The 108,572-nt window shown below is 38.0% G+C and overlaps 2 protein-coding genes across 2 annotated transcripts; both read left to right on the top strand.

Moving 5' to 3' along the window:
* The first annotated feature begins 32,013 nt into the window (after positions 1-32,013).
* Positions 32,014-41,462, top strand: onecut1 (one cut homeobox 1). The gene is made up of 2 exons (XM_066685646.1): positions 32,014-33,544; positions 41,025-41,462. The coding sequence occupies exons 1-2, from the start codon at positions 32,449-32,451 to the stop codon at positions 41,312-41,314; spliced, it is 1,386 nt and encodes a 461-aa protein (XP_066541743.1). The 5' UTR covers positions 32,014-32,448; the 3' UTR covers positions 41,315-41,462.
* Positions 41,463-51,984: 10,522 nt separating this feature from the next.
* On the top strand, positions 51,985-102,231 carry atosa (atos homolog A). The gene is made up of 12 exons (XM_066684831.1): positions 51,985-52,860; positions 87,379-87,563; positions 88,075-88,277; positions 92,660-92,785; positions 93,359-95,099; positions 95,576-95,698; positions 97,831-97,919; positions 98,750-98,846; positions 99,055-99,213; positions 99,435-99,503; positions 100,861-101,063; positions 101,388-102,231. Exons 1-12 carry the CDS (start codon positions 52,845-52,847, stop codon positions 101,539-101,541), a joined length of 3,165 nt encoding a protein of 1,054 aa, XP_066540928.1. The 5' UTR covers positions 51,985-52,844; the 3' UTR covers positions 101,542-102,231.
* Positions 102,232-108,572: the final 6,341 nt, after the last annotated feature.

Genomic DNA, 108,572 nt, shown 5'->3' with positions numbered 1-108,572 from the left:
ACACACTCTATCAGATTACACTGGCGTGGTGGTGGTGTGTAAGTGTGTGTTGCGCTTGTATGAGTGGATCAGACACAGCAGGGCTGCTAGAATTTTAAAAACCCTCAGAGTCACTGCTAGACTAAGAATATTTCACCAATCCAAAATATCTTGGCATCTGTGTCCTGTGTCCACTGATGAGGGACTAGAGGATGACCAACCAACGCAGCAACAGATGGGCCACTGTCTCTGACTTTATATCTACTAGGTGGACCAATAGGTAGGTATGTCTAACAAGCTGGAGAGTGATGTTGACACAGTGTTAAAACTCTAGCAGCACTGCTGTGTCTGATCAATTCAAGCCACTCAAACACACGCTAACATACCACCATCGTGTCAGTGTCACTGCAGCTCTGCGAATAATCCCCCACCCAGCTCATACCTATACTGTGGTGGTCCTATGAGGGTGAAAGGGGTATAAGAAATTTTGTAGAGAAACAGGTGGACTACAGTCTGTAAGTGTAGAACAAAAAGTGCTCTTGTGGTCAGTGGAGCTGATAAAATGGACAGTGTGTGTATTGACTGTGTCTTTGTATCTGTCCCATTATTCTGAATGTCCAGTTTAATACAGCAGCGCTTACTGTAACTCTAATTTTCTCCATTAAAAAACTGCCATTTCTGAATGACCTCATTGACCCTTTGATTGAATCCAGCAATTTCAGTGCAATGTAGCCTTGTATGTGACCTTTGGTTTAAAAGATGTATTTTTTCATTTTAGTTGCTCGATTGCTGCCTTGCTGGCCTCTGGGAGAGGGGCAGAAAATGTCTGACTACTGACCTCAGCTTTGTAGGAGGTCTATTAATATTTCTGTTTTATGACATCAAATTAATTCTCTGCTTTGATGGAACATAACATACATCAAAGGAGATGAGTGGATTTTGGTTTAATGGCTGCAATATTGGAAAGATTTACTTTGTACTTTCACAAATTGGCCACTTTATTGGAAGCACTTGTAGCATAAAAGACAAACACAATACTAAGAAATAAATCAAATTACTGAATATATTTTAATAAGAACAAGTGTTAGGCATAAATATAAGAAAGTCTGAAGTCGTAGAGTGGTGCATGCTCAGACACAAACACACACACACACACACACACAGTGTGTGTGTAGGGAGGTGTCAGCAGGTTCAGTAAATTGGATCAGAAAGAACGGATTATGTGGCCTCGCTGACGGCAACACCAATCCATCAATACACACACACACAAACCTTTCCCCTGGATCACTTTATAATATACATCATATTCCCATTTTGGACACACACACACAGAAACACAAACACAGGTGGTTTATGGGAATGAACCATTCCCCTGGACCAATTTATAATAGACATTGTATTTCCACATCCTACACACACAGACGAATACACATACACAGGTAAGTGTACAGTGTCTTAATTACATCTTTTAGTAATAGCACTGTTATCATAGAAAAATAACAATTAAATGTTCAAAAGCACCCAGTAAAAGGACAGGAAATAAAGAAAAGTATGAAACTTTTATGTTCCTTAAAGGGAATGTTCATGATTGTAATTTAAAAAAAAGAATTTTAAAGCAGAATGTTTCCTCACCATCTGATGTCCTTCAGTCTGTGTGGTGGAAACCAGTCTGCTGTGTTTATGAAGCCCTTTTATGAAGCACTGTTAATGCGTAAAAGCCAAAGTGCCTCAGTCAGACATACTAGGCTTTCTCTCTCTCTGCTCATAAAGCAATCAAAGAGCAATCAAAACATTGAAAATCATAAAAAGAGATGAGGATATTGCATTATTCCTGCTCCATAGGTGGGTAATATTGACTTATTTTTGCTGCTTCAGGTTATTTATGTAGGAATCCATTCTAAATTCGGGAGAGCACTAATTACATGAAAGTAAACAGAGCAAAAGTCCTACCAAATTTAACAACTTGAGTTACAGACAAGTAAAACTATAGCCATATACAAACAACAGTCATTTTTACCTTAAAACACATCGTTCCACCTTCGGTCCATCAAGACGGGGTTTCTGATTGCAAACTAACCAGAGAGAACTGCATTACCCCACAATCATAGACGTTCTGTTTAAGTCGTGAGTGTGACGTGATGGTGTGTGTTGATGCTGATGTCATGGTGTGTGTGTGTGTTGTTGCTGTGTGTAATGTGATGTGTGTGTTGTTGCTGTATGTAGTATCATGGTGTGTGTTAATGATGTGTGTAATGTGATGGTGTGTGTGTGTTGCTGCTGTGTGTAATGTGATGATGATGTGTATATTGTTGCTGTGTGTAATGTGATGGTGTGTGTTGTGATTCTGTATGCACAGCAACATACCATCGCTCTACATATAGCAACACACACTATCATACTACACACAACAACACACACTATCATACTACACACAACAACACACCATCACACTACACACAACAACACCATCACACAACCTACAGCAACAACACACAACATCACACTACACACTAAAAGACTAAATGGGAGGACTTAAGTTCTGGGTATTTTGTTGTTCAAAGAGCTTCTACTTTGAAAAGTACCACAAACACACACACACACACACACACACACACACACACACACAGTGTCAGAGCAGGGCTTTGTGGGTATTTACTGTTGCAGACCATTGTCCTTTGGGAAGACACACCTTTCGCTCGCTAACATCTCATCCATGTGCTCATTGAGGCATGGCCGTCATATCTGTGGATGAAATACACAGATCCTTCACCTTCTATCACTGATGAGTGTATGCAGAGAGATGGAGGTCTTTTGGGACTGCTGAGGCTTTAGGTAGGTGTGAAACACTTCTCTCAGCTAAACTTCTGTAAAATCTTTCTGTTTTTTTTTTCTCCACAGCTAAACTAAAATACTTATTTTCCGCCAGACGTCTCTTCCAGATGACATCACCCAGTGATGTGTTCATTTGACTCTAATTGCTTTTGGACATGACGTCCCACAGCCCCCTCTAGACCTCAGCCTAATGGCTCCATCAGAACAAATCTAATCTCCCCAAACTTCAGACTAAGTCCAAAATGCGCAGCTTTTGGTGCTTTTCCGAACTCGGTTACACTGAAAGAGGGGGGGGGCAGTAAAGATTCTACAGGAAAAGGTATATATTACCTTTGATTTTGTCCGTTTTCACGCAATATGGGATGGCTTTAGTGGGATAAAAATTGATTTTTAAGCCCTCTTTTTGTGCATTAGCTTTCAAGTTTGAAATTTTATTTGCCCAGGCCATTCCTGATCAATAAGCAAAGCCTCAGTATATATCTCTGATGTAATAAGGGAAAGAGAGAGAGAGGTAAAGAGCATGGCTTGAACAGATATATCATTCTGTCCTCAGAATGTTTTTTTTACTTTATTTAAAAGCAGGCCGTGTATTTTTACATGAACACACCCATCTGCATGGAAACTTTAGCATTCTAGTCCTTTTATGTTAAATATGGTTTAAAGATTACATTAAATGGCTTTACTGAAACAAATGCCTTGGGAAGCTTTGGGAAATAAATCAGGTTAAAAATCAAAACAAGCGCAACGCATTTTCCAGCTCACAAAACACCAAAAAAATATATGTATTTAATTTATAATTAATAAACAAATATTTATTAATACATATTTCAAACTTCATGGTAACTGTGTATGCATATAACTCAGTCAAAGTAATTTAAAGACATTAGGCAGTATTTTTACCTTTAAATTACAGCTTAAAACCATTGTGATGATTAATTGATCTGTAATAGGGAGCACAGATCCTCTGTCGTTGCTATTCCTGGCTCTGCACTGCAGAAAATACACTAAGTAGTTTTTGGAGGAGGGTAGGAACCATCCAACTCCGCCCCCTCACTTCCCCATCCCCCTTGATTCAGGACAGTGCTATAAAAGTGAATTATACTCTGCAACAGTAGGTGGAGCCAGGAACAAAAACATCTAATCTTACATAGTGTTCCCTTAAAATATAAGAGCTCCTTGTAGATGTTCATATATTGTCATTTTCCAAAGAAAAACATGCCTCTCCAGTTTGTTGATTTTTTGTTTGATATATTTTAACACAGCAGCTGTCCTACACAGTGGGGAACTCACATAATGACTGGACCAATGGAAATGCTCAAAAATGGAATAAAATCTTTTTCCATTGACTTCAGTTGAAACTTAAGTGTTTTTTACCCATCTCCTGAAAAATGTAAAGTTACTATATTTGAGATATGTGTTTTTAGGATGGTGATGACATGTAAGTGCATTTTGTATGATCTCTATAGAAAATCATTACATGCAATGGAACACACGCAATGGACAGATTGGTGCCCCCCAACCCCAACACACACACACACACACTCTCACATGGGGTTGTGGAACTCTGGAGTGATGGAACTCTATCCAATACCTCAGGGAAGAGTTGAAACAGACCTGTCTAACATCAGTACCTGACATTACTAAAGGCCATCAGATCCTCACAGCAATGTCCCAAGATCTAGTCTAAAATATTCCCAGGTAAGAAATGAATGTCTCAACAGTAAAACTGAACAAACACTTAATTAATATCCTTCAGTGTGGGCTTAAAAAGGCATCCACATAAGTTCAAGAAAATAGTGTATTACAAACTATTTTAATCAGACTCTTCCTTTAATCTCACCGCTCTGCTCCAGATATGTGTAACTTTCTTCACATCCAACTCCCAACAGCCCTTTCCCTCCTTATTTACCCACAACATCTTTAAAAACCCTTTAGCCATTAGCGCCGCAACTTCCTCATGAGAACAAAAGAGCAGTGCGGAGAGATAAAAGTCCATTTCCCTCTCATCTCTCTAGCCGCGTCTTCCTCCTTTAATGAAAGGAGAGCTGGAGAGATGGAGGCTTGAGCCCAGGCCCACGTCTTGGTCTGGAGTGCCCTTTAGATGGTAACGCTATGGCTAAATGGAGCCAAGATGAATGGAATCTTTCTTCCACTTTTAGGGCATTGACTCCAAGCAGCTCTGAGAAAACTGAAGACGAGAAGGAGCTTAAAAGCCCAAAGAAGCATTTGGAGAGAGAAAGAGAGAGAGAACTGAGAAAAGAAAGAGACGGAGTGTCAGAAGAGCATAAAGAAAGCGAGCAAGGGATGATGAGAGTGGAAGACGCGCTCAGAGAGGGAAAGAAAGTTGAAAGGCGGCACTGCAGAGAGAGGGGTGGTGGGGTGGGGATTCGGATAGAGCTAATGGCCCTTAGACTGCTGTGATGAAGAAGGCGCCTCACAAGTGCCCTCTTCAAGGCTTTAAGGCCCAGTTTGGTTTCATCATTAGCAGCCCTTTGAGAGAATTTACCGATCGTGTGAATTCTCTGGTTTTGAGGCAGCATTGAGGGCCTGGAAAAGAGTGCATGAGTGTGTTTTGTGTATTATTTTAGTTGTTAATTACTGTTTTAATGTAGGGCCAAGCAAATAATTTTTGTTTCCATACTTCCAAATTTCTAGATCCTGTGTGGTTTTTTGTTTGTTTGTTTGTTTGCTTGTTTGTTTTGTTTTTTAATAAAACTTTCAAATCCCAGTAGGCCTGGTCTTGCCTTTCTAATCACTTGGAAGGTTCTATTAGACATTAATGACACGAAAATGACTGAAAAATCTTCAACACTGTTTTCCCCTTTGATGAATAATACACATCTTATAGCAGCTAAAAGAGGACCCAGGCTAATTAACGGTGAGGCAGATATTGGGAAGTGGATCAAAAGTTTGAAAGTTCCTACAGAGTTGGAGAGGCAAATGAGTCTGAATAAAGCTGGATTTATATTTACATTCACTCTTTGATTTTTGATGCTGTAGTTTGAAATATGGTTAAACTACGTTAGCTAGCTTGCCTCCAAGAAGGCAATTGGTTGGCAACAGTCTTACGTAAGTAAGTTTATGTGTAAGACTATTTATAAAGTAAAGCCAATTTAAGCTTAAACCTATGCCATAGTCTGACGCACACTCTCCAGATATTTAAGCAGACTGCAATCACTGTGATAAGTCCACAGTCAGACAAACATGGATCAAGTTGATTCGAGGAACTCCTCTTCTCCACACTACAGACGGCAGCAAATTCATGGTGTTAGATTTCTCTTTTTTCACACAATGAATAAACATGTGGAACAAGGGAAAAATACAGATGCCTCTGGAAAAAAAAACTATAAATAAAATGAGAAACAAAAACTTTGTATTTGTTACTTTCTTCACACCAGGTAACAAATGGCACTTTGCGACTGCAAGTAACCTACTCATCTCAACTCAACTAGACTCTGCTAGGCTCTTGCTTTTCCACTATCCAAAACAGGTACTTGATCCCTGGAACCGGGTATGTTTCTAGTCCCTGCTCACGCCTGGTTTGAAGCAAGCAGAGTAAGTACTAAATGTGACGTGGAAATTGCTGAGCGCTGATTGGCCAGAGAGACTTGTCAAGCACCATGAAATGCAGACCACCAGCACAAACTAGACATCTGTAAAATCTCCAGCAGCAGTCACATGTTTTTATTCCTTACAACGGCAGCATGTAAAATTACCCGATGCTGTTTTAAAGAGCGTGCCTGGCGCCTTTGATCAGTGGCCAATAAAAAACTCCAACAGGAACTGGACTCTGCAACAAGAAAAATTAAAAAAAAAAAACACATGAATACCCAGTGGGCACCTCATTAACCATGTTACCACCGACATTGTTACAGTTTCCAAACAAGCATGCCATGCAGTGGAAAAGCACCTCTCAAAGGTTGAGGAAGATATTTGGAACTCAGCCCTAGTGTTTAAGCAGTGTAACTGCAGAGTGACACAGACCCCAATGTCATCAATGCAGACTGGAAAGGACAGAGATTGGTCCACAGTCTGACAAACATGGATGAACCGTGGAAGTCCAGAAATATGAACTATTCTTCTCCACAAAACAGAGACTGCAGACAGCAACAAATTCAGGGTGAGAAATTTTCTCAGGCATTCATTTGGAACAAGGGAAATATAAGACGCCTCAGGAAAATAAAAAATAAATAAAAACACCTCACTACCTGGAGTGGGAACACACAGGATAAAAGTGACGCCTTTGTATTTGTTGTTTTTCTGGTACCGCATAAACTTTTCCCAGACAATGTCCTACCCCGAATTATGGATGCTTGGACTTTTCCTAGCCTCCGAAAATACTTGTCTGTGCTAGCTGCGTCCTTATATAGATCAGTCATTCTGTCAGGTTCACGGGGCATACTGACGGAGGTGGACCCACTCGCTAAAACACAGTACTTTATTAACGAAATGTAACAAAACAAAGAGACTTTAACAGAAAGACAACAAACAGGGAGACAAGCAGACTAAACTGGACACGGGGAGTTAAACAGGGCAAACGGGACAGACAGACTAAAGAGATAAGCAGACTACAAAACGAAACAACGACAGAGGAAATGAAATGACAGCATGAAACGATGACGTGGAAAAAAATGGCGGAGAATCAGCGGCGACAGACAGACTTGATAACATGGACCGAAACAGTACAAGAACGAATGACCGACAAGAGGAAGTGATACAAGGGGACTTAACTACTAAACACAGACGAGACACACCTGAGACAGATAATGAGAGGGCAGGGTAACAATTGAGACACAGACGAGGAGGCGGAACAAAGGCGGGACTAGGGCGGAGACAATAACAATAACAGACAGAGCCATGTACAGAGAGAGCACATGGCGGGGAAAACAGACCTGACAGGACAAGGGCGTGACAAGAACAGAGCAACAATGATGTAGTACACAGAAGCGAAGATCAAGCACAGCTCCTTCAGGAATGCCAAGCCAGCTTGAGAAGGTTATCAAACAGGTCATCCCTCCCTTAGCAACCTGTGAGAATGAGATGCTTGCCACCTTTATAGCCTAAAATTTAAAGTGGTGGCCCATCTGTTTGTCGAAGAGCCTGTCGAAGATTACTTGGAGGTGAAGACTGCTTGAGCAAGTGCATTTAAAAAAACAGTATGGAGAGGAGTCTATAATGACAGCTGAAGTGTATGAGCTTGCTCGTGCTGAGAAGCCAATGGATTTGGTGGAGCAGATGGTTGAGGAGGTTGAGTGAAGAGATGGCCAGACCAAGGGTTGAGATGACCAGGCTAGAAAAGCAGAAGTGGTGTCTTTGTGAAGCCAGAAGCCACTTCTAGCAAACCAGAGGGCATTGCTGCTGCTGCTCCTAGCCAGATAGTTGCTGACCTTCTGAACCTACAGGAAGGTGCTGCTGTTTCCAGTGCTGAGTCCAGAGAGAGTTCTGTTTACAGTGCCCAGTCCAGAAAGACCTCTCCAGTGCCGCAAAACTACCAGCATCCCCTCCTGCACTTAAGGAGTCCGCAGCACCCCCTGCTGTGGCCCAGTCTTCATGCCCTTTTCCTTTCAGGCCTTTGGGTCAAAGCCAGGTCCAGTTCCCAGTTAGATCTTCGAGTCAATTCCCTGTTCTGTTCCCTACTAGGCCACCTGGTCTATTTCAGGCCCAGCAGTCCAGCCAGTTCCATGTCAAGCCTTCATGTCAGTTCCCTGCTCAGTGTTTTAGACATATTCCCTTGAAAAAGTCTAGTCCATTCCCTGATTATCAGATAGAGCTGTATCCTGAAGGTTTTTGTGGACAAAGGCATGATGGTTTTAATGGACAATTGCTTGCTTTATCAAGAGATTTGATCTTTTTTTTGTTGGTGTTGATGTTTTGTATTTATATGTTAGGTCTGTGGTCTTGCTGGGTTTTGGTATGTTACCTGTGCCTGTGTATTCTTCTGTGTTATTTCACTATTTTTTGTGTTTTGTGTTCTTCTTTCTTGAAATTTGGTATTGAGTCCTCCTTCTCCTGCAATGAGTTTTTGTGCTTAAATAGTTTATTGCACCCCAGAGTTGTGCATTTGAATTGGGGTCCTGCTCTTACTGTTTTGTGTATTTTGTTTCCCATGTGCTCTGTTACTTGGGTTTTGCTTTTTACACCACCCTGCCATGCCTTGATTAGTCACAGGTGTTTCCCATTGAGTCATATTATAAGTACTCCTGTGTTTGTCCTTGTTTTTTATTTTTCTGTTCTCTGTGTCCTTAAATCGTACCGTGCTGAGTTTCTGATTTGCTTCTCTAAGTTTTTGTTATTTATTTTCTTATACCTTTATGTTTAATGAAGTTTGTCTGCACATACATTCAGCCTTCCTTGACTCCACGCATGACAGAAGAACAGAGCACCTGTTCTTGTGTGTAGTTTCTGATTTGCTTCTCTATGGGATTTTGTTATATATTGCCTTATATCTTTATGTTTAATAAAGTTTACATACATTCAGCCTTCCTCAGCTCCACGCGTGACATGCATTCTGTTGTTAGCCTCACACCTACTGTCTCAGATCCTTTGAAACTGAAGTCTGTAGCATTTTCCCCTAGTGGCTGAATGACTAATAATCTTGTTCTCCAGGATGGATTTGTGTGACCTAAAGCAAAATAACTGCTGCGGGAAGAATTTAAATCATAGTCAATTGTTGGAGGATGGATTCTCATTTAGAAGTGTTGTTTTCTCATCAGTCTGGCAACCAAACATCACTTAGATTCCTGCCCTCTGGAATATTTGCGCCTTGTGGTCATTTAACACGTACATTCACCTACACACACACACACACACACACATAAAGACACTGAAGCAGCTGGACAGCTCTATCTCCTGCTGATTGGGCCTGATTGGATGAGCTGTCCAGCAAAATCTCATGGGAAAATCCCTTGCTTGGAAAATGAGAGTTCAACTGGCCTGGAGGTCAACACCCCTAAAACACTCTCTCTCTCTCTCTCTCTCTCTCTCTCTCTCTCTCTCTCTCTCTCTCTCTCTCTCTCTCTCTCTCTCTCTCTCTCTCTCTCTCTCTCCCTCTCTCTCTCTCTCTCTCTCTCTCTCTCTCTTTCTTTCTCTCTCTTTCTCTCTCTCTCTGGACCTCCAAACACACACCCCCAACACTGTGTGTTTGCATGGCCTGACCAGTGTGTGTGTGTGTGTGTGTGTTTGTGTGATTGGGTGGTGTGATACCAGTCCCTCTGTCCCTGAGCTTCTGATAACACACAAAGCAGCAGCTTTTTTTTCACCTCACTATTACATACACAATGAGAGAAACCACTCTTCCCATCTATCTATCCCTCTATCTATCTATCTATCTATCTATCTATCTATCTATCTATCTATCTGAATAATAAGTATAATGTTTAAAGTCACAATCACAGTGTTTACAGCACTATGACAGTTCTCAGCCATTTTTGTTAATTTTTCCTCTCTTTCTCTTTTTTCTTTTTTCTTTCTCCTTTTTTCATCCATTTGCTTTAGTCTGAAAGAGAACAAAACCTCCTCTCAATCTTTCGGAAAACAAAGCTTAACCCACATTACCCCATTTACTTTGAATCAAAGCTTTTAAGTAGCAGGAATGATTTTGTGTGTGTGGGAGAGAAAGAGAGAGAAAGTGTGTGTGTGTGTGTGTGTGTGTGTGTGAGAGAGAGAGAGAGAGAGAGAGAGAGAGAGAGAGAGAGAGAGAGAGAGAGAGAGACTGCTCTTTAACGTCTGGCTGATGAAACCCCTGAGGCCTTTTGTTTTGTACAGAATGAAGGGAGAAAAAATAATTCACAGCTAAATAATCAGGAGGCTGGATCAATAGTAGAAGAGCAGTCCAGTACATATCACTTGTGTATGTGTATGTGTGTGTGTGCGTGTTTTATTTTGTTTGTTTTTATGCATTTTGATGTTTAAAAGCTATGTGTATTATAGGTATTGACATATAATAAGGGGCATATCATTATGGTACATTGAAACTTGCAAACATATTGGACATTATATTTAGCTATAGATATTTGCATAGACACAATTCATATAGAATATATGTATGAATCCATGTCCTGAGTAAGTCATTTTGTGTGTGTGTGTGTGTGTGTGTGTGTGTGTGTGAGTGAGTGCGAGAAAGAGCATGCAATATATACATTTTTAAATATTTTTGTTTTGATTTTGAATATTATTATTTTTCCATTGGTAGAGTTATGTTTGTTGTTGTTAATAATAAATATTTTAAAATATAAAAGTCAATAATTTCAAACTATATTGAACAGAGATAGAATATCTATAGATTCTCTAGATCTGTAGATATCTCTAGAATATCAGTAGATTCAGGTAAATGTTTTCTGCAGTATATTCAGTAACTCGTCAAATTCAGAAAAAAGAAAGAAAGAAAGAAAGAAAGAAAGAAAGAAAGAAAGAAAGAAAGAAAGAAAGAAAAAAAGAAAGAAAGAAAGAAAGAAAGAAAAAAAAGCTCCCAGAACTGTAGTAGCTTTCTGCACTGAATTCAATTGAGTGTAACGTCTTCTTATCAATATTTAAATCATGTTGGTATCAGAATCGATCAAGTCCGCACTCTGCTGAAAGACTCAGAGGGTTGCCAGATTGCGTCCCTGTGTAATTCATATCCCAGGCAATATGCCGAGCTAATTTTTATTGAATTGTTGTTGTAATTTGAATACTCAGGTCCAGGGGGTTGGGGTCCTGGCTCAGAAATAAAGACAAGCACAACTGGCAATCAGAGGCTTGGCAGCAAGCTTGGCTTTGTTTTTTTTGTTTGTTTTTTGTTTTTTTGAGGCAGTGGTTGGAGGGTACACCTCCTTACTTTTTTTATTAAGATTTCTAAAGCAAAAACAGAATTTGTGTTATAGGAACATCAGCCTCATTAGTAAAAATTATAAAATTCTTATTTCAATTTCAATTACATGTATCGTTCTCGATAATACTCAATGTATTATACTAATTTATTATATATAGCAATGTGGTGCTATAAATAACATGTACCACCAAGCTAATAATAACGTAAAAATTCCATAACAAACAGACTAATGGAATTAGTTAAAATACAAGGGGATGATTTGCTAAACTGTAAATGAACTGAAGGATTGTGAGTGGAAATGGTGCAATTTTTAACCCAAAAGGAAGAAAAGAGAGCACATCTCTCATTGGCTTCTTGTCCTCTTCCAGCCAAATGCCCCATCTGCTAAGGTTTCCACGGCTCGAAGGAAGGAAATCAATAGCAATAATTTCTAAGGTCTCTCTGCAACATATACACACACACACACACACACACTGTCACAGACATGCGGAGCTCCATTTTCTTTTTCCTTTGTTCACATTTCGGTCCATGTTTTATGATTTATTGCATCTACACACTGACAATAAGAAGAGTCCAGTAAAGATGCAGAGTTTTGATTGAACAAGCATAATACTAATTATAATAACTCATTATTATTCTCTTTTTGTCCTCATAAGATGTATTTAAAAAATTTTGTATATGGTATAGGCCAAAAATACCACCTGCCAAATAATCTTGGGGTCAGTGTATAGGCCAAAGTCTAATGATAGCACTCACATACATTACTCATGCAAACATCAATATGTACTAGAGATATTGCTGTGTTATGAATCTATATGATGACAATGACCAAATATGAATCAATATTGTTAATCATGGTTATTATGACCATTCCAGGTGTTTTTCAAGCAGGTTAAGGAAGGCCACAACCACAGAAAGAAAGACTGCAACCGCAGGTTCTGTTGATTCCTCTTTTGGTCAGTCCTTCCTTTTGAATGTGCAGTAGAAAAAATGACCAATTTGTTCTTTTCCACTTCCTCAAGAGACTTGATTTTTGGTGAATTGAGTTAACCTGAAATGGTTTGGACTGAACTGGACTGGATTGGAGTAGATGAGGATTTGATTAAATAATTGAATCAGATTCAACTGAATTATCCCATGAAATTATGAATTATCCCTGAAATGAACTAATCTAATTAAACTGGACTTGAATTGAACTGAATCGAATCGAACTGAATTGAATTGAATCATTCATTCATTGTTTGTTCATCCGTCCGTCCATCCATTTGTTCATTTGTTCATTCATCTGTTCATTTGTTCATTCTTTCATTTTTTTCTGTAACTGCTTCATCCTGTTGTGCTGAACTGAATCTAAGTGAATGTAACTTTTGAATTAATTTAACTTTGTAAATTAATTGTTTTATACTGAGTAGAACAGAATTGAGCTGAATGTGATTAGATCTGATTCGAATGAACAGAGCTGAACTGAATCTGTGTAAACCAAACTGGACCGATTTAAATGAACTGATCTGAATTGAACCGAACTGAAATTAAGTGTAGTGAATTGAACACAATCTGATTATTGGAACATAATGTACGATATACCTCATATATATACAAAAATCCACTGCCCACTCTAACTGATTTCTGTTATTTAACATGGGGGGAAGATTTATTGATTGGAGCATGGATGCCACTATTTCCAGATTAGTTAATCAATCAATCAGTGGCCCGTCACCCCAAGATCACTCAGGTTTCTTAAAAAAGACGCTGAGGATCATCCTGTCCAGCTATAGTGAATGATCACTGTATGGACAGCAGCTGTATTTTTATTTGGATTCAATGTGTATGTGTGTGTTGTAGTTGTTGTTGTTGTACTCTCTCTCTCTCTCTCTCTCTCTCTCTCTCTCTCTCTTTCTCACACGCACTCACTCACTCAGTCTCTCTGTGTCATCTCTCCCACTTACTCTGATTAAACCTGTGCTTCTGTGCTTCATCATAACAGGCCAATAACACAATCATAAACACCCCCAAGGCTAAAAGCAAACACACACACACACACACAGAGAGACAAACACAATCTATTTTCCATGGTAATTAAAATTTGTCATTTTTAATTGACATTGCATTATTATAGCTATGTCATTACAGATTGTATTCTTGACTTTGACATCAATTATTTTGATTACATTCTACAAATTGGAAAAAAATAGTCAAAAGCATTAACCTTAAACCTATTAATTACCACTATTGTTTTTCTAATCAAATGGTCATTAACTTCATTAACTCTGCACAAAATGGGGGGGGGGGGGGGTGTTAAAAATTTTAATTTTAATTTTAAGCATAACTGCTATTGGTGACCTCGAAGGGTTAAAATGAAATGACCAAGCCTTTCAGCCAAAAACTGACAGTGAGATTTGAGCTTGACCCTGCATCTGGTCATCTGCTCATTGTAGCATTGGTCAGCGTGTGTGTGTGTGTGTGTGTGTCCTTGCTCTGGTCAATGACATTGACCCAAGGGGTCATCAGGCAGCAGGATGACCAGCTGTCCATTTCCATTTTGAAGATGTTGTTCCACCCTCCCCCTCCTCCTCTCCCTCTTTCCATCTTTTCTTTCACTCCATCTTTTTTTTTATCCCCTCCTTTTTGTGGCCCTCAAAAACTGGAAAAAAAAACATCATTTGATTCATACATTTCCTACGTTATCTTCTTTCTCTTTCTTTTTCACTGTTTCACTCTTTCTCTCCTGATTTGTTTGACCACATATTCTTATCTCGTTTTTGTATATACTTTCTGATCTCCTTCTTTTTCTTTAATCCCTCATTCCCTCTCCCTCTGTCACTTACTCTCACACTCTCTCTTTTTGTCAATTTGTAATTTATTGCATCATTTGAACACAACTGTCCTTCACATTATGTGAAAATTCCATGATGAATGGACCAATAGAAATGCTCCCAAATTACTTGGAATAAAATCATTTTACTTTGACCTCCATTGAAGGTTTTTTCCTTCTTCTGCAAAGTTACTATTTTGGTGATACATGTTTTTCTTTGAACAGCAAGTGAGAAGAGTCTAGCAGATCATCTCACAGTAAATCAGTGTGTGTGTGCGTGTGTGTGTGTGTAGTGTAGGTTTGAGCCGTTATGGTGTAATGAGAACCCATTTGCTGGGTGTTTCTCTCAGATCGTCTGTAAATCAACAGAAGGACTCTCCTCACTGTGAGTGTGAACTCAGTGATGGTGGTTTCATTTTTAACATTAATCATCTCTCAGCACACAAAAAACTGCAGTAAACAGCTTAGCCTGAGACACGACCTGAGACTCAATCTGTGATAACTCTCTGATAACACCCATGCTGTATTAAATAACATAAATGTACATAATTAAACAACATAAATATACTATATTAAATAACATAAGTAACACTTTTACATAAGTGAATTTGGTAGATAGCACAGTGAGCTCTCTCATTGGATTTTAGGAGCTGAACTAATCAACTACCAGTAACTAATATTAATGATCAGAGCCAGTCAGGACTTCCCTGGGGCTCTAAGCAAAATTCTGATAAAGGGCCCTTCTACCTGAACTCTGTGAGCCAAAATGTGACCATTGTTTTGACAGATGCACCTGAAACTCCACTACTATTCTCCTTCCTTTGTTGGCTTAAGAATAAACAGACGGAAACAGAACGAAATGAGATTTAATCAAACAATTATTTGACAATCAATATACAAATAAACCATATTTATTAAACATTCAATCTTATCTTATATCTTATATAGAATCTTAACATAAATACCAGTCAGCATCAGTCCTCACAGAGGTTACTGTTTTAAAGTGCAAGAGTTTAAAAATGCAGAGTTTGAATTTAAGGTGGAATACCTATATATCTTTCACTATTTAATATGAATGAAAATAATCAAATAAGCAACTGTCAAACAAGAAGCCAACACAAATTATATAACAGTTGAAGCATTTAAGGTGCATTAGAAGAAAAAGTGGCCAACTTTAACAGCAATCTATTCTCCAGCTTAAATGATGCAGCAGTTTCAGTCAGGGACCTGTAACTGCTTCATGTTGTGTTAGTGTGATTGTGTAAATGTAGAAGCAGTATTTAAGGGGGAACTGAACCTCCAAAGTCAAAGCTCAACTTAGAACTCAAGAGTAATTACATCTTTTGTTTTAAATAAGACACTACCTCTCCCTAATTTGGGGGCCTTCATTAATTTGAGGGCCCCTACACCCAACATGCATACTGAGCATATAGAGTTGTCTAGCTCTGTTAATTATCATTACAAACCAACAGTAGAATCAGCTGATTATATTCTTAATGCAACCAAGAATGACTACACATCAGTTTTGGCCAGTATGTAAATGTCCATGCTATTTCTGTGGGAACTACGGGTAAGACAGTAGCTTGGCCATGCCCCTCTGAGATGCTGCAGCAGTCATGACCTTGGGTCATCCCTGATAAGGCCTATTACTAAGAGTGTGAGAGATAATAGTGACTCTGTTTAATGGTGCACTTTGCTCTGTATCATGTTTCAGGTGATACACAGAGTTTAACTGAGAATCTGAATTTATAGTGTGATGATAAAGAATCACTTTCATGATTTTAAACAAAATATCAATTTTTCTAAATATTGAGTGTGTTTCCTCACCATTTGATGCAGCCCAGTTTGTTTACATGCTCAAAACAGGTCTAATGTGTTTACAAAACCGCAGTGTCTATAAAAGGGTGAAAAATAAGGGGTCTCTGTCCAGTATGCTAGGCTTTCTCTCTCTGCTCGCAGAAGATGAATGACATCTGGAAGCTTTTTAGACAACAAATAGCCCTCTAAACATTGAAAAGCATGAACCAAGATGAGGAAATTGCTCTATTCATGTTCCATAGGTGGGTAATACTGATTTATTTTTGCTGTTTCAGATTATTTAATTTTTTTTACTTTTGGGAGAGGGCTAACTGTATAAATGTAAACACATGCCAAAATTTCTACAAAAAAGAAAAAACTTCCAAACTAGTTAAACATCAGCAACATACAAACAACAGTCCTTTTCTTCCTCAAACATAATATTCCACATTAACATACGCAGAGCTTCTGAACTTAAACAAATCGAAGTACAGCATTTCCCCACCAGTGTTGATGTTGCCTTGAAAAGCAAATGAAAATGTTGGATAGTGTTTTTCTTTCAGATGATTCTTTGATACAGATGTTTCACAGCTGAAGCAATAAGAGCTAATAGAAAGCTGTTGTTGGTAGCAGAAGGTTTGTATGCTGTGATTAAATGGAGGCTAGTATTAAGGGTAAAATAAGGTTAGGGTCAGCTTCGAGAGGTTAAGTTCTTTTTAATCTGGTCTCCAGAAATTAAACCCCGGCCTAACCGTGCCCTGACACTCTAACGCTCCTTTCACACGTGCACGGAAACCCAGAAATGTTCTGGAGCTATATGTGTGAATGCCAACACCCTCAACATTTGTCCAGGATTTTATGGATAATATATCCTTCTAAGCCCCTGATACTATACACTGATATTGATATTACCCTTCTTATAACACACCTCATTCTACAAATCATTTTCTTTCTGAAACATAAACATTGCATTTCAGGACAGATTATTGCAGCAGCAAGGGTCAAACAACACGTTCAACAATGCTACATAAAAAAAAGACCTTTTGAAGAAGCAGCACCTAAAACTCATAAGATTGCTGTTAGAACACTACTACCCACTTTCATACTTCATTTTTGACATAATTTGTAAACACCAGTTGTCCTTTACACTGTATACATATTCCAAGATAAACGGACCAATAGAAATAGAAAGTCAATGACAGCGGCTGATCTGTTGCTGCACCGTTTGTGTTTGTCGTCCTCTAGTCCTTCATCAGTGGACACAGGATGCTGTTGGCTGGATATTTTTGGTTAGTGGACTATTCTCAATCCAGCAATGACAGTGAGGGTTTTAAAAACTCTAGCAGCACTGCTGTGTCTGATCCACTTTTAACCAGCACAACACACACCAACACACCACCACCACGTCAGTGTCACTGTAGCCCTTAGAATGACCCACCAGCAAAATCATACCTGATTTGTGTGTTTTTGGGGGGGCACCAGAAGAGCAGGGTGAAATGTGGATAAGAAAGTATGCAGAGCAACGGATGAACTTCAGTCTGTAAATGTAGAACTACAAAGTGCCCTTGTGTGGTCAGTGAAGCTGAAGAGTTGACAACGGGTGTATACCAGGTAGGTGTTTCTAATATGTTTCGATATTATATAAATGACCGACTTCAGGTGCCTATTTAGGAAAGGCAAGTAAAAACAAGACAAATTTTCCAGAAAATGTTTAACCTATAAAAGGCATCTACACTGATTTGGCTCATGGCATAAGGGCTTGAGTAAACCGAGACAGACAGAGAGTATTAGACATGCTCTGTTATGAAATTAGCTTTAATTCAATCTCAATCAGCATTCATTTTCACATCTTCTTCGGGCAGAAAGCTGTATAGAAGCAATTCGTCCAAATTTCACGCCCCCCCATTTGCTGGGATTGTGTTTCCACAGCCCCTATCTCAGCCCACTGAGCTGAGCTTGAGTTGCAGTTTCCCTGAAGAGAAGCTGCACGACTGCAACGCTGCGCTGCTTTATTGATCAGAGCTGTGTCTCCTGCAGAAGAAAATAGCCCCTCGGTGTGAGCACAAAGACAGAGAGGCGTGGACCCTTGGTGTGTGTCTGAACAAGCTGCTGCTTTCGGCTTTTACACAGACGCCCTGCTGCACTTTTCAGCTCTAAACCACTGTGCCAGGTTTAATAGCATGAAGCATAAGGAAATGTGTTGTTTAAACGTTATAAGTAAATTCATACAATATAACATGCATTGTTGGGTCTGAGGTAACAGAGTCCGTATACACTGACCCTACTGAAAATCACTGATGAGAATTATGTCCCAGTTACATTAAAGAGGTATATTTCCAGATAAACACATGGTTAAAGTGTAAAGTGAAGGACTGTGGTTGTGAAATGCTTATTACTATGACAATTAGAGTCATAATTGTTCAGAGATCTGCTGAATGAAACCAGACATATAAGACTTTTTCACTAAAAAGCAATTTTTAAAATCCATTCATTCAGACTCTAGTCCAGATTCTGCTGAGGTATAGCCTCCTTTAAAATCAGTGGAGTGGATGATTCCATTTGAAAGCCATTAGTGTCATTTTGTACTGAAGGTATTCCCTTGGCCTACGGTTGATCCCGAATGCTGGCCAGTATCTAAAGAATTCTATGTCCCCGTCACTGATTAGTGAGTGCACAACTTTTCCTGATTAAAAGCTGCAGCAGTGTTTACCTCCCTCTTGGAGACAGTGCTAATGATTGAACCAGAAACATGACTCTGTCAACACTGGAGCACAATGGCTGTACTGATCAGCCATGTTTACTCGCTCTCTTGGATCAGAGCAGAAGCTGGACTCAGTTAGTCAGGGGTGTGTTTGTCCGAGAGCCAAATTCTCAAAGAATGGCCATCATACATTAGAACTGACCCAAGGCCATAACTTTGGGTTGAAAATCGAATGGATGAATAGGATTATTAGTGGGAGAAAGAAAGGGCAAAAGCTACTCAATGCTTTTAAAACTGACTATTCATTCCCCATCTAAATATGCAGCTACTGAATGTGTGAAAAATATGTGTGTTTTCAATTTGTCCACCCCTGCAGCTATTGAGGTTGTGCTGGTGAACTCCTGGTGCCTGTCACAGGCCCAGGGGATATTTGAGGGTTGATTCAGATAGGGCATTCACTACAGTTCTGCTTTCTGTATACTTTTCAATTAGAAAATAAACATAATATGCTGTTAACCAGGGGCATCTTAGCTTTACAATCATAGATAGACACAATTACTGACTGCCTGATTTTGATCGACTGCCAGATTGTTATTTTATTGATGTAGTGCAACATTTAATTATTGAGTTAAAATCCCACACTTCAAATTTAGGAGCTGAGGGAAACAATAATCAAAATATTCCGAATTTATGTCTTGGAGTTCTTCAAAACCTATAAACGGATGTCCACACTCTCATCTCTTCAAATGATCTTTAAGGAGCCTCATTTTCTGTGGTGGAGCATCCTTTATTTATCAGCGCCGGTGTGGCAGCTCTTTAAGAGGGCTGTGGTGCGCTGTAAATGCGCAGAATCTCTTCATTCATTATTAATGCGGAACCATGGGCCTGTAAACGTGCACCACAGCGCCGTGTTCTCCCTGTTCTCCGTGTTCTGCGGTTACAGAACCACAACAACAATTTTAGAACAGGAAACGCTGCCCGGCTCGCGCAGCCTTTCACCGCACGCGCTCGTGCACGAGCGTCTGAAAGTTTTCATGTCAAAAATACAGTCTACCACGCAGCCTACAAACTCCTTGTTTTACAATTGTGCTTATCACATTGTAAAATGTTGTAGTTTATTCATATCACCCCCTCATTCACTGTAAATAATGTTTACTGTTGTCAATAAAATTGATCCTGTGCTGATCAGACACTGCCTATATGTCATACATTCATTAGACTCTTTCTGTTCTATTTATTGAGATTATTTTCATTCCTTGTTGGTTAATATCTTGTCATTGTCATATACGTCACCCGTATGTGTAAATAAATCCCTTTGGCCTTGTGATTCTGAATTAAATATATTTAATACAAGTATTAGTTACAAATTTTTCTGCTCTAGTACCTTATTCCAATGCCGCCCCCCCCCCTCTCTCTCTCCCTCTCTCTCTGAATGTTAACGCCTTTGCTCTGGAAAAGAGAGAAAGAAAATCAATATAATATTTGGTGCTGATTTGGCCTCCTCGCTGTATAGAGGTGATTTTCACCAGCCGTTCTCTCCTCGTAGAATCCAATTTAACCCATTAAAGTCCACACCGCAGCTCTTCACTTCTCATAACCACGTAGTGATTTCATACTGGGTTAAATACCACATCTTATGTGGAGAAGACGTGTGGTGAGTTAAAAAATCTCCAGAACGAAACTCCTGCAATGGTTTTATTCGGATCAGCCTGAATTAATACGAATTCCTCAATCAGGGAGATTCAGTGTGACTGCAATATAACATCTCATCTACAACTAACACCCTATATCTTCTTCTATTTTACGTCTCATTTAAAGGCATGCTCATAACTGTATACACTTAATACGTAATGAGGTAAAAAGATCATTTTAAACCAAAATATATAAAACTAACGCGGTTTGTCTTTTTTTCCTCAACGCGCCATATTCCTTTTTGGCTTTTAAATTGTGTACTATTTTCAGCAGAGAGCTCTGTTATTGCGTATGCATTTATTGTTATTGTTATTGCATATGAGGCACATATGAGGCGGAAGGGTTTAAAGAAATATATTTAAACTGGATTTTTAATGTGCGCATTTACCAAACACTGTCTTGGGCACCAAGATGCATGTAAATACACATGTGTAGTGCATTTATCAGGGGCAAGAAATTAAATAAGTAAATTGCACGTTTAGATGTATGCGCAAATAAAATGCGCACCACTGCAGGGCGTCATGCACAGCACATTTTAAATCGCGCGCACGTTATAGGCGACCGCCGTGCGCTTAAAATGCATATGTAAAGTCATTGGGAAGTAGGGCCGCGCGCGCTGCCCTCAGCTCTCTTCTCTGTGCTTTCAGCTTGCGCGGATCGATGGTTTCGATTGGAAGTGGAGCCCAATTTGCATGCCTGATCCACTGCAGCGCGCGCAGAGCCGCCGATCACACACGCGGAGCTGCAGCGCGAGGAGCAGGAGCGCAAAGAGGTTGCAGCACGAGGCCGAAACCCCTAAACAATTAAACAAACAAACAAACAAGAAAACAGCAGGATCGCTTCGTAAAAACAGCCCCGCGGTTTGAATATGTGGGCTGTGTTTTCCTTTGAGTTTTTTTTTTCGAGCGCGATGTTTTTGATGAAATGGGCACATTGCACGCGAACCTGAAAGAGACCCGGTGGAGAGTGCGCAGCACGTGAACTCTTTTCGCGGACGGATGCGGTGACATGTGGCGCCCTGCAGAGACTTGGAGACGTGCAGACAGGTTTAAAAACTCAGGGAGGGCTGTGTGTGTGTGTGTGTGTGTGTGTGTGTGTGAGAGAGAGAGAGAGAGAGAGAGAGAGAGAGAAAGGAATGGGGTGGGGTGGGGTTGAGGGTGAATCTGAGAGCAAAGCCGAGCACAGGAACAATATGAGAACTATATATTATACAGTAAAAACCGTACTATAACACTATTGCAACCACACCCACGTGTTATTTTTACTATATAATTAGTCTCATTCAAGTTTATTATATGTGCAATATTTATCATATTTGTGCTGTGCTTCTTTAATACAGTGTCATTATATTTCTTTATTATTATATCTCTTTAACTTATTTGTGTTATTACTACAGTAGTATATATATTGTTTTCTGTAGTACTTTATATTACTATTGTTATTATTATGTTATTACATCATATATTACAACATGTGTTTCCTTTTTCTATGCATTGTGTATGCCTTATTCATGTGCTATATAAATGTAAACTTACAACATAGATATTTATACCAGGATACCTATTTCATATGTTTATACTGTAGCAGTTTTTAACTTATTCATATGCTATATTTTATTGCAGTACAGTTTATATTGTTTTAGATACATAACAAGTGTTTTCTGCAGGTGTGCATAATTAGATGCTATATTACCATTTTTAGTTTATTTACATACTGTACTACCTTACCTTTATTAATTTATTGCCGTTTGTTTATAGGATACATTACTATTTCACTCTAAGGCTTGTTGGTATATTATATTCATGCTTTAGCCTTATATCATTATATCAATATTTTATTATGTTGTACCCCATAATTGATTTATTTATAATGTAATTTATATTATAGCCTGCCTTTTGATTAATGTATTATTCTGTTAGTTTATACTAGATTGCTATATTACTATTGACAATATGCTCTAATAATGCTCTAATTCTAAAGCCATATTCTTGTATTCTGATAATGTCATACGAATGCACGCCAGGTTCACTAATGCACTGCTCTATCTGTGTGTATTTCTGAGCTGGGCTTTTGTGGTGTGGTGTTTTCAGGCTGAAACATCATCTGTAGACGTTATGTTCACTGAGAGGGGTTATTATTTTTTTTCATGTCATTGATCATCAGCCTAGCCCTCAAACCTGGAGATAATAGGTATAAGGGTTTTTATTTTTAGGCTTTTTTATGTTTTTAATGTTATTATTGGATGTTTAGAAGGTACACTGAAAAATAAGTGTCATTACAGTCAGTGTTGAGCTTTGGGGTCTTAGGATTAAGTTTACTTCTTTTTAACAGAGATGTTTCATTGACAGGGAACATAGTTCGTAGTCCAACTTATAGTCAGTGATGTCCAGCTGCTTTTCTATATAAACTCTGAAGGTGTTGGGTTTGTTTAACCATTCATTGCAATGCCATTTGGCCTGATTTAGCCTTGAACTATGAAAATCCCCAGTGCTGCAAGAATACTGCATATTTAATTGTGTCTGAAAAAATACAGGCCAGGTTCTCAGACCCAGTTTAAGCCTTATAAGTTGTTCCAAAGCAAGACTAACCCTATTAACCCTATAGGAAGGGTTCCTGGACAGGGATTATGTAATATATTGCTATTTCACTACATGCTTTATCCATTCACATATTTAAACATGACCACACAGTATCAAATTCAGTGCTATTCTACTGCAGTTTTCCTTATTTAAACAACATACTACAATTTCATGATATGCTTTTGTGAAACATGTTTGATGAATAAATGTTATGTGCTACAAAAACAAAATGAGTACACATATGTTTTGATATATTAACTCAGGAAATAAAAATGTATATGTAATACAAATACATAGATGTGCAGGTGTCAGAGCTGCAGAGCTGAATGTATCTAAAGGCGATGAAAGAAGAAAACAAGGAAAATCCAGGACTATGTTTAATCCTTGACCAGGAAACCAACAGTAATCCAGCCCTTGTGTCAGGGTTAATCCAGTTCTGAAAGTGTTAATCCATTCAGTAACGGGGACTTTGCTGCCTGCTTTTCAAGCTTATTGCAGCTTTTCTCAGGTCTTAATATTCAATATATATGGGTAATATTTATGTATTTATTCAGTATGTATTTCTTAATTATATTCCTGTTGATATTTATATCACACTGTAATGTACACTATTCCTATGTCACTATATGACTACATGCATTAATTATGTTATAATTCAGTATAAGACAGAAATTCCTGTCTTTTAATTCTGTCACTATTTAATTGTACTGTTACTGTGTTGTTATTTGATTTGTTTTGGTGTCATTTTCTATTAGACACATCAATATTTAAGTCAATTCAGTTTATTGTTTCAGCCTTTAAGTACCAACCTCACAGTTCTCTTAGTGAAGCCCAGTGTAATCTCTTCTTCTAAGCAGAGGAATGCTAAAGGCCAAAAAGGCTCGGACAGGCTCTGTTTGTATTTGCATTGAGCAAAGGTTGCTAAATTTGAATGAAGTGACTTTGGGAAAAGTAAACAGTTTCTTATCAGAGTGAGCAGTTTTGGGTCTTTTTGGATTCAACTGTTCAACTCTTGTACAGACTCCAATGTGTATACATTTATTTACTGTAAACCACTTGAATTACTTTTGTGCTTTTGATGCTTTAACCCTTTAGTCAAGACCTCCAAATGCAGTTCTGGCCGCTTGAAGAATCTGCTACCCAGTTGATATCCTGGATTTTGTGTTGTGTCATTGATTCTTATCAAAGTTGATCTCAGAACATAACTCTTCAATATATTGAACAACACTGTTAGTATTTTTTTTTTGTCTTTTACAGTTACAAAATCCTATCAAATTTCCAGAATCCAATCAATTACAAATCAATACTACTATTGATCAGTGTGTTTATTCACACTGTCTGAAATGTGACTGAAAGTGTGTTTTAAACTCTCCTCTCAGCTTAAAAGTATTGATCACTTTGTGTGGGTCTCAAAGAAGTGTGAGTCTCTGAGAATGGGTGAGTCTCCTAGAGTATGGGGGTCAAGGAGTGTGTGAGTGTGTGTGTGTGTGTGGGGGGGGGTGTTTCTTTAGAAGAGTGTCTCAAAGTGTGTGTGGGTCTTGGACAATGTGGGTGATCTGAAAGGTTTTGGGGAGGATTTGGGCCTCTGAATCTCAGAGAGAATGTAGGGTTGTTGGAGGATGTGTAGACAAGTGTGTGGGGGCCTCAGTGACAATCACAGAAAGTGTGTAGGTGTCTGTGTAGTGTTCTCAGAGAGTGTGTGGAGGTCTCTGGTGAATATTTGGGTCTCTGTGTGGGTCAAAGAGACAGTGGATTTGTGTGTGTGTGTGTGTGTGTGTGTGTGTGAATGCCTGGTTGGGTGTATGAATATAAATATATGACAGTGTCAAAGATTGTGTGTTTTTTGGGGTGTTAGTGGGTGTAACAGTGTGTGTGTGTGTGTGTGTGTGTGTCTGTATGTGCCTCAGAGAGTATGGTCTCAGAAAATGTGTGGGTCTGTGAGGGTGGGTCTCAGTTTTTGGGGCTCTCAGAGAGTGTGAGGCTGCCATAGTGTGCGTGTGTGTTTGTGTGTGTGTGTGTGTGTGTGTGAGAAAGAGAAAGAGAGAGAGAGAGAGAGAGAGAGGTGGTGGGGGGGTCTCGGAATGTGTATGAAGGTTGTTGAGTGTTTGTTGGAAGAATATGAGGGCCTCCAAATTTGTGGGTGTCTGAGATTTTGTGGGGTTCTCAGAAAATGTGGAAGGGCTCATGGTGTATGGGTTTCTTGGAGAGTGTGTGGGTGTCTTGAAGAGTATAGGGGTCTCAGAGAGGGTGTGGGGCTCTTGGCATATGTGCACTCTTACCAAATCATTGCTATTGTTTGTTTATTTTTAATATTTGATAGCATCTGTGGCTCCCTCTTAAACTGCCTGTATATAATAAAGTTATACGTCTAAAATTGTTTAAAATTTGTAATATTCTAGTTTTGGAATATTGTGTTTTCTTTCATATAGGCTATGCTTCTTTTTTTATATACTTTTATGCTATTTTTCAGAGTGTTTGCCTGTGAAGAGGACGGGAAAGACGAGGAACAGGGAAGAGAAAAAAAACATCACAAAAGAGATTTTACTTTGTGAGGGAATAAACGAAGATATATTTTTAAGTATTATTATTTTCAGTAAATATTACCCAGAAATTACAGTCCCATCCTGTCACTATTTTTTTCAATAATAAAGCAAAAAACTAATCTCCTTTATATTTTTTACTCGTTTGTTTGATACTCCAATAAACGCAACCGAATGAAAAAACGTGTTTGCGTACACACACATAAATGCCCATATTTTGAGAAATATTTTCCAAGAACTTCAGATATAACAAGTATTCATGTTTTCAGAGCTCTCTCTATATATATCTCTTTCTCTCTCCCTCTCTCTCTTTCTCTGTGTGTTAATATGTCACTTCCTCATTGATCGCTCTCGAGCTGGTGATCAGCCTCTGATTCAGGTTTAAACCAGTGACTGTAAAAAGTATCATTTAATGTTTTAAATATGTACATGTAAGTAGTGGCTGCTTCCAAATCGAGAACTGCTTGTTACTGCACAGGTGAAAGTTGAATGCTGGTTAATTTATATTTACGCCGATTTATAATTTACACAAAAGATATGCTTGTGTGCAAATATACTTAGGAAGAACATATTCATGTTTTACGATTCATATTTGTATGTTTATGCTCTGATAGTAAGTCACAAAAATTGCTTTTATTTAGGGACATGTAGTGTTTGCATTTGGGTTAGAATTTCATTTTTTACATTTTAGTACAGTTTAAGTTTTATTTGTAATTTATAAAAACGATTCCATGTTTTTTAAATCTTTACATTTGATAAATTAGAAAAGTAGGTGTCAACTTTTCATTGTTTCATGAGATTCATTGAAAGTCTATGTGTATTTAGTACAATAAACAAAACGCAGAAATAATCTATTTACAATATTTAATTTTTTATATTATATATATACACTTCTGTTACCTACATATATGAGTAATAACCAGTTGATTTATTTTTGAGAATTTTACAATGTCAATCTAAAACCATAATAAGATATATTTAAAACACTATAAAATACTAGTGCGTCATATATTGTAGTGTTATTTTATTTTATGCAGCAGAATAAATATTTATGGAAACGTGCATTCTGTACAAAAAAGGAATAAATAATAATAATAAAAAAGTTTGATTTAACACATTTTAAGAGTAGTTTAGAATTAGCTTTAGAAATACTTGAGGGAAAATACAGGACAAAAGGCTGTTCCTGCACATTGACGCTATTCTACTGGTGGATTAATATTTGTTGAGTTCCAAACCAACAACAATAAATAATAATGGTAGGAAAACGTGCACAATAGAACACGTTTTGTAATATTTAACGAATTACAATATCTTTTATTATACGAATCAACACCTTCGAGTTTAATTTTAATATGTCGACAATTAAACTATTCGTCAGGTATTGTGTTGGCTGAACCAGTACTCGAGCCTCTTTACCGTGCGTATGAAACGTATTTATTTGTATTATATTTTATTTTATAACACCCACATTAGAAGTTGTGTCAGAACTGTGTCTAAGGGGCATCGAGTGTGTTTCCTTTTCAACAATAAAAAAATAGCCTAATGGAATTTTACAATCTAATTATATTCGAAATATTTAGTCAGCGTCTGTCGTTGTTTTATGCCTGTTTTATAGACCATAAAATTTATTTTTCATATTTTCCATGTCTTTATTTATTTTATTTTATTTTTGTCAACGCTGTGGAGCATTTACCTTTTGAGGCCTACAGGAAAAAAAACACCTTCGATCAGAAACACACACACACAAGCACGCACGCATCCTGGCGCGTCATGCAGGCTCGAGCGTGAATGAGAAATATCGACCAGTATGAGAATGCGCGCAGATGCGGCTGGGGCGCGCGCTGAAATTTCCTGAATATCACATTCACACTCGAACACATCCTCGCACCCATCAGCATCAACTCTAGCTCCAACGTGAGCCGTTTCCTCTTTAAATCTACAGAAACGTTCTGCTGTTTACTGCCTTGTGAGACTGTGAAGTTAAATATTGGGAATGAGGACGTTTTCAGTAACTTTGGGTCTGACGCGTTTCTTTGCTGTTGCACTTTATTCGTGCGCGGCCCTTCTGGTGTAAACACATCCTTAATAATATCTGTCTCACCGAGATATAATACAGTACAGGATTTTAGTGCCGTGTGCAAAAGTTTATGCACCCCTGCTTAAACAGTTTTTATTGATTTTCTCCCTTGATAAACATATCCTCTGCAGTGGCCTTAACTCTGGCCAATTGGACAATTTTGTGTATATTTACTATGTATTTCCTGACTTTCAAATATGGAGGTGGGGGGCAGCGTTATGGTGATTAAATCGTGTAAAATGTGCCTTGAATTTTATACAGTACACTTATGCAAAACAGTAACATGATCTTTGCAGAATTTTTGGATTCTGGAAATGGAAATAAACGTTGATACGTTTTCAATAAACATGTGTCCAGTAAATCTACTCTGTTTCAGTGATTTGTTTTTTCTTTTGTTTTCATTTTTTTAAAAATCAGACTCCATATCGAACCACTGTAAGTTTGGTCCACTTTGGGTCGTTTTGTCCTTCACAATGCAGTCTTAACCAATCAAACAACGCAAATCCTTGGCGTTGACTTATAATTAGTGACAGTTTAACTTTATTTAACTCGTTAAAGCCACGGTCATTGTTGCTGACCCTAACAGATGTGAGCAGGTCCCTAACAAACCACTAAAAAAAGAAAAGAAAGAAAGAGAACTCTCTAGAAGTTAATCTGCCCCCCATCCCGCGAGCAGCTGCTGGGCTCGCGAGTCTTCAAGCTTCACCTTTGACACGGTGCAGAGTTTGGGGCTCTCTGAGTGAGGAGAGGCTGACGCGGGGGTATGGGGTGGAGGGGGGCAATCTGTCACCTAGCCGCCATATACGCATGCGTCAACTGTCCAGTAATTAACAGTAATTTACACTGATCATCAGTATGGCAACCGCTCAGCAATTAGCCACCAGCTGTTGTTAGCAAGCTCTATTGAAGGGTAACTTGACGTTTTGAAGTCTAATAGAAGACATGTTAAAGTAACAAATCCTTTTCCAGAAAGGTTGGGACATGGTAAAATGTATTGAAATCTGTAATTTCTTAATTCTACCAAATTATTCTTTAACTGCCAAATGTAGGATTTCCAATATGTTCACTGATTTCCAACTTCATTGTAGTCTAACCATAAACAAATATACAACTTGATGCTTACAACCTACTCCAAACCATCTGGGATGGAAAAATTAAGAGTGAAAACTATTCATTCATTGATTGTCTGAAACGTTTATCTTGTTCAGGGTCCGCGGTGGGTCCGGAGCCTACCGGAGAGTGAAAAATATAATATAATAATTTTTTTAAAATAATAAATCCACCAAAGGCTCAGTGTTTGAAAGCAAAGATAATTCATTGCTCACCGCTTTGTGCCAAACGTCAGGAAAGATATTCAGAACTAATGTTTCACAACGCATAAATTCTTTGTGTCTTTTTTCCATTGATATTGAAAAAATATTTAGGGAATCCTGAGACAATTCAGTCATTGAAAAGCAAATGTGAACACCACTGTTGAATGTGTGGGACATTTGAACCCTCTGATGGCACTGCATGAGAAACTCATGGTACTCATGGTACAGCATGATTTTCATGTGCGTGACAGTACTTTTAACACAGAGGTATATGTTCATCAATGTGATATATTTTACCAGGAAGTTCATGGTTATTTCAGCAAGACAATACCAGGCCTCATTCTGCTTGTGCTGCAAAAGCATGGCTTAATAAAAACAGGGTGCAAGCTTGACTGACCTGCCTGCAGTTCTTATTTTTCTCCTTCTGAAAATGTACTGTGCATCATGAAAAATAAATTAAAACAACAATGACCTTAGCCTGTTGAGCAGGACTTTTGTATCAAGCTGAAATAGTCAGAAATGTTCAGTTCCCAAATGATTGAAGAACATATTTAAATTAAAAACAGTCATAAACATGCCTCTTTCTCAAATACTGAATTGTGTTGCATGTGTAAAATTTGTTTACAGTCTAATCATTCAGTACATCTGACAGCTGAATAAAGTATTAAGTCAAGTAACAATTCACAGTTTCCTGCTAATATACAAAATGTCCCAGCTTTTCCAGAAATGGGTTTTGTATAGTCTTTTTATATCTATAATAAGGCATGATACATATATCATAATACAGACAATACTTAAGACATCTATAAAGCCCCACATGAATGCATCTTAAATCTTAAATATAAATAATGTTACAGACCCAAAGTACTCACTATAAATATAAGCATATTGCTGGGAGTGTGTGTTTTGGGAAGGTTTGTCTGTGTGTGGAGGTGGGGGTGGCTCTGTGTGTTTTGTGCGTGTGTGTGATGCTAATCAAGTGTGTTTCTGAAGTGTGCTCTCTGTTCATTCATGGCTTAGTCCTGAATGAAGTTCACTCGAGCAGTGCATATCTGAGCGCATACGTTTGTATGAATGTGTAGCATATATATTGTGTATGTGTGTTTGCGTGGTGTGTGTATATAGCCTATGTGTATGTGTGTGTATGTGTGTCTGTGTGTCTGTGTGTGTGTGAGTGTGTGTGTGTGTGTGAGTGTGTGTCTGTGTGTGTGTGTGTGTGTGTGTGTGTGTGTGTGTGTGTGTGAGTGAGAGAGAGAGAGAGAGAGAGAGAGAGCTGGTTCGTTGGTTCGTTACTCTTAGCTAATAACCCAACAATGGACACATCTGCCCCACTCACCCGCGCGCGAAAACGATCTGCCCCCGCAGCCTCGCGCTTCCATTAATCCATAGCTGATTTAAAGGGCAAATGCGAGGCCTCTAGGACATAAAACGTCCAAAATTTGACGGAAGTGTGTGTTTTGAACGAGGGCTGCTGATTAGCGCGCCTTCAAATTCAATTCTGAGATTTGTTCAGTCATCATCGGGATGGAAACATTTCTCAGACAACAGCATGTAGTACTGTTATTATGTTATAACAATATTATGAACAAAATAATACAAATTCTGCGATCTTGTTGTGAATTATTATTAGAATTATTAACATTAATTCATCACATAATTAAATCCTTGCCAATATATTGACAACAACATTTGGATCTGTGTTGAGTTTAATACGTATTAGCTCATTTTTAACATATCATTGGTATGTACTTTAATTTTTTCACACCTTTAGAGGTAGACACTCATCTCAAGCTCTTTGTGTACACAAGGGTCCATATAATGAAATGCCCAAAGTGTTCCATGCTTTATTAGATGTAAAATACTTTGACATGCTTCAAAATTTCAATTTTGAATTGTGTAATGTCTCAAGAAATTAACACATTTACATTCACACAAATATTCAGCCTGCCTCCGTTTAAGCCCCGCCCACCTGCGTATAGTGTTTTGTGAATGAAGCAGTGCTTATTTACATATGGAAGTCTTAAAAGCACAGTAACCAAACAAGCAGCCTGCTTGATTCGAAGGAAAGAGGGTGAATGAATCCGTGCTGTTTTTTAAGGGCATAAAGTGTCTGAATGTTACAGAGCAATGGCCATATATGTGTGGGTGGCACTTTAAAGTTCAATATAAAGTTCAAAATTAAACACCTTCTCTTATCATAAACTCCACGTGATGATTATTAATGTTCACCTCAGAATGAACCCAACCCGGAGGACTAGCCTCCTCAGTGAGGGCCATAATATTAACCCATTACAATGGAAACTTACAATGTAGAAAGGCAGGCTACATAAATAGCGTGCACAAATTTTAAGTTCTGTGTTTGTAGACTTACGACGTTATTCATTTTTATGCAAATTGTTTTTTCTCCTATTGAATGCATATGACTGTGATATACATATGGACACCTGACAGTAAACTGGTGTTGATGTTGACACCCTGCTCTGCTTTATAGCCATTGGGACAGTTTCCTTGAGACGTGACGTCAGAGTCTGGGGGTGTGGATAAGGGTGGGTTGGTGTCGAGTCTCTGTGTGTGTGTGTGTGTGTGTTTAAGAGTGGTGGTGGGGGGAGGGGGTGTGGTCTGGTGCGCGCGTGCGCGGCGCGTGAGAGCCGCAGCTGTGTCAGTTGTGCAGAAGGAGCGAAGAGAGCAGCAGCAGCGGGAGCGGAGCGGAGCCATGGCCGAGAGCAGCGCGCAAAGCCCGGGGACGTACAGAACTGCCCACAGCACACGGGGGCCTTAATTTACTCTCTCTCTCTCTCTCTCTCTCTCTCTCTCTCTCTCTCTCATTCTCTCTATCGTACATCTCTGTTATTACGTCTCGTTTTCTATCGGAGAGAGCCACTGGGACTAGAGCGACCAGAAGATTGGAGGACCCACGGGGAGAGAAAAAGCATGTACATTTTTGTAGATGTAGCCTAAGAACATTTCCTTTTATAGGGCTCTCCATAAAGGAGTATAAACCACAACCAACCAAAAATAACAGCAACAACAGAAACCAAGGAGGGCGCTGGAGGTGTACTCTGATCAGACCAGTGAACTCTAAATAATAACAACAACAACAGCAAGGACCACATGTGAGGACACCACCACCACCATCATCATCATCATCATCATCATCATCATCGTTATCATCATCATCTACATCTAAGGACCTCTGGACCTCTCTGGACTTCCCTGGACTTGTTTGGGACCCTGACACCCTTGTTTGTTTGTCTGTTTGTTTGTCTGTTCCTTCGTACCGTCTACATAGATGGTTCTCCCGCAATCTCCGGCGCGCCATGAACGCTCAGCTCTCAATGGAGAACATGGGCGACCTGAGCCATGATGCAGATCTTCTCCCAGCTCGCGGTGGCAGCCGAGCCGTGGTCATGGAGCCCGGCGAATTCCACCACCAATCACAGCATCAACACCAACACCAACAGCTCTCCCACCAACACCAACACCCACACCAACACCACGGGCAGCAGGCTGAAGCCCAGCCACAGCAGCAGGGGCTGGCCGGACACCTGCACGCTGCCATGACCATGGCCTGTGAAGCACCTCCAGGGATGAGCATGAGCAGCACCTACACAACTCTTACTCCCCTGCAGCCTTTACCACCCATCTCCACCGTCTCTGACAAGTTCCCTCACCACCATCACCACCACCATCACCATCATCACCATCCTCCTCCACCACCACCTCATCACCCGCATCAGCGCATCCCCGGCAACGTCAGTGGGAGCTTTACTCTGATGAGGGATGACCGAGCTCTTGCCTCCATGAACAACCTCTATGCGCCATACCACAAGGATGTTGGAGCCATGGGCCAGAGCTTGTCTCCATTGACTGGGTCAGGGTTGGGGGGTCTCCACAGCGCCCAGCAAGGCCTTCCCCCTCCTCACTATGCTGAGAAGATGCTGGCTCCCAATGGCTTTGAGGCTGCGCACCACCCGGCTGTCTTGGCCAGACACGGGGACCAGCACATCAGCCCCTCAGCCACTGCTGGGATGGTCCAACTCAACGGCCTCCACCCCCACCACCACCACCACCCGCACCATCCTCACGCTCACCTAGGACATGCCTCAGCTCTGGCCCCCACGCGGGAGCCCCTTCTCGGCCCACAGTCCGGCTCCGGCTCTGTCCCCGGGGCTGTGGAGGAGGTGAACACCAAGGAGGTGGCACAGAGGATCACTACAGAGCTGAAGCGGTATAGCATCCCACAGGCCATCTTTGCCCAGCGTGTGCTGTGCCGCTCCCAGGGCACTCTCTCTGACCTCCTGAGAAACCCCAAGCCCTGGAGCAAGCTCAAGTCTGGTCGGGAGACCTTCCGCAGGATGTGGAAGTGGCTGCAGGAGCCTGAGTTCCAGAGGATGTCCGCACTGCGCCTCGCAGGTGAGCCGGCAATAGGTAACGCACACCAAATTTTTTACTTTTTCTTCTTCTTCTAGCCTTTTGCGCTCACATTCATCCCAGGATTCCCTTTCCCATATGATGCTCATATGTTTGCTTTCATCATATTTCTGGTCATTGATTCACAGGCCCTGAGTTTGAGGTTGATTCAGATAGGTACCATTGCGTTCATCAGTTTCATATGGATGAAAACATAATTCTTCACCAATGTAAACATGTTTTCCTCCTGAATTGTCTTTGAATATGGTCTTTAATAAGAGCATAGGCTATGTATGAAATCAAGAACAATTTGAATATTGTCTGTGATGGTAGCTGGTTTAGAAATGACTCCACATAGCACCAGAAATGGTTCTGCTACTGTGTAAGTCCCACATGAAAGGAACTAAAGGCAATGTGGTTCTCCATTACTGCAATGGTTCCATACAAAATAATGTACCTCCTGAATGCTTTCAGGTTATTTATGGTTAAATATCTATGATGGCCTATTTTTTTCAATAACACGAAACTGTGTTTTGCTGTTGTTTCTTAGCGCCCATTTTCTGTGCTTTATTGAATGTAAAAACCAGTGAAAGGACCTCTTTTTTGGTGATTTGATTCACATTTGTATCAAGTCCTTATTAATGCAACCTAAGTTAATCTGTGTGTACTGGTGCTTTGTGTGGAATTCAGCAGCTAAGTAGGCCCTTTTTTCCTTCTCACTCTTCCTCTCTTTGTCCATCTCAGCATTGTATTGGTGTATTAAACCCTTGAGCTGAAGCCCTGAGTGGTCAGGATAGGAGCACTAGAGAAATATTAAGGCTTTTATACATTTAGCCTTAGAAAGCAGTGTGCCATTTTTATTGGAAAATTGTGGCTTTGCTACAGAACACAATTTCAGCTTGTGTTGGAGGGTGGGGGTTCTAGTCTATGAAGGAACAGGTAATTCTGGAGTCTGGACCTGCAATAGTGACCTATAAGCACAAATGCAGGTTATGATCATCTAGATCTTGCTGAAGCTGAGTTAGTCAAACACAAATATAATCACAAAATCACAGAGAATCGGAACTATGACATTTTTCTTTTTTTTATTTTATATATATATATATATATATATTTTTTTTTTTTTTTTTTTTTTTTGCGGTTTTGCACAAAGGACAGGTGTGTGTGTGTGCGTGTGCAAGAAAGAGACAGCTCATGTGCTGAGCGTGAAGAGTGTGCACCAGGGCACAAGCATGCCGTTGGGTATTTTAAATCTGCTTCCTTGTTGATTTACGTTTCACTAATTAAAGAGCAAGATAATTAACTAATGAAGTAATTAAGCCTCCACTAAATCCTCTAGCAAGATTTGAGAGAACACAAAAATTGAACATATTGTGAGAATGAATTGATCAATAATAATAATAATAATAACTACATTAATACTATTAAAAATAATAATGACATATTCTGCTGTAAAAAGTCTTTAAATGCATGCAGCTATTTACATTGTCGAAAAGGGAATAATATTAGCCAGTATGTATTTTTTCCATGGGGAAAATCCAATATATATATATATATATATATATATGTGTGTGTGTGTGTGTGTGTGTGTGTGTGATTTATTTTATTATATTTTTTTTACTACAATCGATAGCTGATTTTGAGCTCTCAGCACATTTACGTGCGGGTCCAGCGAGTGTTTTTTCGTTAATGCCCGTATTTATTTAAAGATAGGTGATTTATTTCCTATTTAATTCCACGCACTATTATTACTACGTAATAAACAAGTAAAGGTTGTTGCTGAAACTCAGTATTTGATTTTGGTGTTATTAATTAATAATGAGGTAGAAATCTAACAAAATTGACTATATTTATTTATTTATTTATTTATTTATTTATTTATTTAATGCTTATTCATAAAATATTCAACTATGTCAAATGCTTAAAGGTTAAGTATAGGTTAAACGTTTAACCTTTATTTAGAGATCTACAATACTTTACATGCATGTACTATAAAGCAATTTATTTTATTGTAATTGCATATTACGTTGGGTATGTTTTTATATTGTTATTCTTATTATGATTTGTGTGTTTAATAATGACAGTGCCTAGTAAATCCTCAGAGCTGAAGCAGCAGACTGTTATTGATCAGCTGAGGTCTAATCGATTATTTAAATTCGCGCTCTTACTCTTTTTATAAAACGCGGTCAATTACTAATCACGTACATATGATTAAAAATTCTGTACCGTGCATTTTGCAGTTCTGAGACTCGGTTTCTTTATGCGATGCAGACGATTGTGTCTCGTTCATATTAGATATTTTATTATTTTCTTTCAGATTGTACATTTCTTTTGAATTAATAGTAAAGTAATAATAGAGAATGCATACTTTTCCTTAAAATTCCAAGTGTTTTAACCAGAATCAGCGATTGTAAAATGTGGTATACCGTGTTACTGTAAAATGCGTTAATTTCATTTTACATACTTATATTATGTGATTCCACCTCAAATATAAATATTTAAATATAAAATTCCCAATGAGAGAGGTGGAGAGAGAGAAAGAGAGAGAGAGCATATAAGTATTTCTTATTAGGTTTCAAGCACGTAGTTCGTATAAACCTATTGAAATGATCCATTATTATTGTTATTTTTAGATGTAAAATATTGTTATGCTTCGTCAATAGTGGATTATAATTATACATTATTTACTGTTTGTGGGACGCTTGTTCTTTATTTAAAACATTTTCACCACTTTTGTACAATAAGCTTGAATTATGCTGCTTAAGAGCAGATCTGAAGTTATGTTGACCTGAAAACACGTGCGTGTATTCATATATTTAAATCAACTTTTCAAACACTGCTCGTCTTAGTGCATTCTTTGTGTGTGTGTGTGTGTGTGTGTGTGTGTGGAATATCACGTTGTAGGACTAAAAACATGTTTACAGACTCACGCTGTGGGGGCGTAAGGTTACGCTACAAGGTCACGTGCTCAGTTTGGTAACGGTTAAGGTTCTGGTTTAGGGTTAGGTTGAGGGTTAGGCTAGTAGTACTTATGAATACAGTTAGTTAATACATATGTAATGGCCCAAGATTGCATGATAACAAATTTTTTTGTGTGGTGCGTGCATGCTGTGTGTGTGTGTGTGTGTGTGTGTGTGTGTGTGTGTGTGTGTGTGTGTGTGTGTGTTTAACTCATTTACTACACTCAGGTTTAAGTCTCAAACAAAAGGCAACCTCTTAAAAATGAATAGATGAAGAGAAACTGGGAACCGGGAAATAGTTATATAAAAATGACATTTGTACATATTGCATAGACCCATAATGCAATACATGATATTATGTGGAATGAAAAACTAACAAAAATGCATGAATTAAAATGTTTAATCATCAAACAGGTCCAAAGAATATATAAACAATGATAATTCTTTCTCTTTCTAGTTCATATGTTTGTGTGTCAACAGATATCTTTAAATACATTCACACATACACACACACAGTGAGAGAGAGAGAGAGAGAGAGAGAGAGAGGGAGAGAGAGAGAGAGAGAGAGAGAGAGAGAGAGAGAGAGAGAGAGAGAGAGAGAGAGAGAGAGAGCCCTTCCTGAGAATCATCCAGGGCTTCTTCAATGCTTGTTCTGTTTATTTTAGTCTATCTGTATGTTTTTAACTTTAGTAAAAAAAAAAATACATTAAGCCTGATTATTAAAGATTGATTACTGGTTAAAATATAACTCTCATCATGTTATTAGTACAGGAACCTTTAAAATAATAGATTTGAGGACCTTGCAGACAAACCGTGAGTTTTTACAGTTTAAGTCTGTATATAGGTTTATATAGCATATTTACAGTATGTCCGTGCTGAGCCTAAGCCTGGATCTGTCTGTGTTTAAACCTAAATCTGAGCCTAAGCCTGGATCTATTTGTGTTTAAACCTAAATCTGAGCCTAAGCCTGGATCTGTCTGTGTTTAAACCTAAATCTGAGCCTAAGCCTGGATCTGTCTGTGTTTAAACCTAAATCTGAGCTTAAGCCTGGATCTATCTGTGTTTAAACCTAAATCTGAGCCTAAGCCTGGATCTGTCTGTGTTTAAACCTAAATCTGAGCCTAAGCCTGGATCTATCTGTGTTTAAACCTAAATCTGAGCCTAAGCCTGGATCTGTCTGTGTTTAAACCTAAATCTGAGCCTAAGCCTGGATCTATCTGTGTTTAAACCTAAATCTGAGCCTAAGCCTGGATCTGTCTGTGTTTAAACCTAAATCTGAGCCTAAGCCTGGATCTATCTGTGTTTAAACCTAAATCTGAGCCTAAGCCTGGATCTGTCTGTGTTTAAACCTAAATCTAAGCATAAGCCTGTGTTTAAACCTAAGTCCAGGTCTGAAGTTTGAGACTGAGGCTATATCCAACAAATTCCAAAATATTTGTTTTGGAACTCTCTCATTTGTCTTGTGTGTGCAACAGGATATTGTGAGTAAGTGCTTGCTATAAATATTCAAACACAGATTTTGTGGTGCAACGTTAGAGTGAGACTTTACGCAAGAGTCTGGGTTGCTTTCGTCTCTACCTATGTACAGTCTCTGACTGCACTCGTGTGGCCAAATCTGAAACTACAAGTCGGGCAATTATAAATGTAAAAATCCGGGTCTATTATTTTGTTTTTAAAATCCTTTTAAAGCACATTTTCAAATACTTATTTACATTTCATACTTTCTGCTACATCGTTGTCGCTTATACTGTGGCTAAGTCAGTTTTTATTCGGGTTTTTGTTTGCATGATGTATTTCCCTGAATGCCATAAAAATAATTGTCTACATTACATAAAATATACATATCAGCGTCTAAGTTTCGATCATAATGTATTGCAAGACAACAGGGAATTGTGTAGACACAACAATGGCCTGGATAAAAACGTGTGCAAATCTTTTGTTTGTAATGAGATTTTTTTATTTTCTATGAGAAAAATAAGTGAAGGCATCATCTAAAGAAATGTTCTGCACAGTTCTACATTTTCTAATATAAACAGTTACAGTTTTTGTTAGCTAAATGTAACAATTGTAACATATATCATTTAATGACTTATTCACAACAGAGCAATATGTTGAAATCCTGTTTATTAGGACTACATTACCCACAATATTTTGCAGCGTATTCCGTAAAATGGGACTTATCAGATTCGTGTTGGGAGTTATTATCCAGACTTTTGTGCATGTTCTTGTAGTGTTTCATAATTCGTTGTACGTTCGTACAACTGTACGTAGGTTACCCTCAGATACGTAGATCTACGTAGCTTTAGAGTACTTTTGTTTTGCTAGACAGTAAATAGTAATTGATGGTACGATGCTAATTGTATGTTAGCTCTTCTGTGGGGAGTCCGTAAATATTAAAATTATACCCTTGTTATCGGCTGTAGTTGCCCACTGTTTGTTACAGCTAAGACTGTTTGCATTTATGGAACAGGCTGTCAATTTTTATACGTTGAATTACTAGCAAAAACTGGGCATGAAGAATTGGTTGCTTTTTTGGCTACTCATACTGACAAGCATAAATTTTATGCGCTCACAGCGCCGCCTTCTGGAACCTTCTATTTCAGGATTATTCCGTGTGGGGAGCTGTTTATTATCCAGATTATTAATATTCTGTTAGGTCTCATTTATATGTAGATTGTACGCGTTTGACAGTGTTTTGGTCGAGAGTTGTTTTTACAATGTGTTCCACTACAGAACTGAAAACACGTGACCTAAAATGTAATGTGTAACATATTCCATTAGATTACTAATTGTAAATTACATATTCTGAATGCTTTTAAATATTTAAATATTTTCTTGCATTTTTAAACAGCGTGAATGCTACACTCACACCCTGCGTACTTAAGAATATTCTGCTGTGTTCTTCTCCTGCAGCAATTAGCTGAATGTATTTGAGTTTTCCTGAATATATTTTTAAAGGAGTAAAGGCTATAAGAATATGTGTCCACAGAATATATTCAGTGATTTGCCTGGAAAAATACCCAATATTCACTTAATTATTTTCACAGCTGTTAAGGGTGAAAAATAAGACAAAAGAGTCTAAAGGAGAAGTTGCAGGAAGAGCTCACCTGGGGCTGTATTTTTAACTGGCTATTTTTAAGAAGCTGGCTGAGTATCATTAACTTATCTGAACAATCTGTAGCACTCTTTTTCTGTTCTGCTATAACACATTTGGGACACTGACATTGTTAGACCTGTTTTAGGACATCTGTAGCCCCTTCCCATCCACTCGTAATGACGTCCTTGTTTCAGAGAGAACTGAATACTCACTAAATTTAAAAAAAGTGGTGCATTAATGTGCAATTCATGTTTTAAGGTTGACATAGATGTGCATATATCATGTACAATATATAATTTTGCAATGGCTTTGAACGTGGATCAGCTTTTAGAATTGGAACATTTGTTTTATAATGTTCTGTTTTTGTATAGAATTTACTGTTACAAACTGAGCTGTAATAGGTCCAGTAGGGCCTCTGTCATTGTTCCTCTAGGATCAGCACGGCAGAAACACCACTATGTAACTTTCGGAGGTTTAGGGCAGTTTCTATACCCTGTGTCTAAAAATGTGTATTTACAATAACATCACTTAGGTCATAGTTAGGTTACTTTTCATTTCAGGGTCTTCATTTTTTCACAAGAGTCGTTTGAATATATCAGTTAAATAAATCAGTTGATTCAGATGTAAAGAAATGTATTCAATGATATGTAAGCTGCAGGTTGACTTTGGCCAGAATGAAAACAAAATAACTTACCAGTTCAGGATTGTGGTTGCTCCGGAGCCTACCCGTAATCACTAGTTGCAAGGCAGGAACACACTCTGGAGGGGCCACCAGTCCTTTGCAGTGTGACATACACACACATTCACTTACAACTATGGACACATTTATTTATAATTTATTATTGATGTATTAATTTTTTTGGACTGTGGAAGGAAACCCACACAGACAGTCACCTGGAGTGGGGCTCAATCCCGCAAACCAGGATCCTTGAGCTGTGTGAAAGCGACACTACTTGTTGCACCACTACCTGTTGCTTGTTTTATTTTAAAGGCTTCTAGGGAATGCGTGATTGCTGCAATTGAATTTGAGTGTAAATAAACACGTCAACTGAATACATCCCGTCATGTAATCCATTCATTTCACCAATGTAACTGTATTCTGAATACTGTCTATTTACATACATTTCAATATTTTCTATTTATTTACATATTATATTTACACAAGAGAACATGATGTCATCAAAAACTACTTTGTTGCTAATGGTGCCCTCTCGTGGAGAATCTTTATGTTGCAAAACATGATTTTAGAATAGAGTTAAAAATGCTAGTGTTCAACCTAAAGGTATAACTTATAACAGAAAACTCCATGTAACCATTCCATCGGTTCGTCACAGTCACCTCAACTTCTCTAAGTATCTCAAAGATGTATCAGGTTGATATGGATTTCTGACATGGACTTCTCTTTGTGTTTGTCTTTGCTTTTCAGCATGTAAAAGGAAGGAGCAGGAGCAGGGTAAAGGTGAGCGAGGGAGTGTATCTAAAAAGCCCCGGTTGGTCTTCACTGATGTCCAGCGCCGGACTTTACATGCAATATTCAAAGAGAACAAGCGTCCGTCCAAAGAGTTACAAATCACGATCTCTCAGCAGCTGGGCCTGGAGCTGGCCACCGTCAGCAACTTCTTTATGAACGCACGCCGCCGGAGCTTGGACAAGTGGCTCGATGACAACAGCTCCAACTCGGCCAACTCCTCGTCCAGCACCTGCACCAAAGCGTGACCAAAGAGTTACGGCTGCTGACTGACACAACAACAACAAAAAAAAAAAACTTCGGTGGAAAAGCTTTAACCATGAAAAACTGAACCAGAGACCCTCTGGACAACGTTATGTGTTTTGTTTTTTCTTTGTTTTGTTTTGTTTTGTTTTGTTTTTGCCCTTATGTACTTGTACAGTACTGATATTTATAATATCCAAAGAAAACAAACAAACCAAAGACTTCTTCAGTGCGTAATTAAGACTTCATTTGTTTATGTATGATGTACTGCAAAAAAAAAAAAAAAAACCCAAACAAAAATCCCCCCCAAAATAACAAGTGTTACTCTCGAATCATTGGTAGTACACGTGCCCCTATCTCCGCCTTCTCCTTTGATCCTCTGATGTGATTGGTTCATTTCATGGACCTACTCTTCATCACTGATCAGATCCCGAGGTCCACCTTGGATTTTTTTTTTCTTTTGTGTTGTTGTTTTGTAATGTATTGGTGTGATTCGAGGCGTGTGACGTCACATGAATTTAAGCACTGTTGATGAATCCAAGCACATGGTGTGTAAAGTAATACACACCTGTGTGTATTTCAAGCCCCCTACGTCCAAAAACACAAAAACTAAAGTCTCATAGGGGGCTTGTGGATGGGTAAACGAAGCCGTAGCATCTGTAGCAAGGTTTCCTTGAATGCCACACTCTTCATAGCGCTTTCTTCCAAACTGTCAGGAAAGCAGGAACTGACATTTTTGCATTTATCTTTATCTCTAACTATTTTACACTTAGCAATCATATGAAATATGTAACCAAAGAAGTCCCTATGGGCCAAATTTTATATTTCCCACAGGCTTTCAAGTCTTGGCCTAGTTCTCAACTCAGTGTGTTTCAAATCCTAAATCTTTGGGGTCATAATCAGTACCCAAATATTATACACCTCCATTATATTATATTTCAGGCAGGTCAAAACTGCTTTAGCACTTCAGATTCAAACCTCACAATCCAATCCAAACCAAAGCAAACCTTCACTGTTCAAACCTTTGCTGATCCAAACTTTCGCGATACGTTCAGGGAGAACTTTGCTTATATCAGCATATTTCGTATCGTATGTAATGCCAGCAGCTAAACACCAAAGATTTTAACCTCATGGGGCAAGTATAAGAACATAATCAACTAATCATAGCTTTCACAGCCCTGGAGGGACATCACCGGACTGCAAAGGGTTAATCAGATTAATCACACTGAGACGCAGGGAAAGACGGCTGACTGTACAGTAGACATTTGAGGGACTCTTATGTATGTAGGCAGTGGCATTACTACTGGCAGCATGAGGTAATAGGGGACGCAGCAAGAGCTGTTTCTTTCCATAAGCAGTGTAAACCGTCAGTGGTGCCCCTCAGCCACTAGAGGGTGGCATGTATTTTTTGATTCATTAATTTATTATGGTATTATGTTACTTTTATTTTTAAAAAGTAATTTTTTATTACTGCGTCACCAAAAGACAAAAAACAGCATGTAATTTACAGCCCCAAAGAAATTTACAACTTCTGTGTCGAACCTATGCCATAACTAAAGCGTCGGTTCCACGTCGACACAAACCCTGCACTGTAGCCTGTGCACACCTCCCCAGAAATGTAAAAGCTGGAGTATACTTTTTGCACTGACTTTTGCCCGCTTTTCCAACAGTTGTTTTTTTTTCAATTGGCGCCCTGCTCCCTAAATAGTGCACTTCACAGACTTATAAAACTAACACTACTACACCACTACATTGTGTGCTACATAGGGTTGAGGAAGATATTTGGGATTCAGTCCTAGTGGTTCGACGGTGTAATTGCAGAGCAATGTAGACACCAACGCACAAGTATAAATGCTCACAAGGTGTAGGGCACTTGCACAGGCTACAGTGTAGTCTCCGCATTGAATCAACACAGAAACATAAATCAGCCTTTATGGACTTATATACATCATCAGTTAATCCTGCATTAGAGCACTAACTTTGTTGGGAAGTGGCAAATATGAGTAGACAAGCAAATTATAAAAATAATTTTAAAAGATCAGATTAAGGCTCTTGTATAGCTGTACATGTTCAGGTCGAATGTATTTTAGTTTGCAGTCCATTCCAATCAAAAGCCCATAAGACTGTGACATTTGCTTAAAATGACAGAAATTACACCAAAATATTTCCACATTTCACATCGTCAATCAACACACATCACTGTTTTTGTCTTAAAATCTGTTCTGCATGGCCTTTACCATTATATATCTTACCATTATACGAATGGAAGAACACACAAGGTTTACTTAAGGCTTTAGACTGGCCCATTGAAGGGGTTAGCGGTTAAAAATAGACTCTATGCATTACACAGTTTGGAAGAAAGCACTAGGACCTCAGCGTTTTTGTGTGGAGAGTGGAGTGAAGCCCAGTCAATGGATTTCTGGCCTTCTTGTGTCTTGTGGTGTGGTTAGCTTTACAAAAAAAGAAGCATATTTGGTAATTATTTATGAGCATTACAAAAAGAGCTGCTTCTTCCTGACATAGAAAAGATGAAGCGGATAAGACAAACACTGATATTTATAGTGCGAACCAAAGATGCTACCTCACTCAGTTTCCATTGGTGATTTCTATCACGTTAATGATACCAAAGAATACCAAAGATTTTTTTCTTCTCTCTTTTTGCACGGCCTATAGGAATGAAGTGGTGGATAAATAGATGGTGTGATGACTCCCCCTCCCTCTGTGACACTTCCCTCTTCTCCTCCTCCCTCCATCCCTTTTCCTTTTCGCTCAGCGTGGTCCCTTTTTTTTTTCTTTCTCAGTGCTCGTGTGACAGCGCTCCCTGCAGACACGCCGCAGAAACTTTGTTGAACTCACAGGACGAGTGCCTTGCTTGAACCAAAGTGTTAAAAACCGCTGTTGACCTCTTTCTCTCGACTTTCACCTTGTACTTTCTTGGAATACCTCAGCCTCTGGATGGGCCACCGACGAAGAAAATAATTTTAAAAAAGAAAAAGGAAAAAAAAAGAAAAAGAAAACGGAGTTCTTCTCTCTCACCGTGGTGCTTTTGCAGCCAGTGCAGCCATGCAATGATAAACATACCAAAGGAATTTTCTTTTCTTTCCACCTTTTTTTTTTTTGCTGATAAACCAAAGCTCCTCCTACTTTCCCTCAAGTCCCTGCCCCACAAACACACACAATCTACCACTAGCCCTGCCTCCTCCCCAGCTTTTGTCGTTCACATCACCTGGTAGGCCTGTCCACCGTTTTATTTATTTTTAATTTTTTTGGGCCGTGTATGTCTTTTAACCAATGTCTCTGAATACCTCATAGTAATAAATTCTTAAGGTTCTGTTGTATAGAGAGTCTATGTGATTGAGGCAAAACTCTACTTAGTTTGGTAAAATTGTTGACATTTCTTCTCCTTCAAAGAAAGGTTTATGACTATTTATTTTGTCTTAGTTTTGTTTTTTTATTTTTTATGTAAGTTTCTTCAAAATTGTGGGTTTGGAAACTTGCAGGGAGGGGGAAAAAACAAAGAGAAAAGCGTATTTTTTATTACAACGCTGTTTTACTCCGACGCTAAAAAGGATGGATGGTAGACTATTCTTTCTTTTTTTTTTTAACAGGGTAAAACCAACTGCTGTGATGCTGTCTTTCTATTTGTTCTTCCTTCTCGGTTCTCTGTGCTTGTGATTTCTGTTTTTAATTTAACTGAGTTTTTGTAAGGCTTAATTTATGTATTTGTAGAAAATATAGATTTGTATATAGTACATTTTTTGGAAAAAAAAACAAAAAGAAAAGAAAAACAAACAAGATAAAAAAAAAAAACAAAAAAAAAAAACAAAAGAATAACAACCAGGACGTTCGTTTTTTTTTTTTTTTTTGTATGTTATGGCCTTCTGCTGGAAATGCAGACTTGCTGGAGGTATGTGTGTGTGTGTGTGTGTGTGTGTGTGTGTGTGTCTCGGCTGGCACTGCTTCATAAACATTGCCGGACACAAGCAAACACACACACACACACACACACCCTCCAGAAAATGTTCTGTCACTCCACAGACTAACCCAAACAGCAGTACTGTGTTTTTGGGTTCCTTTATCAGTTCATTAATCCTCCTTCTGTTTCTCATAAATCAGCGTCTGTCAGGGTACTACAAAGGGTTCCTTGAGCAATGCAATAGAAGTGCCACTTTTGACTGAGTGGATAAAACCTTTTAAATCTTTAATAATGCATCATTCGACCTTAGGTTTCTTCACATATTTAAATGTTATTAGCAAAAATGGATCTTTATGGAACCACACTTAGTTCTTTTATGGCATCAATCAAACAACCTCTTGTAGTACCTTTAATTTTAAGTGTGGAGTAGCGCCACCGTGCACAGTTAAGTATTTTATGAAACTTTACGAAAGATCCCAGCACCATTAAACAGGATCTGGAAGTTCCAGGTGCCACCACAACATTCGATTATCTCCTGCTATACTATCTCCCAAATAAGTATTTTGACATTTGAAAGGCAAATGTAGTATTAAGAGTATTGCTCAAAAACTCATTTATGTAATGTGGTATTTTTGCCTAAGCTGTGGATCAAACTTATTCTTCCAATGTGCCATTTATTTCCCCCAAAAATCAATTTCAGACCGTTTCTATTTCCTTTTTTAATTTGATATCAGTTAAATCTGTGTTTGGGAAAAGACGATATATCAGTTTTATGTTTGCGGCTAGTGATTTTACTGTACACATTAGGAGAACACAGCCTACACTAATTTTGGATGCAATGTTTAGAGGACGGTATATTCGTTGAGCAGATTTTGACACAATCCAACACTCGATCTTCAGTAAGTTGAATGGAATTGTCATTTATTGCAAAAACACATCTTAGTATTCAAAAACTGCATTTTTGTGAGGCTTATTTATGTGTTCACTTGTAGAGTAGTGTTACTCCAAGATGGACAGACGCTGGTGTGTGTGGTTGTTTCATGAACATTTACTGCACATCCAAAGATATAGATGAACCAAAAGGTTAGTGAGAAAATGTATCTAAACCGGATGTGGGATGAAAAGCACTGGCATCTGTGAGGCTTGAGCTTGAGTTTAATTCTCTACTTGCACGGGTATAGGATGGTAGACAGTGTGTTTAGGACTTTTTTTTTTTGGTAGGGGGAATCTTCTGGTGAATGTGTACAATCTGAGGTTTGTGGGTAGCCTCAAACACTTTGCTGTGTCTTGTAAACATGGCAGTGAGCTAAGATGGTGGCAGCAGGTCTGCCAGGCAGGAGCCACGTCACGGGCATGTTTTTTTATATATAGTTCTGATGGACGTGGCATTGCTGTCTGGATCCGTTCTGTGGTTAAAATTTGTGTAACGACTAATGAGGAAAGTAATAAACCTGCAGAAGAGAAATCAATGTGTGTGTGAAGATTAAAATGTCTTTGTTTGGGTTTCGAAATCACATTGAGCTCCCCCTACTGGAGATATGCACTATTCTGGTTATGGCTAGTAGTTCTGTGCACTATTTAGCAAGCAGGGAGTGATCTGGGATACAGCAGATTTATTGTGTTATACAGATTTTTATGTGTTTTGGACATGATAAATCTGTATATATATATATATATATATATATATATATATATATTTTTTTTTTTTATATAGTGCAGGAAACTCAGGAGTCTAAAGCAGCACATCCACAGTAAGCCCACCACAGTGTTTCTATGGTGTACAATCACAATATCTTCATCCGGCAGCAGTTTAAATGAGGTTTTCGACCTGCCTTTTTTTTTATTGAATTTTAGTCCTCACACACACAAACAAGACCTTGTTTCAAGCATCAAAGTACATGGCCTCTGCATACTTTAAGGTTAAATCAGGAAAGGTGTGCCAGAACTCAAATGTGTAGGACAAGATCTGCCAAAGTTCTTCATCAAAAAATAAAAAAAATAAAGTAAAAAAAAAACACCCAAAGCTAGTATCTGAAAGATTCTTTTGGAACAGGTGAAGTTAAATATGTTTGGAGCTAAACTTTGTTGGAAGGTGGACTGGTAGAATCTGAGACCACACAATTAACCCTTTAAACTTAAGGCTCAGTTTTTAAGGCTAATACCAATGTCATACCAACTAGTACAAATGATTCAGTAACTGATTGAGTGATTACTGTATCTACAAGAAATAACTATTCAGAATGGTCTGGTATCTAATGTTCTTAACCGGGTAAACACTACGAATGTTTTAGTAGCTAATTTCTGTTTTTATGTTTTCAAGTTTCAAGTTTAAAGGGTTAAAAACATTTTCAATGCATCATAGCCAAACAAAATGTCCTCCACAAATCACACGTTTTTTTATTTATTTGTTTTTATTCTTTGCTCTGGGATCCACCACCTATCCCATTTCCCCTCCCCCAGTTCCCTGTTATTAAAACCCCTCTGTCCCGTTCCTGGCAGATTGTAGTGTGTCTCGTTGATAGCTTGTTGTTTGTGAATGTTGGGATTTTTTGCTTGAATCATTTCTACCCGTCCCAGTTGGTTGTCGTGGAAAAGGAGTTTCCGTTTGATATGAAAGGCCTGGCTCTGTGTGCCCTACAATATTTAGAGCGCCTATGACAATCATCTGGAAAATAAACCAAAAAAATCATACTTTAATTTCTCTCTCTTTCGTTCTTTCCACTTTTCTTTCTACTCCTTCAAGCGATGGTTGTTTTTTGAGGCTGGAAGGTGTTTTAACTGTGTTTCCATTGAAAGCCAAGCACTTGTTGTGTCCAAACTTTTTGGTTTTGTTTTCATTGTTCTTTCTGAATCAGTATCATCATCCCTGCAGTTTTATTTCTGTACTGCTCATCTAATGAAGGGAACTGAGGCAACACTCCTTTGTTTCCCACTATTTTTTTGTGTAATATCTCATTTTTGCATTTCCATTTTTGCTCTGAAAAAAAAAACTTGCTTTGATACTATGATTTTGCTACTGTTCTCTCTCTCTCTCTCTCTCTCTCTCTCTCTCTCTCTCTCTCTCTCTCTCTCTCTCATTCTCTCTCCCTCTGCCGTGCAATATCATCTACTGTGTTTGCTAAGCAAGAAAAAAAAGAGAAGCAAGTGATGATGTCATCATGCTTTTTTTTCAGTGTTGAAATGTTTCAGCATTTCTGTAGTCACGAAAGTGTAGAAAATAAAAACAAAAAAAAGTTGGGTTTTCCAGCACAGCAAGTTCAAACTCTTGTTCCTCTCTTTCGTCTGTGTCTATTTATTGTGCCTTTTTCATGTAATGTTTTTTAAAAAGTACAAAAATGTCTGGAAACCAACCACAATGATGTTGTTTACATACATTACCATAAACCAGGCTCCATTAAATTTTACTTACAACAGAACAATTGTAAATCCCTTCCCTAAGTTTCCCAAATACAAACACAAAGTGTAGCTATCCAATGAAAAATATTTATCTCTATTTTTGTTGATTTTTAGTTTACTACGTCATTTTAACCCTTCACACTGTGTGAAACAATTATGATGACTGGACCAGTAGAAACGCTCCAAAATTACTTTTACATAAATTACATTGACTTATATTTAAACTTACAGTTTGAAGTTAAGGATTTTTTCTTCTCCTGTAAAGCTACTACAAAACGTTTTTCTTTGGACAGTGATGAAATGTATCCTAATATACACCATGCTTCCAAATCCCCATAAAAAAATTGACCTTCAAAGTGGTTCACTCTGGAGTACCCACACGAGTCTAAAATTACCCAGTGCCCAGTGTGGTATAAAAGGGTATAAAGCACTGTGCTGTACAGCATTGTAACTGTGATCTCTGGAGTGATGGAGTTCTATACAATGCCTTTGGGATAAGCTGAAGTGGTATTTGTTCTGATTCAGAAATATTTATCAACACCAGTAACTGACTTCATTAATGTTCTTGTGGCTTAATTCCATCAAGTCCTCACAACAGCGTTTCAGTTTCTACTGTAAAGTCCCAGAAGAGTAGAGCCTGTTAATGCAATGAAGAGGAACACACTCCTGATTAAAGGGGACATCTGCGATTGTGGAGAAACGCTATTCTCTGCTTTGTTTATTTTCAGAAGCCTAGAACGGTATGTTTACGGAGAAAGACGGTGAAGTTTAACATTTCTGTAAGTTTTTATTCATTGTTTGAATTACAGAATCTTATATGTAACATGTCTAATTATAGAATCTTATATGTAACTTATTTGTACAGTTAGTTCTAGAGCATTTTCAGTTTGCTTAATTTCATGCATTCAAAGGTGTCCAGAATTTCAAGAGAGTTCCTAATTAAATCATGTAAAACAGCAAAAATTAGTCAGCATGGAGCAGCATCCTTTTTTCTGCCATGAGCAGAGACAAGACTATGTCTAACCGATCCACTTTTTTTTCTTGTTTAATAACAGCGGGGCTTCGTATATAAATTAGACTGGTTTTCAGCTTGCAAACAGATTGTAAAAATTGTGTTGCTGAGTTTACAAAGAGAGAACGGGCGATTTACCTTGCCACTTGAGGGCGCCAAATACTGAATAAAATAGACCGAGTGAGTGACAGACAGCAAAAGACTATTTTCACGTAATGGCCGCACGGGGGCACCATGGTGGAGGACCATAGCTTATAGCTATTCTTAAATAACAAATCTACAGGCTGAGAATATATTGTCAGTCTAAATTCGCTCAACAATACCACTCCATTATATTAAATATACTAACTGACATACGTATGTTAATAATTATGTTAATATATATTAATAATTTTTAATCTAGGTATTAAAATGTTTATTAATAAGGAACCTCCCGACTACAGCCCCACAATAAAAGCAAAAAACATACTTACACGGTTTTACTAATCAAACAATGAGATCTGATTATATTGCACCATATACACCCTATACCTGTTGCCCTCAGCAGAAAAATGTCACTTTTTTCTCAGTTTTTCTTACATGGTGTCCACACACGGGACCGGCCAGTCACAGTGACTGAAATAATCATTTGGAAACAATGTTTACGTGAATATATATATATATATATATATTTTTTTTTTTTTTTTTTTTTTTTTTTTTTAAACCTATATGCTATACCACTGATGGGCCACTAGATGGAAGCAGTGCAACGCCTTAGCCGGGAATGGTGCTTTTTTCCATTACTTTTAGTGATGTGTAAATTGTGTTGACGTTTAAAAATCTAAAGGATGATGAATTGATGGAAATGACGATCCCTTTATATACATAGCACATACCAAACTGTACATTTATGTTTACATGAGAGCTTCAATTTATTTATTTGTAAACATAATATATGTATGCTACGGTATGAGCACTCAACAGGACTATAATATTTGCTTATTTATTTCAGTATGAGCACTCTTAATATGACTATAATAATTTCTTATTTAATCGGTTCCTTTATTTTGTATTGAGACTGCAGACTGGTTGGAAGATTAATATAAATTAGTCCTTTCATAACAATTTCGATATCAGACCTTAAGTAAGTAACATCTTTTTACGTTATTCAAACCTGGAATTGATCAAAAGAAATCTTACGAATTCACCCGTTCTAAAATACATAAAAACTGTAAACTTTTATACGGATAAGTATAATTCTAAAAAAAAATACAAATTACCTTTTTAAGGCAAAAATTTTCCTTACAAAGAAAAAAAAAATCACTCAGTCATTGCAGCTGAGACCAGGACCAGAGAAACGGAGACTTTTATTATATAATTACAATGTTGGAATTTATATAAGTTTGTAAATTTTTATAACTGTTTATTAGACTTTTTTTCATTAACGGCAGAATATGACACACGATATGTTACGGTAGTAGGAAAACTGGGCGCCTATAAACATTCTTTCACATCGAAAGAAGTAAAGAATTAAAGTTTCAGAGAGTAGTTTATTTTGACTTCGCTGTCGCCATGGCAACCAGGTCATGTGATGGCCGCTTCGGCGAAAAGACCGTAAAAAATGAGGAGAGTACATAAATGTCAAAATCAGAGCCGCTTTAAGTCTGGTCAAAATCTTTCTTGACTTACTGTCTCCATAACCTACAATATAATACATCGAATTTTTGTGGAATCTTTACGTCTCATGATAATGCCTTAGTATCTTAAGGCAATTTGTTTTCTTATTTTGACTTTCAGTTTATGAGTAGTTTTTGACTTCTGTGTTTTGGTGGTTTATTTTGAGGGACCAAAATACCAAAATATTTGTGTATTGTGTCAGTGATAGAAACAAACAGATATTGAATATTTAAAAATTATCAAATAGAAGTTTCCCATTTCATATTGTTGTTATATTTCAAACTAAATGTTAACAATTTATCAACTGGTCAACCTTTCAAACTGCATAAAAAAACTTTTATAAAATGTTATGAATTATTTATAATATATATTTATAATATATATATATATATATATATATATATATATATATATATGTAATATATAATATATTTGTAGTACATTTCATCAGGACTGCCGCTCATTTGATACTGAAGATGATGCTTTAATAAAATAAAAAATGTTCTATGTATTTATCCTGAGTGGTAAATCTTGCCTCTATTGAAATGTCTTTGGCAAGGCTTCGCGTCGCACAAGAGCCGTGCACATGCAGGATATGGACGTGACGTCACCCTTAAGGGCGGAGTTGTGTAAGATCACGTGATTTTGCTCTTCATATGTGTTTTGACAAGCAGAGCGAGAGAGAGAGAGAAAGAGAGAGAGAGCGAGCCAGCCTACGTCATCCCTCAGCTTTTCAGAAGGCGTTTTTTTGTAGCGAGATTAGAAGCAGGGTTTGATGTGGACAGGTTTCTTGTTGAAAGGAGGGTTTAATGGCGTGTTACATGGTTTTAATGTTTTCATTTTAGTTTTAGGTGACTGGAGTTGTGTTAGGTTAACTCAACTTAGTTAATCCTGACTTAACTAGTTGCATCTGCCTGTTCTCTGTGTTTATTACACTTGCAATGCAGAGGGATGGTGCTATGATTGTTGGGGGAGAACGGGAAGAAGCTCTGGCTTGTTCTCCAGTTTGTCTGTTTGTTACTGAAGCAAGTATTGCTTTGGAAAGCATCGGAGGGATTTGAAGGGTCGAGAAGAAGAGTTTGGGTTCTTCGTTTTTTCCGTGATTCTGTTTGTCCAGTGTTGTTTTTGAGAACTGGGGATGGAACAGAAAGGTATAGATTGGGTCTCCAGCTTGGGTTAGACCACTGCCTCAAAGTCCCAGAGCCTAAAGTTGGAAAGGTGCTTGGCTCTGGATCTGGGGGATTTTGGGGGAGATTTCGAGGCTTTGGTGATTGGGAATGAGGACAAGCGCAATGGCATACCGCAGCTGTGCCAGCTTGGTTGGCTGAGTACAAGTGTCAGCCATAATTTTAGCTTGTATACAACAGTAGAAGGTGTTTTTTGGAGAGGGTTGAAGGATTTTAGGGCTCTGGAGCTTGTCTGAGACTGAGCTTTTTGAGATAGAGATGGTTACAGTCAGTTAAATAGGGGTTTCAACCACTCTTTGAACCTTAAAAATCTTCACAAGGTGGGAGACAGACAAGCAGACCAGCTGGAGGACGACACGGTGGCCAACATGAAGCCTGAACGAGGTAAGAACATCCTTTATATTTCCTGAAACCTTTAGAGCCACTTTTCACATTTGTTAAGATGATACTAAGATTAGCGTTGATGTATCTAGGCTTTTCGCTCGTTTTCTTCTCTGCCTGTGTGCTGTTAGCAGCCAAATGCCTTCGGATCAGGATGAGATATTAATAATAATAAAGGGGATGACCCCGGTTTTCTCTCTGGATTCTCTGCTTTTCTGGTCATTTTCCGCAAAGCACCAGTTCCTTTGGTGGTCAATGTTAGTGTCTACGAACGCCCAAGAATGCTATAACGATTGTTTATAACGATTTAGTGACAAGACAAGCCATCTAAAGCTGTTTAAGCTTGAGATGGGGAACAAAGCGTCCTACATAGTGTTGAGTTTGTGTGTTGCGGCGCCCCCTATCTGCAGATTATTTGTGTACATTTGCAGTGTTTTCATCCTGTGTGTTGGTGTGTGTTAAGCTCTTTGTCATAGACAACATATCTCTAATTTGATGTAAAACATTAAAATATGAATATTTCACTGATGTCTGCCTCCTCTTCACATTGGAAAATAGTTATTTCCTCCTATTGTTTAAAGTTATTCCCAATATCACAGTGCATTGAGATGTAAACAAAGTGATTGAGAGTGTTTTAGGTGTGAAATTGTTGATTGTAGAAGAACTTGTGGGCCCAGATTTCTGTCGAGTGATACTAAATGGAACCAGGCGTCTCCATGTCTACAACATAAAACAGTTCATTTAATATTTTATGGTTTTATATATATATATATATATATATATATATATTTGTGTATATCTGAAAATCAACAAATTTGAAATTATGAACATAAACATTTATCTGGAAGGAAATTACAGAAATTACCTTAAAAATTGGTTTAAAATTGTATTAAATATCTGATTTTATCCATCGATCAGAACTAACTTGAAAAGACACAAGTACACAATGGTAAACAAAGACTAATGTTACAGACAGCCGCCACAAAGCTTAACTTATTATCTTTCTTCATATTCAAATTAATTAATGCTGCAAAAACACCAGTGAGCCTACATATGTCTTCTGAGTTTTGAGATAAAAGGTGAAATAATGTAAAACCTGAAAACCATTCTTTTCTTTATGTAATAACTTTGTGTGGAGTTTTTATATGTGGATATTTTGTTCCATTGACCACATTATCCAAGATGCAGATTTTGCTTTTTCCATACCAAATCACTTCACACCGAGTCAAACCCCACTTTGTTCACACCACAATGACTTCATTGTGTAGACCCATTGATTCTTCTTTAAAGAGAACCCCACAGAGTCAAGAAGACAAAGGTGTAAATGTGTTGGTTCTTTGTTCATGTATCACACATACTCTAACTTCACACCTGCATGCTCAAGTGTTCTGTTTAAATGTCTGCTCTGTTAATAATGACACATTCTCTTTGTTGGTGTTGTTTTGTTTTGATTTGATTTGGAAATAAACCTACTTTAAACATGGGCACACCCTTGCGGGGGCACTCACTCTGAGTAACATATGCTGGTTTGTCCAGGGATTACAAAATAAATTCATTCTTTATCTTGTGAGTTTAACTGTGTTTAAAAAAGTATGTGTAAAAATAAAATTAATTAATATTTTTTTTCAGACCTTTAAAAAAGTTAAGTTAACTTGGGGATTTCCTTAATTTTCAGTTCTGTGTCATCATCAGTAACGCTGGATAGTGCCTGATTAAATCATTAAAGGATCAGTCTGACAAATCTTTTTGTAGTGACATTGAGAGACTTGACAACATTGATTAGCTTTAATCACTAGCCAGGCTGTTCAAATTAACATGACATTGCCAAATCCCATCTACTCAATTTGGCCATATATGGACATCTAGCTTTAGTTGTTTTTCTCGATGTTAAAATGTAAACTAAAGTAACATATTACACAATCAAAATGTTGTCTGTTGTTTTAGTTAAGAGGATACATCTACAATTTGGGTAGCTGTTGTTGGTATATAATAGTGCTAAAACAACTTTTCAATTTTACCTGAGCCACACACTGTGTTGTGGTACATATGTAGAACGTGTAGCATTACTTATATTTTGGCCACAAGAGAACCATTCAGGGTGAAAGTGTACACAAGATAAAACATGCAAGGCTCTGAATATATTTGTTTACAGCATGTTGCATTTTTACAAGCTAACAGTTCATGTCCATATGTTGCAGTCAGTCCATTGGGGACTGATTGTCTGGTTTCTGAACACAGCACTTATGTAAATGGACAGAAAGATGGATATATTTATCTCATACACAGCTCTTCTCCCTGTGCTGGAGAGAGTCTTACAACCACTCAAAAGCACACGCACCCACCACCTCTTGGCATCAGGAGCATAAATTATCTACCGTGTAGCATTATGAGGTGAAAACTGTTATTCACTCTTAGCCACATTAGCATATTCAACATGGGATCTAATGAAAAACTGCATGTCAGACACTAATGTGTATCTCTGCTCTACTGTCTGAATCTGAGTGAGTTATTCACACACAGATCCCATACAAACTTCAATATTGTTTTATTTTACAGTGTTTAGTGTGTAAAAGATTACAGATACAAGCCACATATTTTATTGTCTCATTCCTTTTCCCCGGCGTATAGAGTAAATAATCTGATCCCTCTATCCCTGCACTCTGAGAGTGGTACATATTTTAGAGTATGTTTCATTACAACTGTCTCCCTAAATTATTCCTTAAGGTTTACTAATATAGTTAGTTCAATCAAAAATTCTATTTGATTTGTTTGTTTGAATAATGAGTACGTCCCCAATATTTCGGCTACTCTACCCTGTGACGTCAGGTGCAACACATGGGTATGGACATAATGGAATAAAGAGGCCTGTGTTTGGTTGGAACTAGACACTGTTATAATATACCAGATTAGCCATTTATTTAACGTCTCGTCATTATTTAACAATCATGATACATTTTATTTTACCACAAAACCTGCTGGTTCCAGTTGATTAAGGATGACTCTCCTTAAGAGTCAAGCAGTTGTGCTGCATAACACAGGCCCAAGTGCAGATCCCATTCAGCATGGTGTCTCTTCTTGCTATTGTTATTGAGAACATACTGTTCCACTAATGGAAATAGCAGACACTTCAGGTTCCAGATTCTCTCACTCTCTTTCTTTACACCACCCCCTACCCTTTCCCATTCCTCCAGTGTTTTTGTTTGGTTACTGCATTGTGACCAGCTTTTCTCACTGATTTGGCATGGCTCTTTAAAAAGAAGGGGATGGAGGGGTTTTGTCTCTCCAAGGGAGATGTATGGAAATGGCCAGGGCTTTGAGATGGTTATGGTAATGGTTTGAGAGTTTAATGACGTTTGCTAGAGTCCTGGGCTCCTATAGCAGTGATGTGTTGTGTGTAGCAACAGGGTGACACTCACAATAAACTCAGAAGTGTAACAGGATCATGTGGCCTGCTCTGGAATCCCGCCTCAGAGACCAAAAATCGATTCAGCCAGAGCTGCTCAACAGTAAACAGCTCATGTTTGACATAGTAAACAAGCTCATATTTTTCTCACCGCCATTCATCCAGATGGACTGATCTACACCACCAGTCAACAGACAGTAGACATAAAAAATGGTGGTTTCAGACAGTTTGTGCTTGTTGTTCTCAAGGTTTTTTGCGTTGCAGATTAAGGCCCTATAGAATCTCCGTGTCTCACTCTGGGAACAATGAAATGTTTCTCTGGAGTATTGAGAATATTAGTGTAGTTTTAAAAAATATGGTAGAATACACTGCATATTATTAACATCAGGCTTTTGTGCCAGAGGTCTAGTGACTTGTGCACATCATGTGGATCTTTAGTTGCTTCTGATTTGTCTGGCCGGTTTGTGAATTCCATATATCAGGTTAAATATTCATTTCAAACTTGTTTAGGCATCTTTGTTGTGGATGTGAAACTCTTACAGTACCACACCTAATGTGAGATTGTTTTGTATCAGAGGAAACATGGTGATGTGACAGAGCCACTGTATAGTGCCCAATCTCACCACCTTATCCTGAGTTCACTCCCCAATGACCCTTATGACCAGGAAAGGTGAAATCGGGACAGAGAGGTTAGAGTGGGCACCAACACTAACAATAAGGTCCACCTTTAATTCAAACACATTTTCCTAAGTGCTGTTGAAAATGCAGTAAATATCTCCAAAAAAACAACAAAATTGAGGGTTACATATATACATATATAAACATTAATTAACTGCTTAAGGAAACCTAATACAAATGATTACTACCTTAATCTCACATGACCTTTACAGACAAAAGAACAGAATGCATTTTATTGTTTATTTTTGTTTATACTTTATGAGTACAGAGTGCTGCTAGTGTTGTTTGTGTTCAATATAAAACATGCTGGAATGTATTTCTGAAACATGATTCGTTATTCCTTCAAGTTAAAAGTGTTTGCCAAATGCCCTAAATCTTTGCTCTTAGGTAACTTTTCACTGGAAATCTCAATGATTTTTAATTAAAAAATATTTTCTTCCAGGTACTTTTATTGCCTACTCATCTCAAAACCTCCATGTAATGAAAAGGACAGTTGATTTTTTTGTTCTGACATAAATTAGCTGTAAACAGTTCATGTAACTCTGAGGTATGATAGTCATGTGGAAGTGTATGCTTTATTCCACATAGATGTGATGTCATCTTGAGTACAGTACAATGCAGTCAGCTGTTAGTTTGTGTTTTTTTGGAGATAGAATGGTGGGGTGTTTTTTTTTTTTAGTGTTTGTTTTGCTCTCCTCCCTGAGCAGAAACCCTGAGGGTGAAATACACCCCCAACCCCCGGTCTATCAACACATGCGTGCATACACACACACACACACACACACACACACACAGATACAGCCTGCTAAGCTGGATTTGGTGTGTTAACAGCTGCTAATGTCCACACGGTCAGCTCTGTGAAATGCTTCTCTGAAAGTATCAGGGATTTAAAATATGTCCAGCATCATGGGTTTCCTGCTGTTTGTCCTGATCCCTAACTACTAGGTTCATGCTTTTAAACAAAACATGCAGTACAGGTTTGGGTGAGCATAGGTAAGGAAATCTATATGGCAGTGGTTCTCAAACTTTATAGACCAAGTGCCACCCATTATTACACCAAAGCCTCCAAGTACCATCTATGAGTATTATCTTAGAAACACCTTATTCACCCTAATTCAGGGTTTTTAAACACTTTTGTCACAAGCCAAAAATGAGTCACAGAGAAAAAAAATATTATTTTGGGTCACAGAGAAATAACTGAATTTTAATAGGCACGTAGCATAAAATGAACATGTACTCGAACACCCCTTTGTGCACTCTTTACGTTAAACATGTTTTTGTTTAGGTGTTGTAGTAACATGCCCAAATCTCATTCCAAATGATGATGTATTTTTATTGAATGACATGTACACTTCTGTAAATAATTCTACAAATACTTATTCTGTTTCTCAATAGACTCCAGGTTGATCTAGTCCCAGTTTCCATATTTTATTAATGTGCTGCCATTGGCATTGGCCCACAATTTCCAAATGAGTTTGACACAAATAATAAATGGCCTTGTCAACTACGATGAAATGTTGGTATAAATTGTTCCTTCTTGAAACATTCCTTGCTAAATTCCCATGCATTTAGAATGATATGGTCTGTGTTGGCATTTGGGTCAAGTACTATGGCTTCTTCTTGGTTGCTTGCTCTTTCAGATTGCTGCTTACACAAAACAGAATTCCTCTTGCTTCTGTGGACAACACACAGGAACGTCCTGGCATTTTTCCATAAGCCAGATGACAGTATGGCCCTGTGTTTAGCCTTTAACCAGTTGCCTAAAGGCAGATGAAGGTGTGTATAAGGTATATATATATATATATATATATATATATATATATATAATGTATATGTGAGCTGAACCAGAGCAAGGGAGTGATGGTGGAAATGTGGAAACGATGCCCACGGTGCTCTCAGCGATGCAGTTATGTAATTTATCAGGGTCAGTCAACCAGGACATGTCTCTTTTCCTCTTGCCTGGAGGAGATGTTGACATCATATTCTGTGTGGTCATGATCTTTACCTTCTGGTTGATCCTCACTGATTTGGGAGAAAAATGTCATTGCAGTATTTCTGCTCAATATTTCCAGTATAATTACCATTGGTTTCTGAAAATAAAGCTCAAGGCTCGAGGTTTTTTCCCTCGAATCAAGCACAACTTTTTCTGACTTGACATTTCCAAACTCCATGTTTTAGGAGCTTTGGTTAAATTTAGGCCACATTTCCCCACTTGACTGAGTGCAGACTGAGGATAATGTTGGATGTAATTAAAATTGCAGTTAGTGCAGTTTGAAAATTCTTTCATACAATGAATGTTTATGAAGTGTTTTAAAGAGTGATTAAAAGATGAAATAAGATCATCACATGAGAATATAAAAGCAAAATGTTAACATAAATCTGAAAGTCAGGAAGATATAAAATGTGTCAACAGTACATGTAAAGATGTAATGGAGATAAATATATTTAAATCAAAAGGAACAGCTCCCGGAAGGTGCTTGTTTGCCAGGGTGCTGCTCTGACAATGAAGAACCATCTGGACCTGTTGGTTCTCTGTTGGTTCTGACACTCTGGGAGACAAAGGCACACTGTGCTGAGCTTTTTTTAGAAATCGTATGACTGGGCAAGGCCTGGCCACACCAGAGAGCCCACTCCCTCCCAAAATATCTATTTGGTCACACCTAAATAGACCCAGGGCTTGTTGTAGTGTTTATATGGTGATTTTGTATTGACTGCGTTTCTAAAATTGCACTTCTATTTTTTGAAAATAAGATACAGCAGTTTACCTCACCTCAAGCTATAAATGGAAAAATGACTACATGACTAAATGCATGGAGGTCTGTAAAGATGTGTAATTTCTTTCAATGTGTTTATGCAGTTTTCCTTTTAGGTCAAACAAACAAAAACTTTAACATTATAGCTTCAAAATCATTGCTTCACTGACCACTAATAGGCAGAATATGGCCTTTGTTGTTGCTACACTGGGAATAGCCCTGCAGAAACTGTACTATGTTACTTTTTGCAAGAAGGCAGGAAAACATCCCCCTTTGCTTTTACTGTTTAAAAGTGTCCAGCTCCGCTGCATGATAATGGTTTATTTGAGGCTCTGTTTCTTCCTTGGGTATCTTAAGTTCTACTACACACCCATGAATTATTTCACGGTTTGCACTGAAGAACCACCTCTTCTTTGGTTTCAGCTGGGAGTTTGTAAACCAATTTATGTCATTGTAAATGTGCAGAATGGTTCCAAGTTAGGCCCCATCCAGACGGATCTGAATATTTAAAAAAATGCAGATTTTTCACTCTTTTATACAATAATACCTCTTTAAGATAGATGTCAAACAACTGCAAGCATGAGAGAAAAGGGTTTAATCCCAAATCACTTCATACTCCCTGTGTAGTGCACTAGTCATGAAATTACTGAATCTAGTTCTTAATAATGAATTATATATTTCTAATACAGCATAATTTATATTTATTCGTATGTGGGAACCTGATATCTGCATGTATGTAGTTTAATGATTATGTACTTCACCATATAGGGAGTAAGGAGTGTTTGTGAAAAGAAATGACCTAAAATGGTCTTTTCATGTGGACGGGGAGGCAAAAAAACATTTTGTTTTAAAAATATGTATCCATGTGGACAGGGTCTTAGGTTCAGGAATTAGGCTGGTCTTACAGCGCTATCTACAACTGTAGGGGTATCCCAGAAGCAAAAATACCAAAACTTACCCTTGCTTTAAGTTTTTTCATCAATAATATGAGTGCTGGGAGGGAAAATGTAAGCTTATGTAATTCAAAGTTTGTAATTCAGAGATTTTACTGTTTCTTCAAATTCCAAGTCTAATATGCTTGCTATTCTTTGTTCAGGCCTGATGGACACCACAAAATTCATTCAAATATTATCAAGTAAGCATGCTCTTCTTGTGAAACTTTTTGTTGTTTGAACTTCTGCATGGCCTGAGACACCATTACATGTATTGTTTGCCTCTGATTAACATTAATAAAGTCTTGCAATTAGTGATGCACTATATATTGGCAACTGATGTATTATTTGCCGTTATGTGGATATTTTTATTTATTGTTATCCGTCCAATGTTGGAATTTTAACCAATATTACAATCGATAACTTGGCGCCTTTTTGTGCTTGCGCATATTCTCTGACACCTGTAAATACACAACTATGTCTGCCATGAGAACGTTTTTCACAGTTTCTGCAGAGAACAGTTGCTGGGATAAAATTTCTCTGTTGTGAAAATTTGCTTAAAATATCAGTGACACAGTACTTATTTTCCAGTAACCTTTCAGTAAAGATCTTATGGAGCTGTCAGGTCTTTGGACTATATTACTCTGATTTAACATGTAAGTAATTAATGAAGTTGAATCAGATGTGATGGGTCAGAAACACTAAACTGAGCAGTGCTGTAATCTCACTGGATCCGTGTTTGAACCTTTTTTTTGGAGCGGAGTACACTTTCAGGCTCATGTATCCTCTCTGATCGTTTGTGACCTAAATGTAGCTTGAGCTTTTTGAAGGTTTGGGGTTACTTTTTCATGGACAAGCTCAAAATGCTTGGGAGATTTTGTGATTTTGGTAGGTATTCCAGGTGGTGTTTAGGCACTAGAAAGTAGTTAAAAGGAACATTTTCAACTTTTTTCAACAAATGGGGCTGCAGAGAGAGAGAGAGAGAGAGAGAGAGAGAGAGAGAAACACAGCATCTGTTCTTCACATTGTGTAGATAAATGTATCAATAAAATGCTTTTAATGCTCATTAATTTAAATTCCAGAATTTTTTTTTAATTAAATTTATTTACAAATTTTATAGATACAATATTTCCTATAAAATTTCAAATATTTTTGTATTTATTTTATATATATATATATATATATATATATATATATATATATATATATATATATATATATATATATATATAATACTTTTTGTTCATTTGTATGGAGAAACTACTGTGGTTTTGACCACAATAAACATGGCAATGTTCTATGTATCTGCACATTTTTAAAAAAACCAAAGAAAATTAGACATTCTTATCACAATAAGCATTTTAATTTTGGCTTGGGAGGAGCAGGTTTTCAAAAACACCTAGAGGGATTAGATTTATGATAATTTCTCCCCCCACTTAGTACTTTTGGTAAACACCACTCACTCTGGAACGGCCTGTGGACTATCAGCTGCTTCCTCATGCCTGTCTCAATTTTAGATAAGCCTTCTGAAAAATGGAGAGGGGCGTAGACATCATGCAAATGTGCAGACTGATCTGTTTTGTTGGCGAACACCTCAAGCTGATCTCCAGGGTGTGGAGAGGTTTCTGATCAAATCTGTTGGATTTGAATAGCTTTTCACATCAGCTTTATGTTAGAGTGCAATAATAACGATAATAATGTTAGTACTGTTATTTGTAGAAGCTGAAATAGACGTACTCCATTTAAGTGAGATACTTTTTTTCCACACTTAATATGTCTGTTGAAAATGAAATATCTTTGCATTTGTAAGATGATATTATCTGGTTATGAACCAGTTAGCTTAAAAATTATTACAATACTTTGTAATATTTATGTGATTATATATAAATCACAGCTGTAGTCTGTGTTATCAGGACTGTAGTCATGTCTACGTAAAGGCGATGAACAGTAAGTCACAAGTACATCATTGTGTCCTTTGTTCTGACCCTTCTGTAGTCCCTTCAAAGAGGTTGAATTTGTTCCTTTTTGATGGAAATTGACCATTGAATGTTCAATGAATGTTCTTCTACCTGTGGAACACAAGCTGAGTAGATTCTGGCTTTGTGGTTATAACATTGCTTTTTGAGTGGGACAATTGTATTCATTATTGTACTCAGAGTGTACATTGTTTGGCAAAGCTTTGAGGGGGGACTGAATCTGCTTTGTATGTTGTAGTGCAGAAACAACTTACACAGAACAATATTATTTTAAACCACCCTAAAACAAGAAAAATATTGTTGCCCTCCCACTTTCAAGATATGTCAAGTTTAACCTGGAAATACTTTATTTATTGCATACTTTGACATTGGATATTTTTCTTATATTGTGTTTTCAGAAATGTCCAAGTGTACAATAAATAAATAAATAAATAATCCAAAAATATCCAAATGAGTACAATGACAATAGCAGACAGAGACATGTGTTAAACGTCAAAACTAACATTAAGGCTATCAAGGATTTGTTCCATAATAATATTTTTAGCAGAATGTTGTATCACACATGGACTGGTTTTACTCCAGGCCTGTTTTGAATTATTTAAGCTGTCTAAAAAGTTTTTTTTGTCCTGTCAGGACAAAAAGTTAATGAAGAGCATCTCATTCAAACATCTCTTAAAGTGTGAAGCATATGTAGATTTCCATGTCAAAAACATGACTTTTTTTTTACCTGCAACCATATGAGCAATGTAAGCACACTGGTGTGCAGAAGGTAAGTGGAGGGTTCTGTCAGAGTGTCCAAAAATAGCCAGAATGTGATGTGGAGGAATGTTTGCTTTATGGCTTCAAAAAAAAAACAACTGAAGATATTAACCCAGTAATTATGTAGCATAGGGCAGGACTAGATGAGATGGGACCGAGATCCTTCAGGCATATATCATTTTGGCCAGACTGCCCATTTAAAGGCGTTCATGATTTTAAATACCATTTGCTAGCTCTCCAATCTGTTTACATGCTTGAAACCAGTCTGATATGTTTACGAAGCAAAGGTCTCAGTCCAGTATGCTAGGCTTTCTCCTCCTCTCTGCTCATAACAGAGAAACAGCATCTGGGGTATTTTAGACAACAAGGTGTCCTCTTAACATTGAAAAGCATGAACCAAGATGATAATTTTGCTTTATTCCTGCTTTATAGGTGGGTAATATTGACCATTTTTTTGCTGTTTCTGATTAATTGCATGAAAGAAAACACAGACAGAAAATGCTACAAAGCTAAACAACTGGAATTACAAATGTGTTTCTGTGGTAATTCCCACAGTGTGTAAAATTACAGAAAAAAATTACAAACAAGTTAATCTTCAGCCACATTCTAACAACAATCATTTTTGTTTCCTCAAACAACGGTATGTTCCATCTTAAAAGACACAGAGCTTCTGAACATAAACAAACCAGAGAAAACAGCGCTTCCCCACAATTATTGATGTTCCTTTTAAGCCTCAAGCTTAAAGGGGGGGACTATACAGAAATAATTGCATCTCCATTACTGTGTTTAAAAAGCAGTATTTAGATATTTTACACTAGATCATTCAGCTCAATATGTGCAGATCTCTCAGTGTTTTTTGGTATTTGTGTGTGTTTATGGCTTGTTTTGTCTCGCTGAAAACTCTTGCAGGTTGCTATGTCTCTGAATAGAGCTGCTGGGAAGGTAAAACTAAACCTGCTGTTGTTACTGGACACCTGGTATGTTTTTTTTTTTTGTTTTTTTTTCTTCTCCCTCCTCTCTCTCCTGATGTTATGCAAACCTTCCACACACTTATGGTTTACACACACACAACCAAAGCTGAGAGCGTCTGGAGTATGTGTGTGTTTGCTAGTGCATGATATTGCCTGTGGATGTCTGCGTACCTTCTGTGTATTTTCTTTATGACACTGAGTAAATTTCCTTTAGGGGTGTTCATTATTATTATTATCGTGATAAACAATGTAATGATACTGTAAGTATTTGATCCCATTTACACTTGGTTATATCATGCTTCTTAATTATCAGGATGATGTGCAGATATAGTTTATTCACATAAAAATATATTTATGCAGATTCACACAGAACAATTCTGGATGGGGTTTAACACATGTTTAGCCAGATGTAGGGCTGGGCAATATAGCCGAAAAATATATCACAAATATTTAATTTCAGTCAATACTGACGATTTTTAATTATCTGTTGAAAGCTGTAATTAAACACTTCATTTTAAATGTATCCACCTTGTTTTGAATATAACCACCTTGTTACAGCAAATGGGTAATCATTTCAACACAACAGGAAAATAAGTATAAAGGAATGACCTCACGTTTATACACACATTATGGGTCTGTCCCAAGACCTTGTGAGCTGTTTAACTAGAGAGCATTTTACGTCATAATGTGTGTGCTCCTGACACGTAGGCTGTCCCAATTCTTAGATGCCTCATTATGCTGCTTACTAAGATATCTTAATCTGTCAGAATTTTAAGGCAGCGTCAAGCTCTTCCTCAGCTGAGAAGCCATGATGCAACACCAGAACAACTCCCGTCTATTTCACACATCTCCCAGAGCAAAAAAAATGTAAATTGTGATAAAAGATTAGAATCTACTGCACTAAAACCCTGAGGCATCGCTAGCCGCTTAGGTGTGGCACTATGGCAAACCATTTTAACATTAGAGATAATCTTAATCCAGTCACACGATTTAATTATATTTTGACTACACGAAATAACAATTTGAAATATATTTAATTACATTTCGACTAGTGCAAATGACAAATTTAACAAATTTACCACTGAGTTAAATGGAAGCTCCGATTCAAGATTCATTATTGAAATATAATGCTAAATATAAATAAATAAATTACTTGTTATTTAATAAAAAAGTTTCAGAGCTCATAAACATATTCCCCTTCCTATATAAATATATAATTGTTATCTGTGCTATGGCGACCCCTCCAAAGTCATTGTGTGTTCATGGATCTTCTGTTGCCAGAAGGTTTGTCACACAGACAACCTCTTGCCTGGCTGCATCTCAAAAGATATACACGCACACACAGACACAGATCCTAATCAGCTGATTGTGTGCAGTGGAAAAAGGACACACACCCAAACATACACATACCTCTCCTTAACTGGAGTTGAAATGAAATGTCTCATCACCCACTGACCCCAACTGTGATTAATGACTGACACGTGCCAGATATACTGGGAAACACTAGGGAATGTCCCTGGATGGGTTTGAAATATCATGAGGGTCTAGTGGTCTTAAAATCATTGGTTTGTGTGTGAGAAATGAAGTTATTTTATTTTATTTTATTTTTGTTCCTAGACACAGTTCACTCCTATTGTGGCAGTATAGTCTTTTATTTATTTATTTTTTTAATATAATGTCAGACCACCTGCCGGGCTGGCCTAGAAAAGGCATATGCGCTTACTGACTGCCAGACACCTAATGTTAAAACACGCATGCCTGAGTAGGAACTGTTAATTCAGCAGTATTTCACAAACAAGAAATAAACTAATTTTATAGTTTATTACTTGTTGTTATTGTAAACAAAGACATTGATGTGAAGCACTAAAGCTTCTCCAGATCTTCCAATGACAAGAGCATGTATTTTGGGCTTTCCTGTTGAAATGCCAGAAAAACCTCTTTGACAATGGCTATATGGCAAATGGCGGTCCGGCTAAACTAGGTTTGCTTAGTTTTTTAAAAGAAATACTTGACGTAGAAGTTAAGAAATGGAGTTTAGAATGTAGCATTTATTCTACAATCCATATATAGAAATTTAAACTCAAAAATCAAAGAACATTCAGTCCATCACAGATTAGCCATGCCCACTCCGGCTGATGTCATAAGGCATGTTACAGAGGGCTTTTTCTTTGAGGCACTGTACTTATGGTGGCAGTTCAGAGCATGATATGTATTTTATATAAAATAAATGTATCAATTTTAAAAGGTACTGTAATAACAATTGTTATAGTTGTGTTATTTAAAAAGATAAAATGCAAATGAATATATAAAGATTTGTCTGCATGTTGAGTCTATTTTTATTTATTTGTTTTTGTCTTGAGAATAGAGAGACAGACAGAGATACTGAGTGATAGAGGCTGTCCTGAGACAAAGTTCAACAGACTGACCTCATCTGAACAAAACAGCATTCATAAAACCAGCAATTTGTTCTGGCTTAACTGAAATTGCTCAACCTGTCCTAATGGTGAAATAGAACGTGTGTGTGTCTTTGCAATAACTGAGGTCACTCAGGTCAAGCTGACCCAGCTGATTTAAAAGGATCTGAGTGTGCAGAATTTCAACAGGCGACTTTTTTTGTTCTTTTCACCAACTGGAGTGTATATACACATATACATGAATCAGTCAAAGCACTAAAATGACCACTTTGTTTGTACACTCATTGTCCATTTTATCAGCTCCATTTAACATAGTTCATTTTGTAGTTCTACAATTACAGTCTATAGTCCATTCAGACTTGACATACTTACTGCATACTGTTAGCGGGGACACAAATGTTTTGGCATGTTATTTAGTGCTGCACTGGTACAAGTGTATCTGACCATTTTTGTGGAATGATGATAACAGTGATTCAAAAAAGGCAGAGAAACTTCATGTTTTGAGGAAGCTCAATGCCAGTTGATCAAAACTTTCTGGCATTATTATTTTTATTATATTAATTTAAATGTAATAATAACTGATTTATAATTTTACTTACTCATTTCTCTGACCATTTCTCAGAACAAGTGGTGTTCTAAGAACTATTAGCCACCTATCCTTAAACCATAAATGTCCAAAAATGTATTCTAAAATATGCAATATAGAAGTGAATATAACTCTTTGAGATCCCTGGGACATGGAAAACAAAGAAGGCTGTTACTCTGGTTCATTAGTGTATTTGCTCTAACCTTAAATGACCAAACATCCAGTTCTGTGCTAACTAACACTGATCCAGTATTGCACCATTGTATGTTTTACAATGTGGCCATAGTTATTGCTTTCCTTTTCACATTTCCTGTGTCTGTCTCTGACTTTCTTACAGAAGCTTTGCTGACATGATCATGAGGGGTTAACAAAACATTTAAATAAATAGCCCAGTGTATAGATCGGTGTATTCATGAATTGACATACTGATATTGGTAATGGCATTTAATTTAGCTCTTTAACTACATAAGCAGTTACAGACTGAATATTGTTCCCTGTGTCCCCACTAATGTATGTTCTTTAATCCAGGTACAATTTAAATATTAACATGAAATATTTATATTTAATATTAAGTATTTAATCATTAAAAGAGAACTCTCTATTTATTTTACCCCCCACCTGTCTTATGCAGTTTATTTCCCCTCCCCCCTCTGACTGGTGCAGCAAGCACACTCCTCCTCCTCGTACTGGAGCTGCTGGATTTGAGCCTATTACATAATGGGCATTAGTGGGAGAATAAATAGAATTTTCTCTCTCTCTCTCTCTCTCTCTCTCTCTCTCTCTCTCTCTCTCTCTCTCTCTCTCTCTCTCTCTCTCTCTCACAGTGTTAGCCTCAAGGCTAAGTGCTACAGAAATCTCCCCAGGGGGATTTAATTTGTGGAGAATGATTTCCCATGGTGCTTTTTGAATAAGTCTGAGTTCGTGGGGGTAAAGCCTCTGTGGCAAAGGGACCATGGCTCTCGTTGGTGTTATGGATTATTTTGACTTGGTGGCTAAATTTAACTCCATGGAACAGGCTTCTTTTGGTGTCCTTTTCCACAGAAGAAGCTTTTTGAAGGACAAATCACTGTAGGGTGAATGGTTTTATTCTTCCTCTTTGGGACCTAGTTCATTAACACAAAGTCTCTTGGTTTCTCCCTTGTGTATTGATATGTCATAGTTAACTAGGAATGGAGTTTGAGTTGAGTGTGTAAAATCCCATTATTAAAAACCTATTAACATTTCAAGAGCAAACAGCCAGCTGTCCTTCAGTATATGACTAGATGATGAACATATCATCACTGTCACATTAAAAACGTATGATATTGTTAAGAATTGATATTGTTAAGAAATCTGTATGTTCTGAAAATTTTTTCTGACAGCCAAAAAAATTAGAAATACTTTTCTAATTAATTCTGGACCACTTCTGTGCCATTTCCATTTTCACATAATATATTAAACATTGATTCCCAAAAAGTATATATATTTTATATACGGCCCTATATATATGGGCCCTTTAATATCCATCAGGCCTAAAGTCTTTTGAGGTCTTTGGGCTGTTTTTTTTTTTTTTTTCATAAAATGTTGCTGTCTGTGAATTCAGTGTTTGAACCTATTCACTCATTATTGTTGACTTCCTCCACTTTTCAAAGGATAATTACACCCATGACTAGAGGCCATGTTGGATCCTGTGTGTGTGTGTGCGCGCGCACACACGTTCTCCCTTGGGAGCTGCCTGTCCCCCAGTTCAGGATAATATTTAATTTTGTAAACTGTTTTGTGCACATCTAAGTCCTCAAGCCAGCTAAAATTGATTGTCTGGATTAAAAACTAGATGAAAGTTAGAATGGAACAAAGATTATAAGTGAAAAGTTTTCTTGGTTATATCTGTTGATTTAAGCAGTGTCATACAACATTCTCAGAACAATCATTTGTCCATACAAATTGGTAAGTGTACATGAGAATAAAAAAATTAATATATAAAATACAATAGACATCGATATAAGGAAATTGTATTTGAAGCAATTTGGAGCATTCTGTTGGTCCATTCATCTTGTATTTTTAAGTGTGTGTGTGAGGGAAATTGCATGTCTGTAGACCAGCCGTTGGACTTCTGTAATCTATACAGCAGCTGAGTTACTCAGAGCAGAAGAAGGATTTGTTCCCCCCCCCCCTCTCTCATTTCTCACACTCTGTTTCTAGACCCACAGACAGGAAGCTGTTCTCAGGTTCTGGCAGGAGCCTCCTGTCCAATCAGAGTGCAGGGCTTGTTGCTATGTGAGTTCACAGTCTGCCCTCTTTAGAGAGAGTGGAAAGTTTTTTTGGGAGGTGACTATCAGGGCGAGTTGGCTTTGTTTTGAAACCGCAAGGCCTAGGCTGCAGGCTTTAGACATAAAAGAAGTGAGGAAAGCAAAAAGCCATAATTTGACACTTTAATCATTTTCTGTTTAGCAGACAACTGCCACAAGTTTACGAAGAAAGTTTTAAACTTTAAGGGGCTTTAAAATCATGTACAATCAGCAGTCACATGAAATAAGTCAGATATGATGTTTTCATTTGTGTTTGTGTATGTAGAGTTATGAGAGTTTGACACATCACACTATAAAACTTTTTTAAGTAATCAACAACTGCCTCAACATTAGCTGTCATTATATTCTTTACCCGATTTAATGATTTAGTTAAGCAAGAAATTTGTGTAAAACATTCAGTATTAATTTTTTTGTAACTTTTCTGGCACTTTAAAAAATCCTTAAACATTCAACATACCTTTGTTGTTGTTACTTTGAAGTAGAAGAAACAAAAGACACTGATCTCTGTTCGGGTCTGGAATAACTTCTTATATGGTTGATATTTGGGTTCTCTACCACAAGAAACAACTGCATGTGTTTGCGTCAGCTCTAAACACTGAGGTCAATGCATGGTGATGTTTAATGGCCTATCTGTGTTTCTTTATTTAATCAGTGTGAACAAATACTTCATGAAGACTTTTGGGAATTACACACACACACTCACACTCACACACACACACACTCACACACTGATGACAGGCCTTCTGTTCTTCTGTCATAGCCCTGGTGTCCTCTGGAGTTTACTCAGCTCCTGGTCACAGCCTGTTGCAGGGGGTAATTATAGGCATGTATTTAGGTCACCCGGTGAAGTTGGTCTGTCTTTTTTTTTTTTTTTTCCCCCACCCCAAGTTAAATTTTTTTTATTTATATATATAATTTAAGCCATCATATATTTCAGAGTTTGTCACCTTCTTGGGTATAACAAAAACAATAAAAAAAACAATAAATATCTGGGTGATATTGTTTCACCATAATTCAACATAAAACATGGTTTTCACAATGTGGATGAAAAATTGTTTGCTCTGCATGAATATACAGACTCGGTTTTACTCCTTTTATGTACATAAATGAATACATCGTTTTCAAATGTTGTAACCACCACTGCCCACATATTTTGTGTGTCTTTATGCATGTTTGATTCGTGGATGTAAACAATAATTCCAATAGAGGGGTTTCTGATGACAAAAACAAACATGGCAGCAACAGAGGTGCTGATAATATTACTTGCTACTAAAAAACAAAAGACCCAGCGGTTGTCTTTGGGGCTGTTAAATACTTCGCAACATGTGGACTGAGATTTCTTTTCACTTATTTTACCAGTGGTCGTGTTTGGCTTGAACTATCAACTACACTGCCCTAATGGTTCCCAGTGGTGCTACTCCGTTCCGTCTGAATCCATGCATTTTCAAAGAATGTGCAAAAGTACAGATGAAATGATCACAAAGCAGGACAGAAGGCTCCATGTATATCCATATTTCTCTTTAATATTGAGCATAAATGACTCATATTGAATGTGAAAATCACCCATAACCCTAGCCCTAAGTCTAACCATAAGCTTCAGATTGTAAGAATTTTATTTTCCCTATCATCGCTAAAATAACTTTCTGTAATTTACTATAAAATAACATCGGATTTAATTTCCAGGACTTTTATTTTACCTGTACTGTATTTTTTATTTTATTTTTTTCCTTCCTAAGAGTGTAGAATACATAACAGACAGGGCGTGTGGATTTGGTGAAATACAAGTGGACACCTGTAATGATCCACTATGAATCATACATTTTCTGCATACAGATGGTACAAAATGGTCTGTCTCATTTTTGCTTTTTTGAGATCTTGGTTGTTATTGTCATATAACATTTAATGTGATATTTTGCTCCATACATCATGATAGACTTTAGTGAGGCTGTTGTGGATATTATCAGCACTTAAATACGCAGCATGTCCCGTTATAAAAAAGAGCTAGACCTTAGGGCAGCACAATATGCAAAACAAGAGCACATTGTATCAAAGACATTGTGTTAATGATTTCAACAGAATGTATTTTTCAAAGTCTTATTCTTTTTTTTCTGACGTAATTTAAATTTGTTCCTTGTTGATGGTGTTGTAACTTTTCCCTTCAAATAACAAAAACTAACAAAAATTTAATAATTTAACTCTTTATTTATGTTTTCAAATTTGTAGTAGTTGATAAAACTTTTGGTCTTTGTTATTTGTGCCTTGTGTTTCCAGTAAAACACCTTGAGTTTTATAGTGCTTTATATAGAGAGGGAGAAATATTGGGAGAGGGATGGATGCACATATGTTATCATCGGGAGCATGTTGGTTGTTGCAGAATGTGGAAGGTTTTCTGTTAAACCGTTCCATCATCCGTGTGGAAGAGCGTGCTGTGGAGTCTTTTGTCCTTCTCCTAGCGTTATGTCACCGAGGCCTTTGTGAGAGATCACTGGAGCTGGCATTGAGTGGAACCATGCTCTAATCTCCTGCTCTAGTTCTAGGCCCCATTATAAAGCTACAGGCAGATGTCCACTCAGTCAGAGCGCTCCTTTAGCACTGTATATGGAGCAAGGCTGCAGCACAACACTATTGTTTTCCATCCCTGTATTTTTCTCTTTGTGATCCAAAAGAAAATACTTGAGGGCGTCTAATGATAGGCTATATACAAGGCAAGGGTTTTAAAAATATATTGTTTAAACTCTTAATCCAAATGTAATCAATTGTCCAAGATACACTACATGTTCAAAAGTTATATATAATTACTATAATAATTGATTTCAGCCATTTTAACGTGTATCCATTGCAGTCACTGTTCATTGCAATTGTGTTCTTTGGAGAGGGCCATTCAATCGTAAATGAGTTGTAGTGGCCTCCTCCTATCAAATATTCAGAGAAATTTTCTCAAATGTATTTTAAAACCATCCCCGAAAAGCACTTTTGAAGTACATTGTATATTACATTTTGATTGATACACAGAGTTTGAGGCTAAGCTATTGTTTTGCAGACTGTAGTTTTCAACCCTAATCCACATACACTAAATATGTTTCTGAAAGCCTCAATTGGTCAGGAGCAACAGATTTGGGCTTATACTGAATCATATAGGAGAGCAGATGTCTGGGAGTGTGATTTGGCTGCTGTTGTCCAGGCAGGACTTTGCTAATACTGACCATCCAGGTCATCTGTTATTGCAGGGTTGGTCGGTTGGTAGTTGCTATGCATTTGTATTTGTAATGAAAACTAATGAGCATTTTTGTGCATTTCTGTAAAGGCTGGCCCAAAGTGGTGTACCAAATGCCCCTCTGGGTGGAAAGTCCAGTGTCCTCAGCTCACACACAGACACACTGCGGTACTGCTGTTCTGGTTTACACTGAGCAAGCGCTGACATCATACTGTCAAATCATTGGCAGCTATGCGAGGACACTCTCTTCTCTCTCTCTCTCTTCTCTCTCTCTCTCTTCTCTCTCTCTCTCTTCTCTCTCTCTCTCTCTCTCTCTCTCTCTCTCTCTCTCTCTCTCTCTCTCTCTCTCCCCCCCCCCCTCTGCAGTAATGACCACACTGCATTAATGGCCGAAGTCACCTTCTGTGATTGTGAAGGGAGAAAGAATAATCAGTAGTTGTAGAGCAGCTCCATAGCTCAAAGGCTTTCACTAAAGGACGTTGTTTCAGCAGATTACACTCTGAATTATCAATTAAGTCACAATCTAGAAGTGTTCTGGAGAGTATTACACAAAACATCTGTGATTCTGTACCTTTTCTAATATCTTATTTTTCACAGGCAACTTAGGTCTGATATTTTTAGGATCAGAGTAGAACAGATTTTGAATTACAAATTACTGAATTACAATTACCTTTTCCTCCCTAATCTGATTTAAGACACATTTTGTATTTGGTTTCAAATTGGATTCAAATCTGGTTTAAATTTGATCTCTGAGCTTGTGACTCAGTTTGACCAGTCAGCTCAGATTTCATTGACTATTCATGTGCATTCAGGTATGGCTTGTGTTTAAAACAAAATCATGTCAGTGTTATTGAAACATTTTATATTGCTATATATATTGATACTAAATTATTGTTCATCCTTATTTTCAAGCTAAAGTGGTTGTTAAATACCAGTTTTATTTAAGATGAAAGACTGAAATATGTCAAATAAAGCCATGTTTAACTTAAACATAACTAAATCTGGAAAAATAAAATCTAGGTGTTCAAAAATAGAAAAGCAGTTTTACATTTTTCCATAATATTTTGGGTTTTGACTTAGTGACTCTGAACTTATCAGTAACACCCCAACTTCAGTGTTTGATGAAAATGTTGAACTTTAATTAGAGTTGGCTTGCTTTCAGGCCCTTAGGGCTCCCTCTAAACAAATCCACATTCACCCTCTGTCTCTTTCGGCACAGTGTGCATTATGATTTGCCTGTTGGCTTGAACTGAGTGTTTGTAGTTGCAGTTTGATGGAATATTGGCAGGGAAGATCACTTCAGTAAAACTTTAGTATAATTACATCACCAAACCTGAATGTAGATCAGTGGGCTAGGATTGTGTCATGTGAAAAGTGTTGCAGGTTTGGGCTTGTCTTGTTTTTTTTAGTGTGAACAGACTTCAGCTGGAGGTTCCCTAGCTGTTTTAAGTTTGTAGACACCTCTTCAAATGAGGGATTTTTGCTCTTATGCTGCACATTAATAATCTTTATATCAAATTTTATTTGAAAGCCTGACATTTTAATTATAGTTTACAATATCAAGAAAAATGTTTTAACCCAATTTTACACAGGGACTTATAGCTTAATAAAGTTGTCAGCCAAACAATGTGCTGTGTACATGACAACAACTGCAACAAAATTTAGCCTGGAACTTTTCATTCAGCATTCAAAATTAAAGCCAGATTATTTTGTTTCTAGATATGGACCTTAATTTATAGAAAAAAATGTGCAATTGCAGTATTGGTATTAAAAATAGCAATTACATATGTCATAAATGAATGTCATCGAACTCTGGCAGAAACACTCCATTTAGTCTTAAGCCTTCCCAAAAGATTAGAGTCTTTATTTTGTTTCTCTTTCTGCAGTTTAAAATTAACTATTCTTTTCTTTTTAATATTGACAGTCTGTTGCATGTGTGCACATGTGGAACATTATTTGTGACATCCCAACCACCCCCAATCTACCCTTCAGAGTAAATTAGACCCACCTTCTTTACACACACTCCAAACGCCTGCCTCTTCCAGTCCACTTTTATCTAGAATGTACCCATGCACGTTGTGTCTTCCCTAGACAGGCTTCCTGTTTGCCATCTGATATAGGAATATGGTGGGAGGTCAAAGGTAGTGGACAGAAGATTAATGGCTAAAACCCCTGTTTTGGATCAGCCTCTTTTTTTTTCTGCTTCCTTGGTGCCTGTTAGTAACATGGACTCTTTCTCTGACTTGTGGAAAAGCAGACTCTAAATCTTGTTTACTTCTCTCATTGTCATGCCATGTAGTCTTCATGTTTGTGACTGCATTTTCTCCATCAACTATGACCTTTGAGAATGGGCAACTGGAGCCTTAAGCTGGTGTCCAGTGAGAAAATATAACATGATTTAAAGACTAGCTTTAGGTTATTCTTCATTATAACAGTTGGTTCCTATCATACACTCTGGTTGAGAAGTGTCCTAACCATGCTGTTATTTTAGCCTGTGGACTCTGTCCTATGACCACAGCACACCAGTGCCAGTATCTTACATTATAGCACTTCCTCTCATGTATTATCGCTTAATTTTATGTTTATGGCATTTATGTAGAGCAATTTACAACTTTACTCATCTTACAGAAGAAGCCCAAGGAAAAGTAAGCTGTCATGCCCAATGACTCTTACTGTTATGGTTAGTGTTAATTTTGTTGAATATTGTGACCAAAATTTGTTGACAACCTTTTTTTTCCTTTTAATACACATAACTACATGAGAAATAATAAAAATAATCAGTTAAAGATGAGGGCTATGAAAAAATGTTTTGCACTTCATTTAAGATTAAACAAAAATCGGAACGACAGATAAATTACCAATTATTTGTGAAAACAGAAAATTGCAAGGAAGTAAAAGCTTGGTCTGTTTGCTGTTGTCAGGGTAACAAGAGCAGGTATAGAATATAGAATAGTGAATAGGAGTCTACACCCAAAGCGGCTCCAAGCATCTGGGACACACTCATATCATATCTGTTGGCCAACGATTCATAGTGTCAATTCAGTCTCTGATTAAAATGTTAATGTTAAATAAATGCAAAATGTATTAGAAGAAAAAAGTGGCCATATTTACAGTTGTAAATGTTATTTTTTTTTTTTATGTAATAATTTTTAAGCTACAGGTTATACATTTTAGGACTAAATAAAACCTCCAATGAAATTTGACTATAATATGACTAAATATTAGGCTTTTGTTTTAATTTAATGGAATAAAACTAAAATGGTTTTATTTTTCATCAACTAAACCTAAAATGAGCCTAAAACGTATACACATTTTAATCGAAAGACTAAGACTAAAACTAAATAAAAATCAGCTGTCAAAATTAACATTTGTTATATTGTGATATGCCTGTCCAAGCTAGGAATCAAACCATATTCTGCTGTGTTGGGGTCAGTGTGTTCCACACTGCGCTATCCCAACTGCTACATAGGAAAATGCAGAATACAGACACCAATTATATCATCTAGGCAGTGAGACACACTTTTAGGTCACTGGAACATGGACATGGTGTGTGGGCGAACGCTCGTAGAGATCAACTCACAATAATCACTAGCGTGCTTCATCCAATTTTTAGGCCAGTTTGATAGAAATGCTAATGGAAGCACATTTCCTGACTACTGCCTGGGCATTGTTCTTCTCTTTTACCTCTTCTTGGCTTGAGTGTATTGCCTGTGTACCTTTTTATTTGATTTTATTTTTTCTCGCCGATTTTCAATAAGGACACTTCACTGAGAATCCACCATCCACCAATGTTCTCTCCATGCTCTGCACCTATATTTTGTGTAGGCTTATGATAAGCTGAAAGTGTGTGTGTGGCAGAGAGATACACACGCCCTTTACATTTATCTTAATTGGCTGTAGTAAGCAGCTTTGCTGTGTAGGAGTTGCCTGTAATCTTGTGCTGCTGTGCTAGTTTAGCATGTAGGCTCAACACAGCGGGTGCAACCACTCCTTGCTCATTCTGCATTTTTATCAGTAATCTATAATCAGCACAGAGTATTGCATTTAGTGCAAAATATGACCCAGATCAGACATGTCAGTCAAAAAAACAAGCAAAAAAAACCACCACAATCCATTCATTTTTGATGTGATATTGAGATACTGATGTAATGAGTGATAAAAATGCAAGTCAAAGTACCCACTTTTAGGTTGACATTGATGTTATGACTAAATGATGTGAGAAGTTACAAAGCCACTTTTTTGCATATAAGAGACACTTTTGTTCAGTGTGACTTAACAAAATTACCTAACTGAATGATCATGAAATTGTCATGTTATGTCTGTCTTATGTGCTTTTGAATGTTATTTCCGTTTTGCTTGCGCATGTACATTGCATTTTATGGTAAAGACTTTGAGAATGCGCAGAGAAAATTCTTTCTACTGAAAGGCACAGATACTGAATAATCGCTAAACTCACAACTGCGGTGGCCTACATGGCTTGTGTTTAGTGATGGGAATTTCGGCTCTTTTTGGGGAGCCGGCTCTTTTGGCTCCTAAATGGCTTTGTTTTACCACTTATTTACACTGGTACAGAACAATATTACCTACATTTTACATGACTACATGGACAAAACATCCATCCATCCATCCATTATCTGTAACCGCTTATCCAATTTAGGGTCGCGGGGGGTCCAGAGCCTACCTGGAATCATCGGGCGCAAGGCGGGAATACACCCTGGAGGGGACGCCAGTCCTTCACAGGGCAACACAGACACACACAAATTCACACCTACGGACACTTTCGAGTCACCAATCCACCTGCAACGTGTGTTTTTGGACTGTGGGAGGAAACCGGAGCACCCGGAGGAAACCCACGCAGACACGGGGAGAACACACCAACTCCTCACAGACAGTCACCCAGAGCTGGAATCGAACCCACAACCTCCAGGCCCCTGGAGCTGTGTGACTGCGACACTACCTGCTGCGCCACCGTGCCGCCCTGGACAAAACATTATTCATTATTCAATTGTATGAATAACTGGATTTTTATTTAAACACCTTAATAAAAAGTCACTTGTAAACTCTGAAATATAGCCAATGGAACCCAAAAGGTAGGTATTACGAAATAGCTTATTAAATTAAATAATCATCCATTTCTGGGTAATAAAATAAACAAATAATCTGCAAAGTGCAAAACAGCAGCATTCAATGGTAGTGATTAAAACAACCACAACTGTCAACAAACATTTAACTGATTTAACACTTTCTTCAACTATTTTTTGGAAGGCAGATTGGCATTCAGGAAAACCAAGTGTCTCAGCTTGGAGGGTTGGAGCTTGCTTGTTGTTCTCTAATTGGTTGAATGACAAGCCTTAGAAAAAATGGCTCGGTCTTAGAAGGGAACCGGCTCTCATCGTTCACTTACAAGAGCCGGCTCTTTGAACCGGTTCGTTCCCGACCGACACATCATGCTTGTGTTATTTGCCCACCCATTTTCAGGCTGTGACATCAGTCAGAGAGCTCTCACAGCGCTCCCTCCCTGTGGCTCCCTTAAATGCACATGAATGAATTCTGGCCTTGTACTTAAAGACACAGAAAAGAAATTGGACACACCACACACATGCCATATTTATTAAATACGGCACGCATTTTGAGATACCATCCTCATTTTTAAATACAGCTGTATACGGTATTACCATTATACCGCCCAATCCTACTAACTGGATAAAAGGACGTTAGAATCCCAAAAAAAAAAAAAAACATAGATTAAATACATAAAATCATAAATAATACACTTATTATGTAATTATTGTGACAGACCTAAATTTAATGTCATGTCAATATATATGCATATATGCTGCTGAACATTTTAGCACCGCCTGCCTAAAACGCCTTCCAGCATCCCTGCATGAGCACTAAATTTGTAATTTTAAACATACTGTTTAAGCATTCAACATAGTTTTAAAGCTTTTCTGAATAGTATTCTGGTTCGCCATATATTCTACCCAAACAGCTGTGATTGGCCCAGTCAAGTCAAGTGCTCTTTATAGTTTTGTTAACATCTTTTAGTTCAGTTTCAGTGTAAACACCAAGTGAATCAGAACTGAAATGTAATTTGTCAAGTGATCTAAAGTGTTGAGATTTTAGAGAATTTTTTCAGCTTGATACATGTTTGTGCTTCATATCACATTACCCAACCCTATTCTGTGGTTCTGTACTGGCCAAGCAGCCAGCCACAAAGGTCCTGTAAAACAGAGTCCAGTCAGTGACCCGATCAGCCCACAGTCCAGTAATCTCTCACCCAGCGGAGATTAACCGAAATCGTCCTTGTAATTACATAAAGCAGATGCTGTCTCCTGAGGATGGAAAACACAGGGAAGAATGGCTTGGCTTTTCCTGCTTTTCCCCAAACAGAACAGCATGTGTTACACAAGCTCCAGCTCCGACATGTCCATCACATTTATAACTCAGCATTACTGAGCCAAGCAATTTCACAAAAGAATCTGAATGTGTCCACAACATGCCAAGATTAATCAGCGAGATTAACTCCTGTACAGAACATTTCACAGTAAACATGGAAATGGGAACTTTGTATGTGTGTATAATGGCAGTATTCCACTGCATGGTCTCACCTCTACTCTGCGCTTCTCAACTCCTCTCTTTTGCTTTTCTATTAGTCTTTTTAGTTCCAAGCAAGCCAAGGAGAGATAAAGTATGATGTGTAAACCTTACAGAGCACTGATTGGCCAGAGAGACTTGTCATTCATGAAAAAAATATAGACGTCCAGGATAAACTCAGAGTAGAAATCACACAACGTCATCTCGTGAAATTATGCCGTGGTTTTTTAAAGAGGTTTAAACACTCAAAATGATGAAATGTAAACACTTGAAGCAGATGAAGCTGCAACTACATTAACGCTTTGTATAAATTTGCTGAGTATACAAAACCTCACTCCGCCCATAAAGTGTGTTCTTGTCAGGTTCGACAAGTGATACAGAATGCTGGTAAAACCTGATGTTGCTGTAGCCAATTAATAGTAGACTTGTTTGAAAAACTGTAATGATTCCTATATATATATTTAATCAGCGAGATCTGTATGGATAATATGAGAACTATAGATAACTTTTTAAATTAAACAAAAGAAGGTTTTATATATTGCCCTTAGATTTTATGTAGTGTATATAACATAATGACTGCATGGATCATGTCAGAATTATAGTTGCAATTAATTTTATCATTTATATACTGTGCATATATAAATGGCCCAGTTATATGCTTCCTGAATACAGGTATTTGGATTGTGTGTGTGTGTGTGTGTGTGTGTGAAGCTGTATGGTTATATCACTACTGTGTTGCACTCATCAAATCTGCTGCGGTCAGACCCTCAGGTTCAGTTTACACACTCCAAATGTGTTTGGATGGATGAGTGAGAGATGGATGGATTGAGAAAACCAAGCCAAACATGGCAGGCTGTTCCTTCAGTTAGGCGTCAATGTACAAATCATTGTAGAACATTTTGTTTTGCTCCTGTCCAGAGATGGAGTGCATGTGTGATTGCTTGTGCTATACCAGCTGATCTGCTCTGGCTCTGTTCCATGTACAAACGTGTGTGTGTGTGTATTTATATATATATATATATATATATACACACACACACACACACTCACACTCTCGCGCGTGATAATAACACACTTGTCTGTGTTTCGCTTTGTTTTTGCTTCCTGAAATAGCTCTTGGTTATATAACTATTGCTAGAGAGATTGATATTTAGATTTTGCACTCAATTCTTGAGTCTGCAGTAGTGCACTGCTAATGTTTGTGTGCCCTATTTTTAGTAAGAGAATGAGGATTTCCACTCACTTTAGTACATTTCTGCGGAAGTCAATGGTTAATCTGTAAAAACAGGGATGTTTAGGGGTTTAGTTCTAGAGGGGGCAGCCTTGGGCTAATGGTTGGTATTGGAATGTTGCCAGTTCGGTTCCCAGGACCGGCAGGAACATCTATGTCAGAAGTGCTCTTAGTAAGGCACTGAACCCCCCTAAAACGTTCCCCAGGCCCTGGGGATAGCTGCCTGTTGCTCTGGGTGTGTGTTCACAGCCCCTAGTACACAAAAAGTGACAAAAAGAAGAGAGATGACACAGAGAAGTGCAATTGAGATGAGGAGCAGAGAGAAGCCAAGTTGTTTTATGCATGTAATTTTCTCCCCTATATACATTGTCTACTTCTCAATAAGCTTTACCCCCTGCACTTGTTTTTTCTCCACTCTGATAAAGCATTACCTTTCCCCTAGATAAGCCACAGCTTTCCTTACACACTCTGCCCCCCCACCCCCGACTCTTTGTTTGTAACCCTCATGCGTTCCTTATTATATCTAGATTTTAAAGAGCTCATGTCATGAAAAATCTGCTCTGCTTGATTATTTTACATGAAGAGGGTTTGAGATAAAATGTACATGGTGATTGACTAAGATTAAATGGTAAATGTAACTACATGGAGAAAAATAAAACTTATACAACTTTTCAGTATACTGCTATGTATTCATAAGTAATAAGGAGTTCTCAAGCCCAAAGTAAATGAAGAACAAAAACACTGCTATTAAAGACAGAGCTAATTTTATTTATTTTTAATAATTTTTAATAAATTTATTATTGTCTCTGTCCAATAAAAACATGCATCTGCATTTTTTGAAATGTTTATTACATCATTTGAACACAGCAGCCATCCTTTATATTGTGTGAAAATTTCATTATGAGTGGACCAAAAGAAATACTCAAATTCTGTGGAATAAAATCTTATTATATTGAATCAATCCAATGAAGGTTAATAAGGTTTTTCCCTCTCCTGTAAAGCTGCTATTTTTGAGATACATGTATTTTATTGGACAGTGGATATTATATCAAAAAATAGATTTCATTGTGAAATTGCTTTTAAGTAGTACAGTAAATAACTACTAGTCTAACTACTAAAGTTTAAATCTTCCGGTGTGTCTGTTTTCCGGTGTGTCTGTTGTTTTTCATATTCATGTCCTCTCAGTCCACCCCTCCACATACAGCTGGCAGCTTTTAAACACTTAAACACACACACACACATATACATATAGACTGTGAGGCCCTTCTCAGAATGATGTAGTTGTTCCACGTGCACAAAGCACGTGGGAGGAGTTCCCTGGAAGAATGTGCGTGACTGTCCTCCTCCCTAAAACACACACACATACAGAGCCCTTCAAATTCAGCGCCCCCACAGCTCACAAAAGATAGGTCTGCTTCAGAATCACAGGGACACACATTTTGAGACATGAGCTTACACTGTTTACATCATGGGTCACCAATCTTTTCCACAAAATGCCGTTGTGGCTGCAGGTTTTCATTCCAATTAAGCAGGAGCACACCTGATTCTATTTGTCTGATCAACTAGTCTCGTCCTCTAAACATTTATAAAGGGTGTGCTCCTGTTTGGTTGGAATGAAAACCTGCAGCCTCACCAGCCCTTGTGGATAAGACTGGTGACCCATGGTTTCCATTATCTCACAATAGAACAAATTTATGTATGTATGTATGTGTGTGTGTGTGTGACAGCAGTGTAATTTTATGCAATAGCAATACGCCTCTGTCCATATTATAGTGTATTTTTTGTACTATGCCCATAAAAGGTCTGTGCATGTCCTTTTAGCTTAACACAAAATCACAAACATTGTGTTCACTTTGGTCTGTATAACTCCAGAAAGACTCAAAAACCATTTAGTTCATACAGAGAGCAGTGGTCAGCAAACAGAGACTAAACAAAATACTAAACAGGAATACTGTGTTTATGTTTAAGGCCAGGAATAAACAATATTATCTTCTGTCTCTCGGAGTCTCTTTGTTCCATGGAATCCCGCGAGATTTCCAATCAGCTGATCGCTTTGGACGAGATGTAGCGCGCACGTGGCCTAGCTCCACCCCCAGCTCAGTTCTGCATTGCTCCGATTGGCTAGTGGCAGGTTTAAGCCCCGCCTCTTGTGCTGAAAGAGCCTTTTCTCTTTGTGCTGAAGGGAATCTGGTACAAAGTACAGTGTGACGTCAAAGCGGAAGGCCCAGAAAAACAAAACACTGCACAAAGAACAAGAACCGAGGAAAAAAGGGCAATAAAAACAAAGCAAAGTTTTTTTTTTTTGCTTGTTTGTTTTTTTTTTTCTCGTAATTTAAGGTGACATTTAATCAACAAACCCAGAGATCCTTTACTGATGAAATGTAGAGAGAACGTTATCATTCTGTGTATTTGCAAATATATAATTAAGACAAAATGCGGAAAAACAAATATAGGATATATAGCAAATGTAATAATTGTTATTGAATATTCTCAATTCAAGTAAAGAAGGTGCATAAAATCTATTATGGTGTCTCTGGGACTAAATTTGCATTTTATTTTTAGATAAATTGAAAAGCTCAGCTATTTTTTACATTTTTACATCCTTAACATTTTACTGAGTTAAAAATTCACAACATAAATGCCAATAGGTATGACTTTAAATCTGTCAAATAAAATTGCATTAACATCCACTGAAGTTGACATTGAAGGTTTTTCTCAAGTTAAGAAACTAAGCAGTAATGTGCTTTACAAATAAACCCCACAGTAGTGTGTCCTTTTACACATAACAGTCACCTGTGAGTTTATCACCCGCTCTAAAACGTGAGGCTTTGTGCATTGGCTTAACCTTTGACCCTTGTTAAGGCTGTTTTTTTTTTAAGTGTCTTAAAATGCAGTGTAAGTTACATTTGGTTTTACATGAACTTTTATATAACACATTTTCTGCATTTCCTTGACATTTTGACATTTGTTTGACATTTTGATTCAGATAAAACCAGTATTTTTTATTATTATTATTTTTGAATTAGAAAGTGTCACAAACCTAATAATCAAGTCTTTTAGTGGTTCCTGAACAACTTGATATGTTTTGAGGGAAGTGTGTGATGATTTAGCAGATGCAGCTAGTTTTTTTAATAGTTCAGTCTCAGTTCCTTTGCAAACAAAACATCAGACACCAAAGACGCCTTTGTTGATTAACTACCTTTGGTGACATTAGGGAAGCAGTATAAATTAAAGTCCTGAATTAGCATGTACTGGCAAATTCCAGTGTGATAGATGTTTTCAATGCCATCTTCTGCTATTAATCTCTGACAGAACTGCAGGATTATCTATCTATCCTATTTATCCCATTTTCTAACTATCTATATTTGATATTTTATTATATTTATATAGATATATTATTATATTTTGAAGATTACTGCCTGCCTGCCTTAACATTACCACAGGGAGGTTTAATTATTAAATCCCACTGAAACAAAAACAACATACACAGATCCACCATAACATTATGACCTCCTCCTTGTTTCTAAATTCATTGTCCATTCTCTCAGCTTCACTGACAATACAGAAGCATTTTGTAGTTCTACAATAACAGATAGTAATCCATCAGGTGCTCTGCATATACCCCCATGCTATCATATTACATTAAAACATACAGATGACATAACATAAAAAGAGAGAATTATACAATATATCGTTTGTTTTTACATATAAAACAGCACCTGTAACCCTTGCTGTGTACTTAATTATTTGATTGGTTATTGGCGCCCCCTGATGGTGAGGAATATGTTTAACCTGCGGTTTGTTCCTGAAACGTGCTCTTGTCTCTGGGACCACAAGACTCAGCTGTTCACCCACATGACCGTGGAATAGGTCAGCACACACACAAGCTAACACACACACACACCAGTATAAAGCCCTGCTGTCAGAGAGTGCAGACAAAAAGCAGGATTTCACATTGCTGTCATTCTGAAGGCTCCCACATTCGCCTGTTCACTGATGTACTGTAAAAATGTAATGTAATGTGCAATTATTTGTCATTGAACAAAGTACAATGAAATGTGTCTTCTGCATTTAACCCATCTGTGGTGGTGAACAAACACACACACACACTAGTGCACTAGGGGCTGTGAATACACATCCAGAGCGGGGGGCAGCCATTGAGCAAACCTGCAAGTTAAACTCTTTTTCTTGGACGTCTTCACCCCAGGATAGAGTCAATTTTTGTTTCTTGACACTGGAGTGAGTTCTGTGTAGCTTTGACCCTTCATGTTAGTGTGTGTGTGTTTGGGGGGTGTAACTTTAGTCCAGTTATGCACATGGTTGTCATTTTTAAGAGCAACTGACGTTTACCAGCTAAAATGAACAGAATGCTGGGAACTGGAAAAGGGACGCATTCATCCACTTGCCCAGTGTCTACAAATTGTGTGTGTGTGTGTGTGAATTTAATGTGGGGAAATACCCTTTTATTTTAAAACTACATGTTTATTTAGGAAAAGTAATTAGAAATCTGACACTGATCTTTGATACAGTTAGGGTCACCACATGCCAATGTGTGAATGAGAGAGAGACAGAAACAACCTTAATGCACAACTTTGTGTCTCCTGACTGGAGTGTAGCACCAAAAACATTCCTAAAATAGACCACACTGCACTTTACCACCATTGTCTCTAACATTTCAACTAGCTTCAGACTGCCCTTTTTAATCTTTGTCCATAAAAGCCAGTATTTTGCCATTGAAGCTGTCTGAACTTGTGACAACCTTAAAACAATGAATTTAATACAAGCTGTATTTGCCATTTTTCATTTATGGGCTGTGTGACATGTAAATATAGTACATTAAAATATATCAATTTAAAGGCATGAAGAATTATTGGCACCCTATTTACTATAGGCACTTTTAATGCAATTATAAAAAAAGTCAAACTCTCTTTCCATTTGTCGCAATCCATTTGTCTGATATAAGACTGTCTGATTTTAAAGAGGTCAGATCCTCATATGAATAATCTAATGTAATGATGCAGAAAAATGTCTGTGCTGTGTGTCATCTGGAGGTGAGGTCAGGCTTCTCATGGATATAGAACACGCTGATCCTAGGTGGTGAAAGTATGTGTGTTGAGCTTGTTCCACTTGTTTAGCCGAGGAGCTTCATACCAGTAATATGTGAGTCATTTAATAGTCTGTGGAGACTTAATTTAATTTAACAATAGGTTTGCAGTAAATGAACATATTAAACACTAGTTCAGATACTGCGGTATTTGCAAAGTACATTGTAAGACCAAAGGAACAATGGGCATGTTTAGACAGTTTAAGGCATTTTTCCCTTTTCCATGTCATTCTTTTTTTCTGTTTGTAAAGAGGTATTCTAACCAGTTGTCTGATCATGTTGCTGAGATGTAAATAAGGTTGCTTGATATTTTGATGCATTTTACCCCTCTGTATGATTTTACAGTCATGTTGTAAGTGGAAAAATTAGTGGAATTCCCCTTAAACTGAAGTAATATGACAAACAATTACTTGGTAACTGCAGAATATTATGCCCTGAAAAATCACAAATGCTCTGGTTTCATTTCAGCTGACCCCCTGACAGATTGCAGAGTTATAAATAAACACTATCATCATTTCCTTCTAGTTCTTGGCACAGAGATGAGACAGCAGGTTATGTGGTTGTTGATTTTTTTTCCCTGAACATTTTCTTCTTCATCTCTCTGATAATTCTGATAGACTCCTTAAGGTTCTCATATTTGTTTATAATGATCGAAGACTACTATGACTTTATCAGTGACTCTCCTTCTCGCCTTCCAGAAAGCACAAAGATGCTTTTGTGTCCTGATGGTCAGACCGGAGCTGTGAAATCAGCTGTTTTGCATGTGTTATGACAACCACTGACTGAGTGCTGCATTGAATAAACCAGGAAACCTTATTACAAAGAAAGACTGTAACAAACCAAAAAATAATAACCCAAAAAAACAAAGGTGAAAACATACAGGTGTGTGTATCAGCCAAGACTCTGAACCCAAACCCTTAAAAGTGACACAATTGATAAGAATATTGTTCACTGTTGTTGTGGGGTTAAATTGATATTCTGACAGTGATGATTTGATACTCTAAAATTTGATGGAAAAGTTTTAGAGTTAGAATTGTATTCTAATGTACTATGCGTTGTTTTTTTCCCCCTCTCATTTTATTTAAAAACGCTTTGCAGTGACATACATTAATTACTGAATTATTGTTTTCCACATTTTAAAATAACATTTTTTTCTCATGTGAAAATGGTGTTCACTGCTGATGTTTGTCAGTAAACAGTTACATAAATGTTATATTGTCATTATCCAAAAAAAAAAAAAAACATGAATCTTCAAAATAGTAGCTTCACAGGAGAAGTAGGGTGTTTATTCCATGTAATTTTGGATAATTTCTATTGATTCCTTCATCATGAAATTGTCACACAATGTGAAGGACTGCTGCTGTGTTCAAATAATGCAGATGTCCATTTTGTAGAATTTTTTCTATTTTTTGGTTTAACATGAGAACATCAGCTGCCATTTCTCAATACTGCATGACAAAAGGACCTGTAGAAATGGCTCCAATTGACTTACATTGAAAGTTTTTATTAAAGGTTTATTCTTTCTCATGTAAAGTTGAATTTTTTTGGAGTCATGGTGTGTTTTCTCCTACCAATAGTCTTTTCAAATTATAACCCCACTGTTTTTGTGTTGCAGAGGTGGCAGAGGAGTTCTTTGAGTATGATGCTGAGGAGTTCCTGGTCTCTCTCACTCTGCTCATCACAGAGGGTCGGACACCCGAATGTTCGGTGAAGGGTCGAACCGAGGGTCTCCACTGTCCTCCTGCCCAGTCCGGTGTCCCCATGCTCAACAAACATGAGTGCAGTGACAAGCTGCCCCAGGTCAGCACCATATGCGTGCGCATACACACTGCAACTATCTGAGTCTTTACTGACATTAATCTTTAGTTTACACTACTATGTACAACATTTTTAAAAAATCATTTGGAATGAATCAATGTCTGAATGCCCCTTACATTACCCTGAGGGAAGGAGGTACTGGGTGATGGTCTGTTTAAAAAAATAAATAAATAAATACTTCAGCATCCCAATCCAACACATGAAAGATCTAGAGATTCCAGAGAGCTCAGATTCTCAGAGAGGAGCAGGACATCCTTCTCTCACACTCTGCTAAGTCCCAGGAGCTGAAATCAAGCTGAACACACTGAGCCTGTGACTTCCAGGGCCAAAGCTACAAATTGCAGGAGGCCCCTGCTGACACATCCAAAGAGGGAAGCTGAAGTTATAAGACAATGTGTCTAAGAAACCAGAAAACTTGACCATCCCAAATCTTTAAGAGAAAGAGCAATCTATCATAGCAGGAGGGTTAAGCGTTTGTTTGTTGTTCCAACAGTGTCGACAGGCCCGAAGAACAAGGTCAGAGGTCATGTTACTGTGGAGAAACCACATCCCCATAATGATCGAGGTAATGCTGCTCCCAGACTGTTGCTATAGTGATGAGGGCCTGGCGACGGATGGCACAGACCTGAATGACCCAGCCATAAAGCAAGATGCTCTGCTTCTTGAGAGATGGACACTGCAGCCTGTCCCCAGACAGTGAGATACAGACACACACACACACACACACACAATTTATGCACACATATATACATGCATGCATATCCAATTAACAATCACTAGGTTCCTATCATATATCTAAACTCACTGTCTATTTTATCAGCTCCACTGACAATACAGGAACACTTTGTAATTCTACAATTACAAACTGTAGTTCACCTGTTTCACTGAATTCATGTTAGCCCCCATTCCCCCTGTTCTTTATCAGGACTATTGTGCAGAGGAACAAATGGACTACAGTCTGTAACTGTAGAAATACAAAATGCTTCTATATAGAAAGTGGAGATGATAAAATGGACAATGGATGTAGCAACACTTGAAATACTTACTTTCCTTACAAATACAAAAGAAAAACTAGAGCCGCTAGCGGCTATCTGCGGGTTCAAGCACTAACTGGCTTAATATGGCAGTCAAGTCAAATCAGACAACTCCTGTAGTATGAATTGATTGGGAGAGGATGTATTGACATTTGTGGCTATGGCATAATTGTTAGACATTGAGCCAAGTAGGTATGTGCAGTGTCAGATTATTTGTAATAAGTGCTTGTGTTTGTGACTTGTGTTCTACAGTCTCTGAGGTGTGTTTGTTTCTGAGTGATGTGTGTGATGTAAGAGGGTCTTTGTGTGAGGTATATAATGTGTGAGCAGCGCTTACTATAAACTTGAATATTACAGGTGTTGGTCATAAAATTAGAATATCATGAAAAAGTTGATTTATTTCCATAATTCTATTCAAAGAGTTAAACTTGTATATTATACTCATTCATTACTCACAGACTGATATATGTCAAGTGTTTATTTCTTTTAATTTAATGATTATAAATGACAACTAATGAAAACCCCAAATTCAGTCTCTCAGAAAATTTGAATATTGTGAAAAGGTTCAATATTGAAGACAACTGGTGCGACACTCTAATCAGTGAATTAACTCAAAACACCTGCAAAGGCCTTTAAATGGTCTCTCAGTCTAGTTCTGTAGGCTCCACAATCATGGGGAAGACTGCTGACTTGACAGTTGTCCAAAAGACGACCATTGACACCTTACACCAGCAGAGCAAGACACAAATGGTCATTGCTAAAAATGCTGGCTGTTCACAGAGCTCTGTGTCCAAGCACATTAATAGAGAGGAGAAGGAAAGGAAAAGATGTGGTAGAGGATTGTTAAAGAAAACCCATTCAAAAATGTCAGGGAGATTCTCAAAGACTGGACTGCAGCTGGAGTCAGCGATTCAAGAACCACCACGCACAGATGTATGCAAGACATGGGTTTCAGCGTCGCATTCCTTGTGTGAACCCACTCTTGAACAAGAGACAGCATCAGAAGCGTGTGGCTTGGGCCAGTGTAAAGTTTCCACAGTTAGTGATGGTTTGGGTTGCCATGTCATCTGCTGGAGTTGGTCCACTGTGTTCTCTGAGGGCCAAGATCAATGCAGCCATCTACTAGGATGTTTTAGGGCATTTCATGCTTCCTGCTCTGACCAACTTTATGGAGATGCAGGTTTCATTTTCCAACAGGACTTGGGACTTGCACACAGTGCCAAAGCTACCAGTACCTGGTTTAAGGACCATGGTCTCACTGTTCTTAATTGGCCAACAAACACGCCTGACCTTAACCCCATTGAAAATCTACAGGGTATTGTGAAGAGTAAGATGCAATACGCCAGACCCAACAATGCAGAAGAGCTGAAGGCCACTATCAGAGCAACCTGTGCTCTGGACAGGCTACTATAGAGTAGTTATATATAAATATAAAATATTTAAATGCAGGTGGGCATTTAAATGCAGGAGGCGGCGAGGGGGAGGAGGTTGCCTCGCACTACAGCCAATCAGAGTGCAGTTCTTGCCTTTTAACATGTCAGGCATTAAATGGGACACTGTACTCTGTGAGAAACAAGTGTAAACATCAGAAACTCAGTACATCAGAATAAAACACACAATAACAAAGGGCATTTCCTGACTGGTGAGGGTAAATGGCCACTTGAAGAGGTATAGGAGACTTTATAATTTTTAATTATGGTATGACCATTAACCTTTGCAGGTGAATAGGATCTTAACCTCCATATAGATCAACAAAACAATATTTAGTTTTGTAGTTCTATCTGGTGGTGAAAGAATTTACTACTGTAACATAGTGTTGCTAAGCAGTAACAGTCTTTCATGTTAGAACTGTTTAAGGGAGTACTACTCTATGGATATTTTCCTAACATGGACATATGTGGTATCAGTGGAATCCTAAAGACCTGGCATATAATAATTATCAATAAAATGTTGAACTTTCATCACTATGTGGTTTACAGGCCCCTCCAAATAATAGAGATCCAGCATGAATTCTAGAAATCACAAATGCACCTATAACTCAAAAACGCTTTCCCCAAAAATTTCAAAACTGCACATGCTTGATCAGTATGAGGATCAGATGACATGATTAAATTGTGGTGCCACTGCAATCCTAGATGGCGCTATAACACAAAAAAGCTAATTTTATCAGTTATTGTCCAATTGTAGCGCCCCCTTTTGGTGGATTGGAGTTATATTGTATATGCTTCTTCACAGTAAGGCTCTACATATGTATGTTAAATTTAGTCTTGATTGGGCTTAATTTGTTTGAGTTACAGCTGAAAGAATGTTTAAAGCTCCACACACTTCGATTTATTGATTTATTACAACAAAAGTTTGTCCAAATGTTGAACTTTTTTTGATAATTATTGACCTACAGGCTCTGCAGATTCTAACAAGGTCAATTATTTGGGAATAGAGCAAAATTCCACGGACTAGTTCGAAAAAGTTCAATTTTAAACAACTGGCGATTGAGAAAATACAATGCATTTTTTGACAACACTTGCAACTATAAAGTTGTGAGGCCCTCTGCAGAGTATACAGAGAAGTAAACTGTGTGTCGATACGCTTAATTTTCGCTGAGAAATATCATATTTTCTTGATATAGCGCCCCCTAGTGGCTATCGTTACGAACATTTTTATGCACTTAGGGAGTGCTCCCGGGAACATACCAGTCAAATCCCATGATGATTGGACCTTGTTAAGGTAGTCAAACAGGTGCTAACATCTGATTGGCCGATGACGATCACAATTTTGCCCGAATCTAATTGTCCTTAATTTTCCACTTATAGCCTTGCCTACAGAAGCAGCATGCCAAACAGCGGTCCGATCCGCCTTGCGGATGCTGAGATATACACTTTTTATACACAGCATTTACAGCGCCCCCTATATGAATATTGGCTCCTCATTTAACATGCTACCTCAGAATCATATCTGGAAGTAGAATATGAAATTTGAACACATTGGAGTAAAGTATGAAATTGTTATAAATTTGTAAGTAAAACATACGATAAGCCGAAGAGGTTCATTTGCATATGGCGGCCATATTGAATCGAAATTTAAACTTTTTTTTTATAATTATTAACCTTCAGACTCCTGCGAACATTTTGGCACCAAGCTCAAGAGAATTGGACAAAAATCCCCGGACTAGTTCGCAAAAGTAGGTTTTGCAAATGCAAACTAGCGTGATAATAACGTTGGAAAAATGAAATTTTGACTAACCTGTTTTTGATTTGTCAGGACCCAAAGAATCAGTGGAAAAAAAGATTTTGTCTCTACGCCTCACAGTGTAGGAGATATGAACCTAAATGCGTTTCACTTTGCTATAGCGCCACCATTAGGCCAATCAGTGTAATTTTTGTTGTCCTCCGAGATGCACACAAACTACATCTACCCTCCAAGTGGGAAGTCTGTACGACCTACGGTCTCTTCCGCACAATGACTTTTACAGGAGAAAAAGAATAATAAGAAAAACCGGAACAAAAACAATAGGGTTCTACGCACTGAGTGCTTGAACCCTAATAAAATATAAAAGTAAAAATAAAATGCATATGTTTTGGACCTCCCCTTTAGGATATAAGCCTCTGTAAATATTTACATTTGAAATTTTCTCTGGGTGTCATCCTCGAACATCTACTACACACAGTTTCTGAAGAATATGCTGTCCCACATCCTGTCCCAACACACAAATGATCAATTTATCTATTTCTCTCTCTCTCTCTCTCTCTCTCTCTCTCTCTCTCTCTCTCTCTTTCTCTGACACTCCTGCTGGTAGAGTCACATTTAATTAGATAATTTTTAAGTCAACAGCCAATCGATGGCTCCTCAAACGTATTCATTCAAAACAGACAGAATGTAAGAGGAACAAATTCAGGCAGTAAAATGCTTAAGATGCTTATTTTAATTTTTTTCCCCTCACCAATAAGATGATGTGCTAATCCATCCCCTTCAATTTAAATAATTTCTAATCTCACACCAAGGCTTATGGTTTGTACAGTTAGTTCTATTACTGTGTGTACTCTGTAGGAGTGGTGATCGTTTTATTGAGGAGAAAACTCTGCTGTTGGCCGTACGCTCTTACGTCTTCTTCTCTCAGCTCAGCGCCTGGCTCAGTGCATCTCATGGCATCGTCCCCAGAAACATCCTTTACAGGTAAAACACTGTGTGGGTGGGAGGGTGTATGTATGTTTGTGAGGACCAGATGTCCTCGCACAGAGTATCTCACATTGTGTGGCAATGTGAGGATATTTTTGTGGTTTACCTACGTGTTTGTTTACATAACAATTAATGTCACCACTGTTTTAGCCAGTTGTGCTGTTCTATTCTCTGAATATCTCTGGTCTTTATGTTCTGGGGCCATTATGCCAGTTTATTTGAAAACAGTGGTTTTATTTTATTCGTGATTAATTTATTTAGGATATTTAAACATTTTTATAAACCAGTCCCAATGTCTGAATATTCTTAATGATGAAAGCTTTGTTAAGTTCATTGCTCTTTTAAGGGGTGTAATTACATTATAATGCTATTATATAATCATTATATCAGTGGCATAAATGCTTATGAAAAGACTATTTTTTTTATCTCTGTTATTTTTAGGAAAACATATGTGGTACAAAAATGGCTAATGTGACATATATTTAACCTCAAATTATTCTTTTCAAAGAATAATTTCTTCATTTGACTGTATGGGTATTTATGTTTTCCTTTTTTTTTTTTTTTTTACAGAATAAGTGCAGCTGATGAAGAGCTAATATGGAACTTCTCCCAGACCCCCTCAGAACATGCCTTCCCCATTCCCAACGTGTCCCACAGTGTGGCTCTGAAAGTTCGTGTCCAGTCCCTGCCTCGTCAGCCTAAATACCCTGTGCTAAAGTGCAGTATCCACTCTGGCCTTGCTTTTCTGGGCAAGAGGACTTTCGACCCTGGGGAGGGAGCTTTTCGTCGGCTCGAGCCAGTGGGAGATCCTCCCAACCCTCTCCGCCTGCAGGGTTCCCCTCTTTTCTGCAGATCTTTGCATTCCCCATTGCCTCAATGCAACAGCAGCAGTCCTCCCAAACCCCCAAAAATCAGCAGCCCTCTGAACCTCCGTAAAAGCCCTCAGCGTCCAGAGTCTCCCCTTCCCAATAACAAAGCAGTAAAGTGGTTGTACTCTCGAGCAAATGGTGGCTTGGGGGTGCCACCATTATCTGAGGTCTATAACTCTTGTTCTAATGGTGCGGAAAGCTCTGGAAAGACAGAATCATCTCCTATTCGGGGCTTCAAATCTCTCTCACTTATTGACCACACAACATCACCCAGCTCAAGCCCCCGTCCCATTTCAGGAGGCGAAACAAACCCCCTGATAGGTTCCCTTCTTCAGGAAAGGCAGGAGGTTATTGCGCGCATTGCTCAGAGGCTAAATTTCTGTGATCCAACGGCACCTCATCTGCCGGATGCTCTTTTCTCTGCACCCCACGACCCAATGGCCCCTAAATCACCCTGGACCTCTTCCCCTCGGGACGAGGGGCTGTTCAAAAAGACCAAAGACCCCAGTATCCCCAGCCTATCTCCACAAAAACATGAAAGAAACAGACAAGAGGACCTAGATATTCCAGAAAGCTCAGCCTTCTCAGAGGGGAGCAGGACTTCCCTCTTCCGCACACCGCTTAGCCCCAGGAGCCGAAATCAAGCTGAACACACTGACCCAGAGGAGTCTGGGACATCCAAAGCCAAACCTAAAAATTGCCGGAGGCTGCTGCTGACCGATTCAACTGAAGGGTCTTTTATAGCAGAAGCAGTGCAGGACATATCACGGCTAATCCAAGAGAGGCTCCAGCAGTCCCAAGAGCTACTGCAATCCACCTACAAACTGTGCCGAGAACCCGTGGTTCCTAAATCGTCTTCAAATGTCCAGAACCAAGGCCAGAATAACCAGAGCCAGAACCATCACAGCCAACGGGAGAACCACCAGTTAAGCAGCCATGATAACGCTGTCCATGCTAACGGCACCGTCTTCCCACCCCGATCCCACTCTAGTCCCACCACAGACATTTCCAATGGAGACTTGAACACAGATGCTTACATTTGCACAGACATGACAAGGAGAGGGGATTCCAGGCCTGTGAACATGGCCTCTTCAATAGCTGAAGAGCCTACTATCGTCAAAGCAAAACCGCTAATGCAAACCAGTCATAAACATGCACAAAATGCCAAAAATGATCCCTGGAGTTCCCTCATTAGTACAACCAGCCCTAAGAACTCCCATAGCTCAAATGGGACAGTAAGGGCTGAGGACTTTCACCTTGGACCAGAGGAAACACAGGGGAGAAGAGTGGAGACTCGGGCCCAAGCACAGGCCAAGTACACACTGCGAGGGCATGATGAGAACCAGGACCCCTGGGCCTCTGTGTCCAGTACACCCTCTAGCCTTACCCAACACATCCCCAGCCCTGACGCCGCCCACAGCAGCACTGCACACACGCTGCTGGTAAGTGTCCCTTCATGGCTTCCGTACTCTGTGTCTCCAGTTAACCAGCTTTAATTAATCGGTGCCCAGTTCTGGTCTGTTTATATTTCAGATGTAATTTTTTTTTTCTGTTCTAACACACCTGCTAAATTAAATTTTATCCCAGCTACAAGAATGCTGCCTTATACAACAGAATTTAGTATATAAATACACACAAAATCCTGATGTCAGTGAAAAATAGTCTGGACCAGGTGGTCTTTAATCAATGTTTAATGGTGTTTGCATTTTCTGGATGTCCTGTTTTTTTTTTAATATTGCTTTTTCTCTATTAAAAGGCAATGAAACTCAAATGGATTTGCAGAACTTTATTAATATATTATACTGGTCTACACGTTTTTGACCCACTGTTAACACAATTTTCAATGTGAACCTTTCAGTCAAAATTAAAATCTGGTAATGTCACAGTGCGAGACTTTCATGTTAATCCTGTGTTACAGAGAAGCCCTGCCTCCCCACTGAAGCCATGCAGTAACTGGAAGAAGCAGAACAGACACTCAATTGATGGAACGGCCACCAAAGCCTTTCACCCATGCACTGGCCTGCCCCTGCTCTCCAGCCCTGTGAGTGTGTGTGTATGTGTGTTACAGTGTACCTATAGTTTATATGCTTATTTATTTTTGCAGTCAAAAGAAAATTTACAATCTTCACCATGATGCTCAGTCTTATTGAATAAGATTTTAATAGCTTTAATTTGGCGAAAGAAAATTGGCTACATTTCTAGCTTTAGTCACCAGCTTTTATCACAAAACACATCAAACTACAGGCTTAAAGGCAATGTTAAAATTATAAAGCAATAACCTCATCTCAGTTCATGCTACTAACATTTGGAGGTCTGTATATTGTCTAAAACCTCCAAAATGCAGTTATTTTGCTGTGAGCAGAGAGAGAAAGCCTAGCATATTGGACAGAGACACTTTTTTTTTTTTTTTTAACCCATTTACTGTATCATAAACACATTACACTGGCTTTGAGAATGCAAACAGACTAGAGATCAGCAAATGGTGTTTATGACACAGTAAATGGGTAACAAAAACAAAGAGTCTCTGTCCAATATGCTAGGCTTTCTCTCTGCTCACAGCAGAATAACTGCATTTTGGAGGTTTTAGACAATATATAGGCCTCCAAATGTTAATAGCATGAACTGAGATGAGGTTATTGCTTTATTTCCACTCCACTGGTGGTAATATTTATTTACTTTTGCTGTAGATGAGCTGACTCTAAGGAGCTTCGGAGGAGCGCTAACAACACAAAAATAAACACAGACCTACGAAAATAAGCAACTCTACAAATGAGATTCTGTGGTAATTCAAACAGTGAATAAAAGCTTACGAACGGAACCTAAACAAACCAGAGAACAGTGTTCCCTTTAATCATTATTTCACAGCCCATGAGGTCTTTCCTAGGACCTATTTAAAACTTTCTATATTACTCTTTATAAGTTTCTTGCCTTCATTTTTTTTTATATAATTAACTAAAACCATAAAGAGTCACAAATGCAAAGTTTAAGCATTCAAAAGAAATCATTAAATCCTGGACTGCCAATACTCCACTATTTTTTTTTTCACTGTATAAATGCCTATATAACTTCTCATCACAACAAAACACATTGGTACCTATGTGTGTCATGTGTCTCACCTAATTCTGAGTCACGTCCTGTATGTCTCTAATGCTGTCCAGACTTTCATATGTACTTCCTGTTGCCGGTAGTGACTGGGCTGGCTGGCAGGAGTATTATGGGCTGGATTAGCCCACTTCCTCCTCCATAAAGCCACATCTGCTGTTATTAAACACTCAGACTGAGAGTCAGCTGTTGTGTTGTTTTTTTTTTTTTTTAATTAATTTCTTTGAGCTTAGCTTTGTCTCTTTAACAAAAAAATCAGCTAGATTTACACTCATTCAGTTTGAGTCATAATTTCCACTGTCATCTTTCCTCCATAACTCATAAATATAGATAGAGAAAAAATATTCAGGGGGCTCTTATTACACTGCAGGTCCAATGTATGGCATGTTTCTTTTTTACTCAAAATTAATGCAAATGAGTGCCAGTAATCTGGCTTAGTCTTTTGTCTCCTGATTGTCTGTATTTGGACATATGCTTGAAAAATTATAAGCTTACAGTGGGGCCACAGTTTGCCTAATTTTGCTTTCTTAATCTGTTCAACTTGAACTTAAATAAAAACAATTTAAGGGAATGAGTGTTCTCAGATCACCCCTGCTGGTTATGACCACATTAACTAATAGTCCAAAAACACAAGAGGGTCACAAGTGAGGGATGTCATTAAGCACTAAGCTCCCTATATTGTGCATTGTGGTAAAATGTAAAATATTTTTAACATAATGCTGAATTATGATTTTAAAAAGCTTATATTACTTGGTAGCAACATTTGCCTTGGAGCTTTGGTGCTAAAATGAAAGCAGTTTTCATGCCTGAACTATATTGTTACATTATAATTGGGAGAACATTGTAAAAATAAAGTGTATTTTTTGCCACTTAATTCCTTTAACTTTGAGGTTGATTGAACACCAGCAGAACCTACTGCAGAGACTACTGAGGATTTACTGATAAGTATTTTATTTTTGTGCCTGAAGCATCTGCTGTCAGAAAATACAGAAACAAAGCCAATATTCTGATATCCATTCTTTTACCTCAAAGCCAGGTTTGACCCCTTTATTTTCATCTTCTCTGGACCAGGTTCCTCAGAGGAAGAGCCAGACTGGTTACTTTGATTTGGACCCGACTCTGATTCGCTGTAAAGGAGTGCCATGGGCTGCCAGCAAGAGGTATGACCTCATTAACTCCCACAAAATACTCTCTTGCTCTCTGACTATTTGCCAGTTTCTTTTTCTTTCTGCTTCTCATTCATCACTTCCATCTAATTTTAGCACTTCTTGCCATCTATGGAGCTAAATAGTGGCCTTAAGACTTGGAGTTATATTTACATATATCAAGTTTATCAAAATTCATAAAAATTTAATTTGAATATAACAGAGACACTCTTAAAAGTATAATGCAAATATTCCAAATTCAGAATGATTCACTTTTGGCAGGTTCTATTTTGAAAATCCGTAGAGGGAAACTTTCTCAGGCTGCACACACAATAAAAATTTGCTATTATACATTTAGGAGATGTTATATCGATATTAACGGATACTGTGAGTTTATTGTAGGTCTTATAAATTGATCAACCATGCAGTTATGACCATCTTCTTTTTTCTACACTCAGTCCAATCTCTGAACTCCACTACCCACTACTCCCGTTTGCCCTGTTCTTCAATGGTCAGGAATCCCCACATAGCTGTTCCCATTTTCCATACTTGATTATTGATGGTTGACTACTGTATCACTGCTTCCAGATGTTATTGGTGAAAGGCATCATGTTTAGCCCATTTAGTTCTGATATTGTTGTGGCAAATTGTAAATAGTAAATTGTTTCACAACATTGTTGACATTTTAAGGGCCATTCACCAGCATATTGACAGTAAAGGCTCCCCTCTCTAGCTGTACACCAGCAAGGTGTAGCTAGAAGGTATTGTTTCTGGATAAATTAGCCTGTAGGTGAGTGGTGAGCAAGATTTGTGACCCATTGTGTTGTATGTTTTTTTGTGTATAGAGTGTGTTTGAAGAAATCTGAAGATGTATATGAACCTCAGCAGCTCCTGAGTGCCAGTGCCCCTCCAGCCAGTCTCAGTCTCCTGGGAAACTTTGAGGTGCCCACACACATGTATACACTTTCTCACACTGTTGTATAGCTCAGGGACCCATTACATAACATAACACAACTACACTGTTTTCACACACCTCCTTTCAATGAATCACTCCCAGAATGAATCACTTACTCACAATGACTCACTCAGTGAATCAAAAATTAGCTTTTGAGTAACAAATGAATGTCATGATATTGATGTGTGTGTGTAGGAGTGTGTTTTGAACTACCGTTTGGAGCCTTTGGGCACAGTAGATGGATTCACAGCTGAAGTCGGTGCCAGTGGAAGTTTCTGCCCTAGTCACATGACCTTCCCCGTGGATGTGTCATTCTATAGCGTCTCAGATGACAATGCTCCTTCTCCATACATGGTAATATATTTTGGGGCATATCCTACAAAAATTGCTTGACCCAGATAAACATTACTGGACATTAAAAAAAGCAAAACAGGAATTTGGGATTTGTATCAAGTTTGAGAGTTGTCACATATAGCTTTGTTAGTATACTCTTTTTTCCACAATCCAGCATGGAAATTAGTTTGTCCTGTATTTAGTATGAGATGTAACATATAGTTTGTATCCTCATCTTACAGGGTGTAATAAATCTGGAGTCTTTGGGCAAAAGGGGCTACCGTGTGCCTCCATCAGGAACCATTCAAGTGGTAAGGCTCCTGCTGTTTTCTTATTCCCTACACAGTTGTTTCTATACCTTTTAGTGTTTAGTTTTAGTGTTTCCTCAGTGTCCAGGATTAAAAGACATTGCCACTGTATATTTAATGCATGTTGGATAAGGGTGCAGCAGGTAGTGTGTTGTAGTCACACAGCTCCAGGGACCTGGAGGTTGTGGGTTCAAGTCCTGCTCCGGGTGACTGTCTTTGAGGAGTTTGGTGTGTTCTCACCGTGTCCTAGTGGGTTTCCTCCGGGTGCTCTGGTTTCCTCCCATGGTCCAAAAAAACACACGTTGGTAGTTGGATTGGCGACTCCAAAAACTATCCGTAGGGGTGTGTGTTTGTGTGTGTGTGTGTCACCTTGTGCAGTACTTGTGTGCCCTTCAGGTTGTGTGCTGCCTTGTGCCCAGTCATTCCGGGTAGGCTCCAGACCCACCTTGACCCTGAACTGGATAAGCGGTTTTAGACAAAGAATGAATGTTGGATAAGTCCTTTCCTTCAATAAGTGCTTTAAGGAATTATTTAAAGCTTAGCTTAAGGTTTTCTATGCCATGTATTATGGAATGATAGTGAATGTGTGCATCCTAAACCTGTCCTAAACAGATGAATGTGACATTTATGAAAAATAAAAGAAATCTTGTGGCACTGTGCAGCTTATATAAACACACAGTTTACATGATGCAAAGGGACATTCTGGTTATGTCATCAGCCTCTGTATAAACACAATATGTCCACACAAGCTGTATTTTAAGCTGCTGACTTGCACTACCTGGTGGTAAATAATGGGAAAAGCTTTTTTAGCACAAAAGTTGTCAGACTAAATGCAGTTTTTAGATGTATGTGCAATGTTTATGTTGTGTGTAGAAAGAAAATGGGTCTAAGATATTTACTTTCCCAATGGAAATATCTTTTAAAAAATGTTAACTCTTAATGGACAGATTCCTGGACATGCAAGACATAAAGCCTGGTCTTGGTATAAATTGCAGTTCAACTGGTGAAATAACATTCTGCTTAAGAGGCTGAGAAACTGCCTCTATGTGTCTCTTCTTTAATTTATAAATATATTGAGAGAGCTGGAACATAAACTGTATCTCCAGAAAGATGAGAGGAACCAAAAAGAAGATAAAATATTTTTAGCTTGCAATAAAAGTTGTACATAACAGGATATGTTTCCAATTTAACACAATGTAAACAGAAAAAATATTTTTTAAATTGTAGTAAGAAGCACTATGTAAATAAATTTGTTATGATTTGAAGATTATACATAGCAAATAAGACTAAGATCTCATGTCTCCAAACAGTAACAATATATGTTCATATGCCTATCCATATTTTGTACACTTGTTTTCAGACCTTATTCAATCCCAATAAGACAGTGGTAAAGATGTTTGTGGTGATGTATGACCTGAGGGATATGCCGGCCAGTCATCAGACATTCCTGAGGCAGAGAACCTTCTCCGTTCCCATCAAACGCGAATCAAATGGCCACAGCAACAAGAAGCCCCTCCCCTTGCTGGGCCAGGGGCGGACCCTCCGCTACCTCATACACCTGAGGTCAGTACGTGTACACTCACAGGCCTATTTAAACCTGAATGAGATGCATAACTGTGAACACTTTGTATGCAATTGCACTTACGCACAGCTCTTATAATTACCATAGAGGAGCACATTCAGGGCGACGGGTTTGTGTGTGGTAAAACTGGAGAAGTTATATCACCAGTATAAGTATGAAGAAGAACACACCAAACTCCTTATGGATGGTGTCCTGGAAAAAGGCACAAACCCACAACCCTAGGTCCCCGGAGCTGTGTGACAACACTACCTGTTGCGCCAACACCAATTTAGAATTTTTTTTTTTTTTTTTTTGGTCTTACACAGGTTCCAGAGCTCCAAATCTGGAAAGATCTACCTCCATCGGGACATCCGACTTCTGTTCTCACGCAAATCCATGGAAGTGGACAGTGGTGCTGCCTACGAGCTTAAGTCATTTACAGAGTCACCTGCCGACCCCCCATTCTCCCCCAGATGCTAATCCAGTCCAGTCTGATCTAATGTAATCTCACTCCAGCGTAGGGGCCTTACTCAATCAAAATCCTTCTTATTTTTGCTTGTAGGGGGAAAAATAAAAAATCTCCAGATTTATTCCCACATGCACATGCAATCTGACCACCACATTTCACCCCAAAAAATACAAAGGAAAACAAGAGGAATCTGCATCATCAGATCATCGGTGCTTTATCATCCCGGCAGCTGTAAAGCAAGTGGACACATTTGGTTTTGATTGCAGTTTTTAAGCTCATATTTTAGAGCTTTGGTGCAGTTTTTTGTTAAAGAAAGACATGGGGGAAAAAACCAACATGGATCATTTTGCTTAATGATGAGGAGAAAAAAATCCAGTATCAACAACAAACTGATCAACCCTGAAAAAATTTGGATAGAGCACTGTGTACCTCCACCAGAACTGGAAAAAGAAATCAGTAATATTCTACTTATTTCTTTCTTTTTTGTACTGTTACCGAACCACTTTAATCGGAAGTGTTGCAATAGATAAAAGAAAAACTATCTTAACTAGCTTAGTGTTTACATATTTACTTTGTCATTTATTTAATATTTAAAGATCGATATTTCATTTACTGCACATGTGACGCCTGTCGTGCTCAGCATTATGACGTAGTGCAATATGTTTCAATCATACTATGTATTTTTGACTTTAATATTCAAATCTGAAATAAAATAAATATATATCTATGAAAAACAGCAGTCAAACTGTCTCTTTATTCTTTTGCTGATTAAATGGAGTCATCTGCACATTTAATTTTTAAATACAATTACAGTTTATTTGGTTAAAAAAATGTAGGAAAAAAATATATTTTATATATCTTGCTAAATGTACAGTACGTTTTGCGTAACACTGCCACTGCATCTCACATGCAACCTTAAAATTTACACGGAATGATCACTGGATTAGAAATTGCTACGTTGTATTTACACTCATTGTCCAATTTTATTAGCTCCTCTGATCATACAATAGCACTTTGTAGTTCTACACTTACACACTATAGTTCATTTGTTTCTCTGCATACTTTCTTAGCCCAGAGCAGGTATGACTTGAGTGGTGGATCCTTCTCAGCGCTGTAGTGACACTGACGTTTTGGCCTGTTATGTGTGGATCAGAGCCAGCAGGTCTGAGAATGTTCCACCAAACAAATCATACCTGCTCTGCTGTGGTCCTGATATTTGAAGAACAACATGGATACAACATAGGTGTTCTTAATCCAGTGATCATCATCATGGTTTGGGGGGCATTAGTGCCCACAGTAGGAGTGACTTGCATATGTGTGATGGTACTGTTGATGTGAAGGTGTATACTGGGATTTTAAAGCAACATATGATGTCATCAAGGGAGCACCTATTTCTGAGATTATTATATTATTGTTATTTCAGCAAGACAATGCAAGGCCTCATTCTACACAGGCTTAGTGTAGATTCATGGACAGTCCTGCAGTCCAGATCTGTATAGAAAGGTGCATCATGTAGAAGAAAATCAGACAACAAGATGACCAACAGTCTTTTCAAGCAAGAAATTCCACTTGCAGAACAATTAATATTCTCAGTTCCCAAAGGATTAATAAATAAAATTACATGATGTAACTAACATAGTGGTAAAAACACCTCCGCTCCAACATTTGTTGACTAAAATGTATGCATTAAATACTTATTTATTCTTTTAGCAATACCATCAATGAAAACATTTATTATTTTTGTCAGTTCCGGAAGCAGGGATTGTGTTCAAATTAACTCACTGACATGTTATCCAGCCACTTTTAAAAACGATGGTTCTACAAGGGTTCTTTATGAAAGGAAATGGTTCTATATAGAACCAATTTGAAGAAACTACCATGATTAAAGGGTTCTTTACATTGTGAAGAGGTTCTACAGATTGATGGAGAATGTGCTAGATATATAGTATATAGTATAGTAGACCATATAAATAGATGGTCTTATATAGCACCATTTAGGTAAGGGTGCTATATGGCACCAGAAACAGTTCTATTGTTACAATGGCAAGCCTGTTAGACTACAAGAACACTTACAGTGCCATATAGAAACCTTCACTAAAATGTGCTATATAGAATAATCCCTTCTCTGTTGAAAATAACCATTTAATCTCATTTAATCATGCAAAAGGTCCTTCAAGTGTTCAGGTTTATAAATAGAGCCATTGTTATTAATATATTTTGTCATCATCACTGTTTGACTTGGATCTAAATCACATACTGACATGGTGTTCCTCTTCCAAAAAAACTGCAAAAAAAATAAAATATTATAAATATATATATATATGTCCAAGTCTCTTCGGTATTTTCTCTGCTCTCAAACAACACAAAGCCCTGAAAAGATCATCCACTCAGGAAACCAGGTGTACAGACTTTTTAATTCCTTTACATTAATTCCATCCATTTTGTAATACATGGTGTGAGAAGTACACTAAGGCAATCAAAGGGGTAGTATTTGTAGTAAACTGTGATTTCTCTATAGTGATGGGATAGAAGCAAAAGGAAATCTGTTTAAAACTATGCCTCATGCCTCAGGCTTTGTGTACATAATCATTTCCTGTATTAATTTAACCATTGTTAAATTAAGTTTTTATCATATTCAAAATTTATCAGTGATGAGTACCATAGAGCACAGAGATCATTTTATTTTACTATTTTTTATTGAGATTAGTTACTGCAGAAAATGAAATAATCTATCACTGCTAGTTATTTTGAACAGTTCTGATTTGTTTTTTATAGGGTGACTAGACGTCCTCTTTTACCCGGACATGTCCTCTTTTTACACTTCTGTCCGGGCGGAATTTCACAAACGTCCGGGATTTTGTTTTTCTAGAGCTTACATAGAATTTCGAGAAGAGTTTTGTTCACAAACTAGTCCCGCCCTCGCCTACTCCGTTTGGTTCACTTGAGTGAGAAGGGGGCGTGGTGAAGTAGCCTAAAATCTCCTGATTGCACGGTCTGACTGTAGAGCTACCGTTATTGGTCGATAACCATCTCTGTAAACATTTAATTGGTCAGTCTGCACGTCAGAAGTCCTTACGTCAGGAAAAGCTCATGTACCCACCCTCATCTCGAGCAGCTATGCCGAAACGTAAATGTAAGTTCTCGGATGAATTAAAAAAGAAATTTCCAGTTTTGTGTGGCAAATAAAGGTCTAAAGGACCTAAAAGCACACATAGGTTCAGCTAAGCAGAGCAGCTATAATGGAGCAGACACACAGTGTAACTCTAGAATGCAGTGTGTTGCTTAAGTCATACTATGGTATAGATTTCAGGAATAAAAACTCGCTTACACATCAGGACCACAGTGTGATTAATATTTAAACCCTGAATCGGTGCACAAACCCATGGCATGTAGTTTCACAGGACACAATTAATGATCACGAAAATGATCCAGAGCGAGTGGAACTCCAGGGTCCCCACGAGGCTCCATTGCGTTACGGCTCGGACTCATACAATAAACTTAAGCCTTATGCATCGCAGTGAGGGGCTGCACTGAGAGGTCGTCATGTCGTGTGGATGCGTTTAATAAAGAAATCTGTTAACTGACTGCTTCTTTAACAACTCACTCATGGCTCACAGACCGTGAGTCTGCCTGTCTACATATTATTATAAATTATACAGACTTTTTTTACTCAATTATTCTGAGACTTTTTCTCAGAATTATTCCAAGATATTTTCTCAGAATTCTGACTTTGTTTTCGGAATCTTGTTTTCTTTTTTCTTTCTTTTTTTTTTTTAACGCCGTGGCCATAAAACTCCGTTGTATGAATGTATGTTATGATATAAATGTATTTTAAAAACATCTCGAGCTGGCCTGAGAAAACTACTGATCAATTTTGACTCAAGACAAACTGAGTGAAGGGTGAACCCACTATGATTTATTTTGGGAGAAGAGGCATGATCAGTGGACCTTTTGAAGTTACAAAAAAAAAATGCATCTTTAAAAAGAAAACTTGAAAGATACCTGATTGCTTTTGTTTACCTACTAACAGATTTTTATACATTTTTGTAAATTAAAAATAGAACATTGCTTTTTTAATCATCAATAACCCAAATTCCTATAACTTGTAATCATTCATTCATTATCAGTAACTGCTTATCCAGTTCAGGGTCACCAGAGCCTACCTGGAATTGCTAGGACCGTGGGAGGAAACTGGAGCACACGGAGGAAATCCATGCGGACACAGGAAGAACACACCAAACTCCTCACAGACAGTCACCCGGAGCAGGACTCGAACCCACAACCTCCAGGTCCCTGGAACTGTGTGACTGTGATGCTACTTGCTGCACATAAACGTAGCGCATTTGTGTATTTTTTAAATGAATACCTACTATTACCACTTGATTTCAAATTATTTTGTCATAAAACTTGCAGGAAGGTTTTACAAGGACTAAAACAGGTGCTAAAATGTAAATCATATAGTGGACTATTCAGTGTTTTTCATTTGGTAGTGTATTCTACTAATCATTTAATTGGTCAATAATATTAAATAAAATATGGAATTCTCCATTCCTTTTCGTGTGAGATAATGGAGACGAGGTTGAAGTGAGAAAAAATGTGTTGTTTGGTGGCATCAGTCCTGGCATGACAAACAGGGGCAAGTTAGTTGAGTGGCAACATGTGGCTGCAGCAGTAAACAGTGTTAGATCAGCTCATTAACCAGTCATCATTGTTTGCAAAAAAAAAAATCTTCATGATCTCTGAAAACCTGCTGTCGCCTTATTTGTCAGTTAGCTAGGTTTTAGTAGGGCCATTATTATAGTGCATCAGCCTCTCGCTTATTTATATAGACCTGTGACTCACAAGTGCAAGTTACAGCTCTTTAGGCTTGTAATTATCTGCAACTATTACCAGCCCATAAGAATGTACTGTCTATTTATCATGGAGTCTAATTTCTTATAATAATAACAATAAAAATAATTCATTCACTCATTATCTGTAACCGCTTATCCAGTTCAGGTTTGCGGTGGTTCCAGAGCCTACCTGGAATCATTGGATGCAAGGCAGGAATACACCCTGGAGGGGGTGCCAATTCTTCACAAGGCAACACACACTCACACATTGACACCTACGAACACTTTTGAGTCGTCAATCCACCAATGTGTGTTTTTGGACTGTGCGATGAAATCGGAGCACCCAGAGGAAACCCACGCAGACGCAGGGAGAACACACCAACTCCTCTAAGACAGTCACCTGGAGCTGGAAAAAATCTGAATAAAATACGAGAGTAAAACAATGCTACAAAAAACGTAGAATGAGATACAATGGAACTATAATTATTTTGCAATATCCTGCATTTTTTTTTATTATTTTAAAGAAGTTAATGTTAATCTTTCTTAATTCTCAGTTACTGCATGAGATGTTACATACGTACATTTCAGACCCGTTTTAAATGAGGCCGCTGGACTAGACATGATTTTAGGAACTCATTCACAACTTAGGGGTATGATCTCTAGTATTTATGATATCATTATTTTTTATTAAAATTTTTATTAAAATCAGAACAATGAATAAAAAATGTTCAGAGTGGGAGGAGGAATTTGGATGTAGATGTAAAAATGTACCTCATGTGACCATTGTCATACTGCTTAGGCCAACTTGACACATGCTCTGCTCATGTTCTAGATTGAATTCTGGAGAAACATTTTTAAATCTTTGTCAAGCAACTGACAATTGAATTTTTAGGGTTACAGTGAATGGGACAAACAGAGATGATTTGGATTTTTCTAATATCCTGGCTCAGAGAAGAATTTAGTTGGACTGGATACTCACCAAAAGTTTCACAATGATTTCTTATTCATTCATTCATTATGTCTGTAACCACTTATCAAATTCAGGGTCGTGGTGGGGTCCGGAGCCTAACCAGAATCACTGGGCGCAAGGCGAAAACACACCCTGGAGGGGGCACCAGTCCTTCACAGTGTGACACACATTCTTAGTGACCTCTTACTATTTCTTAAATTAGAAAAGATTAAATATTGACTTAGGGTGTCAACCAAATAATTTTATACAACTTGGGATCCCATGTTATAAAAATAAATAAATAAATAAAAAGAGCGAATTAACACTTTAGATTAAATGAGCCAAGAACTGGCATTATTTTAATAACATTGAGAAAGACTGGTTGGTTTTGTCCACAGAACTTCTCCCCCAGGGTGGTGTGTTTCCGTTCTCTAGACTTTTCTATCTAGAGACCGTTTTTAAAATATAGTGAGTGGTGGGTGGTTATGAGAGGGTTTTTGTAATATTACTTATCGTTTGTTCAAAGGGTGTTTAGGGGGTAATAACAAAATATTTTCTTTGTTTTATTTATATGTTAAATTACTATTTACTTCACTGAGAGAGTGTTGTGCCAGTATTCTACATCCACTCTCAATTTAGTCACACAGTATTCTGTTGGCTTCCGCAAAACCTGATTTGTCAGATGAGGTATAAGTCAGAGAATGTTTTTTCTCTGCCCCATATCCCAGTAGGGTGTGAGCATTGTGCATGGTCTGTGACTTGCTTTTCTGAGATGGAGAATACTAAGTGCTGCTGAAACATTACTCTGAACACATTTATTCATAAAGGTGGGTTTGCCCTGGGCATCATACAAGCTAACCCCACTGCTGCCTTGATGCACAACTTAATGGGCTTGGCTCCCTGGTTGGCTGGCTGCTCCACCTATTGCTGTTTGGAGTGCTGGCACATAAGGATAGTGAACTGAGTATTTAGGAATTAAGAGTATTATGAAGAATCTGGTAATAGCTTAGCTGCTCACTGTGGGTATCACATATTCATTAAATATGATGTAACAAGAGCTCTTGTGGATTGATGAATATTCAGTGATTCCCACCTCTATTTGCACCCACCCTTCAGCTTAAAAGCCCTGCCCCATGACTTAATGGGAACTGTTCCTTAGGTTTATATTGTAAGAAATCCTGGATATCTGAGTCCACCAGTTTGAGTCTTGGAAGTCTTTGAAACTCAGTTTTAAAGCAGGAATGCTCAGACATGGCATTGA

This window comes from Hoplias malabaricus, chromosome 11 (assembly GCF_029633855.1).
Source record: "Hoplias malabaricus isolate fHopMal1 chromosome 11, fHopMal1.hap1, whole genome shotgun sequence".
Lineage (NCBI taxonomy): Eukaryota > Metazoa > Chordata > Actinopteri > Characiformes > Erythrinidae > Hoplias > Hoplias malabaricus.
The sequence above is the reverse complement of the archived record's forward strand: the minus strand, read 5'-3'. Positions and strand labels throughout refer to the sequence as shown.

Bases quoted from the DNA above. Each gene is read 5' to 3' on its own strand.
- onecut1 (XM_066685646.1), top strand. From the start codon at position 32,449: ATGAACGCTCAGCTCTCAATGGAGAACATGGGCGACCTGAGCCATGAT. The intron at 33,545-41,024 runs GTGAGCCGGCAA...TTTGCTTTTCAG, and splicing joins GTCCGCACTGCGCCTCGCAG to CATGTAAAAGGAAGGAGCAG.
- atosa (XM_066684831.1), top strand. The intron at 95,699-97,830 runs GTGAGTGTGTGT...TCTCTGGACCAG, and splicing joins TGCCCCTGCTCTCCAGCCCT to GTTCCTCAGAGGAAGAGCCA. The intron at 97,920-98,749 runs GTATGACCTCAT...TTTTGTGTATAG, and splicing joins CCATGGGCTGCCAGCAAGAG to AGTGTGTTTGAAGAAATCTG.